At 42.4% G+C, this 127,482-nt stretch overlaps 3 protein-coding genes across 14 annotated transcripts; 1 reads left to right on the top strand and 2 right to left on the bottom strand.

Moving 5' to 3' along the window:
* Window positions 1-10,824: 10,824 nt before the first annotated feature.
* On the bottom strand, window positions 10,825-39,175 carry GTF2E2 (general transcription factor IIE subunit 2). Of its 2 annotated transcripts, none has more exons than XM_067297369.1 (8): window positions 39,130-39,175; window positions 38,272-38,438; window positions 25,038-25,129; window positions 24,369-24,476; window positions 22,355-22,537; window positions 20,952-21,045; window positions 12,416-12,531; window positions 10,825-11,375 (listed from the first exon to the last, which is right to left on the bottom strand). In XM_067297369.1, the coding sequence occupies exons 2-8, from the start codon at window positions 38,432-38,434 to the stop codon at window positions 11,256-11,258; spliced, it is 876 nt and encodes a 291-aa protein (XP_067153470.1). In that variant the 5' UTR covers window positions 38,435-38,438; window positions 39,130-39,175; the 3' UTR covers window positions 10,825-11,255. The 2 variants fall into 2 exon arrangements, with proteins under 2 accessions (XP_067153470.1, XP_067153471.1); XM_067297370.1 differs by lacking the exon at window positions 39,130-39,175 and adding an exon at window positions 38,959-39,089.
* Window positions 39,176-39,388: 213 nt separating this feature from the next.
* On the bottom strand, window positions 39,389-88,754 carry WRN (WRN RecQ like helicase). Of its 4 annotated transcripts, none has more exons than XM_067297365.1 (36): window positions 88,724-88,754; window positions 86,904-87,026; window positions 84,560-84,675; window positions 83,479-83,624; window positions 80,583-80,731; window positions 78,111-78,260; window positions 76,052-76,124; window positions 74,068-74,179; window positions 73,089-73,491; window positions 72,327-72,407; window positions 71,171-71,315; window positions 69,838-69,913; window positions 69,005-69,072; window positions 68,516-68,624; window positions 66,760-66,828; window positions 66,133-66,215; window positions 64,838-64,944; window positions 63,842-64,029; window positions 62,897-63,071; window positions 62,066-62,247; window positions 60,721-60,822; window positions 60,234-60,326; window positions 58,726-58,867; window positions 55,072-55,242; window positions 54,896-54,990; window positions 53,122-53,197; window positions 52,887-52,960; window positions 51,068-51,149; window positions 50,666-50,778; window positions 49,102-49,216; window positions 47,562-47,687; window positions 45,369-45,531; window positions 44,032-44,246; window positions 42,504-42,575; window positions 41,787-41,930; window positions 39,389-39,774 (listed from the first exon to the last, which is right to left on the bottom strand). In XM_067297365.1, the coding sequence occupies exons 2-36, from the start codon at window positions 86,997-86,999 to the stop codon at window positions 39,652-39,654; spliced, it is 4,434 nt and encodes a 1,477-aa protein (XP_067153466.1). In that variant the 5' UTR covers window positions 87,000-87,026; window positions 88,724-88,754; the 3' UTR covers window positions 39,389-39,651. The 4 variants fall into 4 exon arrangements, with proteins under 4 accessions (XP_067153466.1, XP_013810611.2, XP_067153469.1 ...); XM_013955157.2 differs by lacking the exon at window positions 88,724-88,754 and adding an exon at window positions 88,319-88,362; XM_067297368.1 differs by lacking the exons at window positions 39,389-39,774; window positions 41,787-41,930; window positions 42,504-42,575; ... (2 more) ...; window positions 47,562-47,687; window positions 88,724-88,754 and adding an exon at window positions 49,920-49,998 and having other exon boundaries at window positions 49,108-49,216; window positions 86,904-87,023.
* A 289-nt stretch (window positions 88,755-89,043) lies between these two features.
* On the top strand, window positions 89,044-120,045 carry PURG (purine rich element binding protein G). Of its 8 annotated transcripts, none has more exons than XR_010884317.1 (5): window positions 89,044-89,120; window positions 90,406-91,230; window positions 97,037-97,162; window positions 103,851-110,131; window positions 110,243-114,925. XR_010884317.1 is itself a non-coding variant. In XM_067297363.1 (3 exons), the coding sequence occupies exons 2-3, from the start codon at window positions 90,419-90,421 to the stop codon at window positions 114,965-114,967; spliced, it is 897 nt and encodes a 298-aa protein (XP_067153464.1). In that variant the 5' UTR covers window positions 89,044-89,120; window positions 90,406-90,418; the 3' UTR covers window positions 114,968-120,045. The 8 variants fall into 8 exon arrangements, 3 of the variants coding, with proteins under 3 accessions (XP_067153464.1, XP_067153465.1, XP_067153463.1); XR_010884316.1 differs by having other exon boundaries at window positions 103,851-110,352; window positions 110,533-114,925; XR_010884318.1 differs by lacking the exon at window positions 103,851-110,131 and having other exon boundaries at window positions 114,883-114,953.
* Window positions 120,046-127,482: the final 7,437 nt, after the last annotated feature.

Here is a 127,482-nt window from a genome sequence, read left to right as displayed (position 1 = left end):
TTATCATTTCTATCTGGGGGAGAGTTTCAACAGCCTTGGAATGTCTCTCAGCTTTAAATTACCCATTCGTAATCTCATCTCACTGTCATTCTCGCTTCCTGCCTTGGATCAACAGAGGCTGAATTCCTCTTAAGTGCAAAATTCAACTCAAATTTAACTCTGAACTTCCCAGCTGGTACCACCTCAGTTAAATTCACAGTGGCATACCTGGCTCTGAATGGGACAGCAAAGCCTCCACCTTTCCACAGTGGGAATTCAAGGTCCATAGTAAATATTTTTAGCTGCCTTGGAGAGAAAATCTGGAAGTTGCACAGGTCCCCACAGTCTGGGTGCTGTGGACATGTAGCTACACATGTAGCTCCCTGGTGTTTGGATGCCCTAAACACCCAGTCCTCCTACTCTGGCGGCACCACTAACGAGGTTGCGATGAGCCCTGGAGCCAGCCCGGGGGTACACAGGCGCTTGCTTGTCTCTTCCTGTGGGGCACAGCACAACAAGAGGGAGCTCGCAGGGGCTAAAGCGATCCAGGGAGCAAGGGGAGTAAACAGGAAAGTACAGGAGTTTCTTCTCCAAACACCTAGCAGAGGCATCCAGGGCAGATATTAGCCACAGCCCTTTTTCACCTTTGTCTCAGACCAACCTCTCGACTGCCTTTTAACATGTTTCTCTCTATTGTTACAGGCTTGAAAAAAACCTCACACAAGTTTGGATTCCTCCAAGACTTTCCCACAGCCTCTATCACACATCTGCTCTCCTAGAAGAAAACGAAAAGCATACCTAGTAATAATATTTTCTTCTTTTACACTGTATATTTGTAAGAAAGAGTGTGTTACTTCTGAAAGCATGGTTTGACAGGCATTGCTGTAGCGTTTGAAAAGTATTTTCAAACAGAACCATAGGAAAGCAGACTACAAAAGCAAAATGAGAGCAAGTATTTTTGTACCAAACCTTTTAAATAGGACAATCTTACACTGGGTTGGACCACAGTTTTTGTGCTTGACTTTTGAATGCGTGTAATTAAGAGTCTATTCCCTTCCCCGTCCCGCCCCACCAGCTGCATGTCAAAGGCATGATTTTAACCTGTGTGCAAATCTAAAGATGCGTGATTCAAGTTTGTAGGAATTGCGCTCCCCCTGGCACACAGCCTGCCAGGAATTGGTGCGCTCTGGCTGTGTCAGCAACACATCTGTGTACACTTACAGTATTACAATTTATTTCCAGTTGTACCAAATGACACCAGGCAGGACAATCAGAAACTTTCTTATGGTGATTTTTTACCTTAGGGCTATGTTAATAGCTTGCTGTGCAAAGCTTTGGCATGGTACAACGCTCAGATCAGGGATGGGCAGGGAAAGCCCACATATGTAGCAAGGTGAGAATTTGCCTCCTTCTCCTGCCATGACTGCTTGAAGTTGTTATTGGCAACATAAACTGCTGTATGAGAAAACCAAACCCACGGTTCACCAGCTTACTCAAGGTTGGGCTGAAGTCCTGAGCAAGTGGAGGGACTTAGACACGTGCCTGCCATTATGCCAAAGCACTCTGCTGAGCTGGGGTTTAAGAGTGAAGGTTGTGCCAGTCCAGCTGCTTGCTGTGTAGCATTTCTATGTTTCCACGTGTGAACAAAGACAAGAAGGGAGGCCTGCTAACATCACTGCAGCAGTATTTGTGATGTTTACAGAGACAGTGTACCAGCAAGGAGACTGTTTCAAGCAGTACAGTTCCTTATCCTTCTTGTTCCAGGAGGTATTTCAAATAATAATAATAAAAAAAAAACAAAGTGACTTCAGTTTCTTGCAAAAAGAGGAGCAAAACTCTTCTCCTTTAATTGCCATTTATCCAACTCCTTTCCTGCAGGCAGAGTGGTGCTGCAGGTACACTGAGCTTAGCTGCTTCTAAATGGTCAAAGTGGATGCCCAGGTTTCACCGTAGCTGGTTTCGCAGCTGTACTGAAGACACAGGGTGTCCAAGGCTTTGCTAAACATCACAAACTTTTTTTTTTCCTCTTTCCTTTTATTTTGTGGGTGGGCCAAAATACAACCACTGAGAATTTCAGCTTCCAGAGCCTTGGTGGGGGATGAGATGATGAAAAGGAAACTGGCCTATTTGGGTTTTCTATAAAAAGTGGAATTAATAAAGGTGATTTGAGAACAAATTGATTCCAAGACAAATGATCAAGTGGATCTAAAAGGAATGATACCAGCATTTCTAAGCAACGGACTAACTCCTTTAGCAAACTATTTCCTGTATTTTGTTTTGTGGAGAAGAGAGGAAAGAAGCTTCCACATTGTCTACTCCGCTTTTGGAAATATGTTTAAAGGTACTTTTCTACTGTAATTTTTTTTTTAAATAAAACCAGTGATTATTATAACTTATGCCCAGAGTACCATGTGCTGTGTATCTGGTTAAGAACAGAGCAGTGGGTCCTGGTTAAGCCCTTTGGTGTGCTAGTCCTTTTAAGGCGCAGGGCCCTGCTCTCTGGAAAGGAATATGGACCCTTTAAACGGCATCCAAAACAGTTTAATCAGGAGTCTTTGTTTCTAATGAGCCATCATCCTCTATCAAAAATCAGCCCAAGAGAATGTCAGGTCAATTCTCAGGGCAGGAAGGAACAGTTCAGGTTTTGTTAGTCTTGAAATAAAGGAAGGCGAACACAGCACTGACTGCAAGCTCAGAGATGGAGCGTCATGCAGCTGGCTGGCCATGGCTCGCACTCTACGGAGGCAGGATGAAGATCCTAAACACCCTGCTGGGCCCCAGGCATCAGGGAACAGCAACCCAGGACCCTTATTTCTTCCTCAGAGAGAAGGGTGAAGGCAACACTTCTAATAGATGCAGCAATTTTTCAGGGCAGATACTGTCCACTGAGATTGCTTAAATCTTTAGGAAAGCTCCAAAATCCAGGCTGGAAGAGACCAGCAGGCTTTAAAGAGATGATTCCAAGTGTACAAAGATGTTATCAGTAAGTTTTTAAACCTACTAATCTTGGCGCTGAGCACAGAAGCTAAGCTGTGATTTTCCATGAGCTCAGCCATAGAAATGTAACATAGAGACGAAGAGCTAGACTTTGTTTTTTAAACATGATAAGAATTTTTTAAAAAGCTGTAAGTCTGAGCTATAAATTCCCCCTGCCAAACAAATGTGACCAACTTCTCTAGCAGCCTCAGCCAACAGGCTGGACTCCTAAAATGAAATACCAGTAGCAAGCTCCAGTTTAGCAAAAGCAGCCTTGAGAATCATGTTTAAATGACATTAAAGCACACTGCAAGATTTTCAGGATGGAAGAAAAAGGTACAGCATTATTTGAAACCCCTAGCTGTCAGGGACGAGCTGCAAAGTTAAGCCGTTAATGTAGATGCTAATCCCCCTGCAGCCACTGCAAGCCCCAGCTTTCTTTCTGAGTTGCATCTGGAGAGGAGGTTTGCTGGCAGGCTTGGGGTAGGAGGGGAAGAGAGCAACAAGCTGTGAGAACGAAATGAATGCATTGCTCAGCCTAACTGCTCTTCAGAGCAGCAGTAACTGGCTGACACCACTGTCCTGAGCACTGCTGCTAGTGAAAGATGCTGACGCTTTTGGGAGCAGATTCAGTAACAAACATCCTCCAGTTAAGAAAGCCATGAAACAAGCAGCCCTCATTCATGTCCTCCTGGACTTTGCCTGGGCACAGCATCTGCACAGTCGTGTCTGCCCTGTGAAAAGAAGCAGGGCCCTACTGAAAATATGTAACCTCTCGAACCATTTTTTTTCTCTAAATCAAAATGTTTTTGGTTCTGTGCTGATTCCCATTACCCTCATTAGGCAGGAGCAGCTGGGCTGCAACCCATTAGCACAGACTCCAGTGTCCCCTTTGCCCCTGACGAACTTTCTACACAGGGGCCTGAGGAACATTCTTTTCCAGTTACCATCGGGCCACTTACAGGAAGGCCCAAGCTGCTGGCTGACACAAGCAGATTGCAAAACAGGGACTGGGACCCCCGGGCCAATGCTGGCATCAAGTACCAGGGATAGTCCCGGGGGTACAAACAGGCAGAGCTGGAAAAACTGAGATGAGAAAATGCACGCTCATTGTTTCCAAAGTCTTTCTCTCCCCTCCCCCCTCACTGCTCCACAAGAAGACTGAGCTCCGGGAGGATGGGAGCAGCTCCTTCCGCATCCCTAGGCAGACAGTTGCTGCCCCAAGGAGCTCGCAAGCAAGGAGGAGGAGGAGGCCAGCAAAGCAGTCTATGAGTTCACTTGCCACTGACAGGCAGCCGGCTGAAAGAGACCGTGAAGGCAGGGAAAAGGCCATGAGGGACTGCAGAGAAACGCACAGCACTGGCTCCCTGAATCTGACAGGCAGAACCAAGCTGCATGGCCTGGCCAAGCAGAGGAATTGCTGCAACATGGGCGAAGGAGGGGCCATGCGGTGAGGACAGAATGTGGGGGCTGAGAGGCAGTGGCTGGGACTGGGGGACTGTGCCACAGGAACGGAGACATGGGCCTGCTAGGGCAGGGAGAGCAAAGGGCAGACGGAGCTGGCGCCGAGGCACAGCCACAATGTCCGTTGCCTGGATGGGGCTGGGAGGAGGGACGAGTCCAGCCGCTGCTCCTGCAGACTCCTTGGGGGAGGGGAGAAGGAAGAACAGGGCTTGGAGAGGAAAGACAAGATGGCATGGGGGTTTGGCAAAGCAGCTTCAGAGGGTGAGGAGACATCCACAAAGGGTAAAATCAGCTGAGATGCAGGGTGGGAGAGAAGCTGGCACCATAACGGCGAAGAGGCAGCTCTGTGAGGACCCAGCACAGCAAGGACAGCTGAGGCCAGTAAGAGCCCCAGAAGCAGGGGGAGGATGCAGTGCTTACTATGGATTCACTCCCCGATTTTCAAGGCTTAGGGAAATCAAAAGGCGTGAAGAGGGACTGCACTGCCTGAGAGCTCCCAAGCAAGACAGTTCTGTGCTCCCTGCCCAGGTGAGCATCTCCACCAGCACAAGAAGGCTGTATGTGCCCTGGAAAACATGCTGCTAGAGCATCAGCTGTTCCCACGACCCTGGGAAGGACAGGGATAACTGCACACAGGGGATTTTGCAGCACATCTAAAAGCCTGAAGTTTACCCTGCAGAGCGTCAGCACCCAAAACAGGGGCAGCCCTCACCAAGCCAGGCAGTGCCCGCACAGGAGACTCTCAGGCTTCAGTGCCCCAACAGGGGAGACAGATTCAAAAAGCAGAGTTGAGCAGGATGCCCCAGATCCATCTCCAGCACAGCAGGCTGTCCAGAAAGCCAGACTTCACCCAGCATTGAAATGCTGTTTGCCTCACTGCCCTGCTCAGGCTAGAAACAGAATTGAAGGTGGTGCTTAAAAGCAAAGCTAAGAAATACCATTAGCAGATCCTGAAATATTTCTAAAGCACGGGAAAGTCAACCATTAGCAGAGTCTGAGCTTCATCTCTGCAGTCTCCATAATTAATAGCTAGCTCCCGAGAGAACAGAGAAAACAACATAACTGATGGAAACAGGAAAGAATCACACAGGTACTTCATGCCTTGGGTGTAAGCCCAGAAGTGCAGGTACAGTCAAAAAATTAACTTAATGCAACAAAAGCCTCCTGCCTTAACCACCCTTTTCCTCTGCTGTGCTTGCCCTCTGCACAACATCCCAGCCCACGAGGCTGGTGGGGTCCAACATGTGGGCCCCAACCACAGAAGCACTGATAGGTTTTCAGAGTATGAGAGCAGGGCAGCTGGGGCTTGGTCTAGGTGATGCTTGAAACATCCAAGGATGGAGCCACTCCTTCCCTCCAGTTTTTTTTTTTTTTTTTTTTCCAGTTACAAGGTTCTCTTTGTATCCAAGCCAAACTTCCCAGACTGACCTGTTATATCATCTGCCATGAACCTGCAATCACATCATCCCCTCAGCTACATCCTTGTGGTACTAAGTTAGCTCAGGTTCCCCTCTTCCTCACAGGCCGTGGGACCTAGCCCTGACCTTCCTTGGTAGCCCCCACTGGACCCTCTCCAGTTTCCCCACATCCCTTTTGAATGGAGGGCCCAAAACCGAACACCGTAGCCAGGTGCAGCCTCCCCTGGGCTGAGCTACCCTCGCTTTGCTGGCCACAGGCCTGCTCACGTGGCCCAGGACACAGTTGCCTCTTTTGGGAAGGGTGCGGATAGAGCTACGCAATAGCCAGCACAACTGAGAACTCGCTTCCCTGCAGAGAGCCCTGCTGCGTCCAGACAACACCTCTATCCTAGGGAATGGTCATTCTTTCATATCCGCTTTAAGGGGAGGTGTCCAAAAACCCTGTGCAAGACTGACAAGACAGACAGGGTTAGGGATACACCTACAGAGCCAGAACAACAAACCCAAGAAATAATACGAAAGCAGACCCTCCCTCAGCAGAAACGCTCCTGGGTTTTGTAGAGTCAGTGGCAAGGATAGAGCCCCAAGCCACCTGGTCTGCTGCATTATAACAAAATGCAGGCTCAGGGGTCCTGACTGACACAGTGCTGTCATTTGTATGCCCCCAGAGCCAGGCTGGGCAGTGCTGCAGTGGTGCCAGCTACCTGCGATGGCTGGGAATGCTGTTCCAAGGTTGACTCCTCTCCTGGTGACAACTCAGTGGTGGGCCTCAATTAGGCAACCATATCCCTGACTTTGCAAGCAGCAGAAAGCCCTTTGCAGGGACATATTAGAAGACTCAGGTCTGAGCTCTCCACTCCCTGATGTCTGTTAGCCATAGCCTTGCCAGTGTTAACCAGTAAACAATAAGCACTCAACCCTACTGGACATCCTTCCCCAGATGCAATAGCTGCCAGTGGTCCCTGAGGCAGTAACACATAAAGGAATCCAGGCCTGATACATGAGCAGTGACCGGAAAGCAAGCAGCAAAGCTGGAAATAATGAGATGTCACTGCTATGGCTCCTTCTAGTCATCTGCAGTTTGCAATCTCCTCTCATCAGCAGGTACCAGGAACCCAGCTCTCCCTGGTGGCCCAGCACTGCCTGCCCATGCTCATCAGAAGTGACAGCGCTCACCGGCTCCATCCATGTGCAGGGTCTTTACACTGTTTGTCAGGGTTCCCTTGCCTCTCTTTCCTCTGCTCTCTAAAAGCCTTCAATGATCATGATGAATTATAGATTAGCTCTGATACAAACCACCTTATGTCAGTTTTCTCATTCAACCATGCAAAATCCTGCTGTTTTCCATCCCCTTCCAGAATGATCATTATAACAGAAGAAGCGGAATAAATCTTCAGTTGCAGCACTTTTTAAGGGAGAAGCCAGTAGAGCTGAATGTTTAGAGGCGTGACACCCCTGGGCTATTAAAGGGGACACTTATCCCTTAAAAACCTATAGTGCTTGTATTTTGGGAGTGGGGAGGAGCAGGTGAAATAAAAGGCCTGATTCAAATACATACATGTAATGAACAGCAAGCCCTGCCTGGGACAGAGTAACAGTCATCACTTACCTAATCCACTCCTCCTGAAGGGCCCACGCAGCCCCTGATCCTGCAAGTAAGGTGTGCTGACACTAACTGCTGCCCTATAATGTTATGTTTTGAGAAGCAAATCCAGGTAACTAGAACAATGATGCCTAGGTAGAGAGGAAGGGCTATCAGTGATACCACTCAGCCAGCCCCACAGGCTCCCTCCTCCCAGTTTCACCACAGGGGAATTTGTACAGCTCCTTCCAAACAGGAAGGATTTCTTTTTCCTTTCCCTAAGGTCCTGTCCACATGCCCATGAGCATCATGGGGGTGGAGCTGCGTGCCTCTCCACTCCTGGCTAATCTGGACAAGCTTAGGCAGCAGCTCCGGCAGCAACCTGCAACAAAAAGTCCTTCAGCAAAAGCATGATGCACTCCAGGGTCCTGTTGCAGCACATGCTGTCTGCACAGGTGTCCTCCTCCCTTTGGGCACAGGTAGCTCAGGCTGCCCATTACCCTCTTTGAAAGTGCCTTGCTTGCTAAGCTTTTCGCATTTTTGGCAGGTGATGCACACAGTGTTGATGCACACAGTGTTGATGCTGAGTGGCAGGCTCTGTCCTGTGCAAGTTGGAGGAGAGCCCATCTGTACCTCAGCTCTGCAGGAGGTGTAGAAAAGTCACTAGCATGTTTAGCTAAGAAGAAAGTCAGTCATGCTTTTGGATGAACCCTAAGAGGGATGGCGTATGGCAGTGGAGGAAGAGAAGGATGCCGTGTCAGAAGATCGATCATAAGTACCCCCATCCCTCTCTCCCTCTAAGGGGAGGGAAAGGCTCCAATGACAGCCTTGCCAGGATTGACACACTGAATTGAGGTGCTGAGGAACATCCTTGCTACACAGGACACAAATCAGCTGAGGAGCCTCAGGAAAGCAGAAGAGGCAAGTCCCCACCTAGCAGGGGACTGCACATTGATGGGGTTGGCCAGAGTCTTCCTGGAATGCAGGAGATGAAGGGACCTGCCATCTTTATCAAGGGTAGCCTGAGTCCCTTTATCACCCTGATTAGACACAGATCCTGCCAGGAAAGGAAGAGAAAAATGGAGCAGGTCCATAGTCCTCAAGAGAGAGAGCAAGATGCCTTTTAGCAGCCCTTTGCACTGTCAAATTGAGGGAACGAGGGTTTTGCTGAAGAACGCAAGCTGAATTCATGATGGTTTGGGGCACAGGGAGAACCATCTTCCCAAACAGAATAGATGAGAACACCCTGGAGGGAGATGAAGTAGGTTTAACGTTTTAACAGCTGTGAACTCCTTAGGCTAAACTTCAGCAAAAAGTCTGATTTGGACATTACGCTGTGAAGAGGCTGGAGTGGACTGGAATGATACTAAAATGATTTCAGCAACCAGACTTATGTTGATATAGTCTGAGACATTTTCAAGTTGCACCATCTGATTTTTAAGAGGTCCTGGAAAAACCCCACAGGGACTGCTGGGAGCATCTTCGAGAAATGAAACCTAACCCCTCAAACCCACACAGAAGAGAAGGGCTCATTCTTCTTTTGACTTGTTCTCTTCATAACTGCCCTTCTATATTCCATACCACCTCTAAGGGGCCAACGTGAGCCTCCCTCAGCTATTTTCAAGCTTTGCTAATGTACCCTAAGAAGTTACAGAAGTTATTTTGCCCTCTCCACCAGTGTAGCAGAGGACAACACCTCCACCAGTGGGACAATACATCCAATCCAATCTTTCCAACTGGTCACCAACTGGATCAGTTTGTTCCTTAAAACACTGAAGCCTTGCACTGCCAGTACAGCGCACAGAACTGCTAGATAAATCTTCGTTTCCTACTATTTCATTGTTTTGACCTAACATCTTCAAAAGTAGCCAGAGACATTTCCTTTAGCCTCCTTATTATCTTAACCACTTCAGAAGCAAAACAAAGCAGACAACCTACCCTACAGTCTGTCCTGCATGCTTTGGTTTGTAGAGCAGAAAGGGTAATGCTGTGTGAGATAACTGGGAAGTTGCACCTAAAGGCATTAAAACCTTGCAAGACATGAAAAGTAGCTCAGAGCTCACTAAGAGCTCTGCCTTTGTCTGAGCAAGAAAACTGACCATCACCACAAAAAAATAAAACAATAATCACTGCTCAAAAATGCTGAAGATGGAAGGGAACCTTTGTTCTTTAGCAAAGATAACAGAGGAGTTGTGAACAGTTTTCCAAGTGTGTCAGGGGTGCCTTAAAGCAGAGCTGCAATGGCAAAATAGAAAGCACCAAGAGAAATAGCTTGTGCTGATAAAAGAAAAACGGTTTCAAAGCTTATTGGAGCAGCATGCTCTGTGCATATACATATATACGTATGTATATATACACATATAGATACAAACAAATATATATAAATATATAAAAGAAACCTCCTACTGACACTTGGCAATTCTTTAGAAAGGACTGACTTGTGCAATGTTGGAAGTGTTGTTCGTTTCTCAGAAGAGCACACTGTAAAACCAGCTATATTATGCAGACGGATAAATGCTAAACTTAGGCAAGTTTATTTTACTTCCTGCACTTCCTCAAGCAGACACAACTTGTTCAGTGCTCCAGCAATACCACCTTATTCTTCATCAGCTCACGTGGTTCAGATCTTGTGGCCTCTGCTTCAATCCCTGCCTCATATGTCAAGCAAGACAACAGCTCGCATGAACACAGCGGTAATCTGCTGCTGGCAAGATATCACAGTCACCTATTTTATCTTTGATCCTAACCCCAGAAGTGTAGAAAAACTGCCCCTCTCCTGCAATTCTATGAAAACAATAACAGCATTGACTGACTCTGGTTCAGTACATAAAAATAAGTTATCAAGAGAACATAATTTGGCGACATTCCATGTTAGTCAGTCCGTACTGCAGAGAACACCAGGCATCTACAGGGAACTTTCATCTAAGCTGGTTTTCCCCCTCCCCCAAACAAGAAAGATAAAAGATGACAGTGTTAGCCCAGAACAATAAGTCATTGAGAAAATAAAATATAGCAAAGATTCTTTTACCTCTTTGAAAAAGAAAACGCAACAAGTGTGAAAGATGTTGTTTCTCTCATTCTTTGAGGAAGTCACACTGGAAACTAGTATTATAAGTTTATTACTTAAAAAAATTGCCTTAATATTACACTATCATTTTATTTCCTTCCTGTCCATAGCACATAACTGTGCAACACATGTCCAACCACTGCCGTGATGAGAAATTGCCGAGAGCAATTTCTGATGCTTATTATGAAGCTGCAGCTGCAATGCCACCCTGCAGCTTGCTGGGAGTTCTGGAAAGGGGTATTTCTGAGTCCAGCCTCAGACACCACCAACTTTCAGTAAAGCTTAATCCCACCCTAGGTAGGAATATGCAAACAGTGGGTGTATTTAACTCTCTGAAAGAAACTCACTCGCGGTGATTTTTAGGAATAGGTTTTCCTGAAATAGGTAAAACAAATGCTGTATTCAATTCTACCAGAAAGCTCCTCTTAAGTAATTCCAGGCAAATACCCATTAAGCAATGTAAAAGCAGAGTTAAGCACTGAACAGGAACTCTGGCATTACATGCTGAGCACCATTTATCACTCTAAACCAAGAGGCAACTGGTGAGACTCTCTTACTTAAAGAGGCATTTCCCATTAGCTAATTAAATTAAACTCTAAATTTAGTAGCTCATACTTGCTCTTAAATTGACCTGTTTTATCTCAGCATTTGCTGGGATGGGGAAAAATATCACATTACTATATACAGTCAGTCTTTCTGCGAGCAGACACTGAGCCTGAGTGGCAAAAAGCCTGTATAAAAATGCATGTTTGTTCCAGAATTCAGCTGGTCACTGTTTGCCAGGAACGACATCAGAGTAATCTTTTAATACTCCAGCCAAGTGGTCGTTGTGAGTCTTAAATCGACGTTTCTTCTGAGAAGCAGGTTTCTTCCTCCTCTGAATAGGAGCCTACAAGAAGAAAGTAAACAGTGCTCACAAGGTCTGCCCTCCAGTTGCAACATCTGACCTGATATGGGACACTGTGCTAGTCATCACTGCCTCAAAGGCTGTTGCATAGGAGAACCCTGCTTGGAGAGGTGGGTAGGTGTGAGAGGAAGGTGCCTGATTTGCAAGAAGCATTCGCATTCAATTCAAATTCAGGCAGGGGACATAGCAGAGCCTCCCTGTCTTGTCCACTGTAGTAAAGCTGGTGCTTAGAACTAAAGTTTCCAAACACTCCTACACAGATACAAAAGTAGGTACATACCCTGTAATGTTATCTGGAATTATGCGCTCAAGGACTTTGCTTTTAACACGTAAGGAATCCACAACAAGTGCCTATATAATGACAGGCATCAAAAGAACTAACACAGAGACTAGTAGAAACCAGGAAAAAGTCCCATGTGGAAGGACTCGGATGCAAGGGCAGTTTGAAGCCAAGTGCAGAAGAGAAAATAAATGATGTATCACATATGAATCTATGTAAAAAAAATGCTTTAAAGCCAGAAAAAGAAGCATCTTTGGAGAACTTGCAGCTATTTTGGCCTCTTTGTAAAGCATGAGCACGTTGCATTCAGCTTGGGGCAGCGTGTTTGTACAAGGGCAGGTTACATGGTTCCTAGCAGGATTTCAAAGCTATTTAGTAAAAAGGAGGAGGAGGGGAAAAAAAAAAGGTTGGGGGGGGAGGAGAGGAGGGGAAGAAAAGCTTCTCCCAAAAAACTAACTGGTCTTTGCTCCGAATGCATTGTATGACTTTTAAGCAGAAGCCACCACTGTGCAGCATACAGGTATTTGGGACATTTGCCCTCTTTTTGATGCTGCTTGGATTACACTGGCTCAAATAAGTTACAGAAACACTGACTGCTGGCTACAGCATTGTTTTTTGAAACTTTTTCTTAAATTGGTCCAACCAATTGGACCAATATTTGACACCTCTTTCTTTTGGAATTAAGATTGAGGGGTTGCGAAGGGGGAATCTCTGAGAAAGATTTGTAATTTGTAACTCTTACTATTTTCTTTGGTCCAGCTTCTTGCATGGAAGAAATACCCTGTCGTTTCAGATACTCTTCAATTTTCTCCTCATCCATAGAATCCACGGGAATGCTCCTCCACAGCTTCTGAAATTCTGAAACACCAAACAAACCCTCATTTTATATCTCAGTGAACAAACCTTGGGCAAAACCCTTGCATGAAGGGAAAGAAACAGACTGGAGTTCAAACGCTGAAGTATTCTGGCACATCAATCTGTGACTGTACAGATGCAGCAAAAACTGCCAGCAGTCACCAATTAGCACAACCTTTATCCATTCCAAATGCCAGATGCACTTCCTAGAGAGAGGGAGCGCATGCAGGTGAGAAAGAGAGAGCGCGAGAGCAAGCGGGAAAGACGGGCTGATTCTTATCTGTGTTGACAGTGCTCCACAGAGTCCAAGCAACAGAAGCACCCATAGGCAAAGTGTGTTTTTAATGTTAATTTGCCACAGAGCCTATCTTTTTACCTAGCATCTTTATAGCTGCTTAGAGTATGTGACAATGTGTTTTGTAAGCCTCAGTTCAAAACACCTTGAGGAGGGGTAATAACTAACCATAAATGGCAACTTCATTTACACATCTTCAGCTGCCAGTGTCACAGGAGACTTGTCATCTCATACTCCAATTTAGTGAACATTCAAGACATTTACTTCAGTGGTTTTGAGCTCGTTTATCACTGTAACGTAATACATACCATGCTGTACAGATAATAAATCACTAAAATTCCTCTGGTGTTAAGAGGAGAGATACCTTAAAAAAACACAGCATCAGGAAAAAAGACAGAGACAGTAAGTCTTAATTAGAGCAGCTGCCATCTGCCTGAACACTTTCTGCATCATGTAAAGTTTCAGTCTCTGGAATGTCTTCTCCAGGCTGCGGCTGGTACAATTCTACCTCCCTTCATTCCCCAGGCAGTAAGTTAGATATATCCTGTCAGCAAGTTTGGCTAACAAACTATAAATAAAACACGAGGCACACATAGCAACGCAAGACTAAATTTTTCCCTTTATTTCCAGATAAATTTAGTACACAGTTGTCAAAACAACCACAACTTTTGCATGCTTAAGAAGTAGTCTTATGCAGCAGGTGATGAAACACTTCAGTGACGACCTGCCAAAGATGCACCAGCTCTAGACACACTGCAACAAAATAGTACTGTACAAAGGAATAATTTAGAGAATTTGTTGCTGCACTTGGACCAATTCCCTTCCTAAAGCATTGTGTTTTTCTATCGAACTACGTGCTTTAAGTCCCAGATCTTTCTTTTCTTCCCATTCCTAACACTAAGGGGCTATTCAAGCTTCCCAGGAAACAAAAGAAAGGAATTTTGCCAGTGAAAGAAAAAAAGGATTTTTAGTAACTCAGTGCTTTTGAAGAAAATTAAATCCTGTTGAAACACCGCTTTCAGTTACATGGAGATAGTACTCAGCCTGCACCTCTCTCTCATGCTCAGGCTACACAGCACAGAGTGGGATCACAGACTGCAGTTTCCAGATAACTTAATGCAAGGACTGACACTGTGGTCAAGACATTCTGTCTGCTCATTCATTTTGGGTGTGATTCCAGGCTTTTGGCATAGCTGGTGGTGCCTGCTATCGCAGATCATCTCTCACCTAATCCTGTTGCAGCAGGTGGAGAAGGTTGTGTCGTGATCAAAGGTGAACATGTAAGAGGCTGATTTCTCAACAATGAGCACTCAAATATAAGTTTACACAGCAGAAGATGGAGTGAGGATCCTACTGCATCTTTTAGACTGAGCACAATACGCTCTTTCAAGCTATCTCCTTTCTGTTCAGACCCTCTGTCCTGAATACTCGAGTCCCCTCAACTGGACACCAAGACATGGTGGTGTTTGGAAAGCAGAATCAAATGATGGCTGTGCAAATGCAGTATCACACTTCGCGGGAAACCATATTCCAAATCATGTATTCCTGCAACTCACATATTAAATGACAAGGCTGCACATAAATCACAGAATGGTTGCGGTTGGAAGGGACCTCTGGAGATCATCTAGTCCAACCCCCCTGCTCAAGCAGCGTCACCTAGAGCACATTGTATAGGCTCATGTCCAGGCGGGTTTTGAATATCTCCAGAGAAGAGATATTCAAACAACCAATATCTATTCAAACACAGATACTCCACAACCTCTCTGGGAAACCTGTTCCAGTGCTCCATCGCCCTCACAGGAAAGAAGTTTTTCCTCATATTCAGATGGAACTTCCTGTGGTTGTTTGTGCCTGTTGCTTCTCGTCCTGTCGCTGGGCACTGCTGAAAATAGTCTGGCCCCATCCTCTTGACACTCCCCATTTAGATATTTGTATACATTGATAAGATCCCCTCTCAGTCTTCTCTTCTCCAGGCTAAACAGGCCCAGCTCTCTCAGCCTTTCTTCATAGGAGAGATGCTCCAGTCCCCTAATCATCTTCGTAGCCCTCAGCTGGACTCTCTCCAGTAGTGCCACGTCTCTCTTGTACTGGGGAGCCCAGAACCGGACACAGTACTCCAGATGTGGCCTCACCAGGGCTGAGGAGAGGGGAAGGATCACCTCCCTCAACCTGCTGGCTACACTTCCTAATGCACCCCAGGATACCATTGGCCTTCATACATGAATATTAAACAGATCCCAGTTAAAGATACTTTGAAGCTGATTGTGTGGTACTGCCTTTGGCTCTGCACAGACAAGTCCTTTAAGAACTGAAGAGTGCAGGCCACTTCCCTAAGAGGTATGTGACAGGCACACATACACTAGGGACAACAGATGAGAGAATTGATAACTCTGGACTTTTACATGACACTGACCTTTTAGTTATGACACTCTGCTAGGAATAGCAGAGTCTCCTTATTAGAGTTCGCACTACATGGACAAATATACTCTGGTGCAAAAAGAGCTAGGGATAGATACCCAAGGTTAACTGTATACATTCTTTTGAAGAACAAAAGTGAAAAATTAAACACTAGAAAATAAATGGCCAGCTCTTCAAGGATCAACACGCACAGAAATGCAGATCATGGTTAATCTCTAACCATGGCACTTCTCATTTCTTGTAATGCAACGGTTACACTGTCATTACAGCTTCATGCTCGCCTTTTAAACTTGGCCAACTAAAAAGCACAGGACAAAGGTGGAGCAGCGTACAGAGCAGTCACTCTTCAGATGCTTGTGCATACTAACAGTTCGTATTTGGAGTGCCACCTAAAGGGAAAAAGAGATATACCTATCATCTCGTCACAAAACCAGTTCAGCACAACTGCAGACCCTGAGATAAATGCAGCAGGACTGAAGAGAGAGAGAAGCTGTCTGTCTGGCACTGAACCATTTCTGTGTTACCTGTCAGATTTGCTCACAAGTCTCCAAGGACTGTTACCATATCAGCTAATGAAAGTTCAGACCTGAGGAATGCTATTCAAATTATTGTGACATCCTCTGTGAGCCATGAGTGCCTATGGGAAAAGCTGGCAATAACTACAATTCTCAAGAAACAACTTTGCACATTTGTAATTGTGGTATTTCTGCACCTCCAGCCCTAAAATTCAGACACTTAACCTGTGATAGAATGAGATCTCTCCAACTTCTCTGAGCAGCATCTGCAATACCGTTGCCCTGGCTGGGGGCCTTCGCTATGGCTCCTAGCAACAAAGGGGGTCACCACTTGTAAAAAGCAATAGTTTGCGAGAGGGGTCTGTAATGTAGAAACGGCACAGAAGGACCTCATTACTGTCCTCCACTACCTCTGGAATATTGGTCCAGGCAGGAGGATGCAGTGGACCAGGGAGAAGAGAAAACACAAAAAGAGAAATGCAGTGATCAGCTGATGCGTCTGAAGAGCAGACAACATAATGGTGACAGAAAGCAGTTCCTACAGGATGATCTCAAAATACCATATCCTTTTTTCTTTTTTTAAAAGGTCTTTCTTCTGTCTATGGACAAAGCACAGAAAGAGTTTGGTACCTCTGTGAAGGGCAGGAGGAGGATGTTGGAGCAGTAAGCTTGCCACACGCTAGCCTGCTTCAGCCAACCACAAAGAACAGGTTCAGTTGCATGCATTCGTGCAGTACACACAACCATTACAATTACGGAGCGAATCCAATTTTCCTTCTCCATGTCTTTTCAACTGCTAGGTGATCTTTACAGCATCAAAGCAATGTGAAGGTGGGAGAGTCTTCTATCAGATACATTAAACTATTTCATAGATCAGAACAACTGATATGACAGCTTTGGAAAGAAAGAAAAACTGTCCAGTAGTCAAGATAATGAGGCTTCCTCTGGCCACAGCAGACTGCAGTCAGACAAGCTGACAATTCCTCCTACTGCTTAGGCTGTAGGCATGATAAGATAGAGCCCAGATAAAATCTCTTGGTAAGAAATTTTCAAGAGGTTTCTGGCCAAAGCAACACAAGTGCTGTGAACCCTCAAGGAGGTACATGTTTTCAGGAGATAACTCATGAGTCCTGGTGCCAATGTAGATCTTCCCCAGAACAGGCAGCAAACTGTGGCCCTGACACCATGATGCAGGTGTTTGGTGTCTTTTTTGGATTATGATTTGAAAAACAAATCCCATCTGCAAAATCATGCGATTTGATCACCAAAATATTCTAACTCAGAAGCTTGTCAGTGTTAACACTAATCACAGGCTGCTCCCTTGCTCCTCCAAACTCCTAATTTCTCATCTTTCATGTAACCGGAGGAGGGAACAAGAAAAGAGTGCCACACTCCCCACAGCTGACCGAAAGGCCAGTTCAGACATTGCCTAATATTCTCGAACCTCAAGATGTCAGCATGCATGGACTTAAATGATGAGCTTCGACCAGCAGTAACAAATATAAGGCAAAGCAGAGGGCAGCATAACAAAGATTTTTGCTAAAGGCGTCTCTGAAATACCTGAGGGGAAAGGATGGTACAGTTAAGGCAACTTCACTGCAATCACAGAGTGCCTGATACACAAAAGCAATCTGCATTGACATTCCCTGGGAATGATTGTATTTTAACATGCTCTCCTTCTACAAATGCTTATATCTGGGGGAAAAAGTCATGAGTAAATGGCTGTATGGCCACTTTGGTGCAGTTTATCTCCGACTGCCACACCTGCTCTCTTGAGAAGGTTGAAATGGTTTCTGCAGATACAGTTTTATATCACACCAGTAACAAAATCTGTTAGAGATTTAAAAAAAAGCTTAAAAAGTCTTCACTCAGCCAAGCTAAAAATCTGAGCACAGGACAAGAACAGACAATGACATTTCTCTAGAAAGGACAGAATGAAAGAAGTAAACAGTTAGTGGGGAAGATGGAGTCCTGCTTCCTAACAGCCCTAGGGAGTACAGTGCTAGACTTATACCAGAAAGAAAAGGTGCTTGAATCTAAGTTTGTGCTGCCCCTGGACCAGCTTGGAATTAAAAGCCAAAGCCATAACTCATCACTGATCCCAAGAAGTTTTTACACTTTTAAACTTAACAGGCTTCGGCCGTTCTCAAAAACTCTTCAAAGATGCTTCGGAACAATATTAAGAATATATATAACTAAACATCCAATTTTTTCAGCGTTAAAATACTGTCTATACTGCATTCAGATGTGAAAGACATCTTTAACAGTGAAGCAATCAGATCGGCCTTTCAGCATTCAGCCAGCATGGTGCAAGCTTGGTTCACAAATTAAGTGCTTAGCCCCAGCACAAAAGGGCAATGCTTTACTTGGCTGAAGCACCTGAAATCTAGCCCAGCTTTTACTGACAGAAGATTAATTAGTCAGGAAGTCAAGAAGGAACAAGTGCAATCTGAACCTTCTTTAGCTAATCACATAAAAATGAAGAACAAAAGCCATTCCTTACTACAAATACTTTCTCCAGTATGCTTAAGATCATGATATAGTACTGCGGTAAGTTGGGATCTCTTTTCAAAAGGGGAGAAAGAAAAGCTTGTTCAGCCATCAAAACAACTGTAGTCAACGTAGAGATATAGGCACTGCCAGAGGGAAATTCTTCCCACTGCTTCAGACAGCAGCCTCCAAATTGCCCCAGCGACTACTGAGAGCACTCAGGCAGTGATGGAAGAGGACATCTAACTTCTAGAGGATATTAATCCCAGACAGCATATGTTTAAAACTGTAGTGTGTCATACAGCAGAATCATGCACTGAGAAGTGTGGAGCCCTTTTTTTCTAAAGGTGAACATAAACCAGAAACATTTTGAACTGTCATCAGCTGCTAGATCAAAGAGTCTGACAACACTTCAAGGCTTATTTTGCAGTCTTCTAAAAACATAGTTTTAACATTGCAGGAGATAATGAGCTGAAATAGTACTGCTAGTGCAGAAACGTGTCATAACTCAACCTGTACGCAGACAATTCTGCCACTGACTCCCTAAGAGACATGCTTCTAGTGCTCTGGAATGAATCTCAAAGAAAAATTGCTAATGAAGAATGGGTTTGCTTCTTCATAAGAAGTGGCTGGAAAAAAGCCCTGTTCCAGCTGCAACAAGTAAGTGAACCCACTCTGGGATGTTTTAAGACTTGTGGCATATGCAGGCAGATCACAAAATTCACAGAGGAGAAAGTATTCTGCCCCCTCTCAGAACAAGCATTGTCTTCTAAGAAAAAACAGAAAGAGCAGGCACAGAACAGAAATACCGCTTTTGTGATCAGATGGGAACATGCTGCCCCCTGTGGATGAAAGAAAGCAAAGAGACCTTGCATTACAGACACTGCGCACTAGCCGTCCAGTCATTACAGACACTACAGACTTAAATGTCTCCATCAGGAGATTGAGCCACTGGGCTTAAACATGTTGTTTCAAGCTTACTTTAACTTTTTACCCCACTTACATAGCAATGGCCTGCACTGCTTGCTCCTAAACACAGATCTGCAATGGATACACTGAAATTTAACTTAGTGAGTGAACAGCCGTAGATTTACATTGGTTACCTGTCAAAGAGCAGATTTTTCTTGCTAAGCCTTTTAATAAAATGAGCTCTTTGGTTAAATTTCACAGTTAATCCTGGAGTTATTTCAAACAAAGAGCAATAGGCCAGAGATCTCCTCTGCTAACCCTTTTAAGAATGGTTGTGTGCAAATTATCCAGACCAAAAAAAAAAAAAAAAAAAGTTAAAACCTAGAAGTACACAGGAAGAAATAATCAGGAATTGTGACTGACAATACAACCAGTAGCTGCTTAAAACTTAAAAGCTTTGTCTTAACTGTTGAGGAACATTGATTTCTAAAGGGTTTGGTAAGATTCAGATCCTTAAGACCTGTGGGCTGAAGAGACACAATCTGAACAGGATGACAGTGTTGATGGTAAACTTGCAGACATTTGGGAAGTTAGGAATTCCCTACTGAATGCAGGACTGAAGGCTTATAATTCTGCATTTCAAGTATGGTTTGGGCTGCCACTTTGAAGACAAGACAGAAATTATGGCTTAAAGAGACATTCACTTAAATATTTTGAAACTATTTTTATATTTTTAAATACTGTAGATGACATACATACTAAATTATCTTTAAGCAAGCAAGCTATTATTACATAACAAGGAAACTGATGACACACATTTCCAGTTGCTTGATTCTATTTAAAATAAAAAGTCTCTGAGCTATTCAAAAAAAAAAAGCATAAAGCTTCTGTTTGTTTGAGGGTCCTGCAAATAAAGCAGTTCAAGTTTCTTTTAAAACTCTTTTCATTTCTTTTACCATAAAGCAATACTCTATAATAAAATGGCATTATATGCAAGCTACTAGAACAACAAGTCAACAACAGTAAGTGTTCAGTATCCTTTAGCCATTTAAAATAACATCTTTTAACACGGATTACCTTCTCCTTTCTGTACCTACAGACATCTGATTTTGGCATAAATGCTATTATTGTAATGCACCTGAAAGCACCTTGATTTGGATAATTAATTTCTGCACATACGCATTATGGTATAATATGCACGCTTGCTGCGATCAGCAAATAGGCACTTTATACCAGAGGTTTTTACAGCTATTTGTTAGAAAACACATGGAGTACTGGTCCTGCTCCCAGTTCTGGGCAGCAACACCACTCCACATCTACTCTCCTCCGAGTTGCGAAACACCCCTTCTCAATAATTTTGCTCACACCTCTTCCCCGTTTGCTTGCTCCTACTGTTCCATTCATGGTTCCTCACCACATTTACTAATAAAAGGCACATGATCAATAAACTGGAAAACAGCAGCAAATCCACAGCCAGAAGACACTCCTTTGCTTTTTGGCTGCCAGTCTAGTGATTTTCAGTCTTTTCTGTACTGCTACATTTTAAGAGAAATGTTGGGTTCCTAGTGCCACGTATTCATTATGAAATAGAGAAGATATTACCCCTGAACTCACCCAGCAGTCTTGTTAGCCTCATGTTAATATAAACCATTGTGCTATCTGACAGAACATGGAATATACCTAATATTTCATTACCAAATTAAAAGACTGCTATCCATAAAGACTGCTTACACATATAGGTGCTTAAGATGAACCCAAATCAATTATCATGGAACCAGATGTAAAGAAATGCCTACCTTCATCCACAGTAAACTGACAGCTCTTGTCATTGTAGAAAAGAATTTTCTTCTTATCAGGACGATTAACAAAGATGATCTGGTCCCCTAAAGCCTCAATAACACATGCAAAAGAAGAACTCAAAATCATTTTATTTCCAAGAATCAAAGGAATGCATTTGTTTGACAGTGTTCTCTTCCTCCACTTTAACACACGTCCCAAGCCAAGGACAAATGAAACACCATATTTAAGGGTTTACCTTTGTAAGGTGTACTCGCGATTGCAATAAAATTTCAAAATTCTGCAAAATTACAGTAGTACTAGACTGACTACAAATCATCTTTCATACTTCCTGTATCAGGACGTTCTTGGGGAATGAGTAAATGAACATAAGGTACAGCTGGCATCAGCTGCGTTATCACCGAATGAGCAGGAACAGAGAAAAGCATTTATTCCAAATAAGTGTTCCTATTCAGTAGGCAGGGGGGAATGAAGTTTTTACAAAGAAACTTCTAGCAGCAGTGAAACACATCCTGCATGCTTGCTTTGTTTCTCAGCTCTGCAAGATGAATAATGCATAGAGAAGAGCCAGAATTGAGGAGTTTACACAGCTACACACACTGATCATCTCCCTGATAGATCTGAATCTAGTATTAGAATAAACTTATTTTCCTCTTCTATCTTGTCTGATGTTCACTTTTTAGGGAGACCTGGCAAACACTGAGTATACCATTCCCATCGTGTTTGCCATGGGTGTTGCTGCAGAGGATATTCTACATATCCTACTGTAGATAAATGCACTGATGTAAAGAGAATGAAACAGAAAAATTGATAACCATTTCAAAAGGAAAATGAAATTGCCTGCAACTATGAAAGAGTGTCTGTGTTTAATAAAGGTTGCAAAAACCAAGAGGGGACAGCTGACACCTTCATAGCTGCAATCTTCAATATTACTGCATACTTAAAATACACAATTAATCAGACCAGCGGAGGGTATAAAGGATTCCAACTTCAACATAAGATCCAGATCTCGTGCTACCCACCTAAAGAAGCAGCAATGTGACCTGCAATGAAATGCCTCTGAAAGGCACACCAACAATAAGTACACTAACAAAGCAGAGATGAGGTACAAAGGACTGAGATCAACATATAAGAGCACAACTAAATAACTACAGCTGGAATATGGGAGATCAAGAGTGTTTTGTGAAGATAAAGCTTTGCCAGTTTGGTAAGACATCAGGCCAAATCTGAAAACACAGGATGAAGTACAGAAAATGCTACAATATTAGACCCTGTGAAATACCTGACAAGTTATCAAAAAAAACCAGAAGCAACCCAGGAGAAAAATCTCTCTTAGCCCCTACCTCTCCTTTGAGGAGATAATCAGAATGGGTTCACTGAAGCGTGAGCAAGTGTTACTCACCTTTATGGCTTTCTGTGCATTGGGTAGCCCTTCCTCAATATCTTCCAGAAGGATTCCTCCCAGCCCTCGCTGGTCATGCTTGTCCAATAGCCTGAGCAGAGCCTTTTTATCTTTCAAGTTGTACTTGGGTTTGAAAGCATACTTCCCATCTACAACTTCTATTTTCGGATTGTTGACTAGAGCCTGTAACAGGAATGTAAATTTTAGACCTTGAAAAGAGTGAACACTAGTACTTTTTAAATAGCATGCCTTTCAGCAATGACAGCGCATCAGCCACATGTTGCAGGTGCCAGTTTGGAGGTTTGAGTTTGAACTGGATTTTAAATCTAGAATCTTAGATCTGACCTAGGCACAACTCCCCACAGCATAAAGCCCAAAGCAGCAAAGCAGGCTTAACACCATTCCACTTAATGCCTTTTGGGTTGAAGGTCCACAAAGCCTCTTATCTTATGGCAGAAAGCCACACATGTTCCCTCTTGAGAAAGGAATGAGAATAAAAAGAAGAGAGAATGCAAAAAAGTGTGCTTTGGTTGAATATCAAGTGCAAACAGACAACTCAGCATATCAAATTCGGCTCATATTGACGTTACAAGTGTGAAAGGCATTACCCTGGGATGACCAAAACAGGAGTCAGTCTTCCCCAAGTGCTGTCAATTGGCACCAGCAGCTGTAGAAGAAATTGAGAAGAGCAGACCTCCTGCACAAGAAGAGTTTACTTATGATGCCAGCTTCAGAGTGAAGCTGACCAGAAGTTCATGGACAACTGAAGTAACTTAAGATATGCTCTGAATCAGTTTTGCTATGCAGCCAGCACCACAATGGAAGTTCACCTGTAACAGAGGGCAACTCTACTTAGTTTCTTCTACAGCTGCCAGACTGACAAGAAAGGGGGGAGGAAGGGGGGGGAGACCAACCTGTAACAGAAAAGGTAACTAACTTTGGCAGCTTACTTTCTCAGGAAATTAAGCAAGCCACCACAGCTAAATGAACTGCTGTAATTTGCCTGTTATTTGTCTATTTCTTGGCTATTTGTTCATCTCTTCCTATCCAGTAGCAACTCAATGAAAGTTTTGCATAAACTTCTTCAGAGGAACTTTTTGGTTTAATCTTTATATTCTGATCCATGATGGAAAATCCTTGAGCTATCCTTCAGAAGATTTCAGCAGAGTCCAGTTTTCACCACAAACAAGACTACTTTTTGCAATTCTCAGGGATTTATAGGAGTATTTGTAATAAAGGAATGTTACAGGCTCTATTAGTTAAAACCATCTTAATTTTACCATACAGAAATTTTTTCTAATGTATCAACAGCCTTTACTACTCTGTTACAAGGATTTTAAATATGATTTGAGCAACACCAGATATACCAATAAAATAAAAACACCAAATATGGTATTTTGCTGTTTTATTAATTTTGACATTCCATGAAGACACTCAGATCAGTTAAGGGGTGAAGATGATGAATATGGTGGCAAGTTGCAGTGATTCTGTAACAGCAAAACCGAGCATGTAGAGAGAGACTAACAAACTCCAACACTGAAATTTTGAAATTTATTACCTGATAATTCTGGACATAAATTTCACATTAGAATTCTTCACTTCAGTAAATAGCAAATAATGGTAAGTCTGTGAATATTGTGCCAAACTCCTTTGGTTTAGTTAGTTCAACATCCCAATACTGGAAGAGCTCTCCACTTGAAAAATTTTAAGAGAAATTCCTTATGAAAAACAGCTTGATTATATAAAATTAATAATGAATAATTTCACTTCACCCCAAATTTACTCATTGTATAGCAATTCTAATTGATCCTTTAAAGTGTCAGAATACTTTTCACTTCACACCTATCTCCACAGCAGAAGATACAAGACAGACGGACATGTAAATCAGTGCAGTTTCTTAAAGCAGAACCTTTTATAATTACAGAGTTTGTAATTAAACATAAATAAATATTCAGACTCATCATATTTCTCTGATCTCTAATTAAAAAAAAAAATCTAAACATGTTTTCTTTACCTCACTCATTAACCATTGTTTCTGTTTCAGTCCAATATCTAAATGTTGCGTTTCATCCAAAATTTCTTCTAGGGTTAATGGATGTGTATCACCACGCTGGTGCCGAGTCTGCAAGAATAAACAGGATCTCTCAGAGATCTGTATTTACTTATTCAGGGACTAAATTATCATGAAGTAACTACAATCGGTATAATGTGATGACAAAACAATTTTTACTAAATCAGAATAGTTACAATATGCATATGTATATATGAATAATATATGAATAACAATTTAGGGGCTTTGAGAATGAGGAAAAAAATTAGTTTAGTACCAGCTGAGACAGATGACAAAGTCATCTGTAAACACCAAATTACAAGTTATTCTGATACATAGCTCATGAATACTGAAAGCTGACAGATTCTCCCAGTTCCTATTTCTAATGCAAGTAAAAAGCATCCTCCTGGTTTTAAACTGGCCAGGAATCATTGGGATTTCAGTAATGAAACAGTATGCTGGCCATTTTGTTTGCTGACATCATTTTGTATTTAACAAATAGTTTCTTAAAATTCTTACCCTTGCAGTGAAAGAATTTGAGAGTCTGAAATATTCAGTATCTTTTAACTACTACAGGAGAAGAAATAACTAAAGTGTTTCAAAACATTACACTTTTAAATCAAATCACCATACCTTCATATAATTCACTATTTTAGCAAGGACTCCAAACTTGTAGCCAGAGCCTCCTGAAAGGGCTTTCAAGTTAAATGACCCATTGCTGTGATCTACAAGAGGAGAAAACAGACAAATAAACAATGCTTTCAACAACACCTTCTTGGGTCTGCACTCTGTCCCTTTTATACTCTTCTTCCGCAGCCTTTCAGAACTACGAACAGAAATGATACGAGTTCCAGAAATGGTTACTCTCAGAGGACTCCTTGTTAACAAACATGCTGATCCAGATCCATAGCTGCCTGTTGACACACGCTGGTCTGGAATGCTTCGGGGTAGAATTTCATAAATGTAAAAATATTGGCATCTGAGCTTTAAGAAGATGGCAAGCAATTGTAGCATTAATAACATAAGAGCACACGTTTTTGTTTTGTGGCTTAACATAGCACAATCATTTATGCTACATTAAATTATGCTGAAATAATGTACTGCATTTGTGCCAAACGATCATCTCTACAGATAACTATATACCTTCATATTGCAGAGGCATGAGCAGAAAGTTTCACTTACTGTTATAACCAAAAGGTATTAAACAGCAAGTAAAGTAAGGTTGTGTTTTCTATCTTGTTTTTTTTTTTCCTCTAACAGAGAATTTATCAAAGAAACATAAATTCAAAGTGTTTCACCTGGTGTATTGCACTACTAGAACAACAATTCAGTACCCTTTCTGTTCTCAAGTCTGTTTCTGTCTTAATGTATCATGAAGTTTGCTACTGTGTAGTTTGTTTCAAGAATTCTTGCAAGCCTGGGTTAAAGACAGTTATATTAACTTTATAACATAACATATTAAGCAGAAATATTCACAAACCACTACCAAAAGCCACATGCCCATTACAAGGATAACACAGTTCAGACTGAACAGAAGAGCCTTTCAGAATTTCAATTACTCCAGAGAAAGAAAATTATCTTATTTTTGTCATGGGAGTTTTTTTTAAATCCTCCAGCAATTTCTAATCAAACTTGACAGGGCAGTAGATATCTCAGAGTTCCTATTATTTCTGTGGAAAATCAGTGGAGGGATAAGAGAGCGCAATTAAAGTTAGTCCCTTAACTGAAGGAGAGGCTGCAGAAGGTGCTAAGCAGAGGTATCCAAGGCCGCTTTTTTTTTTTTTTCTGGGCAGCAGGAGGCTATGGATGAGGCAGGTGCTAAGGAGGAGAGAAGGGGGCTTTCGAGCTTGTAGTGAGGAAAGGGAAGTACTGCTAGATACACTGCAGGTGAAGAACAAATTAGGCTGCAAGAATGATGCTTTATTTGTTCTGCTGCTCTGCAAATAATTGGTCTATCTGGCCTATACCTGAAACACGGCAGTATTTTCAGAAAGCTTGGCAGTAACAAACACAGGAACATCTTGGGGAATCCCACCACAAGTGAGCACAGTGCAAATCCCCATTCACAACCCATTTTCATCGACTGGGCAGACAAAAGGTAGCAGCACTAGCAATTAGAAAAGAATAGCAAGTGTGACACTCAACTGCAGTACCCTCCTGGCCTGAAGAGCTCTAACGTTTCTGTCAGAAGAAAGGGGAAGCCTTCCTGCTCTTTTATCAATATAAGAACAAGAGTAGAATCCCTATTTGAAAGTAGAGACTGAGATTTTTAGACTCAGCTTGCAAATTTGGGAAGCGCAAGCAGACAACAGTTGATTCTTAGCAACTGTACAGGAGCAGATACTTCAAGCCAGATGCATCAAAGCAGAAGCTTACGAAAGCCAGCAGTCACTTTGAAACTCCTGACCCTTTTTTGGACAGTTATGGACATCCTAGAGCTCCTATGTTCTGAGAAGGAAGTGCTGATGTTTTCAGGTCTTCCTTCCCACTTGAGACAGTACAAGAAAGCAAAATGATCTGCTCTGCTTAACATTTCATCATATTCTAGGAAATGCACCCAAAATGTGCACCAGAGACCCATTACCTCCACTAAGAGGCACACTTGGAGAAAGTGTGTTATATTCAGCGTGTTTAAATTTAGATGCCCTTGCTAAATTCTTTAAAGGAAACTGCCAATTAAGTTTCCAAAGCCAATATACTTTAGCTGAATTTTGTTAATGCCTCTCGCATTGCCTCTCAATCTACTGCTAAATTTATCCGCAAGCCACTATAAAAAGGCAACAATCAATGGAAATTGTGTATCTAGTCAACTATAAAACAAATCTACTTTTGATAATTATTATAAAGACTTGCATGGAAACAGGGGCTAGTAGAGTAAAAACATAATGCCCAAGGAACAAATGTCAAATCTAAAATTCAGCAACAGATAATTTTAAAGCTATTCCATGACATCTTACAGATTTCACATAGCACAAAAATTTTAAAGTTAACACAGGTGAATCAATATATCTCCAGTTTCATAAGAACATTTTTTTTCTGGTTAATAACTTCATTAAGATATAAAAAAGGAGAAACACAAAGCCAGCTCCCCCTAAAAATCCAGCCTATATGGATTCCCCCTGCCCAGATCCTTTTTTAACATTAAACATCTATTTCTATGAAGCAAATTTTATAAATGAAACAAATCATATGTGCCGTAGAAGATCTAGAATGACCAAAATAAAATCAGCATCACAACAAATAGTAAAGATTTATTATGTATTTGTTTTGTCAACTGCATCAAGAAGATTATCTTGCCTAATCTGCCTGGCTACAGCATGCTATAGTTCATGACAGGTAAATCTAACCACACTGTGAAGCTAGAATCTGCAGGTATTAACACTTTAAACGTCATGGTTCGACCAGCCGTTTTCCAGCACAAAGCAAAGCAGGTCATGGTCACATCACACTCCCAGGGCACTTCTCAGCTAATAAGCTCACTGCACAAAAAGAGTATGCAGAAAATAACAGTGGGAAGAGCCAGTTTCTAATTCAAAACAGTAAGAGTCAAATTTATGAATGATTTACTCCTGCGGTTGAGGGCTTGATGCAAATGAGCATAAAGGAAGTTGTCAGCAGCATCATGCTCTGGCCAATAGTGGGAAAGCTCCATCTTAGCTGTGTCGTAGGCTGCATTAAAAAAAGGGAACGAACAGCGCTCTTTCAGCATCCTTTCAAACAAGAGGTAGGTGTGTATCATTTTATAACATTGTCTTAGGTTTATCTTGATTACTGAAATAAAATACGTCTGTAATTTATAAGCCTGTAAAAGGATTCTTAGAATCAGGATGGTTTTTCTCTAGATTTAGCAGGATTTTGTTCTGCTAAACACAGAGGAGCTTGTCTTGCACTATCAGACAAGCACTTTCACCATCTGTGCACTAATGGAAAATTGATGACCACTCCATCTTACAAGAAAAGCTAATACACAAGCCAACGTTCAGTAAACAAAATGGATTTAATGCTTACTAGCGAGGTAGCTTGTTTCCTGTAGCCTCACATTCCTTGTAATTTATTCTATGTTCTTTTAATGAAACGATAGTAAAAGGATTTTCCAAAATAAGGAAAAAAAAAGGGGGGGGGGGAAGAAAGCACTATAACCTGAAATTTAAGAATTATATCTCCTAAGTGGTCGTCTTGTAAGTCTCATCAATTAAATTACCTACAAGAGATGTATGCTTGTGGATACACTAGAAACATGTTCCAGAAATTGGTACGTCAGAAATTGGTATGTTACGGCAGGAAAAAACCTTATTGCATATTATCATTGTAAATATTGGAGCACTGATCAATACAATATTAACAAGTTAGAACTCATCTGAGATTTGTAAATGCTGTTACCCCAAGGTGTCTATTCAATCATTTCTTATACAGGACTTCCTCAATACTGCATCAAAATGAATTTTTGGCTAGTCATTTCCCCCTGCTCCATGAATATAATCTCAAATAAACCTGCTTTTCTGCAGTATCCAAAGAATAAGATACTTTTAAATTAAAGCCTAATACAGAAATTACAGAACCCAGTTCATTAAATATTTAACTTGCTGTATTTTGGACACATACAATAGCTGAAATGCATACAAATCTGACTGGCTCACGATATGGATTTAAATTATGCCATTATAAAATAGGTAAAACTGCATGAAACCAGACTATTTTTGACAGCTTTCAAAGGTGCTAACCTTCTTAGGGCCAATTCTGAAGGCTCAGAAACGGCTACTTCGGTCTTGTATTTTAGTAACTAAAATAACACATGTAGCTGATATTTATCTGCTTGCTTCAGTCAAATCTAAGGAGATCATCATCTTTTACAAGCATGAATCACCACCAGCACAGGCACTAAAAACAGCCTGAGTAAAGATGAGCATCTCTTCACTGTGCAAATCACTGTCCTAACGGTGGCTGTGCTGGCTGCAGGAAGGGGTAGGCTACTACACTGTGCCCATAGCAGAGCAGCAGGGCCTCCCGCTGCCTGCAGAGTGGCTTGCCTCCTCTCGAGGCCAGAATCAGCCTCCTTGCAGAGTGCTATAACAGGAAAGGGTCTTGGCTATGCAATGTAAACAAGTCTGACCTCTCCATTTGCCCCAAATCCTGATTTCTTTTAATGCCAAAAATAGTAATTTTTAGCAATGTGTATCAACAGAAAAAGTTTGTTTTTCTGTCCAGTGTTTACAAAGCAAGCAAATTCACATGTAATGGATTCCAACAGTCTTAGAAACCTGTTTAAAAAGTTTGAAACAAAAAACTTCTCCCTTCTTTCCTGAGGATATCACTTGCTATTTAAAATATACATTTATATCTTGTTTCTTTTAATTATCCCTCAAAGGGGACCCCACATCCTTTTATTCAGCCCTTCTCTCTCTCAAAAAGAGATTTTTAAATGAGTCTTCAACCACCCCAACAAAAACCCTCCTGTCTTTTAGCACCATCTCCCATAAAACAAGCCAGGAGAGTTTCCTTCCTAGACCATAACCAAACCAAGCCACACTCTCTTAAAGCCAGAAACAATCTCATTTCTGTAGTACTTTTAAGGTGGATTTGCTCTGTAAACTCTTGTTTAAAGAAAGCCAGTTGAATTAATCCTACCCATCTTATTTACATTTCATATATTCAATTCCTTTATCCTGAATCACAAATTTAACAAAGGAAACAATAAGTTACTGCACCTCTTCCAATAAATGGCTGTAGCACAAACCCCTAACTCAGATTCTCTTCTCACCACTAAGGCCAATCTATTTCAATTTCAATCCATTAAAGATGGAATGATAGACAAAATGCACAGTATTTGAACAATAAAAATAAGACATACATCAACAGCTGTTTTGGATGCATCATTCTGTTTTTCATCATACCCTTTCTTAATAACAACACAATTTAAAAACAATGACAGGTGCTTAGATTTCTTTAAGTAATCTGTATGGGTGGAAACCATCACACTTCTCCTTTGTCACTTTCCATTTATTTAGGCATTTTGTGGTTTTCACCTTCTAACCATGTTGAGCAGAATTATTTCTGTAACATACAAGGTTCAAAGTATTATCTGTAAGCTCATTTAGTAAACAAAACATCAGTGCTGTTCCTTTGTTCTGTAGTTCTGACTATTGCACCACCTGGACAAAATTAATTTACATATAGGCAGTCAAGAATATTTTCTAATAAATTTTTAGAATATTTTCTAATAAATACTTTCACTTGTCGCTTTACATACAAAGCAAAAGTCTTTTTAGTTAGACATGGAACTAAGAGTTTACTGTTCTATAAAGTTACCATCCTGCCCCTCTTGCATCTTCCCCTCCCAAAATGCCACATTTTCTAGGGCGCCTGAGCAGACAAAAGCACATTCTGCAGCTTGCCTGTTAGCTGGCATACACTAGCTGACAGGCCTCAATGAGGTGCGTGGGCTGGCCAGTCAAGTGCTGCTCACCACTATGTGTCACCTAAAAGCTCCATACCTTTCCCTTAATGAACACAGTGATCTGGATCCATCTCTTTCACCCACACCCAGCTTTAAATTGCCTGAAGGATTCAGAGGTTGTTAACGAGTCCTCCAGTACGCTAAGCCAGGTAACCAGGAGTTACTGTGGCTCCTCAGACATTTTTTATTTCATTCGACAATACAACAGAATATTCTAAGTTGTCCAAGTGTTGGAAGACAAAGTCAGGAGAAGAAGGAAGCAAGGGAAAACCAGACACAATTGTGAAGATATTAATCCCAAACACCTCATCTGCCTACTTATCCATAATTCAGAAAGAAATCAAGGGACAGAAAGAAAATAGCTTCTTTTGCTCTAGGTGTACTACAAAGAGTACTGAGACATAGCCTACTTTCACATTTTCAAGCAGTGGGCTTCCCAAAGTAGTGCACCTTGACAGCCAAAAGGAGATTTGCTGTAGCTGAACTTCTTCCCTTTCTCTCCCCCAAACCACAAAACAGTCTCTTGTCTCGCTGGGTACAAATACAGGATCGGACAAAAGATGACATCCTTACCTTGCAGTTTAGTGGAGAAGGCTGAAAAGAAGAAATCAGAACTCCTCAAAAAGGGTTGGACTGGGTTTTCCTTGTATTTATCCTAATTACCACAGCACAAATGGGATGAGATTTTCAAAGGTACTCAGTGCCATTCAGGCAGCTGAAAGTAGCAGCTGGATTTCTTGAGCAAAAGCTTCTACTCAACAGCAGGAATGACAGAGGAATAAACACTTTGGGAAATCTGGCTCTCATAAGTCAAAAAGTTTTGCAACGTTAACTAGTCTGTGCTAATAGGAAAATCTAAAATAGTGAGGTTTTGGATACCAGGACTATGTCTATGAACTACAAGAACAAATGAAAAGTTCAGCTCCATTCTTTGGAAATATCCTCCAAGATAGCTTTAATTTATACATTAAGCAAAATTCTTTCATTCTCCCAAATAGGAAAAAAACTCAAACAAGCAAACAAACAAATTCAACTGACATTAATATATAGCAAGTTCTTCTAATCACTCTTCGAATCACTCCTGTGGGGAGGTGCTACGCAGATCTCCTGTTTTTCTAGGAATGGCAAAAGAGTCCTTCCTGCAGGTCTTCACACCATGCAAGTATCACGCATCAAGAGTTGAAAATTGTTGAAACTACTGCATACCTTGAAAATTATATTTGTAACCTTTTTGTCTTTGTGTGCACTTAAAATAATGAACAGAGCTCTTCAGTTACACAAAAACTTACACTACACAAAGCACATACTGACACAGTCATTCTTGAAACAAACATTCCAGACAAGTCAAACTTGTACATTTTGGTTTGATACTTCCTTGAGCAAACACGTACATATTCAACAACCTGTTTGTTGGAGGTGTGACCGCTCACTGAAATTAAACTCTTCCAGTTCGGGATAAAAAAAAAAAAAAAAAAAAAAAAAAAAAGTGCATACAAAGAAAGAATTTGCTTTAATTTTTAAGGCACTGATCAAGAAGATGCTGTGATTTTTTTATTTTTTATACCAACAGGAAGAATTTAACCTCAGTGAGCGGTCACACCTCCAACAAACAGGTTGTTGAATATGTACGTGTTTGCTCAAGGAAGCATCAAACCAAAATGTACAAGTTTGACTTGTCTGGAATGTTTGTTTTAAGAATGACTGTGTCAGTGTATGCATTAAAAAAAGTTCTCAACAGCTTTGTTTTTCTTTTTCAGCCCAAAAATCTGTGACGCTGAATACAATAAGACAACTCTTCAAGAATGGCAACCTTCAACACCACTCACTGGAATGAGACTACATCCATTTACCAATACTTGGGCTTTCAAGTGCAAAAAATTTACCCTTTCCATGATAACTGGAACACAGCTTGCTTTATTATTTTGATTATATTTATCTTTACTGTAGTTTCTCTGGTGGTGCTGGCTTTCCTCTATGAACTGCTAGACTGTTGCTGCTGTGTGAAAAATAAAACTGTGAAAGACCTGGAGAATGAACCCAATCCTGTTAGAGCAATGATGGACAGCTTCAGAAAGCGCGAAACAGAAGTGGTGTAGGAAGGACTGATCATCACCACTTGAAGAACATTTAACACCTCCAATGAAGCTTCTTGAACCTTACAAAGGAGCAAGTCACATGCTTTTTTTTGCCCTTAAATATAATTAATAGCAACAGTTACCATTTTATCTCTGGATGTGAACTTGAATAATTAGCAAAGGCTTTCTGAGTGCTTAGCAAAAGGATGATCTGTTGCAGTGTCATGGGGGAAGAAAACATTTTTGTTTTTAAATGAACTTTTGTTGTTTACGTCAAGTTACTAGAGTACTTTGTTTACCTGAGCCAACACATGTTGCTCCAAGTGCTTAAAACTGTTGTTTAATTGGAGAAAATGTTTTATAAAATTGCTCAGCAATCGAATCATACATAGGGCAAAGACAGCACTGTCCTCCCACTGACGTCAATGATACAGAAACAAGGAAGACATACAAAGAGAGAGGAAAAAGAAGTTATGAGATAGGAGGGTTTGACAGCAAGAGATCCCAAGAGACAGGAGAGGCTTGAATGAATTCTCACCTTCAGCAGCTCTTCTTATTCCAGGTTCTTTGCTTTTGGAAAAGAGGAAGGTGGGAGGAAAGTAAGCCAACATGAAATTCATCCCCAAAATGTTAGTCTTTCCTAATCTCCTGCACTAAAATATGACCCCTTCTCCCTGCTGTCCAGAGAAATGCTTTCCCCTGACTTCATATTCAACCTGTTTATCAGTTTCTGGGTCTTGAAAGCACTAATACACTAGCTTAAGACTACCCTACTATTTCTACAGGAGTGTACAGAACCAAGACTATGATCCAGAAGAAATAGGAGTGTCTCCCTGCCTCAAGGCCTCTATGGCAACCACCACACTGTTGTCTTCAGGTCCAGATTTGCAAAGATCTTCTCTTATGCTTTACAAATTACCTAGCCATTGCTCCTGGCTACAGGGAATTAGACAGGCTGGATACATCATTCCTATCTCAACCTTTCAAAGATGAACTGGAGCTGACCTAGTTCTTGCCATGAAACGCAAGCAGACAGGTTGGAGACCTCCCACACTGATGATAGCAATTCCACCCAGCTTGCATGCAGTTTCATCAGTAGGCATCAACATGCTTCACAGAGGAGGCCACATCACAATAAGCCTTGCGCTACAGATGGTGGAATGGAGGGACAGTAAGAAGTGACTTCATTTTGCACAAGAGAATCTCAACATACTCCATCAGCCTGCAAATGCATCCCAGAGTTCACACACAAACCTCTCTTTCTTAACAAATCGACTGTGTTACGCTTGGACCACTGATTTTTACCTCTAGCTCACCAGATTATTTTTCTTCTATTACTGTGCCACACCTATAGCTTTTAAAACAGAAGAGTTTTGCAGTTACAAATAGCCACTGTAATACAATGGCATATCTGTCCAACCACTGGCCATCAGTACTGGCCAGTAAGTCACATATGCTCCTGGTCACACAGAGAAGCAGACCAGTGAGAAACATCCCAAGCAGACCAGAGAGTTTTGTAAGACAAAGTATTTAATGGCATAAAAATAATAATAATATTCCTGTCATTAGGGAAACGAAATTGCCTAGTGGCCAAACAGAAGTAGTTACAAACACTGATTTTGCAGTCTATCCATGTCAGAAATATCTTTGCACCATGGTCAGCACCTGTAATTATCTCTTACTTCTTTTGACAAACGCCCTCTCTCAGGTTCAATATGCTCAAGCTCCAGAAGATCTGGACACATTAAAAGACTTGCGATTTTGACTCATGCTTTTCTTGGTTGATGAGATAGAGTCACAAGGTACCCAGGCCATTGCTACACAAAACAGCTACTCCAGTGATGTGTCTGGAGAGGGAATCTCACTCCTTCAATCACAAAATGAGACAACCACCACCACCACCACAAACATTCATCTCAAATACACTTCTTCTGGCTAACTGTCGCTAGTACGAGTCCCCCATGCAGAGAATGCTTTTAGCCAAAATCAAACTGCAAGCACAGTTAATGGAAGCTGATATCACAGATACAAGACAATTTAAGATTCATGCCAAGACACGTGATGAACATGTTAGTGATGTGAATGTCTTCTGCTATCAGGGGACACTGGGAAGATACTTCACTGCCCTCTGCTGTATATGACAATTCACCTGAAATACTGGTGTCTTGCTTAAGAGAGGCAAGAGTAGCCATTAGGATGCAATGAATTAACATGTCTGTTTCCTGAAAGTGAACACTCCAAATAGCAATAGGATTGTTTTCCACTTATGGGGTTTCTACGCAACATGTATGCTCACTGCACACAAGAAGGCAGCATGCATGAAGTAACACAGCTAGCCTTTGTTACACTTGTATCACGTTCTTACACCCCTCCTGAGAAGCACACGCAGTGAAGACTCTTGGGACTCATTTCAGCTACATATTTACACATGTATACAGGAGGCTGGGTGCCTGCACAAGGAACAGAAGACAAAAAGATGTCATCTTGCACAGCCCTGGGACCTCAGTTCTTTCCCGCACACAAACTATGCCAGAGAAGCAAAACTGTCAAACACAGCTCCTGGAGATTTCAGTTCTTGAATAAGGTTGGCCTGGACCACCAAGACAAAGGTCTTTAAATAAAAGACTGAGACCTTAACCACACCTTACTATTGATCAATAAAAAGAAATAAACATATATGATCTATTTCCTTTATTTTCCAGTTACTCTTCTGAACTGAACCGAGTAAACAAAGCAATTCTGATTTTTTTTGGCTTTGTAATAACTATCCTCATTGGGAAGCTTACAAAAAAAATCTTCATACATGGGACAGATTTAGCTTTATGGTCAATTTGAAGATTAGTGTGATCTCAATGCCCCTCCTCCCCCCAAAAGACCAGGGCAGGTTCTATGAATCATAGAATCATGAGGAACCTGCAGGCTCCACAGACCCAGGGACTATAAATGCTAACATGTAATCACTGGGACATTAGTTATGATCTTCGCAGACACTACACAGCAAAACTAGGGACTATCCTCCCAGTTTTCATTTCATCTCAAGGGGGGATTCTTTAAAACAGCAGTTTTGACTCTGTTTCCCCGAGACCAATCTTTACTACATACATCCCCTTACATAAACCTAACAATCTGGTGACTCAAAGAAAAAGCAGGTTTTGAACAAAAGGAATCTGGCAAACAATTGAATTGAGAAACCAAAGTTTGAAATCAGTTCTAACATGTGACTCTGGTAATTATTCAAGACCTTTATCCATCTATAGAATGGGTAAAACTGTCACGAGCAATGCAAGTCACCCTGTGATGTCCCACAGTTAATCTCAACACCTGTTCTGAAACCATTCCTAAGGAGAAATTTGGTTCACTCATTCTCTGTTATTTTTCTTCCATCCTTGCTGCTTCCTGAGCAGTTAATATATACTCTTTGGGGAAACCCAAAAGGAGAAAACCAAAAGGAGACTGAACTCATTCCACACAAAACTTCATATAAGCCCTGAAACCTTTCTGAAATAAAGCCAGCAGCATAAAAAATAAAGCCTATTTCCTCACAGCCACATGATCTTATTTGTGTTAAGCTAATTATTTTATAACTGCAGAAGTACTCACAGAAATACACAGCCCACAAAACCACAGAAAAGAAATTACGTTTTCTCTATCTGCCCTGCTGGTTGGCCACATACCTACTCAAATCCTCCACACCAGAGTTACATTTGAACTGTCTGCCCTCTTCCTGCCTCCCCATCCCTCTTTCCCTGAAAACCCCTCTCGGCCAGGATGAACAGTTTAGGATATTCCACATATAATTTGATTCTACTAGTAGATGGCAGTGTGGCAAAGTGGCTGAGGGAAACCTGGCCTCCCTGGTAGGGCAGTGTCCAGATTGCAAAACAAAGCATACAGTGGTTGTGGAAATCTGCATGCTCTTGCCTAAGGTAGAATACAATCCTCTTAGGAGCCTCGAGGCCGGGAAGAGCCTCAGTCAGAGCAACGAGGACAAGTGGCTGTGGCATCAGGACAGTGCCATCAAGGTGACAGCTTCCTGTTGCACTAGCTGTACAGGAGCCTTGCCCAGAATACTAGCGAGCACAGAACTCCAATTATCACTGGCAGTAGCAAAAAGAGAATAGCAGCTCTGTGCTAGCTCCCATATGCATACGGAGAAACACCTGCCTCCATTCCTTTTCTCCTCAAGGAGTTTTTAAGCTCGTTTATATTTTTTGGTATCAAATGACATGCTCTAATAGTGAGCCCTTTTGCCAAGGCTGGACAGAAAAGTATCTTCATTTATTTTAAAGTGCCTAGCTGAAAACTATTTGGTGGCCTAAGTGCTCTGAGAAGCTGAAGGTACATAATCTCCTTATTCTTTCTTCAGGAGTGCTGCTCCACTCCTCCCGTTGTCCTTGACATTTTTCTCTGCTGTTTTTAGTCCTATTGTTTCCTTTTTGAGTTTAGAAGAGAGCTGTGCACAGTATTCAAGATATGAGCATGCAATGGACACACACAGCAGCGTGTTTTCTGTTTTAGTAATTCCTGACTTTTGATTTGCCTTTTAGAGTGTATCAGAAAACTCCGTGTTTTCAGAGAACTATTCACAAGACCTCCAAGTTGATCTTCTCGCACAGTAACAGCAGATACAGAGTACACCACTTTGCGTACACAAATCCTTTTCCTACTGCTCCAACTGCTGTGCTTCTCATTTACTCACACTATTTTGGTGCTGTTTTATTAGTCGCTTATTTAGTACTGAGACATACGTTGTCAGCATCGCCATCCTAGGGGAATGATCAAACTCCTAATTGAGGCAGACAGAAACCTGCAGAAGTCCTGGCATTCATGAATGAAGACTTATTTTCAGGTTAAACAAGAATAACTGCTAATCACAGTATGTCGAGTAGGACAAAAATTACAGAATCCATCTTGTGACAGTCTATGATTTTCAATTTATAGAAATAAGTTTTAAGCTCTCTCTTGCCAGATTTGGGGGGGGAGGAGGGGGAAAGGGTGCAACTGTTACTACTTATCTTGTGGGGTCTAGTGTTATATTGATATTCACAAACCAAAGTCCAGCTTCATCTGAAGTAATGTCTTAGCAGTAACCCTTCTTCCAACTCACTAACAGTGTGCAAGTCACAGGACAAGGCCTGACCTGTATACATGATAATACAAATTTTATTTTTTTCCCATATTGTGCAAATGAATTTGTTACTAAGAAGTGAGAATTTAAGAGCAAAAATGATCACAGCTGCTACCAGAATTGACAGACTGATTCATGCTAGTGAGTTAGAGGTCAGAGGCAGACAGCAGAAAATGTAAAACATCTGTTAAACAGAACATTTTCACCAACCTGTGTTTTGTTTTGAGCTTGATGCGCTGCCTTGTTCTACCTTTGTTTTCTTCTTCTTCGAAGATGAGGAGTCAGAAGATGGCGCTGGACGTTTTTCTACTGCTGGTGTGGAGAGGGCACGCTTTTTGAATAGCTCTCGCTCTCTGAGTAAGCTTGGATCCATAATTCTGTTAAAAGAAATAAAGATTAGATAGAGTCAATAAAACAATCAGAAGTATAGACATCTAATTATAAAGTTGTTTACTTTTAGTCTTTTTCCTTCTCTTTCCCTTTACCAACTCTAAGAAACAGACGTTTATGCGGATTTAAGTGTCAAAAAACTACCTTCTTTCCAAACAAGTCTTTGAGACTATGGAATATACTTTCTGAATCAGCACTCAACTTCGTGTACATTTCCAAAAATACATGCAAAGCCTACTTGCTTAACACTGAGCTTCCATCTTTTTTGTCAAATTTGTCTGAAAGCTCTACGACACTATCACGGAACTTTAAAGTTACTGAAATGAAAAAACTTCGGCGGCAGCGCGACCAGCCGCCCTCATACCGAGGAGCCCGGTTCGCCGGCGCACCCCATCTTCCTACAGGCAGGGAAGGGAGTCGTGGAGACCTCCGCGCAGCCCCCCGTCGCGACCCGAATCCTCCCAGCACAGAGCCCCCGCCGCCACCGGCCCAGTGTCCCGGCCATACCGGCAGTCCTCCTCCGCCTCGCACCGGGCCGCGGACCGGAGGCCGCGGCAACGCCGCGCGGAACGTGGCCAGCCCCTGCCGCCGGCTCTGAGGTAACTGAGGCGCGTGCGCGCGCGTCCCTCCCTCCCCCAACGGTCACTCTCTTTCTACCACTAGCCCCCGCGCGCTCACCTGCGCGGCGGAGCGCGAACTCAGCCTCAGCCTCAGCCCCAGCCCCAGCCCCGCCGCCTGCGCCTATGGGGCCATGCCGCCGTCCCGGCAGACCCCGCGCCGCCACCCCGCCCCGGAAGCGCAACCACCGTTGCCGTGGCGACGCGCTGGCTGCACCTCTAACTGCTTTTCCGCAAGCCGGGGGGCAGCAGCTGGAAGCCCGCCGTGCACAAAACAGGCGGCCGCTTGGGCACAGAAGAGACGCAAGGCGCACCTGGCTTTTTATTTTTATTTTTTAATTTTTTTTATTCCAAAGACTTTCGACACGAAATTTCACACAGTGAAAAGCTTAAATGTACTTCCCCCTTCAAGGTTCTTGCAAGGAAGAATGAGCAAGCACCATGTCTTCTTTAAACACACGGTTTAGAAATTAGAGTACTGCATCCATTATTTAGTACACAGAAGCCAGGAGGCTTGCTATATTGGAGGGGAGAGGAGAGCAGAGCAGAGCAGGGACAACAACCACCACTTTCATGACCATATTCAGTTAAAAAGTCCTCTTCTTGTGTCCGCTTTCAGTTTCTTATTCTTCTCAACAGATAAAATAGTTGCCCCCGAGGTTCCAAACCACTCTGGCACCTTTCTCTTAGAAGGGATACTTGAAGTCTGGAAGAAAAAAAAAAAATTTTTTTTTTTTTTTTTTTTTTTTTTTTTTTTTACACACACACACACACACACACACACACACACACACACACGTATTTGCATGTGCAAAAGAAAGTTTAAACAGTCTGCCTGTAACCTGTTTAGTTCTATTCTCAAAGCCATGCTCATCAGGAGAAATTCAAGTGTCCACAGTATTCCTGGAAGGCTTATCACTCACTTAAATGCAACACCTTTTCTAAGTAGTTCAATGAACAAGAATCACAAGACACCAGCAAAAAGAACCAAGCCTTGGAAACGTCTAACTTGGGGTGGGGACGACAACAACAACAACAACAACAACTTACTAGCATACTTTTAAAGTTGTTATTGAAACCTTCAGGAATTGCCTTAAACACAGCAACCAACCAAAAAAAACACCACAAAAAAACCCACACCTGTCATGATAGCAAAGAAAAGAACAGCAGATACTGAACCTAACCTCTGAAAGAGCTCATATGCTGGGGGACAACAAACTTGGACATCCAGCAGACACCCACAGAGGTAACAGTGAGTGCCTGTAACTGACTGTGTGAGGTAGTCTTGTATCCCTCTCCCTACAAACATAAGCAGCCCAGCCAAACTCAGAAGTGGTATATATTCCCCAAGGCGAGGCTGAGCATACCACATTCTCTATGACTGCTGCATCTATTGTTTTCACTGTGGTTGTAACAGATACTATGGCAATACAAAGCCATTCATTCCAGTAAGAGCTTACAAACGGAAGGTAAATTTCTGCCAACCCTTCAGCCAATCTTTAAATAATGCAAGACCCCACGTCCTTGAAGCCTATCCTTCCTCAGGCTGAGATGAACAAGACTGCTGGCAAGCTGCCCTAAGGAAACACAACAGGAGACCTGATCTCAAGATGGGAGAGAGGTCGATACAGTTCCTGCAGCAGAGGTGTGTGCACAAAGGCTCCCAGCCAAAGCTCAGGTTGAAGCAGGAGGCATGCACAGACTATTATGCTGATTATGCTTTGTTCCTGGTTCAGAACAAAGAGGCTTTACTCAGAACAGATGTTCTGGATACTCTTTCAAGCTATGACCAGAATATGAATAAGGAAAGATTTGCAGGAGTTGAAACTCAGTTTAGTTTGCTGAAAAGGCATGTATTCTAAGACCCAATTTTCACAATATTTCACAATTGTTTTTCAGTAGCCACAGAACAAAATAATTGCCTGGGGTGAGGTCTATGACTAGGGTTACATCTGGTTTCCAGAAATGGGGGCATCTTCTATTATACTGCCACTGGTGAAGACAGACAGCGCTTCAGTGTAGCTTCTATGCCCAGGAAAGTATCAATGTATTCATTAACACAACACAGAGCTGAATATAGAGGATCATCTGATATGAGTAGTGGTTCAGATCAAATAGCTGCTGTGGTGTTCAAAGAATTACACAGACCCAACAACTTCACTCAGGGATGTCTGTTGATAAACAGGCCAGACTGCATGATGGTTTGTCTACATTAGGTTTTGCACTCGCATCAGTATCCCAGCTTCAAACTGGAAGTCAAGGCAAGTTGTACCAGGAGTGGGTGCTGCTCAGAGCAAAACAAGCTCCTTTTAGACAAACACAACATACATGTTTATGAGATTTCACACACCAGTGCAAAAATCCTTAATGTGGTCAACATGCAATCTCACACCACCTTCTGTGTGAAAGAGGAAAACTAGTAAAATGTTCTCTAAGCATTGGAAACCTCTCCCACTAGAGGGCTGGCAAGATCTACTGGGGAAGAAATTTTCTGAAGTGGTATATTCAGGCACAAGCAAGACAACAGAAAAGGGGAAGCTGTCATTACATCAAGCATCTTAATAAAAGAAGCTCCTTGGCAGTTCAGGCCAGGCCTTTCTATCAAGGTTTTAGGCACAGGAAAGAACCTAAATATCAGTTGGGATTTTGGTTTAAGATCAACATCCAAATCATCAGATCCTCACTCTACTCATAGCACAGGGCTACAGGCAATCTCACCTTTGGCTGGCAGTCAGGAAACAGTTCCTCCTCATCCGGATTGAGGGCAGACTGTTTCCAAGAGGCTAATGTGATGGGCATCTGACCACCTGCTGCACCTCCTTTACTACTACCAGGCCGGTTGTCATCCATGCTCTGTACAGACTTTCCATAGAAGAGTAATAAAGCAGGCTGTTATATTTATCACTGCATTAAGGCTGCAATTTGAGTAACTAACTAAATTAAATGGAAAGTTATTTTTAAAGCAAATTAATCTGTAATTCTGAAAGGAGACCCAACACCTCCGCTTCACGAGATCACTAGTATTTCTTATCCATTTCACCCAGTAAGACACGAGCACGCGAGATGCATTTATTTCATAAACAAGGGAACTGGAACTTGCACTTGAGCACCTTTTGTAGTGGAGTACACTTCCTCCATCCCAGTGGCCCCGAGAACTTGAAATACTTGCTTTTAACTCAGAAATGCTGTTTTCAGATGTGTTTTTCCAGCAAAGAAGTTAGTTAAAAATGGAGTAGTGGGCACAGATATATTGATTTCTCTAAGCTCTGATATAACACCCATTGTCTAGTGTGCAATGGGGCAAAGTTTCAAATCATCAGCTTTCAGAACAACCAAAGCTGAAATTTTAGTTCAACTACGCATCTCAGTCTTTCTTAGAGCATGGCTAATAAAAAGTCTATTGCATATGTTGTTACAGGAAGAACAACTATTTACCGAAGCTGAGGGCACCACTTGTGGATGGTTTTTTTCAACTCCTTCCTTCAGTGTAGGCTTGAACAAATTACCCTGTAAAAGCAACAGTAAGTAAAGCTGTAAAAATCTAAGAACATTCGTTAGCAATTTTCAAGGATGTTTGCTACAGGGAGTTATTAGAAGGTTATCTTCTGAAGGAGAAATTCAGTGAAGACTATTTCAATTAGCTTTTGGATTCCCAGTCTACTCATTTTTATAATATTAGACTTCTAATAGCGTATCTTTCTTCTTGTTAGCCGCAGCAGCTAACCGTAACAGAAAAAAGTGTAATTATAGCTCAAGCTATTGAACTGCCAGGGGGTCAACTTCAGGAAAAAGAAAGTTCAAACATGGACATTCTGAAACCAAAAAAGGGATCAGGAAGGCAAGAAAATCAATTTGGTGAAATGGCAAGTTTTGAAAAGTTATTTGAATCCAAGTTAAAAAACACACACCCAAACCCCTGTAAATACCAGACACTGAATCCTAGTGCAGGCAGCAAAAGGATTCAGTTTGGAATTTCCTTTTAACAATCCCATCATGAGCTACTCAGAGCAGGGTGGCCTTTTGATTAAAGTGCTGAGCTAGGACTTGGGAGATGGGTGGGATATTCAGAGGCCAGCTTGAGGCTCAGAAGGCCAGCTTAGCCTTCCTCAAACTGCAATTAAGAGCGTCTTATTTTTTGCTCTGAATAGAGATTTCCTCTGGGTGACTCAGACTTACAGCTTGATGCTTTCTGTTGAGATCACAGCTATGCCCAGCAGTCTCGAGGCAACAGAAGCACCCATGAAAGATTGTCAGACAATTCTGGAAGGCATTGCCACTGGCTTTCTCACTTTCTAAGCTCTCCTGGAGTCTTATGGCCTTCTAGGCAGAAAGGCAATCACTTTCCCCACATAAAGTACCAATGCATGGAACTGAGGTGAGGGCAGAACATGGACTTTGTGGTTACAAAGGGTCCAGCTTTTCAAGGGTTTTCATACTGGGGAGAGCTTTGAATTTCAGCTCCACCGTCCCAGCTACTATAAATTCTAGGGGACTTTTCACATCCCCTTCCTGAAGGGGTGGAGGACAGGAGAAAGTGTTCACACCTACTCTCTGGGATCACTGTTAAGTCACAGTTGTGATGCTCAAAGGCAGCGGACCACTAGGTGTCTGGTTCCTTTCTGGACTGCGTGACCAGGACCCACTACATATGAACTGACAGTGCCACAGAGGAACAGCTCAGCTCAAGTGCCTAGCTGCGGTCCATTTAGTATGCCTGCACAGGGGCAGCATCTGCCATCTTCCTAGGTCAACAGTTTGCGAGGGGAACCCTCTAGTTCTGGCCTGAGCTTTGCTCAAAGAAAGCAAGGCAGTCTTGCTCAGCGCTGCAGGAAAAGTGGAACAGGAAGCTGGAAATACTAAGTACTCTTCTGCAAATGCCAGCAACATAGAGTTCTTTCAGTCTGCTCATACAAAGGGAGAACATGCTTTTTACAAAACCAGTTTTATAACTTCTCTTACTAACCTTTGTTTCAGTCCCCAAAGTGTTTTCCCTGCTTGCTTCATCCACTCCTGTTTTTTCTTGCTGCCTGCCTGACCACATCAGGGTCCTTTTGTTGCCTGGACCATCCTGAGGCCTACTTCCATCCTCTTTCTCCAATATTGCAATAGTCATCCTGATGAGATACATTTCAATATCTGCAGGAACCAGCTTTCTGATTGCTTGAATATTGGTTGTGTCTTGGGGGGGAAAAAAAAAATATATATATATATATATATATATAAAAAAAATAGAGAGAGAGAGAAAGAGAGAGAGAGATTGTTTTTAAATCCCTCTGCCCCTTATTCACAGTGCTTCTATGCTGTAAGAAGCATCTGTTGTCCCTCATTAAAGCATAGCACAGGCATGGAACAGGTTAAGAAATAAAACAGTGCATGACTTGGGCCCATAAGAAAACAGCACATGAGCTCATGGGGTAAATTTTCAACTCATTTATACTCACACAATCCTACCATCCTTAAATTTAGTCTGTGAGTATTATAATCATCTGCCTCTAACTTGTGCCTCACTCTCAACCACGTTCTCTTGAGAGGCTGACTATATTAGTACAGGCTGAAGAGTCCTCATCTTCTCCCATGCTAGAATGGAGAGCTGGCATAGCAGTAAGTTTACGCAAACAAAGTATCGTTGGGCCAATAACTGCTGCTGAAAAGATGCATCAGTTAATCTGCAGTATGACAGGAGTATGGAAGCTAGGAAGTCAGAAAATTCTGGAAACCAGAGTAATTAAGCTACTGGGGCACAACTGAACTTCAAGTCACTCATCCCCAAAGCCACAACTTAGCATGCATTCACCTTCAGCCCCTGAACTAGCCCAGGGCACCAGATCACTGTGTTAAGATTGAAAATTGCTTTTCCTGCACTGATTCAGTCTCTTCATCACAAACAAATAACTTCCAGAGAAGTTTTTTGGAGAAATTCTACAGTTCTTAATGAGCATATTGTTTGCAGGTGCCAGAGACATGTTGCCAGGCTGACTTCTTCAACTTGTCTGCCCTTAAGTTGTGTAAATATGGATTTAATTAAGAATAATGCCTGGATCTTTTCAATAGGAGTTGAGGAAGGATCTGTAAGGGCTACCCTGCTTTGCTCTTCAATGAGTCAAGATTATCTTATTTCAGAAGATAATCTTGAAAGGACAAAAGTGCCCTTGGCATTGCCATGCTTTGCCCTGATACTGCCACAGGCCTTCCAAAATGATGGGTTCCACCTAAAGAAGCAGCATAGTTGTCAGATTTTTCATTTTCTTCATCTGTATGCCACTGGCATTAGAAGCTTCACATTAGGGCTGTGATTCTCACCTGAGTCAATGGGAGGATTATGGATAACATCAGAAACCATCTGTTGAACTTTCGGAGTCAAACCTGCTCGTTCCAGGTTGACAGGGTAGCCAGCTTTCATTGCCTGGCACAGGTGAGTGCCAACCTCAGAAAGAGGAAGAGATCTGCTCTCACTTATAGTCCGCTGGGGAAACAATGACAGAAGTTAAGGCGACAGAAGTGTCTGAAATACAACTAAAGGCCCAAAGCTTGGCAAGCTCTCATTCCCAGAGAGTAACCAGGGGATGCTGGCACTTGTCAGCGCAACAAAAAACCCAAAGCACTCAGTTATACCCAACATCACTGATTTGTTTCCCAACTTGTAAAGAACATTTTTCTCTTGAGGTTATTACTTCTATAACTTGAGTGCAATGCCTCACCTTGAACTTATTTCAGATGTCAAGGGGTTCTACACAGAAAGGGTTCTGTGTGACCACCTCTAAGGCTCAGAACCCAAAGCTTTTAGCCTTGGTCCCACAGCTAGTCTGGACACCCTCGTATAGCAGAAGAGACAAGAAGGTGTTCCTGGATATTCTCCTCTTGTATCTTTGTGGTTTAACTTCACTCCTGCGGCCTGTTTATATCTCACGTTCCTTGGGCTTCAAGATTGTCACTATCATCCTCATTCCACCATGTGGCACCTAAATCTCAGAACACAGCAATTTCTACCACATAGGAAATGAGCACTTTCACCTCGTAAGTTAGAGCATTAAACCAGCTTCTACTTCATGAGGTATTCATAAAAGCCTCAGATGTCTTCTGCTAAGTAGTCCTTCATCTACACCCGACCTTCCAGGGGCCTGTTTGATTCAGGACATCAATGTAGAACATGGCTAACAGTACCAGAACAAATTCACATCTGTTCACATTCGTTAAAAAAATAAATTAAAAAATAAAATAAAATAAAATAAAAATGTCTGAAGATATTTGCCTTGAAGAGAAGCATCTAAAACTTTTGCTACCTAAATTTGGACTTTTTCCAAGGATAGATTCCAAACTGATTAACCTTTCTTCTTTGGAAGAACAGCTTTCATACTTTTACTGACTTCTCCCCCAGACAATACACATCCTGTGCATATAACAATCAGGGTTAGTAGATATAGAGCATCAAGTTACCAACTAATAACTATACAATTGCTTCTTGTTAATTAGTGCTTAGTTACACTTTATTTTAGTGACTATCTGACAGGGTTTACCCTTACTCTTGGGAGGGTCAAAGCAAAACTTGAAGCAACTTGTTTCCTACTGCAGAATTAAAAAGCAATAAATAAAAAAAAAAAACAAACCAACACTGTTTACAAACAGCTCATGATGCTCATCTTCAGTGCCACTGAGCACATGGCACAATGCCAATTTAGTCACATGCCCTGCAGCACTTAAACTATTTAGATGTGACAGGTAACTGAACCTCAACTTTTTTCCACAACAAGCAGCAGCTTTCAAAATCTGAACTGGAAAGCTGCATTAATACTTAGCCTTTTAGTTCTGCACTCAATCTCCCTATGAACTTTGTTTCTCAACATTCAAGTCTTATGCATAGAGATGGCACAGGCAAAGGGGATGGGAGTTTCCTCTCTAAACCATGGACAAGGTTAGTAAGACTTATCCTAGCAATTACTAAAGAAATGCCTATATACAGCCTTATGCTTAGTGTCCTTTCCAGCAGAGTACTGGATCAGAAGGTTTTTCCCTATACGCCCTCGCTGCTGTAAGGAGAGGGAAAAAAAACAGAAACAGGAATACATAGAATGAACACAGCATTTTTTTAAAGCAGAAGGCTATACATCAAAAAAGCCAAATTTAAGAGAAAAGAGGCTGGAACAAAGCACAGTGCATGAAAGTACTGAAATATGCCAATTAGATAATTGCAACAATTCTGTTTGAGGCCGTGCCAATCTCTGCAGGCACTATAACAAGTAGGGAGCTGGGTACCGTCTTGCTGTAGCCTCGTTCACAGCAAGATCAGTTCTTCATACTTTCGGGCTGGTCAATACAGATGAGTTAGATGAGCTACTATTTGCCAGGGAAGATATAGCTTCAGTGCTTTAAAGAAACCCTCTCCAGCAATGTGCAGAGGATTTAGGAGCACAAACTTGCAAGACCCTCACCTGCTAGACACAATATCCCTGCTGTTAATTTTAAACAAGGGTGAGACCTCCATGGGGAAGAACTTACCAAGGACAGATTCTTCTCTTGGAACAGGACATATGTGACGTGCTCAGATGGAGAGAGTGCTTCAGCATGCTTCCAGGGAGTTGTTTCTTTCTGGTCTCTAGATCCAGACATAGGGAATGCATCCATCTAAATGATATAAAGAGGATTTAGGAATATATTCCAGTAATAACCAATGGATCAGCCTCCCCCATGTAATCTGAAGGAGTATCAGAAATGGAGTCATTCATCTTTGAGGAAGTTTGGGGTTTGGCATTCCATATTCCATCCAAAAAAAAAGAAAAAAGGAAAAAGAAAAAAAGAAACAGGATGGACATCTACATATACCTTCCTTAATAAAACAAACATGAGATTGTCCAAGGGACTTGCAAACACCACCACCCCCCGCCCTTGCCAAACCAGAATCTAGGTAAAAACAAAACTTGTTAGTTGGTAACCCTAACATACATATGTGGAATTATTTCATCAGAATTGTGATAATCAATCTGCTGTTTTGTATGGGAAATTCCCCCCATTTATCTTTTTATTTTTTAAACTTATGCTTAACACACACATACACAGATTTCTTTAAAAACAGAAATGCTTTTGGTCCCCTTATCTCGGTCTTAACAGCTTGATCTATGAAGTAGAAAGAGAACTCTTTACAACATTAAACATGTTGCTCTCGAGCATTAAAGAGAATTAGTATTACTGTTCTGCCTGCTTTCCTAGGTCTGTCTGCTGGTCTGGACTAGAAAAATCCTTCTAACTCTACATGTGTATAAGAATTAAAACCCCAAAGGGAAACTGCTCTGTAGTTCCTCCCACACTCTGCTCCAGGCCCTCTCCCCTGGTGCCATCTCTTGCCATAGTGACCAATGAGGAAGGCACAGTAAGAGGTGCCACTCTACAGACTAGCATGGACAGAAGCAAACCAGCTATGAAAAGAGAGCCTACTCAAAGAGTGTTCACAATAGCCGGAAATCTAAGCCATTCTGCCAGGCTCCCAAGGATTAATTTAGGGAAAGCAAAGATGAACCCTGCCCTCCAAATCTTCTAAAACAATAAACCAGGGTGAAGGTACATATCCTATCTATTCAGTCTCCATCCCCAAATCAGGATGACTAGCTACATGGTTGAGGTAACATGGCACCTACTGGGTGCTCACCCAGGCTAGAAGGACAGCGTTTGTAACAATGTTCCAGACTATGAGGATGACAACAGCAATCCAGAACATCAGCCAGGTCCAGATGCCATGCCCAGGCTAAATGCCTCACCCTAGTCTTTCAAGTACTGATACCACCATGCAGGTCCACTTAAGTGGGAGCTAAGAGTGCTAAGTAGCACACTCTGATTTGGGAAACATATTCACAGGCAAGGCTAACAGTTTAGCTGCCCTGCTTGGATGGGACAACTGTGATTAAAACAACCCACCCACCCAAAATCAACCCACCCACCCACCAAAAAACCCACAAACACACACACTCTGAAGGAGAAATCAGATAGCTGCAGACCATGTTCTTTAAGGCTCTTGCATGGTAGCAGACACTTTGCTAAATCCTACCTGCAAATTATTCACTTGGCAAAACTCCTTAATTTCAGCCAGGAGAGGAGCCAATATGGTAGATTTTGCTTCAGATACACCATCGATTCTCTTCACATTCTCAACAGTCGTAGGTCTGGTTCAGAGTGAACAATAAAGTAATGGAAACTTCCTAAGCTGATGCTTTGGAACATCAAGTGTCTGTGAACAACAACATGCACTTTGACCACAGATCTCTGTCATTACTTGAAAGTAGTAGTACTGTACTGTCATCATCTCTGCAACTACTAAGGAAGTCCACTGTTCGCATTTCTGTGTCATGAAGCTTGGCCACAGCAGGCACCTTGAATTTGCTGTTTAACACTTCATAGGATCAATTAACCACATAAATCTTAATTTGTTCTTTCCTTCCAAGAGTGTGTAAGACCAGAGATCTTCCATGGAATAATAAGATAGACATCCCAAAATAGTTACATAACATATTTTAGTAGTTGGGGAAGGCACTTCAGATGCATTACAAACTGAGCTGCCCTACAATACCCAGTCTTACAATGGGAAAGCTGAAGGAATTTTTTTTTTTTTTTGGTTTCCTTTCCATAGCTGCGAGAGCAGCACTAACTTGTGCTTATTAATTTATGCTACAGAGCTACCCATATACACGTAGGAAAAAGCTACAGGTCAAGAGCTGTCGTAACCCTTATCAGGATAAGAACATAGTAAACTGATTAAAAAAAAAACAAAAAACAAAACAAAAAAAAAACCCACACACCACACACACACGTTGGAGAGAGAGTGGGAAAGGTAAGAATCAGCACAGTACATAATCTTTCCCTCCGTACCTGGTCAAGTTGACAGGAGGTTTGGTTAAAACAGCATATGCAAAGTTTGTTGTTGTTGTTGTTGTTGTTTTTTAAAAAGCTATGATGAAGATGCAAGTCTGATGTCAGTAACACCATCTAACATATACAGGTGAGTGGTCTATAAGGGTATTACAGTAAATGAAGATCCTCAGGAAAAGAGCTGCTGCTCTACCAATAAGGCATGCTCTCTCAACAAAATCAGGAAGGGGACTCCTAAGTTTCAGAGCACAAGTCAATGAACAGATTATAATCAGGTGGCAGCAAAGGAACAGAAAGTTTGACTGAAGATACCTCATAAGCAGAAATATCCATGCCCGAGTAGTTCACACACTGAAAGGAGTGTCAGCTCTACTACTCTTATTACTGTGCAAAATCTCACTGCTCTTCAGGCCTGTTAAATGGGGGTAGTAGCATGGATCATCAGGGGAACTTTCCAACAACAAACGAACTGCCCACACAGATTTGTGACATACACAAGCTCAGAGACATACAGCAGATGCACCCTATTTCCCCCCCCATTTTTTGGTAGCACTAGGTTCTCTAACAAGCTGGAAATCTGCTGACATCTCTACTGATATAAAACCTAACTGAACTAGAAGCATATATGGGAACATAATTCTCCAAGCCACTGACACCGGAAAAGTTGCATACTAGCTTAGTTTTATTTTACTGACCTGGCTTGCAATCTTTCACATTTACATAAGATGCATGCATGCAGACCTTACCTTATCCGGGCCATCTCCACCAGGACCTTATTGGTTGCCAGGACAGCTGGAGGAATTTCCTTCTCATTAGCTAGCTTCTGTCTAGCTGTCAACAACTTGCCATACAGGGCAGTCTGTGAAGAGAGCCAAATTCTTTTGAAGAAGCTTTAGACCAAGCACATCAAAAATAACTAAAATAAGGAAAAAACAAACAAACGAAATCTAGAGCATCCCTCATCTTTCCTCAAACATACAAAGCCAAATACTGCAACCCCATTAACAATCTTAACACATTTAAATTCTCCTAGAACTTCTGTTCAAAACAATTAGCTAATATTAGGAGCTAGCCAGTCCAGCTGCTCCAGTACAGCAAAACTGTAGTTTGACTGCAATTCACAGATATCCTTCCTCTTTCAGACTTACCTGTAGTTCTTTTTCTTGAGATGAAACAACAGACTCTGTGGACTTCAAAGAAAAAGATTTGACTGGTGAGTGCACGGGGACGCTGATGAAAAACAAAGAAGCATAAAGTCAGCACTTGCGTAGCACCAATTTATTCATGTACTCTACACAAGGCTGTGGGAGAGCAGCTGCCCAACTTATTTTTTTGCCTGTTGTCTGGTGACCTGGCACCTCATGCTAGCAGGAGCACTGACACAGGACTTGAGCTGATTAGGGCAGCATTAGCTTTAGGCAAAAATCTTTTACAAGCAGATCATAACATTACCCAGTGTTAGCATTTTCATAGCATCACTACTCTTTTCAATGATAGCCTCTAAGAAAAAAAGGGCAAAAGCGACATAGTTTTTTGCAGACAGCATCTCAAAGCCAAATCTAACAGATCTCTCTCCAGGGCTGATCCCATACCTTAAAAGTAACCTTTTATTGTACAAAGCTCAAGCAGATGATGAAAACTGAAGTTTTGTGAACAAAGCACCTATATCCCTACCTACAGCTGGATTCACCTATTGTTAACAAAGGTGTTAACAAGCACTTATCCATTCATAACATTATTCTGACAGCATTCCACAATGAAAATCTTGCTTTTTTCCCCCCTTATTGCTGACAATGTTGATCCTGGCCATACAGAGCTAATAAATTTAAAAGCATCAGCAGCAAGGCACAGCTGCTGTGCTGCAAGCAGAATTAGCTATTGTTAGTGCTAGGCACATCCGCACAGAGAGTGCTGTCACAGCAACCAGCCTATAGGCTACTATTGTTAGGGAAACCTCTTTAATTAGACTGCTATTGTTGTATTGCAATATTGCAAGCAGACAAGCTAGAATAAGAGCGTCTCTTCCTTGATTTACTAAGCGAAAGTGTGAAATAACACTTGCTTTGGAAGGTAGTTGTCCCTAAAATGATCTTTCTCTGTACAGCTACAGTGGTAATTATTCAGCTTAAATGACATATCCTGTTTTCCAGTCTTCTGCCAGTATCAGGCTGCTTGCCTGAAGCAGCAATACAGCTGTTCAAAAACATAAGGTGGGTTTAATCTGAAGCATCACACAAGCTAGGAAAACAAATTTCTTTTCCTGCTTCTTGCAGAAGCTTGTTTTATTTGCTTTGACCTCAGTAAGCCTAAACTTCATTTCAGTCATCAGCAGACTAGTGTAAAAAGGCAGAAAGCCATACCTATATGTTTACTATAGTCACGGCCCAAAGCATACATTCAGTTCTGCCACCTTTTGAAGTCAGGCACATGCATTATATTTGGAAATTGTTTGAAAACAATTATTCCGTTTCTGATTTTAAGTCAGCACAATTTAAAACTCATTACAGTTTAAACTATTACCAAAGACGACATCAGCTGAAAACACAGGGCCCAGTAAAAGGTAGGCAGTTTAATAAAAAGGGGGTATACAACTTCTTTTAACTTTTTTTTTTTTTTTCTGCTAGTAGATTTGAAGTGCTTCTGGTGAGAATGTTTGCACTTCAGTGGTTAATAAAACTTTGCCCGTGACACACTAGGAATACATTGAAGTTTAATACAGCTTGCCAAATTCTGCAAAGCCTGTTAAATGTTGTAGTAATTCAACATGTTGAAATATAATATGGCACACTACAAGTTTTAAAAGCTTATCTTTCTTTCTTTTTTTTTTTAATATCAGTAACTTAATCATAAACAGATGTATTTTATGGTTCCTTCAAAGAGGAATACTATTTTAAGGGTCATATTACAAACAGTATCCCTATTACATAGTTAAACCATTGCTAACTGTTTTAATTTAGAATACTATACCTGTTAAATGTGTCATTGCTTCCTGTAGAAATTTTACCTTTTCTCTCATAAGAAAACATTTCATACAAAGACATCTATTAAAAACACAAGACAAACAAATGCTGATTTAACAGTCTTTGCAATGCAGTTGATATAAGCAGCAAAACATTAATTTGCGAGTCCATAATATAGTTAAAACTTTTAATACAAACAACAATCAACGACAGAACACAAGAAGAGCTGTACTCCTACGGACCTGTTTGACTGGTGAAAACTTTGTTACTTTCCCATCCGGGGAGCGCTGTTCGGAGACCACAGTTGAAGGTCTAATGCTGCAAGAAAATGAATTCAGTCTTACTGGAATCAGACAGACAATCATTCGTACTGTGAAGCTGCCACTTAAAAAAAAATTATGCTCCTAAGCAAACTGAACTGAACTTTGTATAGCGATATTTTTAGAAAATAAATAAATAAAAATTCTTATTGATTTTCTTAAAGATTTTAAAATCACCATTCTTTAGGGAAACATTTAGGACCTCAAAGATGAAAGCATGCTAGAACTACTGGAACTTTTCACCAGGAACAAAAATCTAGTCTTACAGAAAACCCAAGGATTTTGTTGACAGAAACTGATTTTTTTTTTTTTTTTTTTTTTTACAACAACACCATCTTAAAAAAAACAAAACAAAAAACAACCCACACCACACACACAAAAAAACCCCACATACTCCTTTTAACATCCCATTTCTGGAGGAAAACAAATCAGTACAAGCTTTCTGCTGTGCACTAACCACACAGCTTTCACTGCTTCTTACTGTTTTAGAACAAACAACGAAAAGCTTTTCTTCTACTACTATAGGACCCGCAGACAGTTGCTAAAAAAGCTACAAAAATAGAAAATTACAGAAAACAAAAAAAATCTGGCATTGTCTCCTAGTGTTGCTAAAAAATGATAATTAAAAAAAAAATCAGGTAATGACAATGCAGACACCTGAAAGATCTCCATTGACGAACTTAGTTCTAAAGTTATTTGTTGCCACAGCAAAGTCTCTGCAACCTCTGGTTCATTATTCCGCACCACAAAAGATTTGGCCAGAATTGGTATTTGTGAAAACCAACAGCACAGTAGAACTGCTGTTTATTAAATGTAACTGCAAGTGAAAGATTACAAGCAAAGCTTCACATGCTATTTTGTTTCTGAAATATACTCTCTGCAGCAAACACCTGGCAACCACTGCAATAAAAACAACCCATTTTGGCAGCTACACTCACCAAGACTTTAAATAATTGAAATTTTACAAAAATAAATGGAAAATAAACACAACACATTAGACATTTGCATTGAAACAATTCTTGTTACAACACAAGCATGTAGTGCCTAGCTTTTCTGCTTCAGATAGTTAACTTACTTCTATGATACTTTTACGATAGGTCAAGCACATACCTGGGAAAACAGGCTGATAACTGCTTTAGTTCCAACATGAAAGACTCATGGTGTAACACATCAGCATTAAAAAGAAAGTAAATTTTAAATGGATTTCTATTTTTTTTTTCTTTAGCCAATTACTTTCCCTGTCAGAAAGGGTTTCTACAACACGCTATCTACTCATAATAATTCAAAATGAAGAAACTCCGTTTTCTGAATAGCTTTGGCTGGGGAGGCCAGGAAGAGATTTCTGTGAATTACCTTCCCCACAAAGCTTCCTAGTTATACTACCATTTGATTAGCTGCACTGAAGACCTCAGCGATGAGGTACTGTCACAGCTTTTAAGCAGTGACATGTGCTTTCAGGAGCACTAGACAACATGTTACCTTTTATATCAGCAGTTATTAGAGGTATCTATCCTGGCACTCCTGCCAACTTTTTTTGTACCATGAAACTGCCAAAGGGAAAGTTTTGGCTGGAAAGTCTAGTGTAGAAGTCTCCTGTCCAATCTAGCCATCTCCAGAAGCAAGCTTAAGAAACAGGCTGTCTGATGTTAAAATAATATGAAAGGAGCACTCAAGAGAACGTGCATGCTATAATTACCTTCTAGAAGGTTTCCTTAAATTTAGGTCTTCGCTAGACTGTAAAAGAAGGCTTGGACTTGAGGCAGATGCAGCTTTTAAAAGCCAGTTTCTACCCTGTAAGAAACGCATCATATGGTTTAGCTATGGATTGCTGAAGAGAAGTCTCTGATGGGATTGTTTTACAACAAAAATTACCTTCTGGGTAAGCACACATATGGTTGCAAACTTGCTATGCCCAGAGACTTCTCTGAGGAATCCCTCATTTATCAACTGTTGGCCCAGTGATTTCCACCAACTCTCCGGCCAGTCTTTTCCACTACCAAAAAGAGCATGTCTTCGGTATCTGTCTGGCAAACGTTGAGAATTCTGAAATTATCAGAAGAATTGGTCAGACCTCTCCATTTTTTTTTTTTGGGGGGGGGGGGGGAAGAGGGGGAAAGAAAAAAAAAAATCCAGTATGACTGGTGAACCAAAAACCTGAGAGAGGAGGAACACATCTCCAAGAGCATTTCTCCACAGAACATTTCTGTAAAACCACAAATCAAAGTTTTTTATTCAAGTCTCCGTAATACCCATTAAGATAACCCCACTTACAACAGCTGAATGATGAGGCAATAAAACATGTCCTTGTTCATGTCACCCGAGCAGTAGTTGCACCTAACCTAATCCACCTCTGGGCTTTCTGCCAAGGCTGTCAAGAGATCATGACCAGTGACTTACTTTTGTAGTAAGACCCAGGATAAAGCTGCACTGAGATCACAGAGCTGTCAAACACCTCACATGGAGGAGGTTATAGGAATGACCCAGCCATCAATGGCAGGAAAGAAAAAAAATAACCCAGCACAGTTCATGTTTATCCATGCCAGGGTAATCAATCTCACATCGCATGAATTCAAACAATCATTTACTTCTGTTTTCTTCAGTTAGCAAGTACTTAAGGTAGAAAAATCCATGAGTGCTGCTTAAGTCACAGGACAGGACAAGACAGGGGTGCCCAGCCACGGGACCCAGCTACGGCCTAGATGAGGCGCCCTCAGAGGTGGCCAGAGCACAGCTCCCTTCTCCAGTGCTGACCCAGTGCAGAGCCTGGAACTCCTCGTGGGCAGAGTGGGCTCACAACACATTGCCTCTGCTTCTCCTCCTCTAGTTTGACCGCCTGATACAGAGTTTAAACCTTTCTATTTCAAACTCCATAAAGGGTGTGTTTAAGTCACTAGTTTACTGGTCTCTTACCAATGATCCAGAGCAGAAAAAAAATGATTAGTTCCTGTCTGATGGATTGTCACCCCCTGAACTCAGGATCCAGACAGCCCTTGTTATTTGGACACTTGCTGAATACCCTCCATCCACTAGGGAAATCAACATGGGCAAAAGTAAATAAACATATATACAAAAAACACACACAGAGGTGTGTGTGCACACACATGTATGTGCATATGCACACAGATATATTTGGGGATGGGAGGATAAGGGAGAGATGAACATGGTTTAGCAGTCATCTTCCCTCTACTCCCTCCCTGGAGTTCTCCTTTAAGAACTGAATGGCAAGTTCCCACACGGAGAGAAGTTTCAGCATGTGCCAAGTAAGCTTCACACTTGTTACTTACAATCAGAAAGAAAGATGCCATTTTTCATGACATAAATAACTAACAAAAAGCTTTAATGTCTTAAGTAAACTGTTTCAGTAATTCCTACTCTGTTGCAGTTCATGAAGCTGATAAACCCAAGCCACAGTGGAAGGCCTCATGGCTCTGATGGGGAACGTGGTGAGTTGGCACCCAATTCATGTATCTGTGATGCAGGTTCAGTAAGGACATACCCTGGGGATGGTTAAAACAAAGGGGTTTTCAACTAATGATCATAATCCTGAACAAGATGAGACAGTGGGGTGGAAGCCTGTCTGCTGCCATTTATTGGGCTAGTTGTTAAAGTAGGTCTTTTAGATTCCTATTAGAAGTTTTATCAGAACCCCTTCATGATGGGCACTGTACAAATGCTGAACATGTCCTTCCCCCAAAACTCAGCTTACTTTATGAACCAAAACAAAGCAGGCTGATACAGAGGTGCAAAGGAAGCCAAGTAAAAGAAAAGCAGGGAGGGCAGCGGTCAGCACATGGTAGTCTACTGATCTCTACGAATCACAGTGAAGAGCACTTTGGCAGAGAAGTTCAGATAACTAGGCAGAGAGCTCCTCTCCAGCACATACAGGGATAGGAGCAGGAAGAGGGGCTTCTTTCAGACTTTTAACAGCAGGGGATTAAAGCTGAGACAGCCAGCTGGTAAAAAGAGGCCATGTTTTAGAAGTCGATTAAAAAAAAAAATTACAAAAAAATTTTTTTAGGATAAAATTTCAGTCAAGCAACTCTTTAATTCAGAGTTTGAGAGAACCTTGTTGGTTTCCATGGTGTGACTCAGCTTTCAAATAAGTGAAGTCTGATCTCTGCTGTGGTCTACCTGAAGGCTGTTGGAGGCCACCTGGACTTTGTTGTTAAAAATGATACTCCTAAAGTTAAAAAGACCATCTAATTCTCCATAAACTGCACACAAACTTTTAAAGCAATACACCAGTCATGTTCAGACAGATATAGCATGTGTAACTTATGGACTATCTCATAAGTGTCACCATGTTTTTTCTAGAAGATGTTAGAAGTGATGCAACAAAGCAAAGAAAAACACCTGTTTTTATGTTAGTCAGTACTTGAGGGAAACAGTAAAGGTTTTCTTTGTTGTTGTTTTTTTTAAGAACTTATTCACACTGCAAATTTGACATGATCTTCAATTTTCCCAATAATGTCTAACAAATTAACAACCCAGACTACTTTAAAATCTGTAACCATGTTTTTTTCCTAGATACATTTGGGATAAATTATTAACAAGTTACTTTCTTAATAAAAGGGGGGGGAGAGAAAAAGAAAAAGAAAAAAAAAAAAAGGATGGCAGCATTCAGCCAGTCTTATAAAGAACTGCCAGTGATTTTTTCCGGGTTGAAAACATATTTGAAGCACTTCTGTTACTACTCCCATATGTTATTTCTGGGAAGTTTCCCCCTTAGTATTTAACAAGCTTTGTATTTGAAAATATGTATAAATCATTTATATTCATTTTTTATTCATTTTAATATTCTATTTCCCATCTCACCACTGCAAGCAGGCCAGCAGTACTAAGGCAGAACACAAAACCATCTGCTTTATTCATAAACCAACAGCTTACCATGAAAAGATGAGTTTGTTCTTCACTCTGAAAATGCTACTTTTTTCAGGATAACAGAAACCGTGGAGAAGCAACCTAACCATCTCTGTAAAAACATCCAATTCACTGTAAAGAATATGAAAGCTCAAGGCTTACTGGAAGAACTTTAGTACTTCTGCCAATACCTAGCTTGTCTTTTATGTGTCTAACAGAGGACTGTCAATAACCAACTCAAGCACACTACCCACAAAACACAAGACAACTCCCCACAATGCAAGTACCAGATGCTAATTCTGAGCAAAGCTCTTGCACCATGAAGGGCTCACTGTTGCACCTTTAGAAAAAAGGGAGGTGTGACAGGAAGGTCTTGGAGGCAGAAATTGCTCCTTAGTTGTACTTGCACACAGTGAAGTACAACATGCTTAGGAGACGTATTACTTTTATTGCTGTTGCTTTTAAACACAGACTCATGAACTGCAAGGGAACTGCTGCTGAACACCTTCTGAAAGTCTATGCTACCTCTCTCTATGGACATTTAGTGCTCTGAGAAAAAGGCACTGAAAGACACATTGATGCATCGTTTAGGACATCAGGAAAGAGGGCAGGACAACATAATGATTCCTCCACTCCCAAAACACAAGGATTTTTAATGTCACTTACAGATCCTCGGAGAAACAAAATGGGAACTTTAGTTCCAAACTTCTCATCCAGGGCACTCACTGCAGACATCAGCTGGTAGGCTTGCTTTCCAAACTCCTGTAAACTTCCTTCTGAGTCACTGGAGGTTGCAAAACAAGAAGTTCTGAAATGCATAAAGAAAATCAGGATTAATTACATTCAAATCAAAACTCCCGGCCCTCCCCCCTTTTTTGTTTAGGGCACAATAAACTAACAAAACACACACTTTGCAAGTTCCATTCATATAAGCAATTAAACATACTTTTGAAAGCAAAGATCTAGGACTGAAAATAAGACCAAGCAGAAGCCAAAATCCCATGCAGTTAAGACAGCTGGACAACCAAACACTAAGCAGTTCTTCACAGTATGTGCTTTGACAGAAGATTGTTCAGACAATCTTCCGAATTATTTAGTATGTAAATATTTGGACTGTCTTTAGCACTTCAGACATTTTTAATAGCACCTAATAGCCAAAAGACTTTTTTTCTCTCCTACAAAGGGGGAAAAAAACAGAGGGAAAAAGAACCCTATTAAAGATTCTCTATGGCTTGTTATTGCATGTAAAATTGACTTGAGGAAGAACCTATCTGAAAAATTATCAACACAGATCACCCCAAAGGAGAAGGAGAAAGAGAAAACAATGTTCTATTTCAAATGATTTCAGATCTACAACACAAATCCACCATGTGGTCCTTTCCTGGCACAACAACGTCAGTGTCAGCAGATTGAAACAAACATCTCTAAAACAAACTCTATTCTTTGATAGCTTTCAAAGAGCTTGAGCAAAAATGCCTTAATCTCTGAGCATATAGAAAAGGTAGCTGAAACGATAACTTTTTGCAGAGAACATAACATAATTTCTTGTCTCTAATAGGAAAATATTATGCTGCCAGCAAGTACAGATAGACCATTTATTGTAATTTCAAAAGTGTGCATACATGCATGAGAGGCAGAGGAAGGTGTTTCTACTCATACCTGTGAGTACCGATCTCCTTGTTTCCCTCGACACATCTACGAGACAATTAGTAATGCTAAAAAGAACATATGTCAGCACCCACTGTAAGAAGAGAAGTGCTCCCTTATCACTCAGGCAATATAACCTTAGACACATGGTAGCACACCCCACTTTCAAATTCTTTAGGGGTTAACTATCCAACACTGATGCCACAGACCTGCAAACTGGTATGAAAAAAAGCTATTTCACAGTCTAAGAACGTTGCTCTATATTATTTAAACCATTTTAGGAACTGTGACCATACTTTGTTCACAGACTTTTCCACTGCCTAACTTAACACTTACAGGCTGTCTCTTGGCTTGTTCAACTATTGAGTGGCAAGTTAACAGAGACAGTTGTTCAAAAACAAACTTCAAATTGAACATCTGCAAGATGAAGTGCATAAAAAAAGTCAATCCTTCTTTGATCGTTTGCCTGGTTAGTCAGGCTGAGCGAACTTAACCTCCCATATCAGTCTTCAGGGAAGAATGTTTACCTGGTCCTGCAATTATCACAGCATTCTTCTGTGCCCATAATGCCTGAGGAGACCTTTCGAAGCTGTTTGTCTTCAAAATGAGACAAGATGATTCTGCCCAAGGGAACATGAGGAATTAAAGCAGAAGAATTTACCCATTAAATTAATTCCAGAAAATAATGAGTTGAAATCAGCATCACTGATTAATTCACCAGGAAGCCAATTATTTGGCCTTCATTCCTCTAAAAAAAAAGGAAGGGTTTTTTTCCCCCCTGAAAAGTAAATAAGAAACACTTGATGCATGCATATATATTGTATATATTTATATTTATATATATATATATAAAAAATACACACATATATATAAAAACATGATGAAGGTCATACTTCTAGATACTGCTTTTAAATATTGAAGAACATGTCTGCATAACACATTGCCTTCGGTTGCGACTGAGCCACAATGTGACTCTGTAATTACAGAAAACATGAAATAAAATACAGTACTCACTTCCTCCTGCAGCTATTTGAGATAAGGTACTTCTCTATTTTTGTCACCATCTTTAGTTTATACAATCGGAACATTTCGTTGCGTATCTCATTTAGACGATGTCTGTCAGTCAAGAGGAAAAATGAATAATCTTAAATACTGATCACTATCCCTCCGTCTCACAATGAAATCGAAACATGCCAGACAGCTGTCTGAATCAAGTTGACTGGAAACAGCAAAAAAAAGAAAACTACTAAAATCAGACCAAAACCTGCCTGCTTCTCCAGAAGCCTGATCTTTGAAGCACGGAGAGTATTCAGGAAAGTCCTGACTCATACTTTTCTACATATGGCAATTTTTCTCAAGAGGGCAGATGGAGAGATCCAGAGCCTCTTCCAACCCCATAAGTCACTAAGCTACAGAAATTAATGCGGAAAGGTGCAGAGCAGGGAGGGAAGAGGCTATACAGGAAAATCCCTCTCAATCTCCAGTTTTCCAAACAAGCTCTGGCAATTCCTCATCAACACAAGGGGCCAGATTATGAATGTGCTAGGACATTAGCCACCATGCTTTCAAGAAATCAAGGAACAGTACATTAGGACACCTATTGCCTAATTTAATACCCCCTAGGGCATTCCCTGAAAGCAAGCAACTGAGAAAATAGCATGGGAGTACCTTGCAGGAGGATGGGGAATTCATTCTGCCCATGCTCTGAGCTGCTGCATATGAGCCAGACCATCCGCACCACACTCCCTGTGGCACACATGGTGTGGATAACAAGCCAATACTGCATGTATTCTCAGGTTCAGCACCACACTACCACAGCTACACCATTTCCAGCTCAAAGTTGAGTGGGGAAAGCTTTTGCCTGCCTGTAAAACAGCAGCGAAATGTATGCTTTCACAGACTCTGGCAGTCTAGGGACACAAGTTCAACCGACTGAGTTGTAAGATGCTTCTGTGATCCTACACTAGCTAGGGACAAAGCCAACAGGAGACCTCTACAAGCAGGATTCTCCATTAAAAATGGATAATAGAGAGCTGCAGATACTTCTACAGCATCAGTGCCTTAAGGGAGACATCTGAAAGCAAGTCAGATGATTTACAAGATTTCATCACTGCCTGCCTTGCAAGTCTTCTTTGGGAAGCAGAGCTGGACCAAACACAGGCTCAGTAAGATTATACTTTTTCTAGAAGATAATACGCAAACATACTAATGTACTTAGTACTGAACACGTGCAGAAAACAGTTCTTGGAACCACTCTGTTAAATTTGTTATAACTTCAGTCAAAAGTCCCCTGCCTCTCTCTCTTCGTAGTGGTAAGTTTTGGCTATCCACGTCAAATCAGCTGTTCTCAATCACTTACCTGTTTAAAGCCAAGTCTGCCGACGTCCACAACACATGACAAGAAGCAGGAAGCCCATCACGACCAGCTCTCCCAATTTCTTGATAATAGGATTCCATTTCCTTAGGGGCACCATAATGAATAACCTTCCGGATATCTGCTTTATTGATGCCCATTCCAAATGCCACTGTAGCTACAACACACTACAAAACAAGGACCACACAGAGTACATTTTGAACTGAACCTTAAGAACATGTCTAGATTTCTATTAATGCTCAGACACTTGGTAATAACTTCTCACTATGGACTCAAACTTCAGCCTAAAATATGCAGGCTACAAGCTTACACTCAACTCCTACATTACTGTTAGTAAGAACCCTGTGCTTGTGTTCCTACCGCTATCAGGATTATAATAATGAAAGCAACAACGTGTTGTGGCAGATGCAAGAGTTTTTTCAAGCAGTTTTTCCCCCAAAAGAGGGGCACAAAACATATCCTGAAGAGGAATGCAAGAAGCCCCAGGATAATCCTTTGCCTTCTCAGCTGCAGGAAGAAGAAAGCAACTGACAGAACTCAGGAGGGTATAGTTCCAGCTACCACCAGCTTCCTCAGATGGTGTATGTTTTTAAGAGATTTACTAAAGGAATTGGCAACATATGCCAACAATATTACTATCTGCACAGACCAGCAATTTCTTGCCCAGATTGGGAGATACACAGAGTAAACCAGAAAGATAGGCTGGTATTTCCAAATTTTTTTCCTCTGTGTACGTTCATGCAATGACTGACCCATTTTCTACCAGAAACCCTACTGCTACAGATGGGACTATGCACACTTAGTTTTCCATGTTACCTGAATTTCATCCCTCATAAATTGGTGATGGATATTTCTCCTTTCTTTGATTCCCATACCGGCATGGTATGCACCACAGGCCACGTTCAATTTCACCAGCTCAGAAACAACTTGTTCGGTGGCCTTTCTTGAAGGGCAGTAGATGATAGTGGGTCCTTCAAACTCGTACACAGAACTGAAAAAAATAATAGCAACATGTAAAGATGTTGCTAGAACACATAAAGACACAGAAAAGGAGAAGCTACTCATCTGCAAAAGCTCTACTTGACCCTAATTGGATGTAGCTTTTGCAGGAGTTCAACTTCTTCGAGTTTTAAAGATTTAAACAGTTTTTAAATGTTTTCTATTCCTCCCTTATTTAAAATATTTCTATACATGGATAAGATCCCAGGTAGCGTGAAAAGTCATCACCCCACATACTTTAGAGGTACTGCAGCTTAAAACCAGTTCAGCACCTTCCCATGGAGCTGCTTTAGTTCAACAAAATTAAATTTGTGCTCCCAGGTTTTGCATGGCTTGTAGCGTTCAGTGCTTGGGACTGATCTCTGAGCTTCACCATATGATGTGAAAAGTTTGCCAATCAGCTCTTAGCAAAGCAAGGAGGAAAAGGTGTTCTGCCCCTTTTATGAAAAAATAGTTTGACTGAACACAAATTGTCTGTCCTTTAGGAAAATGGAGTTGGAAGTTATTTTGTGCCTTGACGTGCTCATGAGGGAACAGTGAGAGACTATCCTTCCCTGCCTCAAAAAAAATATTTTTTTAATAACAGAATGAATGGGTGGTGGGGAACCTGACAAGTGACTCCCATTATATCAGAGCCGAGCTCGGTAGAGAACCCAGTGTCTTGCTCACCAGATCAGTTTGAAGACTACCACCAATTCTTGGTACGTTGCAGATAACCTCATAAGTATTGAAGGAACAAAGAGTACAGGCTTAAACCCTCACCTTCCTCTTCTAATAAGAAACTGCTTCAAATCTCTAAGGATATTTCCACTTTGTCGTCCAACTTCTAAGTACAGGTTAGGTCTGTCAAAACTAGTACACGTGACCTGGGGATTCTTCAGGTTCAGACAATTCACTATGTCTTCTCTAATCGAAGGGCTTGCAGTTGCAGTTAAAGCAACAATGGGAACCTGTAATGAAAACAAACAAACAAACAAAAAAACCACAAAAAACAAAAACCCACCCCACAACAGTGGAATCAAGCAGTCCGAGATCCCTCATTGATGCTTTTTTAGATCATGAGTCGAAACTTAAGTAGCAGCATGAGAACAGGCATTTTAATCTGCTTAATCTACATCAGCTCAGTGATTTCAAAGAACATAGGCAATATTTAGGCTCCTAGACCTTTGGTCTATACTGTTCAGGAGATGGGATAAAACACTTAAATATAGAGGGTTTTTTCCTGAATTTGTGCGTTCTTTATTTGTATCTTCAGTGAGATTACAGTATTGTTCTGATGTGGTACCTTAAAGTTAGGGGACATTGGAAAAAGCTTTCAAGAACAAAATCTACCGTTCAGGCCTAAATTTTGGACCTTGTGCAACAGTGCTTCAGAAGTGCCTAGATATCTCCACTGCATGTCCTAGTAAGTCACTTGACCAGTTTCAAAAAAATCCTTAGATAGTAAGCGAGAAGCTTCAGGACAAGATCTTCCAGTATAAAGGGATCCAACTAAATCTTAACTCTAATTTTCAAAAATATCTGGTATTCCAGGTTCAGGATATTTACCATTAAAAAAAGTTGGGGATCAAATAGAATAGTAAGTTTTGGAAAAAACACAAAGACTACTGACTGACAGAGACTGCATAAACTCCAAAACAGCATGGTAGGTAAACCCAAAGAAAAGCAGTATCAGAAGATGAGATCTCAATCTATCATATAGAGAGGGGACAGAACCCTTCTCTCCAATTTGAAATCAAACATATCGTGAAACCTTACCGATGGCAGAGCCTTCTTCAACAAGCCCAAACTCCTAAAGGAATTTCTGAAGTCATGTCCCCATTCTGAAATGCAGTGAGCTTCATCAACAGCTATGAGGGTGATACCTGGGAAGACAAAGCCACAACATGGGCACAGTACTTAAACAGCAAACAAACCAAAACGAGAAGTTGGACAATATGAACCTACCACATTCTGCTCAATTTCAAGCTTTACTGAGAAGACACCTAGCAGTCTGCTCTCCTTTTTGTTTCTAGATGTCTTCTGCTGTAATGACTCCCCAAGCCCATTTTTATATTGGCCTCTTATGTAAGAGAGCCTAAGAGCTTTCACAGATTTTCTCCCACCTTTGTTCCCTTCTCCAGTTTCCAAATCTCAAACATCTCTCTCAATAGGGCAAACCCATGAGCTATCCCCAACAATCAGAACACACTTCATCTTCCCTTTCCACGCTTCCTGACCAATTAACACATGTTGTTTACAGATGTCATTAGCTGTATTTCCTTGATTGCAAAACAAAGCCTGTGAGTCTCAGGACAGTATTGAGGAGAAAAATATAAGCACAGAAAAATATGAGAGGAAAGAGGTCAAACATGCCCCTGGAAAATAACACTACATTTTTTTCAAGTGGGAAAAAAAGACATCCTCAACCCGAGTACAGATACCACATATTCTAATCTTGGCCTTGGAGAGGCCAAGTACACAGCTTCTCAGGTCTCCACAGATGTTCAGCTTGCTCAGCTTCCTCCCAGATGGTCCTGCCTGCCTGCCAATTTCTGAATCACACAAAAAAATTCTCAGAGTTTGTTCCTTAGATATACCCTACTATTTGCCTATTATGGCAGCTGCATCATTCTACTTGATGAGAAGACAGTTTACTAAGATGTAGTATCATGTGTTTCAAAACACACAATTTTATTATCACATTCTGAGAAAAATCCGATGATTAAAATACTTAAAAGGCTGAAATATGCTGAAGCATTGTTTAGTAACACACATTTTCATCCTATGACTGAGAGATCCTGTTCCAGCAACCCTGTTATCAGTAATTTGTCTTTCGCAAATTCCAGTGCAAAGGGCATGCTAAACACACTACTTGCTTCTGATCATCTTTGATCAACAACATGATCTTCTGATACCATTTATTGGCAGTCACTACCCTAGCCTCTGAGCTGTTTAGTGGTGAGAAGTACAGGTGGAAAGAAAAAAAATCTCAAAGCATTAAAAAAAAATTTAAGTGTAATTATGAATTTAAGCTGTCTACCAACTTATCCCCAACCTTAACCACAACTTACCAATTGTTTGGTCAAGATCCTGAAGCAATGATAAGTTCCCCGAACAGAACTCTGGAGTCATATATATGACTCTGTAGTGACCCCTACAACATGAGGAAAATACACTGTAACAGAAGAAGTAGTCCCAAACAATTCCACCAAATGAAATGAAAGCATAACTGTCTAGATGATGCAAGTGGGGACAAGGACAGATTTCTGGATGGGGATAAGAGGAAGCAAGCGATGAATGCAGTGGAACGGATGCAAAGCTAGCAGGATAGCAAATGAGTAAATAATGTGAAAGGAAAACAGAAGAAAAGAGGTTTACTAGCTTTTGGAGCTAGAAGGGACCACTGTGATAGGCCTGTATTTGTCACCAGGTTAAGACCTGCGATTCCTGTATAAAAACCTAACATAAAGCTGAGTCAACAAACCTCATCTCCCTAGCCAGAGGGCACAGGAAGGTGGCTATATCCCTCCCACATGCTCACATTGCTAATGGGCACATGCAAGCAGTACTGCTGACTGCCAGGTTTCAGGCCTGAGCCACAGTCAAGAGCTTCAGAGACGTCTGATCAGAGCATCCTACTTGACTCAAATACAACTACGTCAGTAGCTGCAGTCCCAGAAAGCTTAGGTAAGACTTACGCTTTGACGCCTTCTTTGATGTTTTTCAACTGAGCTGATCCAAGCAAGCAGGCTGGAATCTCTGACATTCTGCAGTAAAAAAGCACAGTCATCAACCAGCTTAGTTGTGAATGTTTTCTGCCTCACTTTCCAGCCTATGCCAGCACTTAAAGCTAGCACTTATCAAAGCACTTAAAGCATTTATTAAAGAAACTTCAAGCTGTGGGGTGAGAGCATATTTCTCCAAGGATCTCTGTGGAAAAAAACTCTTGAAAAAACAAGAATGGTCAGTCACTATTCCATCCACCCAAATGCTCTTCCACTTCCCCTCCAGCTGTCTCCCACAACACACATGCTTTATTAGGACAATAGAGTCAAGCAGATTAAAACCATTTTCCTTTTGCAAAAGGTATGCTGACTAAAAAAAATTTGAAAAAAAAAATACGATAGGGAATATTCTCCAATTATTATCTTATGCAGTTCATCACATTCAGATGTCAGTCTTAGTAGGCTCCAATCTTTTACCTCACCTCTAGATCTTTTCTGAGCTACTGGTACTACATCCACTAATTTTCAATTGAGTGGCTGCTTTTTAATGACAGGTTCAATACTTATGCTCACCAACTCAGTCACTTGATATTCAGTTTGATATTCAGTCTTTCTCAGGACCCTTTGACCTCTGTCCTCTTGGTGATTTACTGCTTTTTAATACAGCCACTTGTTTCATCACCTTCTCCCCTCTCATTCCTCCACATTTCGGTCCTTGACAGGACTGCATCCAGACTGACAGCCCAATTACTGGATGCATAAGGCTGCAGAAATTCACTCTCTTCAGCCTTCAAAATGAGTAACCCACTGAGCAGATAGCGAATAAAAAGGCTCTCATCTTACACTGACGGTAACGGTACAATAGCCAGAGAAGAAGCCGAATATATTATAGACATTCTGCTGATCAATACTCAGCCCAAGAGCTGGCTATCATGCCAGCTTAGGTTGTCCAGCCATTCAGCTGCACAAAGTCATAATTCACAGCAGAAAATACCACACAATAGATGTTCTTTAAAGTCTTTGTATCCCTTCTTTCATAAAAGGCATTTTCATTCAACTTGGCCAAGGCAGAAATGACCTAGACAACTCAGCATGACTTCCACAGACTGTAGCACTCAGTAATATAGACTGAATATATCAAAACTCAATAGCTGTTACAATAGCAAACAGGTACAAGCGCAGAGAGCACTAACAAGTATTAAAATCATAAGGGGAGTATTTTGGCCACACCTATGATTGCTCATATAAGAGTGATTCAGCATCACCCAGGAATTCCCGCATCTGACCTCCATAACTAGGAATAAGAAAAGAGGCTAAGTGATAGGAGATCTCTTTACTGTTCATCAAGGGATGCCCTAGCAAGTTTTAAGGCAACTCTCACAGGCTGGAACAGCCTGTGAAATTTTCACAGTTTGCTCCACCTGTCTGGTCTGAACAGAAAAGAGCCTGTGGATCAGGAAGTAATTGAGAATGACCCACTTCATGAACCACCCACCATCACAGATCCTTTGCAAATTCAGCCTACAGCTTATCTAGTTGGCAAATGCAGTGATCTTGAGACTATTTACAGAGATTGCATTTGTTTCTTGAGAAACGTGTGTTTTATAGCTGACACACAAACAGCTTGCTGTATGAAGCTGCAGCTTTAAACACCAACAAATGCCACAAGCAGAATCTGTGGGTTTCCACAGTAAATACAGCAGCAGCCCATTACTACTGCATTACTTACGTCAGCTGCAGGACTTGGTCCTCCATCAAAGAAATAAGAGGACAGATGACAATTCCAGTATATCCAGTGTAAACAGGGGGAAACTGGTAGCACAAGCTTTTCCCGTAGCCTTAAAGAAAAACATAACAACAACAAAACCTGAAGTAAAGCATCATGCTTTCTGTCACTCAGTGCAGCTACATAAGACACTGTTTACATCAGGTTGAGCCCTATAAGAATTTGATCCTTCAGCAGAGGGACCAGGATGTGAGACAAATATGGCCTGCATCCATTCAAGACCCCTCCCTACCCCAAGGTCAGTGGTGAAGACAGGGACAGAAATGCAAGCAGCATAGCGGGCTGAGACTTGCAGAGTCTGGAGAAGGAGAGGTGAGTTCTGCACACTCTGCCCCATGATCCAAGTGGGCAGTCTCCAGGTTTCAAAGTCCTACTTTCCCCAGCAAGGAAAAGACTTCGCACATCATAAGCATGGACTTAAAAGTAACTTACCAGTTGCCATGACAACAAGGTTATCTCTTCTGTCTTTTAAAACAGAACTAATCACTTTCCACTGGACCCTTTAAATTAAAGAGGAAGATTTTATTTTTTGCCATCACACATACAACATGTGATTCTGTGAAACTGCATATCTATCGAATTTCAAGTCAAATAAATCCTTCTGGCTATTCAATAGTTTCCTCTCTTTCCATGTTGCATCCAGCCAAATACTGCTTATTGTATTGCAGGAAGTCCTGCTGATGTTACAGTGGTATTTCTCAACAAAAGAAAGATAAGCAATATTTGGTGCAGTCATTCACAGAAGACTACAAAACAAATTCTGTCTCTCATACTTTAATAAATTGACATGCAAACACTATGAGAACTACAGTCATCATCAACACAATAAAGAGGACCTTGGTGTCGCCAAATACAATTTGGATCCTTTTATTATTTCATAGATGTCCATAAGGAAGTACAGTGGGGAAAAAAAAAAAAAGAATTTACTTTTGCCCCCTTGTTAACAATTAAAACAGCTTTTTCCAAATGTTGCTCTCTGACCATAGATCTGGTACAATAAAAGCTTTGATCACAGGAGTCTTGCCATCAGGAGAGTCAAGAAACTCATCCTATACTGTGAAAAAGCATTATTGTAGATACTTCTCTAAGATTTATTTCAATACCTTATTGTGGCAAAGGCTGATTTTCCTTTTCTAAGGCTTTTGCAAAGGTCCAAGGCTGTTAGCGGTTGTTAAAATAAAGAGTAATAAATAAGTCATCCCAGTTGAAAGAAGGGAAAAGAAACTGTACACTCTGGGCTTCAGTTTAACTGAAAAGATACTTACGGTTTAAAAGAGGAATGCCCAAAGTAAGTCTTCAGACATGCAACTTGGCTTTCACTAGGTACTGGCAGCAATGGATCTTAAGGGGGAGAGAGGAAGAACAAAACAACCCATCTATGACTGAATTTTAGAAAGAAGAAGCAACGGCTTGAAAGACAACAGGCTGCTTATGGTTAGTGATGCCCAGGGCCTAGGATTTGGGCACCTTCAGTAAAAAGAGGTATATCAAATTTTAAAGACATTTATGAGCTGAAATTAAGGATTAAAAAAAGCAAATGGGCTTCTGAGAGACCCTGCACAAAGATAACATATGGCTTTATTAATGAGGTAACAAAGCAGTAGATAACTGTAGTGTACACCTGCATTACTTGGAACACGTTCAGAAGAGGTAATAGAGATGTTTCACTAACAGTGCCTTTTAAAACCTTAGTGAAGTCATGCTAATCAATACTTGACATTAAGTTGTTCACAAAATTGTGGTCTGAAAAGGACACACAAGATTCCCTGATCTTGCTGTTAACATTAAGGAAATGTATTTTTTGAACAACTTTACTTAAATTTACAATTCATATTCAGTGAAAAGCAGCAGAAACCATTAAATTTCCACCTAGTTTCTGTCTGCTGGGCAAGCACGCATTTTCTGTAACAGCCTGTTAGGCAGTTGTTTAAAGAAATGAACCTAACAAAGTTAACTGATCTGTCCCCATCCAGCAGTCTATGTTCTGGCTGGAATCATCAAGTGGTTCTTCTCTTGGTTGATAGTGTTACTTTAGTAACAGGATCCAGAGCATAACCTGTACCACTGTGGAAAGGGGCTATCAGGCAGCAAGGGCTGAAACAAACCAAGGGGTACTTTGCCTCACATTTCAGCCTGTTCTCCCATTTGATTTATCTCCACAGGGCCAGCTCTAAAGTATCAGGTCAAGATCACCCCCAAGCCAAATTTTCCCAAAAGTCCTACCAAGCAAAGAAGCAGTAGTGGTGGTACCACAGAAGAAAATACACAGTGCAGGTAGTGTCTTCTCCTATGCTATATTCTGAATAGATCTCCTCTATTCTGCATGACCTCAGCATCCCCAAATCACTTTTACTCCCATCAAGTACACACAGTGCCTACTGATCATGGCAAGAATCAACTGTGTTTAGCCAAGGACACCTTCAGCTTTAAGTTTTGATACTGACACATCACCAGGTGCTCCTTTTGAAATCAGGATCAGCTTTTACTTTCCACTTTGACAAACCAAGTACAACATGCCACTATGCCTCCACATCTGCTTCTATAGACAGTACATTATTATTTTTGATTTAATACATACACTATAATTTAAAAACATACCCCAACCTTCCTCTTCTTCCTCCTCAATGCCTTCATCTTCATCCATATCTGGAGCAAGGTTCAACTCTGTGTCAGAGATTTTCCCAGTTTTATCAGACTCTCTATCAGCCAAAACCACTTTAGAATTGTCAACATCTGCTAAAGACTGAGAATTGAGGAGGAGGTTAATCCAGAGCACGAAAGGATAGACACAATGCCTGTTTGAGGTAACATGACACAGTGGCATGTGATTTTTAATCTAATTATGGCATAGCTTAGATCTGTTGGTGCACAGCACAAAGAAAATTACAGTAGTAGAACTTTTAGTAGGAGAAGTTTTCTGTCTTTCAATTGAGGAAGGTAGAAATTTCATATAGAAGTGACTGAGGCTAGCTGCACAAAAAAAATAGAAGGAATGGGATCCCAGTGTCATGTCATGCTCAGTGTTCCTCCAACATGGCACTCCAAAGAACACTTAAACCCTTCCTATTCAAGTTAGCTTTTTAAATAAAAAATGGTGCTTCTAGAAGATGGACATGCAGCACAGACCCCTTTAAGACAGACCTGGTCCTTCCATAGAAGGAAATGCAACACCTTTTCCCCAGACCTTTTGTATTTTGCTTCTTATTTAGCTGTAAGCAACACACACAGCCTCTACATGTGTGCAGGCACATCAACACCTGTGACTGCCATAATGGAACCGTTCAAATGCTTCACTTTAAATGCCTAAGCACTCTGCAGGATCGGGACAAAGCAAGGGTAAAGACAAGTAAGAACTGACAAAAACACCAAAGAACTGAGCCCTGCAAAACACATGGCTATGAAGCAATTTGTTTGACCTACAGCTCAGGTGAGCAGCATCCATAGTACACAAGCTGCCTTCTCAGCTCAAACCCTCAGGCAAGGGTTTGAATGTGTGATACTTCAAGCAAATCAGCTGGTGAATGATAGTCTACACAAATGCAGGACACAGGTGGAAGGGAAAGTCCAAGCTGGTATGGTAAAGATGTGGCAGGATAGGTGGGATATTGAGGCCTAACACTGGTAACTTGAATTCTTTAGGTAGCCACATTCACCTGACTTCTGTACATCTTTTATAAGCAACCCCCTTTGCTTTGTTCCCTCCCCTCAATGCTGTATTCCACTCTGATCCAAGAACAAACTCAAAAGCACTTACTTTAAGCATCTCCATTTCCAGTTCTTCATCACTTTCAATTACACAGGAGATATTTTGTTCGTTATCTGTCGAAGATGCCTCCTAAGGAAAAAAAGAAAAAAAAAATACATATTTTTTCCTATCATGAAAGCTATTCCTATTTTATCAAGTCCATTCACCCTTCTTACCTGCTATAAATTATTTCTCTATGCTTTTAACTCTTATTGAAAATAACTCAGCTCAACATTCAGCTCTGATGCCTGCCCATAATGAAACATGTCTGGAAAAATATTAAAACACAAGTCTTGTGATAAGAAAACAAAACTAGTATCGCCAGATGTGGGAAACACTTGGAACATAAGGAAATTATAATTTGATGCAAGAGGCATCAATCCACATTCAGCAGTCACTAGAAGGGCCACAATTTACAGACACCTTAGATAAAGATCTGCTTTCTATTCATGACCAAGTAGGAGGTATTTTTGACTGCAGAATTTGTCCTCATACTGCAGGAATTTCTTATCATAAGTGTATTAACAATTGAAAGAGTAAAACTAATCAGAGTATCTTGAGTTTCTGTATTCAGTACTAGTTCTCCCAACAGTTTGAAGAGCAGCTCAGTGTTTGACTACCTGCATGAATACTTTCCAGACTCCAAGCCCTTCCTCTAGCTTGCCCTAATTTTCTCTCAGCAAGACAGCCTTTTAAAATCCCGTGGGAAATTAAGGATGAGATCACTTCCTCTGGTGAGTGTTTATGCTTTACAAGGGCTTTTCTCATTACCTCAGGCACAGCTTCATTTAGAAATTCTTTTGCAGCCTGATGCTCCAACATCTGTAGTTCGTGCTCAGTAATGTCTAGTGACATGAAGTCATCTCTGTCCGCTCTGTCCTTAGAATCAGCTGCTGCGGGCCCATCTTTCTTCTCAGTATTATCATTCTCTGCTTTTCCTTCATTACAGTCTCCCTCCCAGAGGCCAGCTAACGTAGCATCTGAGCAGATGTTGAAGTCACCTTGCAGTTTTTTAGGAAATTCAGACATTTCAGCTTTTTCAGCTTCAACATCTGTGGACTCTGGAGCTGCCCCACAGTTCCTCTCCAGTACAGAAGGGGAGCTGGAACCACCAAACAGTGTGCTTCTTAAAGCATTGACATTTTCTGATATATCAGCTAGTATTTCTGCAGCTCTGGAAGGTAAAATAGGAAAGTCAAATGAAAATGACAAAGTAGTACTGCCTACATCTTATCCCCAAACAAAACTGAGAATTCTAAGATGCTCAGCTTCTACAGACAGATTTCTCCAAAACCTCATTTACAAAGGCTTGTCACTCAGCTGCAGCTTGCTTTCCATCAGAACACAAATCCAATCTCTTTGATGACACTGAAGAAAAGCTACAAAGATTCTCCAAACACACTGTTTGTGGTATTGCTCCCACGCTTATTAGAAGTCTGTATACTTGATATAATTAGCAACATGAGAGCCCTGAATACCTATGGAAGTAGGCTTTACTGTGCATTTCAGCAAGAAGTGGATCTAGCAAAGTTCAACTTCAAACCCATTGCAATTAGGTCAGAGAAAAGCTATATTTAATCACATCTAGGTATAAAGGCAATATTTTCCCATTGAGCGAGCTTTGCTTTCTTGTTTTTTAAAGAGGGATGCAGAAATAACAGATAGCTGTTAACACAAATACACTGTGTTGTGTCAGACCTCAGTAGACAAATCAAGTACACAAAACACCTATAGGTGACAAAAAACTAACCTCTGCAAGTTTCCAAGTTGTCCGGAAGAGCCAGGGATATGAGAAGCCAGATCCACTATCTCTTCAGCTAGTGAAGTCAAACGCTCCTTCACATCATCTGACAACATTTCATCTACAAGAAGTGCCACCAAGTTACTTGACAATAATTTGGGTTTAATATCTATACTCAGAGAAGCTCCATTCAAGGAACCCCTCATAAGATCTACAGCTGACACATCAGCCTTCTCAGTGCTTTAGATCAGGCATACTGAATCAGATCAAATTTCCATCTATTTCAGCACTGCATCTCTTCCAGTGGCCTGTTACATATGCTTAGGGAAAGACAATAGAGAACAGGACCACTTTAAAGTGATCCTTCCCCTGGTGTATCCTCCAACTTCCAGAAAGCTGTAGCAGAGCATGCTGAAGCCTACATGCTGATCAACCTGTCTAAACTTTCTTCTATGACTTGGTCCAATGGCTTTTTGAATCCACTTGTACTCTTCACTTTTGCAACAGCCTGCATGCAAAAGTTCACATACATACACAGTGTTATGAGAAAACTAAGTTCCTTGTACTTCATTTAAACCTTAACTACCATTCCTTCTCCACCTCCATTTATTTTTTTAATCTCCCCCCTCCCCCAATGCTGCTCCAGCCTTCAGATAAAGGCTGGAAAACAGGCTTATGCTGTTTACTCTCTGCCAGTGTGTACAGAAATGATCAGAATTAATAGGTATGTTTTTGCAGCAGAGTTCACATTTTTCAAGAAGTTTCTTTTGTACAATTGGAAACTACCATCCCAGTGATGCAAATTCAGTAATGTGACTGTCAACAACCTTCCTGAACTTTAATGCAAGGTAAAAGTCTAGCTTATATCAGCTTCCTAAACAATGAAACCCTACTTGCAACTTTCAGTCCAACAGGAGCTGAGACAGAAGTGATGCACAGCATGACTACACAGACATTAACATAGAGCCAACTGTGCAGCCTGAAGGGTATCAACACAAGACTGCAGAGACTGCGCTCCTCTCCTGTTCTTTCCCATCTAGCCCTTTCATCTTGAGCCCCTGGGAGCAGCTAAGTACCACACTTCAGAGACATCACAATCTCTTCTCATGTAAATCAATAAAGAATGAGAAATAAGTTTGCTTACTGTTTTTGTTTGTTCACTTGTGGGACTTGTTTTGTTTGTTTGCTTGCTTTTGTTTTTTTAAACAAGACTGTTTTTTAAAAAAAAGACTGCAGCTGTCTGGAACACAGATTGCTATCTCCTTTCCAAGAGCAGGTCCTGTGCATTTCAGGACTCTTGCAGTATTGGTAAGAAAAGAATCCAGAAATTTAGTGTAAAGTCACTCCTGAGCACTGTTCGAGAAAAAACAATTACTACTGTAGCTTTCAGCATGACAGCATGCTTTGAGAGAAAAGGAAGATGCAGCCAGCACAGAAAAGGAAAAGCTGTTTCTATTTTTAAGCCATATACTACATACAACACTCAGCTTTCCTTATGAAGCATGTAACTGAGAAGTAAAACCAAGATTTCAGAGTCACTATTTCTGATCAAGTAAATAGAGCTGAGCTGATTTGAAAATATCTACGTCCTATTTGCATGCCTCAAAAACAACCCTAGTAAGTAACAAGTACTTTCTCCATCTTAAACTAGATTTTGGTCCCTGGATCAGCTGAATTGATACCAACTCACTGAAGCAATCCCATTAACAAACTGGAATGAGAGCAGGAATTCTTACCATCTCCTCATACAGCAGGAAAATAACACACCAAGACTGCATTCCCACCTCACTCTAGAAAAGAGTTACACAGTATGGTAACACAGGTCATCTAACAGCCTTTACTGTCTGCTCTCTCTGGAAGCTGTCTCTAATCTCCAATAAATCAGACACAATCCCGACACAAGGATTTGGGGGGGGGGGGGGGGGCTTAAGAGGAAAACTGAATGTTCAGTTGTACTTTGAATAAATTCCTTATGCCTGAATGTGTAATTTACCTCGTCTTAAATGAAGCATTTTCTGGTCACCACTATTCATATTTTTCAGTTTTTGATAAATGATGAAGCCAGCCTGAAGAGGAAAGCAAACAAAATTCAGTGACCGGTACTCCGTGGAGAAACCACATTTTAAAGACTTAACAAAAAGAAGCCGAGAATTAGTTCGGCAAGCCATAGCATGAATTCCTTATGAATACCATACATAAGGCGTTCTTGGGTCATGTCATACAACTGTAAATAACAAAGCATTGAGGCAGAGCAATCACAGCCATGCAACATTTCACAGAATGTTTCACAAAGTTGAAGTCCTGACTTGAGGCCAAAACCACAGTGGATATTCTTATGACTAGATCCCAGTTTCATTATCTTATAAAATTAGCTGCTAATAGAGAGCTCTAAGTACTCCATTCCCCATCTCACCATCTGCTCCATCTCATTCGGATTTTATGTAATGCTCCAAGAGAATACTTATGAATCTACCAAGATTAGATTCCATGCGTTTAATATTTCCCTTGATATGAATAACAAGTTCTAACAGGAGAAAGCAGCCTAAAGCCAAGAATGTGCTAATTAGGCTAGGCATGTTAATCAAAGCATCTTAAAGAGGAAGGAGAAACAAGTTACTCCCCAGTGCTTTCCTGCGAGGCTCCAAAAGGCAAGCCAGGTGAGCAGAGTGTAGTGAGAAGCAGGCATTGCCTGGGAAAAGCTAGCTAGAGCAGTTGCACCAGGCATTTCAGAGGACACGAAGCCCCTTTCTGCACTGGTTTGGGTCCTGCACCTTCAGAGGAGCTAACCCCTCCACAGTTTAACATTTAACTAGAATAGAAATATGTAATGTTTTCAGAGTCACAGAAGAAAATACAGAAGGAAAAGTGGGGCAGTGTTGCCTATCTAATCTGATCACAGAAATAAAACCATGAGGGGAAGGAGACAGAGTGAGGTATTCAAGGGCTTCCATAATGAACAATTTTCTCCCAGTAAGCAGACAGCACTCAGCTACACATTAGTAAATCCCTTCACAGTGCACAGAACTGAGGGAAAACTTACCACTTTCCAAAATTGTGAAAACAGCAGAGACTTCTACAGAGCTACAAAAATTCATATGCAACTGTAATAATTACTTCCTGGTAAGGCACACTGTGGTTCTGTTGTGTTAACCACTGGAAAAGGTTATGTTGCTTGGAAGATGCTTATTAATTTTATCTCATGTATCATACTTAAAAGGAGCTGAGCAGACTGGATTTTGGTTCGTAGGAAGCTTAAAAAAGACAACCAAACAACCCCTTAGGAGAACACACCTGAAAGCACTAACAAGTTACAGTGAATGTCTGCAGACAAGAGAATTGAAGAAACATTATCCAGAAGTGATTAAAAAAAAAAAAAAAAAAAAAAACACACACAGCTTAAAAAAATACACTTGTCAACTGCATTACTTCTATGTAGGACAGTCACTCTGCAAGAGTTTAGGCTCATTGCACAGAGACAGAGATAAATTCCACATCATTGTTCCATTAAAATGCACTGAGGTGACAGTGTTAAGTTAGTTTGTCCCTTTGGACTGACAAGTATGCTGGAGGAGCGTCCAACTGTTACTTGACAAGTTCAGAGACAGCAGAATCCCCAGGATATCTGGTTCGAAAGAAAGTAAGTAAGAAAAGAGGACCTCATTATAGGCTCAGGGCTATTGTGGTATGGGATTTCTTTTTGCCAAGCTATGTTCAATTTTATACCTAAAATGTCCACACAATACCCTATTCAAGTCATTTCAGCAAACGAGACAGATTATTGAATCAAGTACAAGTGGTAACATCTTCAACAAAGATCTTATGACAGCTCTGGATTAACACCACAGTCTGCAATGCCATTTAAGGCAGAAAAGGGATTGGACAGCAGCCTGTTTGGTGGCATTTCCACTTTCAAACATCCCGTACCCATGGCAGACCACAGTCTTCATATGTTCACTATGTTCTGTAGCAGAAGGGCAATAAAACAGCAGCAAACAGCACATTAGGAAAGGAATTTATAAATAAGGAAGGAATGGCGATCTCTTTGTACGTACATAAGCATCTGTGGCTGCATACACTTTCTGCTTCTCATTCAATGGAAACTCTTCCCAGTTACTACAGCGGACAGACTTATCTTTCAGAAGTTGCTTGCCAAAAAGGTGTTTTACCAGACCATTTAGACTCCATATCTCCTTACACTTCAGCTGGAAACAAAGAAGACTTGTTTAAAGAGGAAAGCAATTGTGCTTAGCAAAATGTATTGTTAAAAGTGGCAAAGCATATTCATTAGGGACACAGAGCTCTGCATTAGTCAGTACAAACTAGTTCCTCAACAGAGTGACTGTTCTTCAGGCCTAAATCTGCTCTTACCATATTAAGAGGTAGAAAGAGGGAGAAATCTCTATTTTCCTGCCCTAAAACTGTATTCTTGTAGGACATCCCTATGTTGCCAAGCTGGAAAGACTACATTAGGGCCAGATTAGCGCATGCACAATGAGATGGTATTGTCACACAACCAGAAAAAAGAAGCATCTGTACAATGTACTCTCAGGGTAGATAAAACAAAAGCAAGAGACAAAACTTAAAAATAAAACTCTCCTTCCTCCAGCATTTTTCAATTATCTACATTTTTAATTAAAAAAAAAACCTATGTCAAAAACAAAGAATTTGATAAAAAACATAGGAATATCAGTGTTTGCAATTACTGTTTTGTCATCATTTGCATGTTTGAGAAACCAAGTGCAAGGCTTAAAGCATGAAATTGTATACCATGCTAACAGTTATTCAGTCCACTGTGGAACAGTTCACTGGAAGACTCTAGAAGTCACCCCACTACACTGCTGTTTTCCATTGCTTTTTAATCATAAGTGTCATTCACAGTTGCTACAGTCTGTTGTCCTAATTGGCTTTCTTAGAGCCAGTTTGGGAAACTTTCCTTCAGACTCCAAGGATATGAGACTTACAAGCATGGTCCTCCACTATTCTAACTTGAGAGTATTTGCAAAACACGGACATCTGCCAAGCCTAATGAAGCAGCGTGGCATCAAAAGTTCACGCTCGAAAATCCACTGTCAAAAACCTGCTAACTGCTGATTTTAGGGCCATCCCTCCCCAATTCCCCCACATTTTGCTATTATATATAATCCTATTCTTTGTTTTCTCAAGCTTCACTTTAAGTTTATTGATAGTCTGTTCTCTCTTTAGCAAAAAGACTTTAAAGTTGCTATCAGCGATGACATTGCTCATCTTCATTAAAAAAAAAAATCCTGGGTTTGGACACTGGAGGCAAAAAAAAAAAAAAAAAAAAAAAGAGAGAGAGGGGTGAATTCTGGGAACCCCAGGTCAGGGGAGTGGGGGGGTGGGGCACAGGGAAGCTTCTTCTACCACTTGAGTAAATAAATTTCATTTTTATAGCTCACGGTCCACTGCAAACTAAAACCTCAAGGTGGCTTGGTAGTTTAGGAGCACTGCCCTTAATTGTGAAGATGGCTCACATCTGTCTGTCTTCCACTGTGGTTTAATTACACATGATACATGAAGCATGTAACAGAGGAAGGTATGAGAAATACTATTCCTCTGCACAAATCTGTTCTCTACCAGGAAAATATGACTGGTACTACTATCCACAGAAAAAAACAAAACCAAACAAACAACCCCCCCCCCACACACATACTCACTCACACAGAGTAAAAGGGAGGTTACTGAGAGACCGAGTACAGGTAAAATTTTGCATACACAAAAGGCAGAAAAGCTTTGAGGGACACAACAGAAATATGAACAATAAGGATAATTTGGAAGGTAATGAACTTCATGTCCTCTTCCCTAATAAACAGGCACAGAGATGTAACTACACTGAAATTCAGGACACGCAAAATGTAATACAGCTTCTAAACAATAGATGGCCAGACCATGGAAACCTCCCCCACATGAGAAGACGTACCACAAACTTAGAAGTCACAGAAAGGAAGACATTTCTATGTCTCTAGATCATCTAACACCTCTGCATGGAGGACTTGTTGGAAGACCAGACTTCCCACACCAGGCAAGTGGTAGCAGAAAGGGGGACTCCCTTCAGAAGGCATCAACTGTTCACTGCCTCTGCAGCATCTCTTTCATCTAATTCTAAAGGTTCAGCCACTGCTGGGAAAGGTACAGCATTAAAACTAGAACCCTGACTTGATACAGTGCAGTAATGTGTCACTAAAAAGTACAAGAATTACATCTGCAGTCACGTTAAAAATGCTGTACCTTCTAAATGAAAAAGGTGAACAGATCTGAGAGGGGGAGGAAAGCTCTGTTAAAAACCTGGCTCACTGTAATGAAGTATTTAATTCCACAGACTTTCTTGAGAGTTCTTCGGAAACTCAAGCTTCCCCTCCTCCCCCCAATAGCTTTTAATACTTCTCTGAATTATTCTACCAAACATGCTTGCTATCAGAATTGAACTCCTATGAAGGAAAGGAAGCTTCCTTTTGCATAGCACAGTAACAAGTAGCCCTCCCAGAACAAAAAGGTTCAAGTTTTACTTTCTCATTAGCAAGGTCAGCCAGCTCCACAAAGCTCTTCAGTCTGATTTCAAAGTCGCTCATCAGCTTCCATTGATCTCCCTCAATTCCTACGCCAACCTTTTTAATTGTTTCATCCTCGAGCAGTCTTTTGAGTCCTTTTGGAAAACCTAAAATAGATTAAGCCCAAACTTTAGAAACTATACACTGAAAGACAACAGATATTCTAATGGAAATGACAAAATCCTAGCACAAGACCACTTGAGAAAGCCTGTTTTTTTTTTTTTTTTTGGTAAAGAGGGAAACTCTTGCAATACAGACAAGTAGGAAAGAAATACTGAAAATACATTCATTTTGTGTCTGAAAGCAAGTAAAGTCTTCTTTAGACTTCTATTTCATTTGTCTAACTCATCATCAAACCAGATGACAAAAAGACAATGTCTCTAGGGCAAAAAACATTTTAATCTACAGAATTGGATGCACATGAAACCAAATGCAATATTGTTTTACTATTTTCCACATGATATTCATTTCCAATTATTGCCCTTCTGTGTTCAGTGGAAACACTTTATACCGTTAAGTATGGGGAATCATCGGGAGAACAGACTTTGTGGTACATACTCAGTGCTAGCATGCCCCAGCTTTGGGCTGGTCCAAAACCAGTACGTTTAAAACACACAATTAGGCAACCAAATCCTCCACCTAGCCCAGATAAGTCAATCAAAAAGATAATAATAATAATCAGCCCAAATTGATCTCATGGCAATCCCAGATCAAAAGGTATTTTGAAGTTTTCAAGACCAAATAAAAGCACACAGCTTTTAAATCTTGTTTTCTAGAAGAAGAAACAGCCACAGGCACTTGATACCAAAATGAAAGCTGCTATTCCCCCCCCCCCCCCCCGATTTCATCAGCATTTAAAATTCACAGCTTCTTATTTAAGCATATCTCTTCAGGAACCCACAGTTGGATACCCTGAATCAGTCCCAAGTGTAATTCCAGTACCTACAAACATGCAATATTTCACAAATACAAAGCACTTAGGGTCTTGGTTGGTTTTGACTTCAGGTTTCACCTTTTCACTAAGGTAATAAACACTTATATATACCAGCAATGACATATGCATCACTGATCCTATTTTAAAGAATAATCTCCATGGTTTTATGGCTTCTGCTGATACTCTGTAGAGAGTTACAGAACTATAATGGGAATCAGCTGTACTGTGGACTGTGAAGTTGCAGGTCCAAACCCAAATGTTAGAAAATCACTATTCCAAAGATAAAACTGTGTTAGTCTGTGGCTGCAAAACGCAGACCTTCTTAAGTATGACACTGCCATAGTGCCTCAACCATAACAGACTCTGGAGGACCTTCTGAAGAGGAGATACATATGGAGGAGCTGAATTAAGGCATATAACATATGCAACTAACTTCCTGAACAAGGGCTTTTCACCTATCTAAGAATGTCATCACGAAAATCTTCAAGATAGGAACTTCCCAGTGGAGCACTACTGCTCCATTTCTGCCATGTCATTTAAGAAAAAAGTACTATATGAACTACAAAGGTCCAAGTTCAATACTACAGAGAGGCTACAATCTGAGAAACAGGCCACTTAAAAAAAAAAAATTTTTTTTAAAGGAAAGCAGTGACTAAGAAATGGAAAATTACAAAGAATTTTGCTAAAAAAAAATTAAATATGTCTCTCTGTAGGTAGAAGAGAAAAGTTGTTGGACTATATATACACTCACCACATTAAATAAATATATATATTTAATGCTGCTCTTATTTTTGCAACAAAATATGGTAAGTCCTGTCCATTTGACTAGGTCTGCCAACATTAACAGTCCTGTAAGTCAAACATTCTGAATAACCAGAAATTGGCTGTGGTTCGCGGCACAAGGTTTCTACCTCTGTCAGTTCAAAGTGCATCTCCTACTGCCATGAATGGAAGCTTTAGAAAATGACCCAGGCAGAAACACCATCTTCCACTACAACACGCTTAGCAGCGGCTCACATACAAAGAGCAGAAATGTTTTTTATTCTAAACGTGAAATTATTTGTCTATTTGTTGATGCCGTATCGTATCTCTTCTTTCCTTAGCTTCCTTTCCTCAAATCTCTTTTATGCACTCATACCTTTCTGCCTGCCAGATTGAATAGCCTCCAGCAATTAAGTTTTCCACTCCATTTGCTATAAATGACAAAGGATTGAATGCCACCATTTAAACTATCACTATTATACCTCAGCATACACACCCCAGGGAAATCAGAGACATCTCACAGGCATCCTTTTAATCTAACATTCAAACCAAAGGTTATAAAATTGCATTGGCTTACCCCCATTCCTATTTGGGAGCTTTTATTCACATACATAATGAGTTCAGACTCTGTTGGGCACCCCCCCACCTTCCCCATGGCTACATCACACCAGGTATTCAGAGTTCTTTGTGAAAACCAACGTCACAAAATGCAGGTATTAGGAACAAACAGCACAATGGCCATTTTTGACAGTTTTTGTTATTCAAGCCAAATTAAACAGTGAACCTAAATTTAGATGGCTGTGCTTCTCTTTATTTTGGCACAAAAAGACAACAACTCATCATAGGAACATGCAATTAACAAACAAACAAACAAACAAAAAAAACCTCAAGTGAAATTACTGTTCAGAACCCAAAAAGCTGTATGCTAGCATACAGTGCAGGAGTTGAGCTATGATCTCCTGACATACATAGGTAAGACATCATGAATAAATTCCTGTATTATAAGTGAGAGGAGGGAGAAGATGAATTCCCCCCCTTCCCCCATCAAAGGTAGCCTGAAATATTTGTTACTGCTCAAGGCCAAAGCTCAGATCAAACAACATGCAATGTGGCAAGTAACTCATGCCCAGACTGATAGGAATAGAGGAAGTACAGTACCTGACATTGAAGAGATGTGAAACAAGTAACATTTTTCCTCAGTTACACATATTTGGATTACAGCTATTTTTGCCATTTTTCCTTTAGTATATGATGGTGGCCATTCAATATCAAATCCAACAGCAGCCCCATCAGATAAACTCCCCCTGCAAAGAGATTGACATTCTTCACGTTTAACTGTCCTTCCATCAGTACTTAAAATATCAGACTTAAGTCATCATACAAAGATGTCTGCGAGAATTGCAGCCAGTACATTCTTCCTTTCACATGTATGGGTCACAGAAACAACTTTATGACAGTTTTCAGCATATAACCTCGTACAGCAGGTGGAATTCCTACTTCTTCAAAAAGCTACACAAAACCTTTCGAAACAGCTTGATCTCTGACAGATACTATTGCATGCAGATGGTAGGCCTCATGAAATAACCAGACACAAAAGGAGAAGGAATAGTTTATTTTTCCTTGAAAGTTTGCTCTTTTTTAGCCTACTGCACTGAAAATTTCAGAATTGAATAATTTTCCCAGAAAGATGAGTTGTGCTATCCAAAAAGAGAAAAAAAAAATTTGCATCATGAATTAGGATTTCTTCAAACATACAGTCCCCAGTCTTATGAATCCACATGTGCTCTTGATTTAATACAGTTCGTATTTCCTAGTTAAGTCACTGAAAATCATGGAACTATTTCTACCATGTAAGACAAATCTGCATCAGAGCTTGTACTGCACAATTCCATTTAAAGTGAGTGCAGGGTTCAACCACGGTATCTCCCAGGAAAAATCCAAATGCAAAACTACAATCGTACAGCACAAAGACATATTTTGAAAATTTCATTCACTGTGGATGAGTCAGGGATATCCCTCACAGGGATAATTGGTTGTCATGAGCAATAGCTTCCCTTTGTGCTTGCAACCACTGTGCTTTGCCACACATAACCTCTGGTCATACTGGCTATTTTGTTTTCTCTGGTTGACCTCTGGGTACACAAAATGCACAACCAGCAAGGAGAAGCAGACAGAGAAGAGCCAAGTCCTTTTCAGAGTGGAAAAACACACTCCAAAGAAACAGAGAAAGAGCTATTACCTGATATCTTCAGAGAGAAGGGAACAGTCACTGGCATCGTAGCTGTAAACGACGGAGCCACAGAACTCTAGGAATGGCAGCTCATCCTCCAGAACACTCCTGTGAATGTTAGACTTCTGTCGAACAACATTTGGAAGAGGGTCTGTTTCAGGCCACACATACCCTTGCTACAGAGATGCATCAGCACTACAACCATTAAATACTATCCCAAAGCTGTATCCCAACAAGTCTGAGACTCATCGTTACCAAAACCTTGTTGCGAAACCACACTCTGTATGCAGGGCTAGTACCACTGTCAACTAATAATTGGCTAATACTCCCTATCAGAAACTTTGGGTTCACTCCTTGATTTCTTTGCTAAACTCCAAATACTTGGACTGAAAGTAGGCAGACTGAATTTGCACCTCAATTTACCTTTTTTGGATTATCCAGCCAAATGGATTCAACTCATTTTAAAAAACAAGCATAGGAAAAAAGCGCAGTTTTGGTGTTGTTAAAAACCCTCAGTGCTATTTCAAATGCTGCAGCACCTCCCCACCTCAGAAATTTGACAAGGAGTGGCCTTTGAAGGTCATTGTGAAATTCATTCAAATTTGGTCAGATTATAAGCCTGAAGCACCTCCATTTGCAGGACAAATTCAACTGAAAGCAGTAGCTCACATGTCTGAGGATCTCCAAAATAAACTGCATCGCTCTGCGAGAATAGAATTGAGGTAATTCTCAATCAAGTCATTTGCCATCTCCTGGGTACTCAGCTCTGCAACTTCATTAATGTTCTTTTTACACCACATTTTGTGTGCAATGCACAGAAGTAAGCCAAGGGCAGCTCAACGATACTTGAAGAAGAGAATGCAGAAGAAGCAAAGAGCTACAATGTCTGTGGGTAAGCTGCAGTTGCAAAGGATAGGGCTACAAGCAAAGGCACCACAGGGTATGCCACAGCTCAGTTATCTACTTCCTTGGTCCTGTGCTTCTGCCAGTCCATTTCACTATATACTTAACACTGCCAGCTAGATCTTTGTGAAGTCTGTCATGCACTAAGTAAAATCCACAGATTTAAAACCACATGCAGTATTCAAATGGACTGATATTCTCCATCAACTGAATTCTGGTTTATAGTTTTAAAGCTTAAGCATACAAGAGAAGGTGAAATTGAACTTTCCAGTCAGTGCTGTTTTTTCCCAGAAGCCTAATTATCCAACATAGTTGACTCAGGAACTTACTCCAACTGCAAAATATCTGGAAATATTCACCTGCATGCAGAACATTCAGGTTGGTAACAAATATGCAAGTAAGCTATGATGACAGCAATAAATCTTAATATATGACACTTATCGTACTCTTTTAAGGAACAGAAAAAGCCTGTCAACCAAAAGCATCTCCCTTACATTAAACAGTTTATTAACACAGTTTCAGAAGTGATAAACAGCCTGGAAGAGGGAGATTTCGAAACCACAAGCAAAGATGCTGACAGTTTCCTGTTTACTCAAAGAATCATTTCCTCTGGTTAATGAAGGAGAGTTCATCAAAACCCTCTGCAAATAATTTTTTAGGCAACATGCTACAGTACACAGGTTGTGCCAGAGCGAGTGGAAGTCATGTTGTTTTCAGCTGACTTCTTTTTTAATCTCCATGTTACTAACTCTTTCTTCCCACTTTGTAGAGGAAAACTACTGAAGAGAATCTTCTGCTTTTCTTTCTTTAATTAGCCTTCTGATTGTTAATGTTCTTTCAGATCTTACAGCTTTTTTTTTTTTTAATGGAAAGTTTTATACTTAAACTGCTCATTTATGCAGAAAAAAAATACATCTAGAAACACATTAACTGCTAACACCAGAAATTTAGACAGAATACTGAAGACCAGTTTATTCTTCCAATACTTCCAGCCAACAAAGCCTTCTGAAATTCTGATTTTCTTCATTTGCAGAATTTCAAAATGCCTTACCAGGATAAACTCCTCTGTCAGACTATAATTTTCATTGAATTTTGAGCTCCCAAATTACATAGATGAAAAATACCCAATCTTTAGTGATGTATGGATGAAAATATTGAGTGGGCAATGCACTAAGAGCTCTGTTATACTTAGTACTTTCTGGCAATCTTGAACCTTAGTAAGAGTAGCACCTTTCTAAAGGAGCAAGAGGAACATCCCTGGGTTGATATTTTTCTTTTAGTTAAACAAGCTAATTAAAACAGAAATAAACTGTTCAAAAGTGCCTAATTACAGTTCATAGGACAAAACAACAGAAATCAGAAGCACAGGTCTAACTAAATATGTACAGGCCAACATTGTTTTATCGTGCTGCCTAAAAGAAGCTATATTTTCCCCAATGTGACAGCATACCTTTTTGTCACCCAGAATTCCCTCTTGGTTCTGCGCAAGCATCCACTGAGGATATTTATTCTGCAGAGTAGTAGTTAGCAAATCCCTTTCATTCATTTTCTCACATGTCTGTTTCTTTGTTCTCTTTCAAAGAAAAGTATTAGAAGAGTCAGTAGTTTGTACTGAGACAAGTTATTATGACTTTTTCCATTTTTAGACCAGAAAAAAAAAAATCATCCAAGACCACCACCCTGAACTTAAACACTCTGTGCACAAGAAAGGAGATCTACAGAGCTACCTGCACTAAAATGTGGAAGCACTTTACATAATAAAGAGGTATAGAAGAATAAAACAAATTAAAACAAAGAGAGAAAAGTCTTTGAAAGCCCTTCTGGGAGAAAGAAGATTCACTTTGGTTTTATGCAGAACACTGATTCAGATGTAAGAGTATACCTACTGCCATCTCTGGTCAACACAGCCATTGATAATTAGGTTAACATACCTTGGAGTAAATATATTTGCAGCCTTTCGTGAACAGCATAGGAACCTATAACTAGCTTAAAAGCATCATCAGTTGGGTTCACTGACCAGTGAAGGACGCCAAAGGAATACAGATTCAGAACAGGAAGGGGAAGACTCACACAAATATGTTTCCCAAGGGCTGCACACCCCACACACGACCTCAGAGCTGCAAGCACATCAAGAAGGCAAAAAAAACCCATACAGAATTGCTAGGGCCACCTAGAGCCAAACAAGGAGCAGGCTGCCAATCTCTCCAGTTCAGGGCGAGTAAGCAGACAGTGGCTGAGGTCACTTAAAAATTGGCCATGCTCAGACGTAAGCAAAAGGAAATCACCAGGTGGAGGCAGCCTATTCCCAGGGTTTCAGAGAATGGGGAGCATCCCCTGGAACAGGAGGGCTTTCCAAGGGGGAATTGGGAGAGATTTAAACTGAGGCTGCATGCTATCCCAAACTGCAGTGAAGTTCCAGCCCTGACAGCACTGCTTGCTGAGGTGGTCTTTCAGGGAAGTGGAACAGGACTTATTAACTGTGAGCAAGTCAAGTCAGAGGAATCGGACAGGAGAGACGACTCCCTGGACTGATTCAAACGTGATTTGGAAACCCTCTGGGAGAGGGGATAAAATGGTTTCTACAGACGACCAGTCACTCACTCTGCTTCCCCCCGCTAGTCTCCCATGTGGCCAGCACAGTTTAGCAACAAAATCAGGCTATTACTGCCCTGGTAACAACACCATACTGGAAGAGTGCACACTTACCTTGTAGATACAAACTTCACCCCAAAAGCTTGACTGCCCTTATCTCAACAAAATCCCCCGCTTCTGGCACCCGAACATTACATGTTCACAACTATAATGGGTGACAAACAGTAAGATTTTGCCCCTTGGTTTCCCAGCTGCCCCCTAGAGGCTCCTCACTTTCTCGTCTACCCGTTGGACTCCGCAGCTGCGCTTTCTTGCCAAGAGGAGAGCGGGAACCCTGGGCAAGCCGTGCTACTAGGGATCTCCAGCACTGCAGAATCTCTTTTGATTTCGGGCTGATAACCTAGACGAGGCAGACCTGTCCGCCTGGGCAGCAGCAGAGCCGGGCAGCGCCTCAGAGATAACCCCATAGGGCAGTGCCGTAGTCGCGCAGCCACAACGTAACTCCCTGCAGGACGCCTCAGCTCGAGCCCGTCTGCTCCTGGGAGCTGCAACCGCTGGAAACGAGAGTGGCCAGGAAGAGCGAGCCGGAGCAGGCCGCCCCACACCCACCGCCCGCCGGGCACCCACCCCCAGCTCCCGGAACACTCTCCATAAACATCAGCCACCGTCACTACTCACCGCGCACGGAGCCCCGCACTTCCTGGGGCGCACACGCTAAGCGTCAAGGTGCGCGCTTAATGCGTCACCGAGGAAGCCCGCCCCTCACCCCCCCCTTCTCACTGGCCGGCCTGTCTCGTCGAGTCGCGGCAGCGGGAGGTTACCCGAGGTGACGCGCATGCGCGGCGGGGCGGTGGCCCTTTGGCCGCGGGGCATTGTGGGCAGTGTAGTCCCGGGGCCGGGCGGGCCGCGCACCCTCCGGCGAGCCGGCGGCGCTCACCGCGCTGCCGCCGCCGCCGTCCTCGGCCGGGCGGGGGGGTGCGCCTGCCCGGGGCTTTGCGCGGCGGCGGGCGGCGGGGCTGCCGGCGGCGGGCGGCGGCGGCGGCTGAAGGGCAGTGGCGGCGATGGGCGCTGTGGGGTGAGTGACCGCCCCGGGGAGGCGGGGGGCGCAGAGGTGGGGGGGCCTTTGGGCAGGGGGCAGTGCTGGGGAGCAGGGAGGCAGACGGGTAGTACTGGGGGGCAGTGGGGCACTGCTGGGGAGCAGTGGGGGCAGCAGGGTGCAGTGCTGGGGGGTGGGGGGACAGGGGTTGCAGTGGGACAGTGTCGGGGGTAGTGAGGTCAGGGTGTGCTCTGCTGGGGGACAGGGCTTGCAGAGCTGGAGTGCAGTGGGGGCAGGGGGTGCAGTGGTGGGAGGCAGTAGGGCAGTGCTGGAGGATGGGGCTGCAGTGCTGGGGACACTGGGACCAGGGGCTGCAGTGCTGGGGGCACTGTGGGGGCAGGGAGTGCAGTGATGGAGGTAGAGGAGCAGGAGGTGCAGTGCTGGGGGGCACCACAGGGGCACAGGGGGCAGCGAGTGCAGTGTGGGAGGGCACTGGAGAAGGAGGTGCAGTGATGGAGATAGGGGAGCAATGCTGGAGGGGCCTGGGGGACAGCGCTGGGGAGCAGCACCTCAGGAAGGACACAGATGGGTCGTGGAGAGGGAATCCAATGCCCTAGAGAGGGCCCCTGTAGCAGTGAGCACAGAGCCAGGGGTCGTGGTGCCAGTAGAGGGCACGGGAGGGTGCAGAGACGGGGACCACTGGACAGGTCCCTAGTGCCAGAGGGGATGGGGCTGGGGGGAGTACCAGAGGGAGAAGGCCGCGGTGCAATGCACGGGGGGCATGGGGAGGGGTGCTGGATGGGAGCAGCAAGGGGTGCTGGGCAGGAGAGGGTCGCCGGGGCCTGTGGCATGAGGCTGGGGCACAGGGGAGAGGCCTGGCAGGCAGAAGCCCCAGGGGATTGTTCACGGCTTGCAGCATTGAGGCTGGGAGGTCGCTGGGAGGCAGAGTCGGAGCACTGGGACCTGAGGGGGATGCCAGGGCAGCAGTTGCGGTCTCTGCCGGCCGCCGTGCTGGAAAAAGTTCGCGGCAGGCGCCAGAAGCTGCTGCTGAGGGAGAGGGCAAGGCCTGCTCGCATCAGGGCTCCAGCTTGTGGGAGGGCGTCAGTACGTGGGACAGTGAGCAGGGACTGCCGGGGACAGTGGGAGCCAGAGCAGGGACAGCCTGGCATCCCTGCGCTGCGATGCTGTGTGTCGTGGCAGGAAGCAGGGATGCCGGCGTCTTTGCAGGGAGAGCTACACCGCGTGGAGCCACCACCGCCGAGACACTGAGCAGGCCCCCGGTGCTGATGTTGTCATCCGTGTCTCTGTTATGTATTATTTCCAGCTGATTGGTAAAGATGGAAAGAGGGAGAGGAGGAGGAGGAGGAAGGAACCTGGGAGGCTCAGGCCTGCACAGGAGCATTTATTCCCAGTCTCAGCAGCAGTACCACTACCCGTCCTCCTCTCAGGGGGGCTGCATGGAGATCCAGGAGCTGGCCTCCAAGAGGGTAGACATCCAGAAAAAGCGATTTTATCTGGATGTGAAACAGAGCTCCCGAGGCCGCTTCCTGAAGATAGCGGAGGTCTGGATTGGAAGAGGCCGGCAAGACAACATCAGGAAAAGCAAGCTGACACTCTCTTTGTCCGTGGCTGCTGAGCTGAAGGACTGTCTGGGGGATTTCATCGAGCACTATGCCCACCTGGGCCTAAAGGGCAGCCATGGCCACCGGCAGGAGCACAGCAATGGCAAAGAGCAGCACCCGAGACGGCGGCAGCAGCACACTCCTCCTTCGCCTCCGGTGTCAGTGGGCTCTGAGGAGCACCTGCACAGTGTTCTCAAGACGGAGTACATTGAGCGGGACAACAGGAAGTATTACCTGGATCTGAAGGAGAATCAGCGGGGGCGCTTCTTACGCATTAGGCAAACCATGAGTCGAGGACCTGGCATGATCGGCTACTTTGGCCACAGTTTGGGGCAGGAACAGACTATCGTCCTTCCAGCGCAAGGGATGATCGAGTTCAGGGATGCTTTGGTCCAGCTGATTGAAGAGTATGGCGAGGGGGACATAGAGGACCGACGAGGTGGAGGCGATGAGCCCCCAGAGCTCCCCGAGGGCACCTCCTTCCGAGTGGACAACAAGCGGTTCTACTTTGATGTGGGATCCAACAGGTATGGCATTTTTCTGAAGGTAAGTGAGGTGAGGCCACCGTACCGTAACACCATCACTGTTCCGTATAAAGCATGGACAAGGTTTGGGGAGAATTTTATCAAGTATGAAGAAGAGATGAGGAGGATTTACAACAGCCATAAAGAAAAAAGAATGGATGTCAGAGGGGACAGTGGTGAAGAGCAAGAGGGTCTCGAATAGAGTACATTGAACTGGCTGTCTGGCAAAATTTAGAAAAAAAAGGGAAAAAAAAGCAGAAATTGGTGTGAGGAACTGATCTAAAGTAATTTGAAGTTGCCCCTTTTTTTTGTAAAAAAAATCCTTTTTGGGTAGTTATTACTAGCTCCAGTACATAATGTTGCAGGAGTCTGGTTATCAAGTTAAATTACACTCAAAACATCTCTGTATTTCTTATGAAATACCAACCTCCCAAGTCTGTATGAGTCAGCTGCTTCAAGTGTGGAAGACTATGGAAGTATGCATATCAGCACAAAAAAAAAATTGACATTCTGACCTTTAAATAGTCTAGATAAGGCTTGTGTTGCACTTCAACATGATACAAAAAATCTCATGCTGAAATGTAGTGGTTTCTGCTTATGACAGATTTTCTGGAAATGAATTCTGTCTGTGCTCAGTCAAAAGGCTGGGAAGCTTAGCCATAGCGCATTTACTAAAACAGTCAACTTCATACTAACTGCTCATACATGTATGAGGAGAGGTAGATGTTTTGAAATTGGTATCTGCTGGTTACTGAGTTTGAAACAATATTCTGTATGGGTAAAATCTTGATAACTGGTCAGACCTTTATAATGCACTGGTAAAGGGTGGAAGACTTGTTATTTAATTTTGCGGTTTTATGCTGACCAAAATAACCTGAGTATCCCAGGATTGTGAAGCTGTGCTTGAGTTCTAAACCTTCCGAATTAATGGCAATGAATAATAATCCATTCTTCATCTACGTGTTCTGCCCTTGCGAGGCTGATTTTTTTTAATGCATTTCTCAAAATTTCAAAAGATATTTTTATAGTAGGGCTGTTATGGGTTCCAGCAAGCAGCTGTGAAGCAGGTGTTGAATGATTGCTGTTATTGAGATTCCAGGGTTCTCTCCCAAATGGGAGATTAATGCAGTTGTGATGTTAAAAGTGTGAGGAAAGCATCTGGGCATTTTTCTCCTCGTTCTGTGAGAAAGACCTTTTGGGGGGTTTGGTGCACCATTTGATTTGCATAAAAATGCATCTCGATCATATTTATCTGGAATACATTTTCAATGCCATGGTTAAAGCTGCGTCAGGTTTTCTGTCATGTTGATTTTACAGATGTTGTTATTACAAGGTAATATCCATGTGTCCTACCATCGCCTCCTTCCCACCCTGTCAAAGCTGAGGCTATAATCAAGGAGCTGATACCTGACTGCCTACTAGTAGGTCTGCAAAGTCCCACTGAAGACTGTCAGTCTCTGTAACATCAGTTTCACAGGTATCCCCTCTTGCAATATAAATCCTCTGCCCGGAGGGAAAATGGAGGCTTGAAGAAGGTTTTTCAGAATTCTTTGGCATTTCTCCACAGATAAATATGTATCATTTAAGGGACTTTCTTGGCCATTGGGGGATCAGTTCTCCTTCTGAAATCAATGGGAGTATGACTGAGCTCCAGATACTTTAAGTAACGTGTTGCCTACTTTTAAGATGTTTTTTTTAAGTATGCATTACTGTATCGAATCAGATATTTATAACTATGTGAATTGTTTTTTACAGAGTGGCCTCGTGTGCATGTGGACCAGCTGTTTTCTGATCCAACCATTACATGTTCTTTCTAATCTGTTTAGAAACAAATTTACCTGAAACCAAACCATTCTTCACTCTTAGTTTGAACCCACCTGTACACTGCATGGCCACGTGAAATCCAAATGCTATTCTCTGTTACGTCATTAACCATAACAGGAAAGGTTGGGTATGCGGGGGTGGGAACTAAGAGAATAATCTGGACTTAAGTTAGGATTCTAAAAGTAGTCAATTTGTTTTAACAAAAAAAAAAAAGAAAAAAAAAATATAAGCTTGCACCAAAGTCACCAAAGAACCTTTAGGAAAATGTTACGGTTGTGACAGGAAGTAAGAAAGTTAATTTCACTGTTTTAGGTGATATCCCCATTATGTAAAACCACATACAGCAGTTACCGCAAACAAGGATTTGGCTTAATGTCAAAACTACCATCCGTTTACGCGTAGATTGTTCTTTCAGGTACTTTTTAAATGGTATCAAAGGTTTGTCATTCCACCACTTGAACTGCTAGTGGACCGTGATGGATCAGCTGGAGGTTATATGGGTCCTGGTTCATTTTGGCTTTTAGGGCTTCAGTCCCAATGTTTTTAGCAAGTCAAAAATAACATTAAAATAAATTTGTATCATATTGTTGGTATGAAACCAGAGTTTAGCGAATGATTCGTTGATGCATAAGTTGGTGTATCGCTGACTGTTGCTGCCCATAACAGTGCCTGGAGCAAAGAGTAACTTAGCAGAGATTCCAACCAACAGGAGCTATGAATGTACAAACTTTTTACATGTGCTTTCCCTTTCATGTTCCTGTGTAGCATTCCTCCCCTATAAACTTGACATCTTCCAGTCAAAACTAAATGTTTGCCTCAATGAATAGTAAAAGCTCCTATGTTAGAATTTGCCTAAGTTACGCGTATGTTGTGAGTGATCATACATTCCATGTGTTCCTTTAAAGTTAGTGAAGAAAATGTTTGCTACATGCAAGGTGATTAAAAAGGTATCTTTTCTTCACAGATTAAAAAAAAAGAGATGCAAAATGGCTTTTGTTATTGCTATCCGCTTGCCATTTTGACTAATGGGTAACTAAATGCAGTCTGGTTGCATCTTAGTTAAACTGAGATCAGCATCTGCTTAAACCATTTAAAAAAAATCCTTTTCCTGTGTTCATTGATTGGCCTTCTAATTGCATTAGGTTATTGTAAATATGGCCCAGGAAATCAGCATCTACTGGCTACTGGGTGGAGCTCAATTCTGGTCCGCAGGTACTCTGTAGGATTAACTAATGCATTTACTCTCCCCAAGTGGGTTGCACCTTAGTATCTGAAACTGGATCAAGATCTTCAAGTTAATAGCCGACTACCAATGGGTAAACTGCAAGTGAACGGGTTTCCACAGAAATGTAAAGCACTGATGTTTGCAAATGTTGTCATTTGAGGATAATAACAGACTAACTCAAAATGTAGCAATGCAAGATTATAATGGTTAGATTTGGAAACGGGTTCCTCATTATTTTTGGCAGTGCGTTTTCAGCTTTTGAGGGCAGCAATAATGTACGCTGCTTGTGCGCAAAAGGGCCCAGTGCGATGCTTAGGAATGCTGAATTCTTAATGCATTTTAAATTTTCATTCTTTCTGCCCTAAAACTGCCATGTCCCTTAAACTTGAGAAAACACAAGCTTATTTGCACTAGAAAGAGCGGCCAAAAACAATTCTAGGAGGACAGGGTGAAGAGCGCCAGTCTGAACCTCTTTTTCTCATGAGAGAATTTCATATTTAAGCCCTTACCTCTGTTGCAAAATTGTATGGTCCAGGCCGAAAGTCTGTCAGTCCAATAATTAAATCATAATGCACTTTATATTGTGTAAATAATAGGAGCACATTTCTGCTAGTGGTCTGGTAGGGAGTGCTTCGGTAACGTACTCTAAGAAAGAAGTCGTCTCCTGCATGCACATGTCTGTTAGAGATCTATTGTTGCTTGATCCAGTTCCATTCATACGTTAGAGAAAGACAGGCACTGTATTAAAATCCGACCAAATCACCAAGAATCTGTTTTTTATTTTGAACTTTCAGAGCTGCTGAGCATCCACAGCTCTGGACAGCCTTCGCTGTTGTGGTGGATCCTCAGGAATTCTGTGCATCAGGCTTGAATGTTTATGTTGAGATTTAAGCATATGCTTTTTACCTGTGATCTTGACAAAGCTGAGTTCAGTCGCTCTGTGCTACTTGGCTTTCTCTGCCATTGGCACTGAAACTCTCGCAGGCCCTGGGAAGTTTATTCCAGGTGCAAGGGACTGTGTGGGCTTCTCCTGTGTTGCAAGGCGACAGTCGGTGTTGACTCCAGCCCCTTTAGCATGAGCTTGCTTTCTCGTTAAAGTACTATTACAGGAGAGCACTCGGGAAGAGTCAGAAAGCTTTCCGCACTGGTGCGGCAAGGCTCGCCCACAGGAGGTCCCAAAACCGGTGACCACATAGACTGTCCCACTTGACAAAATGCAAAAAAAGGTGACAAGACCTTGCAGAGATGTCCAGCCCGGGCCCTGCTGAAGCCCCAGCCTTGCTCTCATGCCGGAGAGAGGCTTGTTCTCAAGCAGTGAAAGGTAAAAACACTGACTCATAGCCTGGATGCGTATTTCGGATATGTTTCCTTGATGCGTGCGGTGTACTTTACCTAGAAAGAAGCTGCGGTGGTATTGGTAATATGCTCTTTGTCATAAACGTTTTATATGTATTCAATATATAAAAATTCATATTTACATATAGGCATTAATATATTTACGTGTGTATATTGTACCTTGTATTAGCTCGTAGCGAAATAATCTATTTATCTAAAGAACACAGTCTAAAGATGGGGCGTAAAAGGCAGTTTCTCCTACTACGAGTTTGGATAAACGTGTTATTTCACTGAGAGCTGTTCGCATGGTGTTTATCATGGCCCTTTTAAGATTTCTGCTTTTGAGTGCTTTCATCTGGCTTTCAGTGAAGGTGCAAGGGAAAAAATAGCTGAAAAAAGGAAAATCACATACTTTGAGGCGTTCGGTTGAACCAAGGGCTGTACTTAACTGACAGCTGCATGTACTGCAGGCCACATTTTAAAATCTGCTAACTCTGCAAACCTTTAGTACAATGTTCATAAAATCCCAAACGTGCCGTTAGTGTTAAAAAACTGGCCTTTATGCAAAGAACCAAGCAATTACCAAAATCAGTGTTGGCATGCTTTTTTTCTGCTACAGACATCTTAGTCTGATGATTGCATCATTTTTCTCCCGTGGCCTATTCGAGTGACCTAAACTCATGAGACAGAGAGCTGGTAGTGGTTAGGAAGCCTACTGCTCAGTGGACTTACAGCCCTTTTATGCAAAAGTGTAGTAATTTTTATAGCAGAAAAGGGTTTATTATTGTGTGTTTTTATTGTGGAGATCTTGTACCTTCTGGAAAATGAAGTAATAAGCAGGTTTTAGCTCCATTGCATTCATACCTTTTTGCTGTTCGTACCATACATATGTATGTACAATTTATACAATAATTCTTAAAGAAAAGTATACCTTCCATTTAATTTTCTATGCTGTTTCCTCCAAAATTAAAATGGCCTTTATTTTTAATTACTTATTTGTTGTGGTATTTAAAATTCACCTTTCCCCTCCTGCCACTCCATTCCCTTAGTTATCTAAATAAGTGTGAAAATATGGATTATACTTAACATATCATAACATATCATAAACTACTTCCATTTTAGTCCTCTTCATGGATGAATTCAGCAGAAATCTTGGAAAGATCACAATAACACAGCTAAGGATTTAGCAGTTTGTGTGGATGTGTATGTAATAATGAATATGTCCAATACCTGGACAAACATATTCACATTTGCAAACGCAAGTGACATTGTAGTCCAACAGCCTTTGCTGAAATAAATAATATTATTGGAGTTAATCCTAGCAACACGAGCACTTGCACTGCAGTGCAAAGCCAGTCCGATGTATCTCGCGCTGCTTTACATCCAAATTTTCCCAGATATGCTGTCTTTTTTTTCTCCCCATAGGTTTTGTGCATGTGGGAGAAAAAAGAGAATGTGGCCGTTCCCTGAGATTTCCAAGTAGGAGCTGTCTGACATTAGGAAGCTCAGACACGTCTTGCGCGCCCTGTCCCATCTGAGATTTCCCCCAAGGTAATGTGCGAGCCTGAAACATTTCTATAATTCCTCTGTAGGCTCAGACCTTAGGCCTCATCCTGCTGGATGGGCACTTTGGCAACAGATTTAAGCCAGTGTCCTTATACGAGTGGATGCCACAGTATCCACAAGTTATTTCTCAGTTGCTTTTCCATAGGTATGCCTATAGGGCATATTCTCTATTTAGCAATGACTGTATGTTATTTATATTATTAATGCTATCTGTAGTAGTCTCTTTGGTTGACTGCATTGTTCTTTTGTTTTTGTCTGGAGTCATTAAAATTTCTTTGCGTAGTTGCAAAAACAAAAACAAACAAGTCTGAGTATCTGGAGAAACATAAGATTTCTCTCCTACACTTTTTTGTTCTTTATGGTCGTGAAACAAGGGTTTTGTGAACTTTCTTTGTTTCCCTCTACATCCTAAGTGCTTGTAGTTTGTTATCTCTTAATCTGTTGGTGCTATGAAATCATAGCTGCCGACGTTCTTTATAGTAACTGTCTTGCCTAAAAACAGTTGAATTCTGTAGCGATCACAGGAAAAAGCCCCCGCCAGGGAACAAGGTGCTTCTGGACTCAGGCATTTTGAAAAAGTTAAAGCCAGATCTTTTATCACTATATCTCTTCAAAGTGTGCAGAAGCTTCAATAGGCTGACACAAACTTTTGGAAAGTCATTTTGGTGCTAGCAGCTGTCATTGTAATAGAATTGTTCTTCCTAATATTTTGTCACACCCATGTTCGGTTCCCCACCTGTATCACCATAAAGGCAACAAGATTTATTAAATCCAAATTCAAAAACTCCCCAGAGAACAATCTGTTCCATGATAGGTATAGGTAACTTGAATGGTTTGCACGTAAATTGAACATAGCAGTAGTGGCATGCAACACAAAACATGAACAGTAGTGTAGCCAAAATGGTGTGTTTTCAGTAAAATTCCAGCTGATGAAATATGGCAGATGAACAAATTGTAAGGTAGCTTTTCTTTGTGATGCTTAAAAGCATACCAAAAGCAGTTGTTTGGCCGGATTTCAGTGGGGCAGGTTTTCCTTCTGACTCTTTGAGCAATTCGCAGTCCAAGCGACACATCTGTTTCACAGGCCCAGCAAAGTTCTTCCATGCCTGGCTGGAGAAGCTCATCAGCCACAGCTTCTAATAATAACGAAAGTACTTTCTTCTCTGGCTACACACCATATTTGTGTTCTTCCATAGAGAAATATTACCTTTTTTTTTTTTTTTACATAAGTGAAAGTCATAGATGGCATTGATTAAAAATTGATTTTCCAAAAATGTCAGGTTTTAGCACTTTGATATCATTTTGGCATTTCTGCGATTAATGCAATTGGATTGTTCCTTCCACGTGCTGAGGCATCATTTTAAACATAAACCCCAAGCCTCATGGGACTTTTATTTATGTTAAATTCTGGACCTTTACACGCTGGATTTCTTTTCTGACCTTTTCCTGCTTGTTGTATGTGTTTTGTGTTTGTGTTGTATGCAGAGGTCCTGGCCTGGGGCACCCACTGGGGTGCCTGGGCACCACTCCAATAAAACTGTCATTAATGACACTCTGATTCCCCTTCCTCTTTGACAGGCTACCTCTAAATGCTTAAAGTGGTAAACGGGAATTGCTAACTCTTTAGAAAGTAGCCACTTTAAACTCTTTGCAGAAACATATTCTGTCTTTTAGACATCTCAGACCTACCCTATGTACTAGCAGTCAACAGGGAAGGATAACAGCTCCTGGGTTTTAGTTCTTGGTTAGAAATACTGCCAGTTAGATTGGTTCTTTAATCAATGTGGGGCAAATTTGTCCTGTAGGCAGAAGGACTTTGTGTCTAGCTGTTTCTTAATCTTGGTAATTTACCATAGGTGGATTAATTTGGGAAAAAGATCACTCTTCATGTCAGTTGATTGAAGGCAGCTAAGGCTTTCTGCCCAACCCCACTAAGCACAGTGCTGATATAACATCTATGAATTTATGTATGTAAGCACACAAATTAGCATAGAGGGGAGAGAGAAATACTAAAAAATATATATATACAGGTATATATATAAAAAACAGTAATCTTTTTCCTGTTTCCGATAGGTCCTTCACTTTTGATATCTTAAAATTTTTAAATGTCATCTTTTCCATTTTCTACATCAGATATGTCCAACAAGCGATATGAGCAGGGAAACAGATCTCATAAGCAATATCAGCTGAGTATACTATTAATGCTAATCCTTTACAAGTTGCGTACAATAGACTCTCCATCTGAAAATGGCAGAGAGGCTGCAGGGTAAAAGCACGGGTTAATCCCCGGATCCTGTGCATATCCCCATCTGGTCATGTTTTTAGTGTGCGCTGTTGGCAAGGCACAGCGGGAGCAGGGGAGTGAGAGCAGAGTGAAGCTCTTCCTTTGAGGTAGAGGAGGGGAAAGGGAGTGGGGGGAGAGCAGCATGGGCATGACTTGTGCTCTGGGGAGCTGTGAGGCATGGTGACTGGTGTCTGTGATGCCAGGAATCGGTAGCGCCATTGGTACTGGAAGGTGTTTGCCCGCAGAATGGGGCAGAGTGCCCAAATCCCAACCCCCCTTGCAGGGACCAGGCGCGGGTCTCCTGCCACTTTGGGGCATGTCTGTCCAGCAGTAGTGCACTGCTTCTGGGTGGTCGACTAGTCCAAGATTCTGCAGTCCTGTGGGCCTGAAGCATTTAGTCTTGCCAATAAATCCTATCAGGGCCAAGTTGGTGCATGTGATGGAAATACTGCTTTTCACTTTGCTTTTCGCAAGACTCAAGTAACTTTACATTTACTTTGCTAGAGGAGACTTAGGCTTGCACAGGGTACGTGCAGTAGCTTAGGGGAGCATACAAGGGTTGGTTGCCTGCTAAGTTTGCTCACGCATCTTGATTTATGCATGATTTTGTGTGCTTTTCACAGGAGCCTTGCTCAACTCACTGCTTAATGCTCCATGAACTGTTTGGGACTATGTAATGGAGGACAACATTATCTGTAGGGTGGCTGCTCTTTTTTGTTGCAGAAGAAGAAAGGTGTGGCAAAAGCTGGAAGAGATTAGAGGGAAAGAAAGGATGATCCCTGGTGAAAGCAGCTTTCAAGAAACAAATTCTGTGCCTGACTTTGCAAAAGGGTTTGTGTCAGTTTGCAACACTTTGCAGATGATCACCCCATGTATAGCCTGATTTTTTTTTCTGGACGCCAGTGTTGGTACTCCGAGGTCTGATGTGCAGAAGTGGTAGGTGTTAATGGCTGTTGAAAACTGTGCTTTCAACAAGCAAAGTGCTGTATAATTGCAAGTACTGTGGAAAATCTGTCAGCATCTCAAGCTAGGCCCTCCTGATAATGGAGACTGCATAATTTTGTCTTTATTCTGCCTGTGCCTGTGTTCCCCAGTGATCAGATGGGGTGACTGATACCTCCCTACCTCAAAGGGGTATGATAAAGATAAGTTCATTTGACTTTGGAGTTTGTGAGATGATCAGTACTGATAACCTCCAAAAGCAAAAGCAAGAAGAAGAAATTTAGTGAGGAACATACTGAGTAGATATTCATGCAGTGTTTGGAAGGTACACATAGGTTAAGTTTGGATTGTGCACAGGATGGTGGATGAAAAAGAAACCTGTATGCTGGAGGAGAAGGGAAAGTTGTAAGAGATAGCATAATTAAACTCTCTATGCATATGTCCAAAGGTCAGAATTGAAGTTACTCAGTCCTTAATTCTGGCACCTCCTGACTTGATTGCTCAGTTTTATGGCTTTTTTTTCTCTGCTGTTTTGTATGAAACTACATTGGCATGCTGTCTTCTCACAGAAAATGCTGGGTCGTTAAACAGTTCTGACTTGCTGGTGTTGAGCAGAGCCTCTCCTTTGCCTCAGACTTCCCTTGTCTTCCACAAGACCATGAGAAGTCCAAGGATGAGGAGGGTGAGAGGATGTTTTATAAGGTGTATTAAAATAGTGCTGGCAGGGCTGTCAGCTGTGTTCCCCCGTTCAAAGGTGGGACTGGCTAAGCCAAACCATTCCTTACCCTGGTTTTCAACCCAGCTGGCACTCAGCAGTCTGCAGAAAGTTAAAAGAAAGTAATTCAGTTGACACTAAACTTAAATTTGCTATTTGATGGTCCTTACCTATAATAGTATGTTTCAGGGTCTACACAGCAAAGAGCATCTATATTTTTTCCAAGTTAAACAATTGGTCAAATCAGCTTTTCAAGATCTCCAGTGATGGAGATTCAGAGCCTACTGTTAGATAATGTTCCTCCTATCGAACCCATATTTCACTTGCTACCATCTAAGTCTGTTGCTTTTCATCTTTCGGGCATGTTCTGTGAGAGGAGATCTGGAAACAGTTTGTTCCCTTCCTTGTAGCAGCACTTTTACATAATCAAAGACTGTTGTCAAGTCTCTCCTGCATCCTTTCCTAAGCAAATACAAAGCCTTCCACCAAGGGTAATTTTTAGCCCTCATCTAGTTCTTGTTGCTTTATCTAGACTTTTTCTGATTAGTCCATCTCTTTCTTGAATCCAAAACTGGGAAAAGTACCTTCGCTGCAATCTTACCAGGTTTGAGCAGAAGCAGTACAAGAAGCAGTTTGAGCAAACAGTACAAGGGCTTGTACACCCCAAATGCTGATTTTTTGCTACAGCACCTCATTGACTCGTGCACAGTTTATAACTGTGTCCTCCCAAGTCTTTTTGGTAGAACTGCTACCAAAACAGGCATTTCCTACTCCATATCTGTACAGAGGCTTTTTTTCAACTTTAACACAGAAGCTTGCATTTATCCTGAGCTAGTTGCAGCTTATCATTTTCCAGATTGTTTCTTGAGCTTGTCAAGATCAATCTCAGTTCTAAATCCATCCCTCTCTGTGCATCCAGTCCTGCCCAAGTATGTGCCATCTGCAACTTAAATCGTTCTTACCCATTATCAAATCATTGAGTCAGACAGGGAAGAGTTCAGTACCCTGGGCAGACTTCTTCAGCACCTCACTTGATGCATCCTGCCAGATCAACTGTGATACTAATTAAAAAGACTAATTACAGAAGTCATAACCACTTTCTCCATGAGGCTGTGAATTTTTCCAACTGCTGACTTTTGTTTTTCCCTGCTTTTTCCAAATAGGCCATACAGAATCTAAACAGTAGTTCTTGCCCTTCTTTAGTAGTTTTAGAATACTATAAAAATACCACAGTACAAATTTTACACAAAACTTTGTGATATACATCTTTTTTGTACATGGTAAGGCAGCAGAACACCATCTAACATTTATGCCTCTGCTTATATCTAAATAGGACATAGAAGAATAGCCAATCAACAAGCATTCTCCTAAATATAAAAGTTATTTTTATTGACATTCCCGCCACCATCTTCACAATATTTATGATTTATATGGACTGTTTCAGTGGTCATGCCCTTACTATCTGTAGGTTCTCCTTTTTTGGCACCCACAGTCTTGGGTTAACCATGAGTGTCTGATGTAGAGAAAAAATGTGTTATTGTAAATCAGCCTTTCCAAATCCTGGTAAGGTAGAAACTGGCCACGATCTAACTGGCAAAAGAAATGCTATTGGGTGAACTATGATGTTCAAGGTGTAAGAGTTTCCTGTAGTATAAACAGGATATCTGTTTAAGCACAAATATGAAGAACGCATCTAGTGATTATATAAGCTCCATGTGTCAATTTATTTTGAAATATAGTCTTTCCCTTGTATCCCCAAATCTTCAAGGATTGTTACATAAAGGTATAAAAATTATTTTCATCGTGCAATAATTTAAATATTCATGGAAAATACTTGAATGAACTTTATTAGTGCTAATTATGTTTTTGTCTAAATTGGCATTCATCTGTGCTCTTTCTGCCACCTTTTTTCCTCTCCTGCCATACCCATTTGTATTTACATTGTCTTTCCCTCCTCATGTTACTTATGTGGCTTTGATTTTCAGCGGCATCATTTATGCATTGCTACTGGTTGTTTCATACAAGTTGGGATCTTGAAGTAAAATTGGACAGCTCTCAAATTTCAGTTTTCTGATAGAAAAGGTATGACTGTCAGTTTTTTAGTTTTTGCCTGTCAAGAGTTTTCAAAACCTTGCAACAAGCCATCTTATGGTCTCAAGAATGACAATCTGCAACTATTTTAAATAGGGAATGGAAACACATTGTTCTCAGTGGGTGAAATCCTGGCTTTTTGGAAGTCAGCAAAACTCTAAACATTGACGTTCATTCGCATCTTCTACCTGAGCTGTTTCTGCTTGCTCTGGATAAGTTTTAGGCACCTCTTCTTATTTCCTGGATGGGGAGCTACATGTTATACTGTACAGTGAGTGTTTCGCATATCATGTCATAATGTAGTTGTGTCACCATCTCTTTCCAAGCCATGCTACAAGTAGTGCCCATCCAGTGATGCGAGGTAACTGTCTGAAGAGTTCTAGGTTTGTGTTTTTTCCAAGTCCCAGAAGCTTCAGCTGTGTGGAAAGTTAATTGGATTTTCCTTAGTAACATTTTTATTGCAAGGTGATCTGACAGTTTTGTGTAGATATAACTATAAAGAAGCTCCTCCTAGTATATGCAGGTTCTCACCTGGCTCTAATCACTTGACACATATATCTGAGCGCCTTCCAGAAGAGCAGTTAAGCATATGACTAACATCTGTCACACCACAGTTGTTCTTTCTTTTATCCTCTTCCTAGGGAGAAGACTGAATGTGCCAGTGTAGTCCTGGTATTTTTAACATAAATTAATTATCCATGCTGTTCGCCGTTAATGTTGTGAATGGTGAGCTGCAGCACAATTCATGCAAGCAGTGGCAGACCCCGATGACTTCCCATCGCAGGAGCAGACCAGACGGCTGGTTCCCAGGTGGCCACAATTGGCTTTGGCACTCAAGGCTTCCACTATGGAGAGATTTCCTGCTGACACTTGAACCAGCTCAAAACTATGGGAGAGGGCAGTCTCGGGGGTTGTTCACATGACAATACTTTAGACATCTGATTTGAGTCCCCCCAATCACCTTTCCAAGGCACCTAAATCATATGTGCTTAGTCAGCCTTTCTGAACAGCCCCCAAAGTCTCCATAAGACTGACGTGATTTACTAGAAATAGCTTTGACAGCTGGGTTCTGCCCAATTCTTTCCTGCATTTGGTGTCCCGGGCTCAACAAAGCCCCAAATCTCTCTCTAAACAGTTACTACCTGATGTAAAAAAATCATCTCTTCTCCTGAAAGCTTAGAGAGGAGGTATAAGGCCAGAGGCAGCGTAGAGGCTTGGGTGGAGGGGAATAATAAAGCAGGACTGGCTTGCAGGTGGTCTTTTTGCAGTATTTTTGTTTTGTTTTGTTAATGAGGGACTTGAAGGAGAGCAGTTTTGTGGCTGGTTTTGGAGATTCCTCCCAAGCATGAGGAGCAGCTCTCCGAAAAAGGTAGTACCAGCGAGCAGGAATTGGCACCTTAGTCTGCTCAGAAGTGGGAAATAGCCTGTTGCTGTCGAATGGGAGAAGGTACAGGATGGGAATCAGGAGGGACTTGAAAATGAAGATAGCAACTTACTTTCAATGTGCCAGAGGAAGCTTTTTCTTCTGGTGTCAGGACAGTCAAAGCACCTGAAGATCAACTTTGAGCAGTTTCCAGTGACGTGACGCCATTTTCAGATAACAAGTCTTCTCATTCTGGGCAGAGCTCCCCGAGCTAATTTCTTTGGACCGTAACCTCCTTGCACTTGTTGCTGCGTGCTGCACTCGCAGCAACCCTAGCCCAGAATTGGAAACAGCAGCCCAACGCATCTCCTCCAGGCTATCGGGCAGCGTCACCTGTCTCAAACCCTTGGTGCAAGCTCACCTCTCATCCACAGAGCTTCATAGCATCCTTTAAGAGAAAATGATGTTGACAGAAGCTGGCCTTTTTAAGAGAATGTGGTTTTTTTTCCAATAGTGCTAATCTCAAAGGCTAAAGGAAGCACTCACTGTTGGGTCCCATTCTCCATTTCATGTGTCTGAGGATAACAGTGCTGGCATTTCAAAAATCCCTCAGATAGCAGAATTCGTTGTGTTCTCTGAGTCCGGTACTCCCTGAGAAAGTTTTTTATAAATGTAGTCTAAAAAATGATCCAGCCTCATTCTTTCCTGAAATTTCACAGATTGTTTCCAATATGTTTTTCCATAAAGTCAGAGTATCTTCTAAATTTTGCTGACATTCTTTTATAAGACCTTAATACTGCAAACCAGATCTAACAGGTTGGGCAGATGGCATCTTGTCATTTTCTTTACTTTTTAATCTACGCTCACGTCAAATAAATTTCCAGTCACGTCTGTTCCTCTTGGCCTGATCTTTCCCGATAGTTTTTTGAGTCCTGCAAGGTACAGCAATATCATTTTGTCCCCCAGTTTTCATGAGGCCTGAAGTAATTTTCAAGTCACATGCTCATGTTATTTCATCAAGAACACAACAAGCAGGAAGCTTTTAAAATTGTATATTGAAGCTCATAGTCAAGTCTGACATTGTCATGTGAAAAGAGAAGAATCATTTCAACTGAGTGTACAGCAAATGCCGTATTAGAATACTTAGCAGAAGTTGTGTTGTGCTACAGTGCGTAAGGATTCATGCATGGACGTGAAAATAATCTGTAAAGAGGGCTTGAGATAATTCCTAGGTTTCCACCTGTCCTTTTGTCTGCCTGCCGGGAAGGACATCCTGAGGTCCGAGGGCCCGGTTCCTCTGGGCATCCAAACCCCAAGCTGTCCTGCTGGGACATGGAGGGCACCAGCTTTTGTAGCACAACTCTGCTCCAGTGCTTGGGCCCTTTTCTTCATCTTTCAGCCATGGAGGTAATTGCAGGTCGGTTCCTGCACCACTAATTCTGGACGTGGGGCAAAAAAAGGACATGCCTTTCTGAGACATGGGCTCTCCTCCTCTCCTGTTCAGGCTTTGGGGGTGTTCCTCCTTCCTTTAGGTCCAGGGCTTCGCTGTTGTAACAAGGCTTTTCTGGGTTCTCATATAGCCTGTAGTTACCTTCCATCCCTCATATTTCCATTGCTCTCTGTTCTCAAGAAACAGCTGAGTAAAACTGCAATTACCCCTGTAAAGAATTACGGTCTCATTTTCATGTTACTACTGGATGCAGTTTGTCCACATGACAGCAGAAGCACTGAGCTACTGTTTCAGATTCAGAACAGCGATGCTGCCTCCATTCATATCTTGGGAGATGTTTTTGTTTTGGGAAATGCTAATGTTTCAGTTCTTCAGAAGATGACAATCTAGCCCCTTGCTCTGCTAGCCGTAAGATCTAGCCAGTGGCCAGGGGCTACCATGGAAATAAATTCTGCAGCCATGTGTAAAAATCTTAGTAGTAAAATTATGGATTGTTGCAGTGAAAATACACAGAAGCAACCATTTACACTCAATGTGCAGTCAGCAGATGTATTTCTGTTTGCGATGTATCCACAATGGTTACTTTTTTCTCTTCCAGATTTGTGAATACCCCCAAGATTTTTATAGCAATGATCAGAACAGATATTTGCAGCAGAACTGAACTGCCCCTGAGGACAGTCTGTTTGGTGAGGTGCCAGTAAACTCTGGGAAGAGTTTGAAAACTGCTAGCACTTGGCTGCCGCCAATTTTAGAAGAGCTTTTCCCAGGCATGATCTTCAGTAGGGCTGAGCTGCCAGGGTCCTGGCAAAAGTGTGGCTCGGGATCTGTGAAGTTACCGGTGTGTGGATATGGACTCTACTGGAAAAAGCTCTGAAGGGCTGTTCAAAGGCGTGTATATGGTATTGTCTGCCACAGTATTATCCCTGGAATATCCTACCTTCGTAGTCTTTGGTAAATTCCTACTATTGGGTTCTTTAAGGGATCATACCTCCATTAATGAATGCTTACTGTGTGCTGGATTTGAAACACATTTCAAAGCAGACTGAGGTCATTTACAGCAGCAAACTGATGAAGAAGTCTTAATTTAGTTCACTGTATTAGTCCTTATCCTGTATTCTAAAATTTAGTTAAGATATGCTGCTTGCTTTTCTTTTCTCTTCACCTTTTGCAGTGGGTGCAGGGTTATGCTAATGTGCTGTTTAAACCAGGCACTGCTTCCAAGCAGTTGCATGCTTCTTGTATTAATTCTCGATTGCATGTGCAATTGCCACAAAACTGCTTCTCTTTGAATTTCTTCCAAACCTTATACTTGCTGCGATAATCAATATCAACATGATAAATGCAGCAGTGCTCAGCACCCTGGCATGGTTTAACTGTGTGTTGCATGGCCCGGATTGCAGGTCATCATTTTGTCCACCTATCTGGAAAATATGGTTGTACATGGTTTGGGCAGACAATATTTATGACAACACAACTTAGGATACCCAAGTTGCAATGAAAAAGCACTTTCTTTTCTCAGAGACCCGGTGGCGGGAGGGTTGCTAGGGCTGACTGTCGTGTTCCTCTAAGCTCTGATGCTTTTGCATATTCAAAATGGTAAATACCAGAGAGGAACTAAATGCAAGGCCCAGCGCTAAAACTTTGTTTGACTAAAGCAATTATATGTTTCTAGTTTCTAAATGCTCACTGGAAAGTGAATTTTCTCACATCCATCTACCTAATCATCAAAAATTCTTACCTTTAAGTCCTTTAAAGCCTTAGTGTGTCTCCTGTTGATGTGATCACTTTTCTTTCTCTCTGAGTTATAAAAGGGGAGACAAAACCTTTTGCTGAACTCTTCCCAAATGTTCGTTGAGCTTTACAGTAGCTAGTGGTGAACTGTTACACTTGAAGAAACTCCCTTCGTATGTCTGCGTGCAGGCTCAGAGCTTGTCCATAAATTTTAGCCTACATTTTTACATTAACCTCTAAATACCGTAGGTAGCTTTTTTTTAATTTGAGCATTTAATTATACCCACTCCACCCCCAACTGTGTAATGTGTTTTTATTTTTATTCTCATTCCTGGAGACAATTAATAGCCTTGGTTCCCTCTTTCCCTATGCTTTTGCTAACTGCAGCAGCCAATAAGTCATGTAGGACAAAAAGATACATGGTTGGCTTTATTTTTTCCAGGCAGTTGTTTTCCTCTATGTCTCTGTGGTATGCTTCAACCTTAACTATTCCCATTGCTAAAGGCATCCTGTTCTGCACCAGTCACGTGCTTGTGCAGCTATTGCATGGACGATGGGGGTTTGGAAGATGTTAACTGCAGATTGAGGCAGGTTCTTGTCATGTTTTGGGTCATGCGACAGCAAAACAATGGTTATTCAGCCATACCGTGGTTCCAGCTCATCCCCTCTGTGCTCATTCTCATGTTGAGACAGGGTGCACAAATCAGTTACCTGGGGAAGATTTGATTGTGGACTTACTGTAAGCTTGCTGGTATCAGGTAGTGTGCAACATCTTGCTTGTAGTCAGTGTATAACAGCTTCCCCAGGGAGGAACGTAATTGCGTCTGCTACAAGTACTGCTTGGAGCTTAGACTCCTGCTTCTCACCACAGCTGGCTGTTGTGGCTGGATCCTTTGTTATGTGCAACTTTAATTTTGTTTCGTTTTTGTTTCCTTGAATGAAGAAATAGGCTGTAGCCTGAAAGTGCATATCTTAAGCTAAACATTGCCAGGATTTCATTCTCCCCAGGATGTTTAAATTAGCTGCAGAATAACTGGAGTCACCTTTCTGTGTGTGTTACTGTAGGTCGCTTCCATGTTAGTTTGTGCATCAACCCACGGCAGTGGTGTGAGTTGGTAAATCCAGGTATGTGGGATGAGCATATTGGGGGTGTCAGGAAAGGCTGTAACACCCCTAATCCCCCCCCCACCCCGATTATATTGCCACTCTGCCTGAGCCTCAGCGTGGCACTGCGAGGAGGCACTACCCATGGAGGAGGCAAGTGCCCCAGCCCATCCGAGCTCCCGTTGCAGCAGTGCGTGGCAATCCTGGGAGCCACTGGGACAAGGGACGATCAGGGACTGCCCACGGGACCCAGGTTGAAGTGGCAGCAAAGGGAAGGTGCTCCAGCTGCCCTCCAAAAATGTAAGAGGTGAGAATGGGCTGGAGGAGGAGCCGGGCTGTACCTTCATGAGAGATTCCCCTTCATCCACAGCTTTTTGGGGGTGCCTCTGCCAACACCCCTGCTGTTGTTGACTGGGACAAAAAGCAGGAGGCAAGTGATCCTGAAATCCAGCATTACGTCAACCTGGTGAGCTAAGAGCAGCCACGAAGGCCCAGGAGGCCGTGAGTCACAGAAACCTGAGCTAGGCAAGGGATCACTTCCCACGTGTATTGTATATCATAATATCACTACGCGGGGAAGACAAAAACAACTCTCTTCTGGGTACTGCAAGAGCCCAATTGTTTTAACCTTCCTTGGCTGTCTTGTGGGATTTTCGCTCTTGCCTGGTACTCAAGAAAAGCATCTGCTTCAGAGAACGTACAGACTTTTCTGTCCTTTGGAGCTGAATGTGCCAACATGCAGTCAGCATGTAAGCTTACTGCATCCCTTGCGCTCACTAACAACATTTTCTGCTTACACCAGCACAGCCATCCCTCAGCTCTGTCTTAGCTTTGAACTAAGAAGCGATAGATTTCTCCTAGCTATCTTGTAAAAAGTGGAGATGCTGAAGTAATCCAACAAACATATTCATGGATGTTGTCAGTTTTTAGCTGTGCAAGGATTGTGGGATCTGTTGGTCAAGGCACATTACAGAGATTTTGAAAAAATGTTTTTGTTTGAAAAACAGCCTAAAAATGCCCTGCTGTCCTGTTTGTTTTGCAGTATGTGTTTTGTGCTGATAGGTGGATGTACAAAAGAAAACCCACAATCCTGAGTGGAAGTGCCCGCTTAGTCCTCCCAGCAGCAGCAGAAGCAAACCACAGTTTAACCTGTTGCTTTTCTGAACGAACCTCCTTTGTACTCTTAGGAGACAGCCTCTAAAGTAGGGATAACCTCCAGAAGTGTGCTTATTCCTTTTTAGATGACCCACAGTCTCACAAGGTTTCAACAGCAGGTACAGTTCCTGAAAACCTCTTACTGTTTCCAAGCTGACCCAAGAATGGGAAAGGACTGCAATTCCACACCTGGTGAAGAAATGGTCGTTTTTGTTGTCTCATCTCTAAAGGAGCAACAGGAGCTCAAGTTCAAAAGATGGCACATCCAAAGTATTTCTACAAGCCCCCGAAAAGAGGGTCAGAAAGTTAGAGGAATGGGCCCTTGAAACACAAGCAAGAGGTAAGAGTGAAGGCTGAGCCACAGCTTGGACTTCACGGACCCTTCTGGAGAGCACGACGGCTCTCTGGGGGAGGACTGGACTGCCACCTGTGTTGTCTGTCTCTAAACTTCCTTCTAAGATATGCTCCTAAACGCTCTCCAACAGAGATATACTGTCTCTTTACCCCTTCTATACTGCAGGATCAGAAGGAGAAAAGCCTGAACTGAGAGATCCCCTTAACTTCCTCACCATCCTAAGGATCTTGACAACGTGAAGTAGGGAGAACACAGTCAATCCCTCTCCATATTGCTACTTTACACTCAATGTTCATATATTTCAGTGACACAGAAAGTATAAATTTGTCCATGCACTGCTCTTTGCTTTTAGGCTCTAATGAATTTTAACTTTGCATAGTGAAGCTCTTGGTATTTTTTTAATTGCTCACAAGCAGTGCATTTCCCTTTTAAAATAGAGGAAAATCAAAGAAAAATATTCACTAAAATGCCCACGCTTGTTTTCAAAACCTACGAGGTGCACTGGAATAACACCCGGGGCAGGCTTGCCACTGCAGCCTTTGAGCATTGAGGTGAGTAAAGTAAATGCAGCGAAAGCCTTGCTCACACATCGGGTTCTTTGTCCAAGCTGAGACCCTGCTGCCCTTGAGCTGTTGCAGTATGCCCTACAGCTGTCCTCTCTGGTTGTTTGAGACTTATGCCATCCTCTTCTTCGCCATGCTGGGGAGCCCGAAGATGCTGTGCAAAAGAGGACGAACAAGAGGGTAAGGACTGGATATTTTTCACCTGCCCCAGCCTAAACGCCAGGCTTCTCCAGTCTTTCAGTCTTCCAAGAGCGTGTTTAGCCGTCATTCTTGCAAATACTCAGGGCTCAGTAGAAGAGATCTTTTCTCCTGTACAGCTCACCAGTGAAAGTTTTGGCAAACTGAGCAGTCCAGGTGAGCTGCATAACAGAACACCATGGGGCAAAATAGTATCAGTTTCAGAAAATGTGACTCCTGGGGAACTTTTGGCTTCAGGTAGCAGGAGCATATGGTTTTCTAAATTCATTCCCAGAGAGGCTTCACTTCAACCTTCCACCAAAGGTTTCCCAGCTTTGTAGCCAAGCAGCTCATTTTCTAAAACAAGGCAATCAGCAGTTTTGTGCTAGCAATACTTGGAGTTACCTTTTACCGGTGAAGGAATCCTCTCCCTCTCATTTGAGTTTTGTATAAATGCAGAAACTACTGTGAAATAAGAGTTGTAATAGCAAGAAAGGGAGGATCAGAATATAGTGATCCTCTGGATATAGTTTGATGCAATTCTGAGCTGCTTGTAGAAGATTGGCTGAAAGGTAAATTGATTAGGGCAAAAAAACCTTGTGCTGTTAAGCTATGTTAGTGATTCTTTAGTATATGGTTTGGAATAGCTTTTTCATGACCTCAGACATCTAGGAAAGATGCATATATTTTTGGTGTCAGAACAAAGGTGCAACTAGCCAGCAGCTCTTGCATTCACAAAGCCAGCATCTTGCCATGAATCGTGTCTCAGTTCATTGACTGCAGAGCCCCCAAGCTAGTAGTGGCCCCTCTGATTTTTCCCTTCTTGTGTCCATGTGGCACTGTGGGTACATGTGATAAATGCCGAGGCAGGTATGGTGTTGAAGGGCTGTCCTTTGGGAGCCGTTGACTCTTGGTGTAATACTTGATCGCCAGCTGTTCTAAAGGATGCTGCAGCATTTTGTGCAGCGGAAAAACTGATTCTTGATTCCTGGTTGAATTTCAAGTTAGGTGATTGTTTTCTGCCAAACTAAACTCCCCCTGCGGTTTCAGCTGTACATTGCTCCCTTTCCATTCCAGCGGAGTGTTATGCTCAACAGCTGCTGTGTTTAATCCCGGAAGCTGTAGTTGGTAGCAAGCAAAGTGATCTTCATATAACCTCTATCTTACTCATAAGTGTGCATTGTGAAGCTTAACCGATGGTAATAAAATGTTTTACTTTCAATGTGCGGTCCCTGTGGTCCAATGTTCACGTTTTCAAGAACCATTATTACAGAAGTGCAGTGTATTAGAATTATTCTGCTGCCCCCCAGTTTCTCAGGAATGTGTCTCATAACATTGGGTACAGGCACCAACATCTAGCAATGCATGTGAATATCCTGGTAGGACTAGGTAACACTGAGCAGGCATAAAGTGGTGTTTTATTCTTTTGGCCTCAGAAAACTGCCAGTGCTCCAAACTGCGTTGTTCTTTGGCAAAGACTGCTGTCTTCATGGCCAAGACGCAGGCACTGACACAGGTGGACGGGCTAAGGTGCTTAATATCTCTCTTGGTTGTGACCCACTCTGGCAGGTTCAAGTCTGGCTGGAATAGTCTCACAGCACAATTTTTTTATGTTTTATAATAGGTTTTATTTTCAACTGTATACAAAAAAGGTGGGTTTATATCATCCTGCACCATGGATATTTTTGTGCAGGGGAAAAAAAATGTTTTGTTCCCTAAACTGAAAGCATGAATTTCCAACTCTCATGTTTGTACTGTGGGTTGCATTAAACCTACAGCTGATGTTTTTTTGAGTAGGGCACAGTTTCCCATGCATGAAGCTTGTAGAGTGCAGTTCCCAAGCGTGAATGTGTACAAAAGATGGATGATTATTTCTTCCTGGAATTGGTCTTCCACTGTAGGGTCTGGTTTTCTGTTGTGATAATTTGCATATAATTAGAAATAGCCCTGTGTTTGCATTACGCCTTTGATACTGTGCAATCTTGGATTGCTTTTCATTCTGCGGTACGCTGTGTCTAGGAATCACTTTATTCACCTGTGAAAGTCCGCATTTAATTGTAGCATACAGATACCTGCAGGCCTTGATGCAGCAAAAACCTCTGCATCCAAAAATAAAACATTGCTTCTAGTAAACTTTCAAATTAGTCTTGTTTTTGGAGGCTGGAGAAATTGCCAAGATTATTTACATGAAAATCTGGTGCACTGGCTAAAGCACGATTTCACTCATTTCTTTAAAAACCAGCTCTGAGCAGAGCTCGAGCTGAAGGTAAGACCATGAGCTAACACACTCTCCTGTGAGAAAGGAACATTTAATAAAAAGACCTGGCAAATGAGCAATTTTGGTACTGCAGATTCTTTTTGTGTCAGTGTTACTAGCAATGTTCTCCAAGTGTCTATGGATATAAGAAGTTATGACATGGTAATATATGATCACAGTCTTGTGAGATCTACACATTGTATTTGATAACAACAGTCATGGAAAATTCTGCCATGCCCAATGTGACACACAACAATTGCTTTTTATATTGGAAGACTCCAGCATTGTTTACCTTAAAGCAATATTGTGAAAATGCGGACACTTTTCCCCCGGTGAGTTTTGGGTGGAAGAGAGGGATGGATGTAGAGCAGGCCAACTTTTATTTTCAATCGCTGCTGCCTTAAGCTGCTCAGAGGGTTGAATTTAAAAATGTAGAGCTATGAATGTGAACTTGCTGCTTTAAAGAGAGAGGCCTCCTCACTGCAGGGGCTGGGCAGCATCTTGGGCTCCCCTCCTCTGCCTTCTAGGTTCTTTCCTGGCCATTGCTTTCTGCTTCTGCACCTGCAAAGCTGGGTCTGCATCTCAGTTCCTGGCTGTGTGGCCTGGCTCTTTGCTTGTTTAAATACGGGTCATTGGATATAAGTGACCTATTTTGTAGGTCATTTATTGCCCTTTGTAATTTTTTTCCCATGGTATTTGTGTTGTCTGCTTCTGCAAAACCCTCTCCCTAGTGTCTGCTCTTTAATTAGGTACGTGAAAACATTGACAGCTTTAACTGAAAGGTACCGCTACAAACTCAAGGCATGTTTCAAATCATTGTGCTTAACCCCAAAGTGATTTACAAAATGTGCAAAGTGCTACCAAACACAAACAGTGGACTCTGACGGTAAACTCCAGCAAGTGAATACTTTTTTTTTTAAAGGAGCTTTCTTCGTGAAAAGATTCTCGTTGGGATCACATGCCCCAGATGCTGGGCAGCCAGATGTTTCTTTGACAAACGCTTGGGGTGGTTGATTGCGAGGTGTGTTGTGCTGTGAGGGCCTGGGATGTCATTCAGGATATTCAGTGACCATTTTCTTAGTGCCTACTGAAACATTTTGAGGATTGAAAGTCTGGCTTCCTCCCCCTTTCTTTTTTTTGGCGGGGGGGGGGCAGGCTTTCATTTGAGGAAAAACGCCTTGTTGCTGAACTGGGATGAGCTCCCAAAATCAGGGGACGAAAGGCTGTAAAAATCTAAAGCATACCACAACTGCTCATCTCTCTCAAGGTAAACCCCAGCTGGGGCCTCTGTCAGACTCCGCTGGTTCAGGGGTGCGGTTGGTTATTTTATGGTTCACTCGTACAGCTTCACTGGCCCGAAAATGGCGCAGGACCTAGCAGAGACGTTGGCCCCGCTCTGAGCAGGATGAGAAACTCCCAGAACCCCCTTCTCACTTAAACCCTTCTGTGATTCCTACATGCCCGTGTAAAGGATGAGCAAAACAACATTTATGCTCAGTTTTCTTGCTTCTTCCACAGCTTCCTCTCGTCTCTGGCTTCGTTTTCCCAGCTTTGCAGGTTCTTGATGTTTCTGGGCCCTGATACTCCAGCTGTCCACTCCTGATCTCCCTGAACTTAACCACTTGCTCCTGCGGCACCTGCCTGAGACACTCCTGATCTCCCTGAACTTAACCACCTGATCCTGCAGCGCCTGCCTCAGATGGCTTTCAGGTCAGCGTAATCGTTTGCAGGGACCAGAAAAGCAGACATCAGCAACTGGAAGAGACCATGTGGCCGTACTAAGTGCAGGTCACGTGTTTTGGGTTTTTTTTAATAAAGGAGTATCTGGAATCCGTAGGGGGAAATCCACATTTTTCAGCCTTCTTTCAGAATGCAGCAGCAATAGACAGCGTCTGAGCACAGACAGATATACCCAGAGTCCTTTTGGTGGCTGGTGCTCAGTTTTGTCTTCATGTAGCTTCATGCCTTACCGTATGTAGCTTGTTATTCCTTCTGTCATAGCTGGGTAGTACCCAGTGCTAGGCACATTAAGGCGATACCTGCTTATCCAAAGCCTTCTCTGGCGTGTTTCCCTTTATAGAAATGAAGATCTGACATTAGGATCGTCATGTTCGGTAGACTGCTTTCATCGTCTTGTTACTGTATGAAATGTCCTTTCACTGGTAGGGTGGTTAAGGAAAAAAAAAAAAGCCAGCTTAATGCATAGTCTGAAAACTTAAAAAAAAACCCACGAATAAGTAAGTAAATAGGCTAAGTGTAAGATAGCATGTAAAAGGAGGCAGTCGGCAGCACGGCTCCTCCATAAACTGCATGATGAGCAGCGGTGCAGCTTGCCGTGACTCTGGGCAGGCTCACCAGGCTTGCTTTTGCTAGACTTGGAGTATCATAGTAGCAAAGACTTGTAACTGTCCTGAGAGACATTTGTTTTTCTCGTAAGCCGTGTACCTTTGCTTTCTCAACTGGTTTGTGTTAATGGCATTAATAGAACCATCCTTTAGCATAGCCAAAATGGTGTCAAGGTGTTTGCTTGTCCGTGTCCATGAGCTGAGCAGCAGCAGTATGCACTGCTCTGCAGTGGTGTGATTTGAAGCCCTTTTGGTGTGGCATGTGCAGTTGCGGTGCTGTATGTTTTCGATTTCGTCCCTACCTACCATACACCATCTCCCCACATTTTGGACACTGAACCAAACCAACTTTAAAACTAGCACTTTAAGTACTAGTAGTCACTTTGCTCCTGACTGTATTGAGCACTGCACTTTTGTAAGTACTGTTAGCACTGAGTTTGGAACCATTTGTTTTTCCCAGTCCATGCAGCCTCTGATGCATGGCATAAATGATGTAGGGGCTGTCAGAAGATCATTTTGAGGTGTACGTGACCACTGTCTGGTGCCTAATTTCCATTACATATGTGTTAGCGATTTTATAAATTAGGGGAATAAACCTATCAACTGATTTTAAATAACAGAATGAACGTCTGAATCACTGATGTCTGGGTGAACGTCATTGTTCTGAACTTGGAGGTCACCCAGAGGACTGAGAGCATGATTTTTAAAACACCAAAGATACAGGAGTTGCACGGGGGGTCGGGAGGGTGCAAGATTGTATGTTTTACACTTTGAATTGCACAGACCACAGGATGTGACATAGAGCTCGAGCGAGAAGCGTGTGGCAGGTACTCTTGATTTTGGCATGAGAACTTGGCCTTCATTATCAGAATGGGTCAATGAGAAATGAAGTTAAAACCGCTCTTAGATGCTGGTGTCGATAAAGACCGCGCTCAAGCCATTGCAATAAAAGCCATCACTGTGCCTGTACTGAAAGTGCTGTTGAGATAGTGTATGGACTTAAACTACAATAGGTGGTTTTAAAAAAAACACTAGCAGATGATTTAGAAGACGGAGCATAATGACCATTGGGTTTGCTGTTGAATCGCAAAAGCGGTGGTAGGAGTTCATCAGGTTTTGCATTAGGAAGCAATTTTGACATGAATTGCTGTTCTTGTTAAATGTGTGCAATAACGAGGTATGGATGTTTTGCAACCTGAGCTCCCTCACCAGCAAGAAACTGATGGGATAGAGTTTGTCCCAAAGAGCAAACATAGCTGTGATCCTTGGGGGGTTGAAATTTGGCGGTGATCTTTGTCATGTAGGCTATTCCAGGCTTGATATCCCAAACTGTAAACTTGCCACTGCTGATAGTGTTTTGCTTCTTTCCAAACCCTGATGGGTTTTGTGTAGCATCGCGGCTTTTGCGAGGGTGCTGCATGTCCTTTCCATGAGGAGATCTGCATTTTGGGCTCCTGTTCATCCTCGTTTACTATAGTCTATTGAAGCCTTGTTTGGCAATACCCCTTGGCAGCAGTTTCTGCCTTGACGTGATGGATAAGGGCCGCTGTTTGTAGCAGTCAGTCGCAGGATCAGTGTGAACTGAGAAAAGCGAATTGGGTCTTATCCTTCACTGCTAGCAAGTGAACATGGTGGAAATAACCTTCAGAGAAAAAAGTAGGAATATTGTTTTTGTTCCTTTCAGCAGATGAAGCATTTTTTCCTGACCAACTCCAGTTTGGGAAGATGTTTTTGCTTGGGTTCAGTTTAAGCTTTTTTCTTCAGTAGACCTTTATAGGTTTGGGTATTCAGTCAAAAGTGGACGTGATTAAAAAACAACAAACCCTGAGCAGCCTGAAGTGTTATGCTCATATATTCTATATTGTTTAATTTTTAAAGTGATAATGCAAAATAGAATCCAGATTTTTTAATTTTTATTTTTATTTTTTAACAGCCAAATTAACTCTGCAAATCCAGCTTTAAAGAAATACTATCTGGTAATGTTGCTACATCTTAGCCCTCAAATTATAGCAGAGGTGGGGACAGCCTTTCCAGAAAGTAACTTTGTGACTTAGAGCTTAGATCCTGTTCACTTTCGCTAAGATGTAGGCTTATACTTTTGAAAATTCAGCCCCTGTGTTGTAATCCCACACTGAGATAAACGGTCTCATTTAGTCTTTGGAAACGAAGCTTGAGAAGACGCTAGGTCTTTTTTTCATTTTTTTTTTCCCCACGGATGTAGTTTTTTGCCCCTTCAAGTGGGCATCTTGTCCTCCAGAGACTAAAAATAAGTGTTTTCCGCTGCACAGCACAGCATGAGGCCCAAATGTAACCTAGACCATAGCACCTCTTTCTTTGGAAGAACCTTTTAAGAGGAAAAAAAGCTCTTTTAAGGATTTTTAGTTGTTTGGTTTTAAGGTAGTTCATGGAAAATGCGTTGTAATGGCACACAGACAATGTTTTACTAACCTTTTCTTTTTAGGAGACTTTAATTTCCTTCTGTATTTTAGAGTTCTTTTCAGAAAGTATTTCAGACACATACAGATGACCTTGAAATGAATCAAGTTTATCAAAAAAGTTGTGCATTATAGGAAGCTGTCCCAAAACGTGCACATACCTATGCACCTATCTGTGTGTACGTGCATATGTGTATGTATGCGTATACATATACATATATATATATACACATATATATATATATATATATATATTCCCCAGCTGTTCTATTTTTGATTTTTTTTTTCAGGATATTAACCAAAAGGTGTTTTAAAGTCATGGCATGAAAAATCCTAAATGTAAATCTGAGTACATTGTGATGCTGATTAACAGGTTTTCTGAAACTTATGTGACACTTATATTTTCCTTGGGAAGTTTTGTTTCATGTTAGATCATTGTTCTGAGGGATGTTGGTCCTACTGGCATTAAAATAACAGAAATAAAATGCATGTGTTACCAGTGTAGAAACGGTGAAGAATTAAGTGTGAACTTTACTGTACGATACTGAATCTGTTCTCAAACAAGCTGTTTTGCTGTTCAATAGTCGACATATAAAAATGCAAATGTACTGTAACTTAGCACTTTCCCAATGGACCCTGTTCTCACTATGCTGGAGGTAAGAGGCGGGTTTGGCTGGGGCATCTGGGAGGCGGTTTCTGGGCACCTCGGTGCTGTCCCCACTTGCATTAGTGCATCGGGAAGAGGAGGAAGCTCTGATCTACTGATATGCTGAATCCTTCCAGCATATCTTGTTACCAGAACTGGCCAGAAGGAAGTGCAAATTTTGGAATCTCTTTTAAAAGAGATTTTTCTGTCAGCTCAGTGGCAGGCGTGGGGCAGAGCCTAGCTGGCTTGGTGCAATTGGGATGTGCTGGCAGTTGGAATTTGGGGGACGCTGGTGCCCAGGGAGCTGGCAGCAGCAGCAATTTTGGGAGCAGGCGCCCAGCACCGCCACCGCCTCTCTTCTGCCCAAATCCTGAACGAGGGTTGTGGCCATTTCTAGTGTTAACAGGGTGCAAAGTGTTACTTGTCCTGTACTGTACTGAAAGGGTGAATTGATCAGTGGCTGTATTGTACTGTACAAAAACTCATAAATTGCCTTGTATTGTTTATAATGGACTGTCCAGACTGTCCCGTGTCCCCATGCCCCCGCCCTGGGTTTTTTGGTGATGCATGTTATCAGTTAGGTCCCACAACTCAGTGGTGCTAATTCTCCCATATCTGATGGTGCTCCTGTGGATGCTAACTGAGGACATGCTCATCACAGCTTGAAGTCTACGCGTCTTTCCCGTCTGTTTGTACGACGTAAGACACACACACGCAGCGATAAACTTGAATTTGTTTCAAAGTATCATTGACAATCCGATGTTTTCTATGTGTGCTTTTATTTGGCTTTTCCAGAAAGCAGCTTCGTGGGTGCTTGTTTTTGCTGGGAGGCAATTGCATCCCACCTGCTTTGCAGATTCAGCCAGGGGAGGTTAATCTGATAGGAGCCAGCAGGGAAGAGGAGGTCTCGTGGAGGGGTTGCCTTTTTGGGGAGACAAGAGTTGAAACCATTTGGAATTAGCCCCAGCGCCGCCGTCCCCTGCCCCAGGGACAAGGACGAAGATCGCACATCTTGGCTGGCAGAGGAGGTCCCACCTGGTGCCGCAGTTTTGTGGCCTGTTGGATGAAGGGAGCAAACAGCTCCCCCTCCCCAAAACCGTGCGCAAGCTGCTTTTTGGACAAGAGAAAATCCGAATGTGTTTTATATCTATTTGAAAACCGAGTCTGGTATTTACCCCTGTTACCAACTGGATTTGCATATTGTTGTTTGCCACAATATTTGTTCTGTCTTAAAATAAATTTGCTTACTTGTGTAGTCTTAACTGTCTAGTCTGCTTATTATAATCTGGTTTCTTGGGTGGCTGCTTCAGGGATCAGCCGCTTCAGTGTGCCTTTATAGCGTTCCTTGCCTGGGCACTTGTTGTGAATGTGACAAGGAAATGTATCTGCCTGGAGGAGGAAATAATTTCAGCCAAGACTCAGTGTATAAGTGTTTTGTTCTCGGTTATCTCACATTTGTCTCCTGGGGGGGAGGGGGGTCAGTTTTATGTCTTCTTTTCCCCTTTGCTCTATATGGTAAGTAAGTGTGCAACAAAGGGATTGCTGGGTTTCAGTCTGCTTCCCAGTTAAGAGATTAAATTGTTGCTAACAGATTTCTTGAGGTTAAGTAATTTCAGAAGCCAGTGTTTTGCATTTGGGAATGAAAATGATTTATTGAGAGGAGCTCGCTGAAAGCAGCAGCAACCCAAAGCCACAGACAGTAGCAGAGATTCAGCTGAGATTCAGCAAACTCCTTTCTCCTTTACAAAACAAATGTAACTCCAGTGTGGCCTTATACTGCAACACATGAACAGGAGCTCTGTGTCCAGCACTAGAGGCATCACATTGGTAAGTAGTGCTTACAGAGGGCTAAGAAACCCGTTTTCACATGCATTTCCAGGGATTAAACAAATGAGCAGAGTGGATTAAATAAAAGGAATGAACAAACATTCCAGGTTTGTGTCTGCTATCCAACAAAACCTGCTGCAACACCTTCAGGTTTTCAGGTTTTTCCCCCCAGAAAGCTATTCTTTGGTTAAAAAGGTCACAGGCTGCTGCACTAGGGGACTTTATGCTGCCTTAAAAATGTATCCATATTTCTGGTGAATATTTCAGAGGAGCCGATGGGAGGGCTGGGGCTAAAGCTGCTGGAAACTGTCCCTATCGATTCGTGATGACCGTGGAGGTTGTTGTCAGGCCTCCTTGTCCAAACCACTCTATTTCAGGTCTCTTCCTTCCAAAAAACGGAGCTGGGCTGCCGGAGGGCAGATCAGACCCGCAGGCTCATCATGGCTTTGGGGACACTGGCCACGTCCCAGCTGAGCAGCGTGATTGAAGATGCACCACATTGTTTCCTGGGGAAGCTGAGTGGGGCCGTGGGGACGGTGACAGCTGCTGGTCCCAGCTGTGGTGTGGGGCACGGAGTTATTCCCCTGTCCTTCTCCCAGTCCTGCATGAAACCCTTCTCTTGGCTTCTTTCCTTCCAGGCTGCGATTGCTGCTTTGCTTCCCCAGTAAATCTGATGGAAAGGTCTCTCCACCCTTTTTTCCCAGTTTATCAAGATTTTGCAGATGGTCTCTGTGGTTCCTCACTGGATGAGGGCAGGCAGTGGGGTTGCATTGAGCACGGCCAGTGTTTTCTTTTCTCCCTGCTGCTCCACAGGTTTTAAATCCTAGAGCAGGAGAAGTGCTGTTGAAGTGAGGGACTGCAGCAGAGGAACAAGGGGCTGTTTGTGAATTCTGGGGGGAGAAGCAGCTGATTTTCCACCAGACTGGCATGAAAGCAAAAGCCCATCCCTGCAGCAGCTGCTCTGACAGGTACATGGGCCTTTTCTCCTCAAAACCACAATTTCATACTCATAAGGTCTATGTTGGGGCCAGATTTGGCTTTTAAAAATTGTGGGATCATGTGGCTCAGTTTATTCCAAACCTCCCATCGGCTAAAAGGCTTCAAGACTGCTCACAGGGTAAATAAAGTTTTGTAGCCACAGCCCCATAATATATAACTGCCTACAGTTGCCTAAACGTGGTGTTGCTCACGCCCATGTTGCTCACATCACGGTTTGGGACGGCGGATCCCAAAGGAGAGGAGGTCGCTGTGGCTCGTGGTGGATACAGGGATGGCAATGGCCATTTGGGGCAGCCACCTGTGCCGAGCTCACCCGGGGTGTCCACAGATTGCTTAGCCGCTGCCATCGCATATAATCCCTTTTTATTTTATTCCTGCAGTGTCGCCTGCAAGCATCCTACAGCCGGATGCTCTGCTCGTAGCTTGGAGGAGGCCATTGCAGTTACGACAAGTCTATTTGAATGGTCAACATTTTCCTTTTTTGCTTTAAAATCCTGGTGTAGCCACTACGCTAGTGCTGGGAAAGTGATGGGGGATGGGTTTTCCAGGCTCAGATCATGCGTCTCCATGGGCGCTTTGCCCTGGTGCCATGTGGGCCGTCTGACCTGACCTGACCCATCCCGACCCTCCGGTGATGTTCTGGGCAGGCGTTTCAGCCAGGCAGCTTCCGACTGTAGGCGAGGGGAATACGCTGGCTCCATTGTGGCTGGCACAGCAGCTCTCAGGCTTTCACAAGCACGCCACGAGCTCACCGGTGTAGCTGGTCTGTGCCTCCGTGAGCTGGCGCCACATGCAGCACGCACACAGGACTGGCTTCCTGAGCCTGCAGGCAGCCTGAAGGCAGGAACGCTGCAGCTTCTCTGGCCTGCGCCCAGATACCAAGCACAGGAGTAGCTATGTGACCACCCCCAAGGCCCAAGCAGTCCCTGGGCACTTGCGTGGAGGAGCCCAAGCCAGCGGTGCTGAGGGGGGTCTTGGCGTGGGCATGTGGGGGCCCACAGCAGCCCACAAGAACACGGATTAGCTTTCCTGGGCCAATTACCGTGTTGTGCTTCGTGCATGGTGCGGGACACGGCTGAGCTGGCCCGCCGCCAAGCTCTGCATCCCCTGGGGTGCCCCCTCCTTGCTCTGCCCCTCCCATGGCAGCACCACAGCTGTGACGACATTGGCTTGATGCACGGGAGGTGTTGGTGGGCGCAGGGCGACAGGGATAAGGTAGGTCAGGGCATGCAGCTTGTGCAGGGTCAGGCAGTGTGCAATGGTGCACATGTGTGCATGTGATACCATGTAACTGTGCAGGGGTGCGGGAGGCAACGCAGGTCTGTGTGCACCTCATGCTGTGGGGCTGTGCAGAGGGTGAGGGCACAAGTGGGGATGGGGTGCCCTGATAGGGCGTGCAATGGGGGGGCCTCCTGCATGCCAGCCCCAATTCCCATTCCCGGACGGCCACAGCACCGCAGAAGCCTGTCTGCTGGCAGGAGATCAGCTCGTTGGTGCGCCAGTGTCTCCCCACACTCAGTTTTGCTCCCGGGACATCACAGGTGGTGCTGTTCGGTGCTGGGAGGGCCTGCCAGTACTCTAAGGAGAGAGCGCTATTTGCAGGGCACGGCCACCTGCCCCCTCAGCTAATTTTCTTTATTTATAGCCTTTCTTGATGGTGTGCTAAGTAAAGAGTGTGCAAACACAAATCCTAGCAAGGGGTCTGGAAAGTTAATTTTATATTGTCACATGGAAACATTATTAACACTTAAGAAACTCATGAAAGAAAGCAGTGCAAAGATGCACAACTGTAGTTTAAGATGATGTGAATGCACTATAAACACATAGTTAGAATTGGAAATAAAAGTAGCTCGTTTTTTCATCATGTTCTTTATTCTCTTGAGACTATTAGAAGGTGTATAGTGACTCTAGTGCAAGGGCTTGTCCTGGTTCATGTGCTTTTAGTGCCTGATAGAAGCAATGACTCCACTGCTGTGATTTTTTTCCTTGAAACACAGGTATACTGCTATGAATATAATGAACTTTCAAAACTGGTGGATAAGCCCAGGCGATGCCTGCCATATGCAGCAGTCGCAGTAAAATTTATTGGTCACCAGGTGGGAACAGATACTCTTCGAATGCCCAAAGGGGTTCCTAAATGCTCTGGTAGGACTCATGAAAACGCTTTTTGCGGGGTTTCATTTGTGAGCTTTATCTGATTTACTCTCTGCTTTACCTGCTGTTGCTCCTGTTATAAATAGTGATTTTCATTCCCTTGCATTTTGCATCAGACCCTAAAAGAGCACTACTCACCACAGAGTAAAAAATCCTGAAAATAAGAAACCAAGGGTCCCAATTAAGCATTTGAATACTCCAGAGCTAGCGTTCTTTTATGCCTCTTTAGGTTGCCTTCATGGCTATTGGTTTTTCAGAAGACTTTAGTGCTGAAATTATTAAACTTTAGAGACCCCTGCGCAGAGTAGCCAAGGGACAAAACAAGCAGCTCCAGCAGGTGCAGGGATAGAAGCAGCTCCTGTGCCCAGAGCTGGGTCCTTTTTCTCCTTTTGCTTTCCCAGGAGAAAGAAGGACCGGCACAGTAGCAAGAAGGATTGGCAGAGGAGCCCACACCATAATCCACGAGCGTTTCGGGACACCAGGTGGTCTGTCAACTCCCAGCCCAAAGGAACAGCCACCTTCCCCAGCTGGGAATTGGCAAAACGTGACTCAGGGCTCCAGCTTTGCATCTCCCCATGGGAGCATGCAGCGGGGAGAGGTCTTTGAAGCTGGAGCCCAGCGTGCAAAAGGAGACCAAGACCCCCCGGGCACATGGGATTCCTACCTGGGCAGTGGCTCTTTTTCTGCTTCAGAAAAAAGGTGTATCCCGACTTCTCTGCTCCATGGGTTCAGCATCTCAAGCCCTGTCACCACTTTGAGGCTCATCCGGGATCTACAACTAACCAAGAGAGAGGTTGTTCTGGCACAGGAGGAGGATCGCACCTCAGGGGCTTGCAGCTGGCATGGAGTGCATCCCTGCAAGACCACGGGGAGCAGAGGCTGCATTGAAGCCAGTGGGGACACGGGCAGCTGCGAGTCCGTTCCCTGGAGAGATTTAACCCAAGAGAAGCCCCGAGCAGCTTTTCTTCCCCAAAACTTTGAAGAAATGCATGCCTTTGAGGGCCTGAGCTTTGAAAGACCTGTGGGGGACACACCTTGCTCCGGAAACACCCCATGGACAATGGATGCACCGGTGCTGGTGGTGGAAGACGACCCTGTGGAGCCACTTCTGCAGAGCCTGGGGCTGGGGGCTGAGGTTGAGATCTGCATGGGGGATGCCACTGGTGAGGGCCTCAATGGGGCGTACCAGCGCCTCCGAGGCTGCCTGACCTGGGGCAGCACGCGGGGAGACGGCGGCCACTCCACAGGGATGACCATCTGGCCTGACTTGGAGATCACAGTGATGGCTGAGGCTGGCTGCGCACAGCGGTGCCCCCGCATGGAGAGGCCCGAGCCCGGCTCGCCTGCCCGCAGAGACACCTTGCTGGCTGAGGGACGGGTGAAAGCCTTTGCCCGGTCTGAGAGACGTGTGAAAAGTGCCCTCGGGGTGCTCCGTGGTGAGGCAGCCGTGTGCCAGAGCAAGCGCATCTGTAGCAAAATCGCAGGAGCCGTGTTTCACCTGAGGAAAGCTCAGAGGAGGATTCACAAAGCTCTGAAGATCATAGTTAAAGTCAGCGAGAGGAGGCAAAGGGGTCCCCTACCAAAATCCTACAAGGCCATATGCAACACATTATGGGAGAGCTGTGATCTTGAGGGTCACCATTTCACAGTGGCCAGGAAAGCCTCATCTTCCACTCGCTTCTCCCAGAAAAAAAAAAGCAAGAAAAAGGCCAAGAAAGCAAGAAAGCAGGCAGGTAGCATGAAGCAAGTGGTAGAAAAGTCCAGGACTAAACACCAAGGGGACAACATGAGAGAAACAAAAGAGCTGTCAATCGGCACGCTCCTGTGCTTTCCGGGCAATGGTGGTGGGGCTGGCCAGCCGGCAGGCTCAGTGCACGAATCCCTGCCATCCGTCACTGCTTTGTCAGGGATCTTGCAGCAAGCTGAAGGGATGTTATCTCCAGAGGGGCTGGAGGAGCAGGTTGCGGTTTGCAACCACCTTCTTCCCTCCTTCATCGGTGCTATTGAGAAGGAGCAAGGGTGCTCCTTCAAACGTGTTCTGGTTTCTCATGCCTCTCTGGCCAAAAGCAAATGCTGGCCTGACCGTCAGCCACGGTAAAGCCGTCTGTTCCCTGCTGGAGCTCTTCATCATGATGGAAACTGTCCAGTTCATCAAAAACAAAATCAGCTTCTTAAACGAGCTCACTTTCCACAGTTTACTTTGGTACAACGATTCCCTGTTCCTCTGTCAGCCATCCAGGTATCAACAACAATCCAGCATTTATCCAGCTTTCCAAAGATGGTTGAAATGTAATGCTTTCAGGGAGCTCCAGAGCTATCACAGCGGCTTTTCAGAAGTCTTTGAGAAAACCCAGTGGGAGGAAGTATCCTTCAACTCACTCTTGAAACCAAGCGAGAGATAGACGAATGTGAAGCAGTTCTGTGGCACAATTCAGATTACGATGATTTTTCCCTCTCCATGCCGTTTACCTGCGGAGTTAATTTTGGAGAAAGCATTTTCACATTTTGCAGGAAGAAGCTGTGAGCACTGTTCTGATATCTGACGAAAACATGCTGGGCACAATGAAGAACAACAGCCTCAGTCCTATAATTTTAAAGCCCAAAGCTGTTGAGACCTACATTGAAGTGATCATGATGCATGAAACAGTTCACTTCCTAAAAAATTCAATAGCAAAAAAAGTAGAGGAACAAAGATATGGGGCTTGTTGTGGTTCAGTTCAGCACTTCTCCCTGAATTAGTTCACTGCCAAGAAGAAATGACTTCCTTTTCATTCCTGAAGGATAATTCAACAGAGAATCAAGGTAAATCTGTCAAGTTGGCCATTTCTGAGCTTCAGGGGGAGGTGAATGTGATTTAAGATCATTCTGGAAGCATGAATTGCTCTTACACATTTCACCTGTTGACCAGAAAACTTGCAGAACTTGCAGAAATACAGAAATTACTACAAAAGTCTAAGCTTTCTGTCTTTGCATATGTTGACTGTGTACCTTTCACCATCTCTGTTACTTACAGAAACGCTATTAGCCAAACTACAACTAGACTACAACTATATACAACTGTACAACTATAACCAATTTTCATCATTGCTTGAACATTTAAAGTTGTCTGCCAGGAAAGATTTGGGGAAAATGGCTCATATTATGAGAATTATGAAGACTATTGAGTATATGAAGTCTGTTTGGGCCAGAAAAGGAAATTCTGCCCTCTCCCTGCTGATCCATCAAATGCTGAGTAACTGGAGGAAAATCTGCTGATGGAAAAAGAGGGGGGATATGATGCTGGTTGACCTACCCAACAGCAAAGGAGGGACTTGGGAGTCTCAGGCCCCAGTGGGCAGTGTCAGACTCCTCCACAGCAGATATCTCCGAAAGTGCAGAAGTCCCAACTCCTTCCAGCTACGAGAAGCACATGGTAAGCCCGCTCCTGCTGCATACCTTTGCTTTGAGTGGCCGGGCTAGTTGCGTGTCCTGAGCTAGGCACAGATAAATGTTAGCATGCTTCAACTTAGGAGATTTTTTTTTTTTTGCCTCCCCCGCCTCAGCCTTAGTAGATAAGAGGCTGCAGTAAAAATCACTTGGATTTTCCATTGCACTCAGTGCTATGCCAGCATCAAGCTGCTAAGAGCCAGGCAGGGATTTACCCAGAGATGCAGCCGTGAGTCTGACATAATGTTCAAACACAGGCGCTCAACGTTACAAACCAGAGTAAGCG

The sequence above is a fragment of the Apteryx mantelli genome, chromosome 5, assembly GCF_036417845.1.
Source record: "Apteryx mantelli isolate bAptMan1 chromosome 5, bAptMan1.hap1, whole genome shotgun sequence".
Classification (NCBI taxonomy): domain Eukaryota; kingdom Metazoa; phylum Chordata; class Aves; order Apterygiformes; family Apterygidae; genus Apteryx; species Apteryx mantelli.
The sequence above is the reverse complement of the archived record's forward strand: the minus strand, read 5'-3'. Positions and strand labels throughout refer to the sequence as shown.

What these genes read in the sequence shown, in the direction of transcription:
- GTF2E2 (XM_067297369.1), bottom strand. Translation starts at nt 38,434, where the DNA reads ATGGATCCAAGCTTACTCAGAGAGCGAGAGCTATTCAAAAAGCGTGCC. An exon ending in AAGCTCAAAACAAAACACAG is followed by an intron (nt 25,130 to 38,271) that starts GTTGGTGAAAAT and finishes CTCCTCTTGTAG; the next exon opens with ATCACAGCAATGGGTCATTT. An exon ending in TCAGTTTACTGTGGATGAAG is followed by an intron (nt 12,532 to 20,951) that starts GTAGGCATTTCT and finishes TTGGTGTTTCAG; the next exon opens with AATTTCAGAAGCTGTGGAGG.
- WRN (XM_067297365.1), bottom strand. Translation starts at nt 86,999, where the DNA reads ATGAATGAAAGGGATTTGCTAACTACTACTCTGCAGAATAAATATCCT. An exon ending in GGGCATTCCTCTTTTAAACC is followed by an intron (nt 69,073 to 69,837) that starts GTAAGTATCTTT and finishes TTTAATTTAAAG; the next exon opens with GGTCCAGTGGAAAGTGATTA. An exon ending in CTCAAGAAAAAGAACTACAG is followed by an intron (nt 50,779 to 51,067) that starts GTAAGTCTGAAA and finishes CTCTCTTCACAG; the next exon opens with ACTGCCCTGTATGGCAAGTT.
- PURG (XM_067297362.1), top strand. Translation starts at nt 90,419, where the DNA reads ATGGAAAGAGGGAGAGGAGGAGGAGGAGGAAGGAACCTGGGAGGCTCA.